Source organism: Anser brachyrhynchus (assembly GCF_964034855.1).
Source record: "Anser brachyrhynchus genome assembly, chromosome: Z".
NCBI classification, from domain to species: Eukaryota; Metazoa; Chordata; class Aves; order Anseriformes; family Anatidae; genus Anser; species Anser brachyrhynchus.
Window position 1 is genome coordinate 51,637,450 of NC_137697.1, and position 144,179 is coordinate 51,781,628.

Here is a 144,179-nt window from a genome sequence, read left to right on the forward strand (position 1 = left end):
CCCAGTGGTGCCAGTGCACTCTCTGGACTCCCGGCACCGCATCCCCAGTGGTGCCAGTGCACTCTCTGGACTCACTGTACTGCATCCCCAGTGGTGCCAGTGCACTCTCTGGACTCACTGCACTGCATTCCCAGTGGTGCCAGTGCACTCTCTGGACTCACTGCAGTGCATCCCCAGTGGTGCCAGTACACTCAGTGGGCTGACTGCACTGTATCCCCAGTGGTGCCACTGCACTCTCTGGACTCACTGCACCGCATCCCCAGTGGTGCCAGTGCACTCTCTGGACTCACTGCAGTGCATCCCCAGTGGTGCCAGTGCACTCTCTGGACTCACTGCACTGCATCCCCAGTGGTGCCAGTGCATTCTCTGGACTCACCGCACTGCACCCTGAGTGGAGCCAGTGCACTCTCTGGACTCACTGCACCGCATCCCCAGTGGTGCCATTGCACTCTCTGGAGTCACTGCGCTGCATATCCAGTGGTGGCAGTGCACTCTCTGGACTCACTGCATGCATCCCCAGTGTTGCCTGTGCACTCTCTGCAGTAACAGCAGTGCATCCCCAGTGGTGCCAAAGCACTCTCTGGACTCCCGGCACCGCATCGCCAGTGGTGCCAGGGCACTCTCTGGACTCACTGCACTGCATCCCGAGTGGTGCCAGTGCACTCTCTGGACTTGCCGGGGTGCATCCCCAGTGGTGCCAATGCACTCTCTGGACCTCCGGCACCGCATCCCCAGTGGTGCCAGTGCACTCTCTGGACTCGCGGCACTGCATCCCCAGTGGTGCCAGTGCACTCTCTGGACTCACTGCACTACATCCCCAGTGGTGCCAGTGCACTCTCTGGACTCACTGCACTGCATCCCCAGTGGTGCCAGTGCACTCTCTGTACTCACTGTACTGCATCCCCAGTGGTGCCAGTGCACTCTCTGGACTCACTGCACTGCATCCCCAGTGGTGCCAGTGCACTCTCTGGACTCACTGCACTGCATCCCCAGTGGTGCCAGTACACTCACTGGGCTGACTGCACTGCAACCCCAGTGGCGCCAGTGCATTCTCTGGACTCACTGCACTGCATCCCCAGTGGTGCCAGTGCACTCTCTGGACTCACTGCAGGGCATCCCCAGTGGTGCCAGTGCACTCTCTGGACTCACTGCACTGCATCCACAGTGGTGCCAGTGCACTCTCTGGACTCACTGCACTGCATCCCCAGTGGTGCCAGTGCACTCTCTGGACTCACTGCACTGCATCCCCAGTGGTGCCAGTGCACTCTCTGGACTCACTGCAGTGCATCCCCAGTGGTGCCAGTGCACTCTCTGGACTCACTGCACTGCATCCCCAGTGGTGCCAGTGCACTCTCTGGACTCACTGCACTGCATCCCCAGTGGTGCCAGTGCACTCTCTGGACTCACTGCAATGCATCCCCAGTGGTGCCAGTGCACTCTCTCGAGTCACTGCACTATATCCCCAGTGGTGCCAGTGCACTCACTGGACTTACTGTACTGCATCATCAATGGTGCCAGTGCACTCTCTGAACTCACTGCAGTGCATCCCCAGTGGTGCCAGTGCACTCTCTGGACTCACTGTACTGCATCCCCAGTGGTGCCAGTGCACTCACTGGACTCATTATACTGCATCACCAGTGGTGCCTGTGCACTCTCTGGACTCACTGCACTGCATCCCCAGTGGTGCCAGTGCATTCACTGGACTCACTGTACTGCATCTCCAGTGGTGCCAGTGCACTCTCTGGACTCCCGGCACCGCATCCCCAGTGGTGCCAGTGCACTCTCTGGACTCACTGCACCGCATCCCCAGTGGTGCCAGTGCACTCTCTGGACTCACTGCACTGCATCCCCAGTGGTGCCAGAGCACTCTCTGGACTCACTGCAGTGCATCCCCAGTGCTGCCAGTGCACTCTCTGGACTCACTGTACTGCATCCCCAGTGTAGCCAGTGCACTCTGGAGTAACTGCAGTGCATCCCAGTGGTGCCAGTGCACTCTCTGGACTCCCGGCACCGCATCCACAGTGGTGCCAGTGCACTCTCTGGACTCACTGTACTGCATCCCCAGTGGTGCCAGTGCACTCTCTGGACTCACTGCACTGCATTCCCAGTGGTGCCAGTGCACTCTCTGGACTCACTGCAGTGCATCCCCAGTGGTGCCAGTACACTCAGTGGGCTGACTGCACTGCATCCCCAGTGGTGCCACTGCACTCTCTGGACTCACTGCAGGGCATCCCCAGTGGTGCCAGTGCACTCTCTGGACTCACTGCAGTGCATCCCCAGTGGTGCCAGTGCACTCTCTGGACTCACTGCACTGCATCCCCAGTGGTGCCAGTGCATTCTCTGGACTCACCGCACTGCACCCTGAGTGGTGCCAGTGCACTCTCTGGACTCACTGCACCGCATCCCCAGTGGTGCCATTGCACTCTCTGGAGTCACTGCGCTGCATCTCCAGTGGTGGCAGTGCACTCTCTGGACTCACTGCATGCATCCCCAGTGTTGCCTGTGCACTCTCTGCAGTAACTGCAGTGCATCCCCAGTGGTGCCAAAGAACTCTCTGGACTCCCGGCACCGCATCGCCAGTGGTGCCAGGGCACTCTCTGGACTCACTGCAGTGCATCCCCAGTGGTGCCAGTGCACTCTCTGGACTTGCCGGGGTGCATCCCCAGTGGTGCCAATGCACTCTCTGGACCTCCGGCACCGCATCCCCAGTGGTGCCAGTGCACTCTCTGGACTCACTGCACTGCATCCCCAGTGGTGCCAGTGCATTCTCTGGACTCACCGCACTGCACCCTGAGTGGTGCCAGTGCACTCTCTGGACTCACTGCACCGCATCCCCAGTGGTGCCATTGCACTCTCTGGAGTCACTGCGCTGCATCCCCAGTGGTGGCAGTGCACTCTCTGGACTCACTGCAGTGCATCCCCAGTGTTGCCTGTGCACTCTCTGGAGTAACTGCAGTGCATCCCCAGTGGTGCCAAAGCACTCTCTGGACTCCCGGCACCGCATCGCCAGTGGTGCCAGGGCACTCTCTGGGCTCACTGCAGTGCATCCCCAGTGGTGCCAGTGCACTCTCTGGAGTCAGTGCAGTGCATCCCCAGTGGTGCCAATGCACTCTCTGGACCTCCGGCACCGCATCCACAGTGGTGCCAGTGCACTCTCTGGACTCGCGGCACTGCATCCCCAGTGGTGCCAGTGCACTCTCTGGACTCACTGCATTGCATCCCCAGTGGTGCCAGTGCACTCTCTGGACTCACTGCACTGCATCCCCAGTGGTGCCAGTGCACTCTCTGGACTCACTGCACTGCATCCCCAGTGGTGCCAGTGCACTCTCTGGACTCACTGCACTGCATCCCCAGTGGTGCCAGTGCACTCTCTGCACTCACTGCACTGCATCCCCAGTGGTGCCAGTTTACTCACTGGACTGACTGCACTGCATCCCCAGTGGTGCCAGTGCACTCACTGGACACACTGTACTGCTTCACAGGTGGTGCCAGTGCACTCTCTGCACTCACTGCACAGCATCCCCAGTGGTGCCAGTGCATTCACTGGACTCACTGGACTGCATCCCCAGTGGTGCCAGAGCACTCTCTGGACTCACTGCACTGCATCCCCAGTGGTGCCAGTGCACTCTCTGCACTCACTGCACTGCATCCCCTGTGGTGCCAGTGCACTCTCTGGACTCACTGCACTGCATCCCCAGTGGTGCCAGTGCACTCTCTGGACTCACTGCACTGCATCCCCAGTGGTGCCAGTGCACTCTCTGGACTCACTGCACTGTATCCCCAGTGGTGCCAGTGCAATCTCTGGACTCACTGCAGTGCATCACCATTGGTGCCAGTGCAATCTCTGGACTCACTGCAGTGCATCACCAGTGGTGCCAGTGCACTCTCTGGACTCACTGCACTGCATCCCCAGTGGTGCCAGTGCACTCTCTGGACTCACTGCAGTGCATCGCCAGTGGTGCCAGTGCACTCTCTGGACTCACTGCAGTGCATCGCCAGTGGTGCCAGTGAACTCTCTGGACTCACTGCACTGCATCCCCAGTGGTGCCAGTGCACTCTCTGGACTCACTGTACTGCATCCCCAGTGGTGCCAGTGCACTCCCTGGACTCACTGCAATGCATCCCCAGTGGTGCCAGTGCACTCTCTGGACTCACTGAAGTGCATCCCCAGTGGTGCCAGTGCACTCTCTGGACTCACTGCACTGCATCCCCAGTGGTGCCAGTGCACTCTGTGGACTCACTGCACTGCATCCCCAGTGGTGCCAGTGCACTCTCTGGACTCACTGCACTGCATCCCCAGTGGTGCCAGTGCACTCTGTGGACTCACTGTACTGCATCCCCAGTGGTGCCAGCGCACTCTCTGGACTCACTGCAGTGCATCCCCAGTGGTGCCAGTGCACTCTCTGGACTCACTGTACTGCATCCCCACTGGTCCAGTGCACTCTCTGGACTCACTGCACTGCATCCCCAGTGGTGCCAGTGCACTCTCTGGACACACTGCACTGCATCTCCAGTGGCGCCAGTGCACTCTCTGGACTCACTGCAGTGCATCCCCAGTGGTGCCAGTGCACTCTCTGGACTCACTGAGGTGCATCCCCAGTGGTGCCAGTGCACTCTCTGGACTCACTGCACTGCATCCCCAGTGGTGCCAGTGCACTCTCTGGACTCACTGCACTGCATCCCCAGTGGTGCCAGTGCACTCTCTGGACTCACTGTACTGCATCCCCAGTGGTGCCAGTGCAATCTCTGGACTCACTGCAGTGCATCACCAGTGGTGCCAGTGCACTCTCTGGACTCACTGTACTGCATCCCCAGTGGTGCCAGTGCACTCTCTGGACTCACTGCAGTGCATCGCCAGTGGTGCCAGTGAACTCTCTGGACTCACTGCACTGCATCCCCAGTGGTGCCAGTGCACTCTCTGGACTCACTGCACTGCATCCCCAGTAGTGCCAGTGCACTCTCTGGACTCACTGCAGTGCATCCCCAGTGGTGCCAGTGCACTCTCTGGACTCACTGCAGTGCATCCCCGGTGGTGCCAGTGCACTCTCGGGACTCACTGCACTGCATCCACAGTGGTGCCAGTGCACTCTCTGGACTCACTGCACTGCATCACCAGTGGTGCCGGTGTACTCTCTGGACTCACTGCACTGCATCCCCAGTGGTGCCAGTGCACTCTCTCGAGTCACTGCACTACATCCCCAGTGGTGCCAGTGCACTCACTGTACTGCATCATCGTTGGTGCCAGTGCACTCTCTGGACTTACTGCACTGCATCCCCAGTGGTGCCAGTGCACTCTCTGGACTCACTGCACTGCAGGCCCAGTGGAGCCAGTGCACTCACTGGACTTACAGTACTGCATCACCAGTGGTGCCAGTGCACTCTCTGGACTCACTGCACTGCATCCCCAGTGGTTCCCGTGCATTCTCTGGACTCACTGTACTGCATCTCCACTGGTGCCAGTGCACTCTCTGGACTCACTGCAGTGCATCCCCAGTGGTGCCAGTGAGCTCTCTGGACTCACTGCACTGCATCCCCAGTGGTGCCAGTGTACTAACAGGATTCACTGCACTGCATCCCCAGTGGTGCCAGTGCACTCTCTGCACTCACTTCACTGCATCCCCAGTGGTGCCAGTGCACTCTCTGGACTCACTGCACTGCATCCCCAGTGGTGCCAGTGAAGTCTTTGGACTCACTGCACTGCATCCCCAGTGGTGCCAGTGCACTCTCTGGAGTCACTGAAGTGCATCCCCAGTGGTGCCAGTGCACTCTCTGGACTCACTGCACTGCATCCCCTGTGGTGCCAGTGCACTCTCTGGACTCATTGTACTGCATCCCCACTGGTCCAGTGCACTCTGTGGACTCACTGTACTGCATCCCCACTGGTGCCAGTGCACCTTCTGGACTCACTGCAGTGCATCCCCAGTGCTGCCAGTGCACTCTCTGGACTCACTGCACTGAAGCCCCTGTGTTGCCAGTGCACTCTCTGGACTCACTGCACTGCATCCCCAGTGGTGCCAGTGCACTCTCTGGACTCACTGTACTGCATCCCCAGTGGTGCCAGTGCACTCTCTGGACTCACTGCAGTGCATCCCCAGTGGTGCCAGTGCACTCTCTGGACTCACTGCACTGCATCCCCAGTGGTGCCAGTACACTCACTGGGCTGACTGCACTGCATCCCCAGTGGCGCCAGTGCATTCTCTGGACTCACTGCACTGCATCCCCAGTGGTGCCAGTGCACTCTCTGGACTCACTGCAGGGCATCCCCAGTGGTGCCAGTGCACTCTCTGGACTCACTGCACTGCATCCCCAGTGGTGCCAGTGCACTCTCTGGACTCACTGCACTGCATCCCCAGTGGTGCCAGTGCACTCTGTGGACTCACTGCAGTGCATCCCCAGTGGTGCCAGTGCACTCTCTGGACTCACTGCAGTGCATCCCCAGTGGTGCCAATGCACTCTCTGGACTCACTGCACTGCATCCCCAGTGGTGCCAGTGCACTCTCTGGACTCACTGCACTGCATCCCCAGTGGTGCCAGTGCACTCTCTGGACTCACTGCAATGCATCCCCAGTGGTGCCAGTGCACTCTCTCGAGTCACTGCACTATATCCCCAGTGGTGCCAGTGCACTCACTGGACTTACTGTACTGCATCATCAATGGTGCCAGTGCACTCTCTGAACTCACTGCAGTGCATCCCCAGTGGTGCCAGTGCACTCTCTGGACTCACTGTACTGCATCCCCAGTGGTGCCAGTGCACTCACTGGACTCATTATACTGCATCACCAGTGGTGCCAGTGCACTCTCTGGACTCACTGCACTGCATCCCCAGTGGTGCCAGTGCATTCACTGGACTCACTGTACTGCATCTCCAGTGGTGCCAGTGCACTCTCTGGACTCCCGGCACCGCATCCCCAGTGGTGCCAGTGCACTCTCTGGACTCACTGCACCGCATCACCAGTGGTGCCTGTACACTCTCTGGACTCACTGCACTGCATACCCAGTGATGCCAGTGCACTCTCTGGACTCACTGCACTGCATCCCCAGTGGTGCCAGTGCACTCTCTGGACTCACTGCAGGGCATCCCCAGTGGTGCCAGTGCACTCTCTGGACTCAGTGCACTGCATCCCCAGTGGTGCCAGTGCACTCTCTGGACTCACTGCACTGCATCCCCAGTGGTGCCAGTGCATTCTCTGGACTCACCGCACTGCACCCTGAGTGGTGCCAGTGCACTCTCTGGACTCACTGCACCGCATCCCCAGTGGTGCCATTGCACTCTCTGGAGTCACTACGCTGCATCCCCAGTGGTGGCAGTGCACTCTCTGGACTCACTGCAGTGCATCCCCAGTGTTGCCTGTGCACTCTCTGGAGTAACTGCAGTGCATCCCCAGTGGTGCCAAAGCACTCTCTGGACTCCCGGCACCGCATCGCCAGTGGTGCCAGGGCACTCTCTGGGCTCACTGCAGTGCATCCCCAGTGGTGCCAGTGCACTCTCTGGAGTCAGTGCAGTGCATCCCCAGTGGTGCCAATGCACTCTCTGGACCTCCGGCACCGCATCCCCAGTGGTGCCAGTGCACTCTCTGGACTCGCGGCACTGCATCCCCAGTGGTGCCAGTGCACTCTCTGGACTCACTGCACTGCATCCCCAGTGGTGCCAGTGCACTCTCTGCACTCACGGCACTGCATCCCCAGTGGTGCCAGTGCACTCTCTGCACTCACTGCACTGCATCCCCAGTGGTGCCAGTTTACTCACTGGACTGACTGCACTGCATCCCCAGTGGTGCCAGTGCACTCACTGGACACACTGTACTGCTTCACAGGTGGTGCCAGTGCACTCTCTGCACTCACTGCACAGCATCCCCAGTGGTGCCAGTGCATTCACTGGACTCACTGGACTGCATCCCCAGTGGTGCCAGAGCACTCTCTGGACTCACTGCACTGCATCCCCAGTGGTGCCAGTGCACTCTCTGCACTCACTGCACTGCATCCCCAGTGGTGCCAGTGCACTCTCTGGACTCACTGCACTGCATCCCCAGTGGTGCCAGTGCACTCTCTGGACTCACTGCACTGCATCCCCAGTGGTGCCAGTGCACTCTCTGGACTCACTGCACTGTATCCCCAGTGGTGCCAGTGCAATCTCTGGACTCACTGCAGTGCATCACCATTGGTGCCAGTGCAATCTCTGGACTCACTGCAGTGCATCACCAGTGGTGCCAGTGCACTCTCTGGACTCACTGCACTGCATCCCCAGTGGTGCCAGTGCACTCTCTGGACTCACTGCAGTGCATCGCCAGTGGTGCCAGTGAACTCTCTGGACTCACTGTACTGCATACCCAGTGGTGCCAGTGCACTCTCTGGACTCACTGCACTGCATCCCCAGTGGTGCCAGTGCACTCTCTGGACTCACTGTACTGCATCCCCAGTGGTGCCAGTGCACTCCCTGGACTCACTGCAATGCATCCCCAGTGGTGCCAGTGCACTCTCTGGACTCACTGAAGTGCATCCCCAGTGGTGCCAGTGCACTCTCTGGACTCACTGCACTGCATCCCCAGTGGTGCCAGTGCACTCTCTGGACTCACTGCACTGCATCCCCAGTGGTGCCAGTGCACTCTCTGGACTCACTGCACTGCATCGCCAGTGGTGCCAGTGAACTCTGTGGACTCACTGTACTGCATCCCCAGTGGTGCCAGTGCACTCTCTGGACTCACTGTACTGCATCCCCACTGGTCCAGTGCACTCTCTGGACTCACTGCAGTGCATCCCCAGTGGTGCCAGTGCACTCTCTGGACTCACTGTACTGCATCCCCACTGGTCCAGTGCACTCTCTGGACTCACTGCACTGCATCCCCAGTGGTGCCAGTGCACTCTCTGGACACACTGCACTGCATCTCCAGTGGCGCCAGTGCACTCTCTGGACTCACTGCAGTGCATCCCCAGTGGTGCCAGTGCACTCTCTGGACTCACTGAGGTGCATCCCCAGTGGTGCCAGTGCACTCTCTGGACTCACTGCACTGCATCCCCAGTGGTGCCAGTGCACTCTCTGGACTCACTGCACTGCATCCCCAGTGGTGCCAGTGCACTCTCTGGACTCACTGTACTGCATCCCCAGTGGTGCCAGTGCAATCTCTGGACTCACTGCAGTGCATCACCAGTGGTGCCAGTGCACTCTCTGGACTCACTGTACTGCATCCCCAGTGGTGCCAGTGCACTCTCTGGACTCACTGCAGTGCATCGCCAGTGGTGCCAGTGAACTCTCTGGACTCACTGCACTGCATCCCCAGTGGTGCCAGTGCACTCTCTGGACTCACTGCACTGCATCCCCAGTAGTGCCAGTGCACTCTCTGGACTCACTGCAGTGCATCCCCAGTGGTGCCAGTGCACTCTCTGGACTCACTGCAGTGCATCCCCGTTGGTGCCAGTGCACTCTCGGGACTCACTGCACTGCATCCACAGTGGTGCCAGTGCACTCTCTGGACTCACTGCACTGCATCACCAGTGGTGCCGGTGTACTCTCTGGACTCACTGCACTGCATCCCCAGTGGTGCCAGTGCACTCTCTCGAGTCACTGCACTACATCCCCAGTGGTGCCAGTGCACTCACTGTACTGCATCATCGTTGGTGCCAGTGCACTCTCTGGACTTACTGCACTGCATCCCCAGTGGTGCCAGTGCACTCTCTGGACTCACTGCACTGCAGGCCCAGTGGAGCCAGTGCACTCACTGGACTTACAGTACTGCATCACCAGTGCTGCCAGTGCACTCTCTGGACTCACTGCACTGCATCCCCAGTGGTTCCCGTGCATTCTCTGGACTCACTGTACTGCATCTCCACTGGTGCCAGTGCACTCTCTGGACTCACTGCAGTGCATCCCCAGTGGTGCCAGTGAGCTCTCTGGACTCACTGCACTGCATCCCCAGTGGTGCCAGTGTACTAACAGGATTGACTGCACTGCATCCCCAGTGGTGCCAGTGCACTCTCTGCACTCACTTCACTGCATCCCCAGTGGTGCCAGTGCACTCTCTGGACTCATTCCACTGCATCCCCAGTGGTGCCAGTGAAGTCTTTGGACTCACTGCACTGCATCCCCAGTGGTGCCAGTGCACTCTCTGGAGTCACTGAAGTGCATCCCCAGTGGTGCCAGTGCACTCTCTGGACTCACTGCACTGCATCCCCAGTGGTGCCAGTGCACTCTCTGGACTCATTGTATTGCATCCCCACTGGTCCAGTGCACTCTGTGGACTCACTGTACTGCATCCCCACTGGTGCCAGTGCACCTTCTGGACTCACTGCAGTGCATCCCCAGTGCTGCCAGTGCACTCTCTGGACTCACTGCACTGAAGCCCCTGTGTTGCCAGTGCACTCTCTGGACTCACTGCACTGTATCCCCAGTGGTGCCAGTGCAATCTCTGGACTCACTGTAGTGCATCCCCTGTGGTGACAGTGCACTCTCTGGACTCACTGCAGTGCATCCCCAGTGGTGCCAGTGCACTCTCTGGACTCACTGTACTGCATCGCCAGTGGTGCCAGTGCACTCTCTGGACTCACTGCACTGCATCCCCAGTGGTGCCAGTGCACTCTCTGGACTCACTCCACTGCAGCCCCAGTGGTGCCAGTGCACTCTCTGGACTCACTGCAGTGCATCGCCAGTGGTGCCAGTGAACTCTCTGGACTCACTGCACTGCATCCCCAGTGGTGCCAGTGCACTCTCTGGACTCACTGCACTGCATCCCCAGTAGTGCCAGTGCACTCTCTGGACTCACTGCAGTGCATCCCCAGTGGTGCCAGTGCACTCTCTGGACTCACTGCAGTGCATCCCCGTTGGTGCCAGTGCACTCTCGGGACTCACTGCACTGCATCCACAGTGGTGCCAGTGCACTCTCTGGACTCACTGCACTGCATCACCAGTGGTGCCGGTGTACTCTCTGGACTCACTGCACTGCATCCCCAGTGGTGCCAGTGCACTCTCTCGAGTCACTGCACTACATCCCCAGTGGTGCCAGTGCACTCACTGTACTGCATCATCGTTGGTGCCAGTGCACTCTCTGGACTTACTGCACTGCATCCCCAGTGGTGCCAGTGCACTCTCTGGACTCACTGCACTGCAGGCCCAGTGGAGCCAGTGCACTCACTGGACTTACAGTACTGCATCACCAGTGCTGCCAGTGCACTCTCTGGACTCACTGCACTGCATCCCCAGTGGTTCCCGTGCATTCTCTGGACTCACTGTACTGCATCTCCACTGGTGCCAGTGCACTCTCTGGACTCACTGCAGTGCATCCCCAGTGGTGCCAGTGAGCTCTCTGGACTCACTGCACTGCATCCCCAGTGGTGCCAGTGTACTAACAGGATTGACTGCACTGCATCCCCAGTGGTGCCAGTGCACTCTCTGCACTCACTTCACTGCATCCCCAGTGGTGCCAGTGCACTCTCTGGACTCATTCCACTGCATCCCCAGTGGTGCCAGTGAAGTCTTTGGACTCACTGCACTGCATCCCCAGTGGTGCCAGTGCACTCTCTGGAGTCACTGAAGTGCATCCCCAGTGGTGCCAGTGCACTCTCTGGACTCACTGCACTGCATCCCCAGTGGTGCCAGTGCACTCTCTGGACTCATTGTATTGCATCCCCACTGGTCCAGTGCACTCTGTGGACTCACTGTACTGCATCCCCACTGGTGCCAGTGCACCTTCTGGACTCACTGCAGTGCATCCCCAGTGCTGCCAGTGCACTCTCTGGACTCACTGCACTGAAGCCCCTGTGTTGCCAGTGCACTCTCTGGACTCACTGCACTGTATCCCCAGTGGTGCCAGTGCAATCTCTGGACTCACTGTAGTGCATCCCCTGTGGTGACAGTGCACTCTCTGGACTCACTGCAGTGCATCCCCAGTGGTGCCAGTGCACTCTCTGGACTCACTGTACTGCATCGCCAGTGGTGCCAGTGCACTCTCTGGACTCACTGCACTGCATCCCCAGTGGTGCCAGTGCACTCTCTGGACTCACTCCACTGCAGCCCCAGTGGTGCCAGTGCACTCTCTGGACTCACTGCAGTGCATCGCCAGTGGTGCCAGTGAACTCTCTGGACTCACTGCACTGCATCCCCAGTGGTGCCAGTGCACTCTCTGGACTCACTGCACTGCATCCCCAGTAGTGCCAGTGCACTCTCTGGACTCACTGCAGTGCATCCCCAGTGGTGCCAGTGCACTCTCTGGACTCACTGCAGTGCATCCCCGTTGGTGCCAGTGCACTCTCGGGACTCACTGCACTGCATCCACAGTGGTGCCAGTGCACTCTCTGGACTCACTGCACTGCATCACCAGTGGTGCCGGTGTACTCTCTGGACTCACTGCACTGCATCCCCAGTGGTGCCAGTGCACTCTCTCGAGTCACTGCACTACATCCCCAGTGGTGCCAGTGCACTCACTGTACTGCATCATCGTTGGTGCCAGTGCACTCTCTGGACTTACTGCACTGCATCCCCAGTGGTGCCAGTGCACTCTCTGGACTCACTGCACTGCAGGCCCAGTGGAGCCAGTGCACTCACTGGACTTACAGTACTGCATCACCAGTGCTGCCAGTGCACTCTCTGGACTCACTGCACTGCATCCCCAGTGGTTCCCGTGCATTCTCTGGACTCACTGTACTGCATCTCCACTGGTGCCAGTGCACTCTCTGGACTCACTGCAGTGCATCCCCAGTGGTGCCAGTGAGCTCTCTGGACTCACTGCACTGCATCCCCAGTGGTGCCAGTGTACTAACAGGATTGACTGCACTGCATCCCCAGTGGTGCCAGTGCACTCTCTGCACTCACTTCACTGCATCCCCAGTGGTGCCAGTGCACTCTCTGGACTCATTCCACTGCATCCCCAGTGGTGCCAGTGAAGTCTTTGGACTCACTGCACTGCATCCCCAGTGGTGCCAGTGCACTCTCTGGAGTCACTGAAGTGCATCCCCAGTGGTGCCAGTGCACTCTCTGGACTCACTGCACTGCATCCCCAGTGGTGCCAGTGCACTCTCTGGACTCATTGTATTGCATCCCCACTGGTCCAGTGCACTCTGTGGACTCACTGTACTGCATCCCCACTGGTGCCAGTGCACCTTCTGGACTCACTGCAGTGCATCCCCAGTGCTGCCAGTGCACTCTCTGGACTCACTGCACTGAAGCCCCTGTGTTGCCAGTGCACTCTCTGGACTCACTGCACTGTATCCCCAGTGGTGCCAGTGCAATCTCTGGACTCACTGTAGTGCATCCCCTGTGGTGACAGTGCACTCTCTGGACTCACTGCAGTGCATCCCCAGTGGTGCCAGTGCACTCTCTGGACTCACTGTACTGCATCGCCAGTGGTGCCAGTGCACTCTCTGGACTCACTGCACTGCATCCCCAGTGGTGCCAGTGCACTCTCTGGACTCACTGCAGTGCAGCCCCAGTGGTGCCAGTGCACTCTCTGGACTCACTGCACTGCATCACAGGTGGTGCCAGTGCACTCTCTGGACTCACTGCACTGCATCCCCAGTGGTGCCAGTGCACTCTCTGGACTCACTGCACTGCATCCCCAGTGGTGCCAGTGCACTCTCTGGACTCACTCCACTGCAGCCCCAGTGGTGCCAGTGCACTCTCTGGACTCACTGCACTGCATCACAGGTGGTGCCAGTGCACTCTCTGGACTCACTGCACTGCATCCCCAGTGGTGCCAGTGCACTCTCTGGACTCACTGCACTGCATCCCCAGTGGTGCCAGTGCACTCTCTGTACTCACTGTACTGCATCCCCAGTGGTGCCAGTGCACTCTCTGGACTCACTGCACTGCATCCCCAGTGGTGCCAGTGCACTCTCTGGACTCACTGCACTGCATCCCCAGTGGTGCCAGTACACTCACTGGGCTGACTGCACTGCAACCCCAGTGGCGCCAGTGCATTCTCTGGACTCACTGCACTGCATCCCCAGTGGTGCCAGTGCACTCTCTGGACTCACTGCAGGGCATCCCCAGTGGTGCCAGTGCACTCTCTGGACTCACTGTAGTGCATCCCCAGTGGTGCCAGTGCACTCTCTGGACTCACTGCACTGCATCCCCAGTGGTGCCAGTGCACTCTGTGGACTCACTGCAGTGCATCCCCAGTGGTGCCAGTGCACTCTCTGGACTCACTACAGTGCATCCCCAGTGGTGCCAGTGCACTCTCTGGACTCACTGCACTGCATCCCCAGTGGTGCCAGTGCACTCTCTGGACTCACTGCACTGCATCCCCAGTGGTGCCAGTGCACTCTCTGGACTCACTGCAATGCATCCCCAGTGGTGCCAGTGCACTCTCTCGAGTCACTGCACTATATCCCCAGTGGTGCCAGTGCACTCACTGGACTTACTGTACTGCATCATCAATGGTGCCTGTGCACTCTCTGAACTCACTGCAGTGCATCCCCAGTGGTGCCAGTGCACTCTCTGGACTCACTGTACTGCATCCCCAGTGGTGCCAGTGCACTCACTGGACTCATTATACTGCATCACCAGTGGTGCCTGTGCACTCTCTGGACTCACTGCACTGCATCCCCAGTGGTGCCAGTGCATTCACTGGACTCACTGTACTGCATCTCCAGTGGTGCCAGTGCACTCTCTGGACTCCCGGCACCGCATCCCCAGTGGTGCCAGTGCACTCTCTGGACTCACTGCACCGCATCCCCAGTGGTGCCAGTGCACTCTCTGGACTCACTGCACTGCATCCCCAGTGGTGCCAGAGCACTCTCTGGACTCACTGCAGTGCATCCCCAGTGCTGCCAGTGCACTCTCTGGACTCACTGTACTGCATCCCCAGTGTAGCCAGTGCACTCTGGAGTAACTGCAGTGCATCCCAGTGGTGCCAGTGCACTCTCTGGACTCCCGGCACCGCATCCACAGTGGTGCCAGTGCACTCTCTGGACTCACTGTACTGCATCCCCAGTGGTGCCAGTGCACTCTCTGGACTCACTGCACTGCATTCCCAGTGGTGCCAGTGCACTCTCTGGACTCACTGCAGTGCATCCCCAGTGGTGCCAGTACACTCAGTGGGCTGACTGCACTGCATCCCCAGTGGTGCCACTGCACTCTCTGGACTCACTGCAGGGCATCCCCAGTGGTGCCAGTGCACTCTCTGGACTCACTGCAGTGCATCCCCAGTGGTGCCAGTGCACTCTCTGGACTCACTGCACTGCATCCCCAGTGGTGCCAGTGCATTCTCTGGACTCACCGCACTGCACCCTGAGTGGTGCCAGTGCACTCTCTGGACTCACTGCACCGCATCCCCAGTGGTGCCATTGCACTCTCTGGAGTCACTGCGCTGCATCTCCAGTGGTGGCAGTGCACTCTCTGGACTCACTGCATGCATCCCCAGTGTTGCCTGTGCACTCTCTGCAGTAACTGCAGTGCATCCCCAGTGGTGCCAAAGCACTCTCTGGACTCCCGGCACCGCATCGCCAGTGGTGCCAGGGCACTCTCTGGACTCACTGCAGTGCATCCCCAGTGGTGCCAGTGCACTCTCTGGACTTGCAGGGGTGCATCCCCAGTGGTGCCAATGCACTCTCTGGACCTCCGGCACCGCATCCCCAGTGGTGCCAGTGCACTCTCTGGACTCACTGCACTGCATCCCCAGTGGTGCCAGTGCATTCTCTGGACTCACCGCACTGCACCCTGAGTGGTGCCAGTGCACTCTCTGGACTCACTGCACCGCATCCCCAGTGGTGCCATTGCACTCTCTGGAGTCACTGCGCTGCATCCCCAGTGGTGGCAGTGCACTCTCTGGACTCACTGCAGTGCATCCCCAGTGTTGCCTGTGCACTCTCTGGAGTAACTGCAGTGCATCCCCAGTGGTGCCAAAGCACTCTCTGGACTCCCGGCACCGCATCGCCAGTGGTGCCAGGGCACTCTCTGGGCTCACTGCAGTGCATCCCCAGTGGTGCCAGTGCACTCTCTGGAGTCAGTGCAGTGCATCCCCAGTGGTGCCAATGCACTCTCTGGACCTCCGGCACCGCATCCACAGTGGTGCCAGTGCACTCTCTGGACTCGCGGCACTGCATCCCCAGTGGTGCCAGTGCACTCTCTGGACTCACTGCATTGCATCCCCAGTGGTGCCAGTGCACTCTCTGGACTCACTGCACTGCATCCCCAGTGGTGCCAGTGCACTCTCTGGACTCACTGCACTGCATCCCCAGTGGTGCCAGTGCACTCTCTGGACTCACTGCACTGCATCCCCAGTGGTGCCAGTGCACTCTCTGCACTCACTGCACTGCATCCCCAGTGGTGCCAGTTTACTCACTGGACTGACTGCACTGCATCCCCAGTGGTGCCAGTGCACTCACTGGACACACTGTACTGCTTCACAGGTGGTGCCAGTGCACTCTCTGCACTCACTGCACAGCATCCCCAGTGGTGCCAGTGCATTCACTGGACTCACTGGACTGCATCCCCAGTGGTGCCAGAGCACTCTCTGGACTCACTGCACTGCATCCCCAGTGGTGCCAGTGCACTCTCTGCACTCACTGCACTGCATCCCCAGTGGTGCCAGTGCACTCTCTGGACTCACTGCACTGCATCCCCAGTGGTGCCAGTGCACTCTCTGGACTCACTGCACTGCATCCCCAGTGGTGCCAGTGCACTCTCTGGACTCACTGCACTGTATCCCCAGTGGTGCCAGTGCAATCTCTGGACTCACTGCAGTGCATCACCATTGGTGCCAGTGCAATCTCTGGACTCACTGCAGTGCATCACCAGTGGTGCCAGTGCACTCTCTGGACTCACTGCACTGCATCCCCAGTGGTGCCAGTGCACTCTCTGGACTCACTGCAGTGCATCGCCAGTGGTGCCAGTGCACTCTCTGGACTCACTGCAGTGCATCGCCAGTGGTGCCAGTGAACTCTCTGGACTCACTGCACTGCATCCCCAGTGGTGCCAGTGCACTCTCTGGACTCACTGTACTGCATCCCCAGTGGTGCCAGTGCACTCCCTGGACTCACTGCAATGCATCCCCAGTGGTGCCAGTGCACTCTCTGGACTCACTGAAGTGCATCCCCAGTGGTGCCAGTGCACTCTCTGGACTCACTGCACTGCATCCCCAGTGGTGCCAGTGCACTCTGTGGACTCACTGCACTGCATCCCCAGTGGTGCCAGTGCACTCTCTGGACTCACTGCACTGCATCCCCAGTGGTGCCAGTGCACTCTGTGGACTCACTGTACTGCATCCCAACTGGTGCCAGCGCACTCTCTGGACTCACTGCAGTGCATCCCCAGTGGTGCCAGTGCACTCTCTGGACTCACTGTACTGCATCCCCACTGGTCCAGTGCACTCTCTGGACTCACTGCACTGCATCCCCAGTGGTGCCAGTGCACTCTCTGGACACACTGCACTGCATCTCCAGTGGCGCCAGTGCACTCTCTGGACTCACTGCAGTGCATCCCCAGTGGTGCCAGTGCACTCTCTGGACTCACTGAGGTGCATCCCCAGTGGTGCCAGTGCACTCTCTGGACTCACTGCACTGCATCCCCAGTGGTGCCAGTGCACTCTCTGGACTCACTGCACTGCATCCCCAGTGGTGCCAGTGCACTCTCTGGACTCACTGTACTGCATCCCCAGTGGTGCCAGTGCAATCTCTGGACTCACTGCAGTGCATCACCAGTGGTGCCAGTGCACTCTCTGGACTCACTGTACTGCATCCCCAGTGGTGCCAGTGCACTCTCTGGACTCACTGCAGTGCATCGCCAGTGGTGCCAGTGAACTCTCTGGACTCACTGCACTGCATCCCCAGTGGTGCCAGTGCACTCTCTGGACTCACTGCACTGCATCCCCAGTAGTGCCAGTGCACTCTCTGGACTCACTGCAGTGCATCCCCAGTGGTGCCAGTGCACTCTCTGGACTCACTGCAGTGCATCCCCGGTGGTGCCAGTGCACTCTCGGGACTCACTGCACTGCATCCACAGTGGTGCCAGTGCACTCTCTGGACTCACTGCACTGCATCACCAGTGGTGCCGGTGTACTCTCTGGACTCACTGCACTGCATCCCCAGTGGTGCCAGTGCACTCTCTCGAGTCACTGCACTACATCCCCAGTGGTGCCAGTGCACTCACTGTACTGCATCATCGTTGGTGCCAGTGCACTCTCTGGACTTACTGCACTGCATCCCCAGTGGTGCCAGTGCACTCTCTGGACTCACTGCACTGCAGGCCCAGTGGAGCCAGTGCACTCACTGGACTTACAGTACTGCATCACCAGTGCTGCCAGTGCACTCTCTGGACTCACTGCACTGCATCCCCAGTGGTTCCCGTGCATTCTCTGGACTCACTGTACTGCATCTCCACTGGTGCCAGTGCACTCTCTGGACTCACTGCAGTGCATCCCCAGTGGTGCCAGTGAGCTCTCTGGACTCACTGCACTGCATCCCCAGTGGTGCCAGTGTACTAACAGGATTCACTGCACTGCATCCCCAGTGGTGCCAGTGCACTCTCTGCACTCACTTCACTGCATCCCCAGTGGTGCCAGTGCACTCTCTGGACTCACTGCACTGCATCCCCAGTGGTGCCAGTGAAGTCTTTGGACTCACTGCACTGCATCCCCAGTGGTGCCAGTGCACTCTCTGGAGTCACTGAAGTGCATCCCCAGTGGTGCCAGTGCACTCTCTGGACTCACTGCACTGCATCCCCTGTGGTGCCAGTGCACTCTCTGGACTCATTGTACTGCATCCCCACTGGTCCAGTGCACTCTGTGGACTCACTGTACTGCATCCCCACTGGTGCCAGTGCACCTTCTGGACTCACTGCAGTGCATCCCCAGTGCTGCCAGTGCACTCTCTGGACTCACTGCACTGAAGCCCCTGTGTTGCCAGTGCACTCTCTGGACTCACTGCACTGCATCCCCAGTGGTGCCAGTGCACTCTCTGGACTCACTGTACTGCATCCCCAGTGGTGCCAGTGCACTCTCTGGACTCACTGCAGTGCATCCCCAGTGGTGCCAGTGCACTCTCTGGACTCACTGCACTGCATCCCCAGTGGTGCCAGTACACTCACTGGGCTGACTGCACTGCATCCCCAGTGGCGCCAGTGCATTCTCTGGACTCACTGCACTGCATCCCCAGTGGTGCCAGTGCACTCTCTGGACTCACTGCAGGGCATCCCCAGTGGTGCCAGTGCACTCTCTGGACTCACTGCACTGCATCCCCAGTGGTGCCAGTGCACTCTCTGGACTCACTGCACTGCATCCCCAGTGGTGCCAGTGCACTCTGTGGACTCACTGCAGTGCATCCCCAGTGGTGCCAGTGCACTCTCTGGACTCACTGCAGTGCATCCCCAGTGGTGCCAATGCACTCTCTGGACTCACTGCACTGCATCCCCAGTGGTGCCAGTGCACTCTCTGGACTCACTGCACTGCATCCCCAGTGGTGCCAGTGCACTCTCTGGACTCACTGCAATGCATCCCCAGTGGTGCCAGTGCACTCTCTCGAGTCACTGCACTATATCCCCAGTGGTGCCAGTGCACTCACTGGACTTACTGTACTGCATCATCAATGGTGCCAGTGCACTCTCTGAACTCACTGCAGTGCATCCCCAGTGGTGCCAGTGCACTCTCTGGACTCACTGTACTGCATCCCCAGTGGTGCCAGTGCACTCACTGGACTCATTATACTGCATCACCAGTGGTGCCAGTGCACTCTCTGGACTCAGTGCACTGCATCCCCAGTGGTGCCAGTGCATTCACTGGACTCACTGTACTGCATCTCCAGTGGTGCCAGTGCACTCTCTGGACTCCCGGCACCGCATCCCCAGTGGTGCCAGTGCACTCTCTGGACTCACTGCACCGCATCACCAGTGGTGCCTGTACACTCTCTGGACTCACTGCACTGCATACCCAGTGATGCCAGTGCACTCTCTGGACTCACTGCACTGCATCCCCAGTGGTGCCAGTGCACTCTCTGGACTCACTGCAGGGCATCCCCAGTGGTGCCAGTGCACTCTCTGGACTCACTGCACTGCATCCCCAGTGGTGCCAGTGCACTCTCTGGACTCACTGCACTGCATCCCCAGTGGTGCCAGTGCATTCTCTGGACTCACCGCACTGCACCCTGAGTGGTGCCAGTGCACTCTCTGGACTCACTGCACCGCATCCCCAGTGGTGCCATTGCACTCTCTGGAGTCACTACGCTGCATCCCCAGTGGTGGCAGTGCACTCTCTGGACTCACTGCAGTGCATCCCCAGTGTTGCCTGTGCACTCTCTGGAGTAACTGCAGTGCATCCCCAGTGGTGCCAAAGCACTCTCTGGACTCCCGGCACCGCATCGCCAGTGGTGCCAGGGCACTCTCTGGGCTCACTGCAGTGCATCCCCAGTGGTGCCAGTGCACTCTCTGGAGTCAGTGCAGTGCATCCCCAGTGGTGCCAATGCACTCTCTGGACCTCCGGCACCGCATCCCCAGTGGTGCCAGTGCACTCTCTGGACTCGCGGCACTGCATCCCCAGTGGTGCCAGTGCACTCTCTGGACTCACTGCACTGCATCCCCAGTGGTGCCAGTGCACTCTCTGCACTCACGGCACTGCATCCCCAGTGGTGCCAGTGCACTCTCTGCACTCACTGCACTGCATCACCAGTGGTGCCAGTTTACTCACTGGACTGACTGCACTGCATCCCCAGTGGTGCCAGTGCACTCACTGGACACACTGTACTGCTTCACAGGTGGTGCCAGTGCACTCTCTGCACTCACTGCACAGCATCCCCAGTGGTGCCAGTGCATTCACTGGACTCACTGGACTGCATCCCCAGTGGTGCCAGAGCACTCTCTGGACTCACTGCACTGCATCCCCAGTGGTGCCAGTGCACTCTCTGCACTCACTGCACTGCATCCCCAGTGGTGCCAGTGCACTCTCTGGACTCACTGCACTGCATCCCCAGTGGTGCCAGTGCACTCTCTGGACTCACTGCACTGCATCCCCAGTGGTGCCAGTGCACTCTCTGGACTCACTGCACTGTATCCCCAGTGGTGCCAGTGCAATCTCTGGACTCACTGCAGTGCATCACCATTGGTGCCAGTGCAATCTCTGGACTCACTGCAGTGCATCACCAGTGGTGCCAGTGCACTCTCTGGACTCACTGCACTGCATCCCCAGTGGTGCCAGTGCACTCTCTGGACTCACTGCAGTGCATCGCCAGTGGTGCCAGTGAACTCTCTGGACTCACTGTACTGCATCCCCAGTGGTGCCAGTGCACTCTCTGGACTCACTGCACTGCATCCCCAGTGGTGCCAGTGCACTCTCTGGACTCACTGTACTGCATCCCCAGTGGTGCCAGTGCACTCCCTGGACTCACTGCAATGCATCCCCAGTGGTGCCAGTGCACTCTCTGGACTCACTGAAGTGCATCCCCAGTGGTGCCAGTGCACTCTCTGGACTCACTGCACTGCATCCCCAGTGGTGCCAGTGCACTCTCTGGACTCACTGCACTGCATCCCCAGTGGTGCCAGTGCACTCTCTGGACTCACTGCACTGCATCGCCAGTGGTGCCAGTGAACTCTGTGGACTCACTGTACTGCATCCCCAGTGGTGCCAGTGCACTCTCTGGACTCACTGTACTGCATCCCCACTGGTCCAGTGCACTCTCTGGACTCACTGCAGTGCATCCCCAGTGGTGCCAGTGCACTCTCTGGACTCACTGTACTGCATCCCCACTGGTCCAGTGCACTCTCTGGACTCACTGCACTGCATCCCCAGTGGTGCCAGTGCACTCTCTGGACACACTGCACTGCATCTCCAGTGGCGCCAGTGCACTCTCTGGACTCACTGCAGTGCATCCCCAGTGGTGCCAGTGCACTCTCTGGACTCACTGAGGTGCATCCCCAGTGGTGCCAGTGCACTCTCTGGACTCACTGCACTGCATCCCCAGTGGTGCCAGTGCACTCTCTGGACTCACTGCACTGCATCCCCAGTGGTGCCAGTGCACTCTCTGGACTCACTGTACTGCATCCCCAGTGGTGCCAGTGCAATCTCTGGACTCACTGCAGTGCATCACCAGTGGTGCCAGTGCACTCTCTGGACTCACTGTACTGCATCCCCAGTGGTGCCAGTGCACTCTCTGGACTCACTGCAGTGCATCGCCAGTGGTGCCAGTGAACTCTCTGGACTCACTGCACTGCATCCCCAGTGGTGCCAGTGCACTCTCTGGACTCACTGCACTGCATCCCCAGTAGTGCCAGTGCACTCTCTGGACTCACTGCAGTGCATCCCCAGTGGTGCCAGTGCACTCTCTGGACTCACTGCAGTGCATCCCCGTTGGTGCCAGTGCACTCTCGGGACTCACTGCACTGCATCCACAGTGGTGCCAGTGCACTCTCTGGACTCACTGCACTGCATCACCAGTGGTGCCGGTGTACTCTCTGGACTCACTGCACTGCATCCCCAGTGGTGCCAGTGCACTCTCTCGAGTCACTGCACTACATCCCCAGTGGTGCCAGTGCACTCACTGTACTGCATCATCGTTGGTGCCAGTGCACTCTCTGGACTTACTGCACTGCATCCCCAGTGGTGCCAGTGCACTCTCTGGACTCACTGCACTGCAGGCCCAGTGGAGCCAGTGCACTCACTGGACTTACAGTACTGCATCACCAGTGCTGCCAGTGCACTCTCTGGACTCACTGCACTGCATCCCCAGTGGTTCCCGTGCATTCTCTGGACTCACTGTACTGCATCTCCACTGGTGCCAGTGCACTCTCTGGACTCACTGCAGTGCATCCCCAGTGGTGCCAGTGAGCTCTCTGGACTCACTGCACTGCATCCCCAGTGGTGCCAGTGTACTAACAGGATTGACTGCACTGCATCCCCAGTGGTGCCAGTGCACTCTCTGCACTCACTTCACTGCATCCCCAGTGGTGCCAGTGCACTCTCTGGACTCATTCCACTGCATCCCCAGTGGTGCCAGTGAAGTCTTTGGACTCACTGCACTGCATCCCCAGTGGTGCCAGTGCACTCTCTGGAGTCACTGAAGTGCATCCCCAGTGGTGCCAGTGCACTCTCTGGACTCACTGCACTGCATCCCCAGTGGTGCCAGTGCACTCTCTGGACTCATTGTATTGCATCCCCACTGGTCCAGTGCACTCTGTGGACTCACTGTACTGCATCCCCACTGGTGCCAGTGCACCTTCTGGACTCACTGCAGTGCATCCCCAGTGCTGCCAGTGCACTCTCTGGACTCACTGCACTGAAGCCCCTGTGTTGCCAGTGCACTCTCTGGACTCACTGCACTGTATCCCCAGTGGTGCCAGTGCAATCTCTGGACTCACTGTAGTGCATCCCCTGTGGTGACAGTGCACTCTCTGGACTCACTGCAGTGCATCCCCAGTGGTGCCAGTGCACTCTCTGGACTCACTGTACTGCATCGCCAGTGGTGCCAGTGCACTCTCTGGACTCACTGCACTGCATCCCCAGTGGTGCCAGTGCACTCTCTGGACTCACTCCACTGCAGCCCCAGTGGTGCCAGTGCACTCTCTGGACTCACTGCACTGCATCACAGGTGGTGCCAGTGCACTCTCTGGACTCACTGCACTGCATCCCCAGTGGTGCCAGTGCACTCTCTGGACTCACTTCTCTGCATTCCCAGTGGTGCCAGTGAAGTCTCTGGACTCACTGCACTGCATCCCCAGTGGTGCCAGTGCACTCTCTGGACTCACTGCAGTGCATCCCCATTGGTGACAGTGCACTCTCTGGACTCACTGCACCGCATCCCCAGTGGTGCCAGTGCACTCTCTGGACTCACTGTACTGCATCACCAGTGGTGCCAGTGCACTCTCTGGACTCACTGCACTGCATCCCCAGTGGTGCCAGTGCACTCTCTGGACTCACTGCACTGCATCACATGTGGTGCCAGTGCACTCTCTGGACTCACTGCACTGCATCCCCAGTGGTGCCAGTGCACTCTCTGGACTCACTGCACTGCATCACATGTGGTGCCAGTGCACTCTCTGGACTCACTGCACTGCATCCCCAGTGGTGCCAGTGCACTCTCTGGACTCACTGCACTGCATCCCCAGATGTGCCAGTGCACTCTCTGGACTCACTGCACTGCATCCCCAGATGTGCCAGTGCACTCTCTGGACTCACTTCTCTGCATTCCCAGTGGTGCCAGTGAAGTCTCTGGACTCACTGCACTGCATCCCCAGTGGTGCCAGTGCACTCTCTGGACTCACTGCAGTGCATCCCCAGTGGTGCCAGTGCACTCTCTGGACTCACAGCACTGCATCCCCAGTGGTGCCAGTGCACTCTCTGGACTCACTGCAGTGCATCCCCAGTGGTGCCAGTGCACTCTCTGGACTCACTGCACTGCATCCCCAGTGGTGCCAGTGCATTCTCTGGACTCACCGCACTGCACCCTGAGTGGTGCCAGTGCACTCTCTGGACTCACTGCACCGCATCCCCAGTGGTGCCGTTGCACTCTCTGGAGTCACTGCGCTGCATCTCCAGTGGTGCCAGTGCACTCTCTGGACTCACTGCATGCATCCCCAGTGTTGCCTGTGCACTCTCTGCAGTAACTGCAGTGCATCCCCAGTGGTGCCAAAGCACTCTCTGGACTCCCGGCACCGCATCGCCAGTGGTGCCAGGGCACTCTCTGGACTCACTGCACTGCATCCCCAGTGGTGCCAGTACACTCACTGGGCTGACTGCACTGCATCCCCAGTGGCGCCAGTGCATTCTCTGGACTCACTGCACTGCATCCCCAGTGGTGCCAGTGCACTCTCTGGACTCACTGCAGGGCATCCCCAGTGGTGCCAGTGCACTCTCTGGACTCACTGCACTGCATCCCCAGTGGTGCCAGTGCACTCTCTGGACTCACTGCACAGCATCCCCAGTGGTGCCAGTGCACTCTGTGGACTCACTGCAGTGCATCCCCAGTGGTGCCAGTGCACTCTCTGGACTCACTGCACTGCATCACCAGTGGTGCCAGTGCACTCTCTGGACTCAGTGCACTGCATCCCCAGTGGTGCCAGTGCACTCTCTGGACTCACTGCAATGCATCCCCAGTAGTGCCAGTGCACTCTCTCGAGTCACTGCACTATATCCCCAGTGGTGCCAGTGCACTCACTGGACTTACTGTACTGCATCATCAATGGTGCCAGTGCACTCTCTGAACTCACTGCAGTGCATCCCCAGTGGTGCCAGTGCACTCTCTGGACTCACTGCACTGCATCCCCAGTGGTGCCAGTGCACTCACTGGACTCATTATACTGCATCACCAGTGGTGCCAGTGCACTCTCTGGACTCACTGCACTGCATCCCCAGTGGTGCCAGTGCATTCACTGGACTCACTGTACTGCATCTCCAGTGGTGCCAGTGCACTCTCTGGACTCCCGGCACCGCATCCCCAGTGGTGCCAGTGCACTCTCTGGACTCACTGCACCGCATTCCCAGTGGTGCCAGTGCACTCTCTGGACTCACTGCACTGCATACCCAGTGATGCCAGTGCACTCTCTGGACTCACTGCAGTGCATCCCCAGTGGTGCCAGTGCACTCTCTGGACTCACTGCAGGGCATCCCCAGTGGTGCCAGTTCATTCTCTGGACTCAGTGCACTGCATTCCCAGTGGTGCCAGTGCACTCTCTGGACTCACTGCACTGCATCCCCAGTGGTGCCAGTGCATTCTCTGGACTCACCGCACTGCACCCTGAGTGGTGCCAGTGCACTCTCTGGACTCACTGCACCGCATCCCCAGTGGTGGCAGTGCACTCTCTGTACTCACTGCAGTGTATCCCCAGTGTTGCCTGTGCACTCTCTGGAGTAACTGCAGTGCATCCCCAGTGGTGCCAGTGCACTCTCTGGACTCCCGGCACCGCATCGCCAGTGGTGCCAGGGCACTCTCTGGGCTCACTGCAGTGCATCCCCAGTGGTGCCAGTGCACTCTCTGGAGTCAGTGCAGTGCATCCCCAGTGGTGCCAATGCACTCTCTGGACCTCCGGCACCGCATCCCCAGTGGTGCCAGTGCACTCTCTGGACTCGCGGCACTGCATCCCCAGTGGTGCCAGTGCACTCTCTGTACTCACTGCACTGCATCCCCAGTGGTGCCAGTGCACTCTCTGGACTCACTGCACTGCATCCCCAGTGGTGCCAGTGCACTCACTGGACTCACTGTACTGCATCATCAGTGGTGCCAGTGCACTCTCTGGACTCAGTGCACTGCATCCCCAGTGGTTCCAGTGCATTCACTGGACTCACTGTACTGCATCTCCAGTGGTGCCAGTGCACTCTCTGGACTCACTGCACTGCATCCCCAGTGGTGCCAGTGCACTCTCTGGACTCACTGCACTGCATCCCCAGTGGTGCCAGTACACTCACTGGGCTGACTGCACTGCATCCCCAGTGGCGCCAGTGCATTCTCTGGACTCTCTGCACTGCATCCCCAGTGGTGCCAGTGCACTCTCTGGACTCACTGCAGTGCATCCCCAGTGGTGCCAATGCACTCTCTGGACTCACTGCACTGCATCCCCAGTGGTGCCAGTGCACTCTCTGGACTCACTGCACTGCATCCCCAGTGGTGCCAGTGCACTCTCTGGACTTACTGTACTGCATCCCCAGTGGTGCCAGTGCACTCTCTGAACTCACTGCAGTGCATCCCCAGTGGTGCCAGTGCACTCTCTGGACTCACTGCACTGCATACCCAGTGATGCCAGTGCATTCACTGGACTCACTGCAGGGCATCCCCAGTGGTGCCAGTGCACTCTCTGGACTCAGTGCACTGCATCCCCAGTGGTGCCAGTGCACTCTCTGGACTCACTGCACTGCATCCCCAGTGGTGCCAGTGCACTCTCTGGACTCACTGCAATGCATCCCCAGTGGTGCCAGTGCACTCTCTCGAGTCACTGCACTATATCCCCAGTGGTGCCAGTGCACTCACTGGACTTACTGTACTGCATCCCCAGTGGTGCCAGTGCACTCTCTGAACTCACTGCAGTGCATCCCCAGTGGTGCCAGTGCACTCTCTGGACTCACTGCACTGCATACCCAGTGATGCCAGTGCATTCACTGGACTCACTGCACTGCATCCCCAGTGGTGCCAGTGCACTCTCTGGACTCACTGCAGGGCATCCCCAGTGGTGCCAGTGCACTCTCTGGACTCAGTGCACTGCATCCCCAGTGGTGCCAGTGCACTCTCTGGACTCACTGCACTGCATCCCCAGTGGTGCCAGTGCATTCTCTGGACTCACCGCACTGCACCCTGAGTGGTGCCAGTGCACTCTCTGGACTCACTGCACCGTATCCCCAGTGGTGCCATTATACTCTCTGGAGTCACTGCGCTGCATCCCCAGTGGTGCCAGAGCACTCTCTGGACTCACTGCAGTGCATCCCCAGTGTTGCCTGTGCACTCTCTGGAGTAACTGCAGTGCATCCCCAGTGGTGCCAAAGCACTCTCTGGACTCCCGGCACCGCATCGCCAGTGGTGCCAGGGCACTCTCTGGGCTCACTGCAGTGCATCCCCAGTGGTGCCAGTGCACTCTCTGGAGTCAGTGCAGTGCATCCCCAGTGGTGCCAATGCACTCTCTGGACCTCCGGCACCGCATCCCCAGTGGTGCCAGTGCACTCTCTGGACTCGCGGCACTGCATCCCCAGTGGTGCCAGTGCACTCTCTCGAGTCACTGCACTACATCCCCAGTGGTGCCAGTGCATTCACTGGACTCACTGTACTGCATCCCCAGTGGTGCCAGTGCACTCTCTGGACTCACTGCACTGCATCCCCAGTGGTGCCAGTGCACTCTCTGGACTCACTGCACTGCATCCCCAGTGGTGCCAGTGCACTCACTGGACTCACTGTACTGCATCACCAGTGGTGCCAGTGCACTCTCTGGACTCACTGCACTGCATCCCCAGTGGTTCCAGTGCATTCACTGGACTCACTGTACTGCATCCCCAGTGGTGCCAGTGCACTCTCTGGACTCACTGAAGTGCATTCTCAGTGGTGCCAGTGCACTCTCTGGACTCACTGCAGTGCATCCCCAGTGGTGCCAGTGCACTCACTGGACTCACTGCACTGCATCCCCAGTGGTGCCAGTGCACTCTCTGGACTCACTGCAGGGCATCCCCAGTGGTGCCAGTGCACTCTCTGGACTCACTGCACTGCATCCCCAGTGGTGCCAGTGCATTCTCTGGACTCACCGCACTGCACCCTGAGTGGTGCCAGTGCACTCTCTGGACTCACTGCACCGCATCCCCAGTGGTGCCATTGCACTCTCTGGAGTCACTGCGCTGCATCCCCAGTGGTGACAGTGCACTCTCTGGACTCACTGCAGTGCATCCCCAGTGTTGCCTGTGCACTCTCTGGAGTAACTGCAGTGCATCCCCAGTGGTGCCAAAGCACTCTCTGGACTCCCGGCACCGCATCGCCAGTGGTGCCAGTGCACTCTCTGGACTCGCGGCACTGCCGCCACAGTGGTGCCAGTGCACTCTCTCGAGTCACTGCACTACATCCCCAGTGGTGCCAGTGCACTCACTGGACTCACTGTACTGCATCATCAGTGGTGCCAGTGCACTCTCTGGACTCACTGCACTGCATCCCCAGTGGTGCCAGTGCACTCTCTGGACTCACTGCACTGCATCCCCAGTGGTGCCAGTGCACTCTCTGGACTCACTGTACTGCATCACCAGTGGTGCCAGTGCACTCTCTGGAGTCACTGAAGTGCATTCTCAGTGGTGCCAGTGCACTCTCTGGACTCACTGCACTGCATCCCCAGTGGTGCCAGTGCACTCTCTGGACTCATTGTACTGCATCCCTACTGGTCCAGTGCACTCTGTGGACTCACTGCACTGCATCCCCAGTGGTGCCAGTGCACTCTCTGGACTCACTATACTGCATCACCAATGGTGCCAGTGCACTCTCTGGACACACAGCACTGCATCCCCAGTGCTGCCAGTGCATTCACTGGACTCACTGGACCGCATCTCCAGTGGTGCCAGTGCACTCTCTGGGCTGACTGCAGTGCATCCCCAGTGGTGCCAGTGCACTCTCTGGACTCACTGCAGTGCATCCCCAGTGGTGCCAGTGCACTCACTGGATTCACTGCACTGCATACCCAGTGGTGCCAGTGCACTCTCTGGACTCACTGCACTGCATCCCCAGTGGTGCCAGTGCACTCTCTGGAGTCACTGCACCGCATCCCCTGTGGTGCCAGTGCAGTCTCTGGTATGACTGCAGTGCATCCTCAGTGGTGCCAGTGCACTCTCTGGACTCACTGCACTGCATCCCCACATGTGCCAGTGCACTCTGTGGACTCACTGCAGTCCATCCCCAGTGGTGCCAGTGCACTCTCTGGACTCACTGCAGTGCATCCCCAGTGGTGCCAGTGCACTCTCTGGACTCACTGTACTGCATCACCAGTGGTGCCAGTGCACTCTCTGGAGTCACTGAAGTGCATTCTCAGTGGTGCCAGTGCACTCTCTGGACTCACTGCACTGCATCCCCAGTGGTGCCAGTGCACTCTCTGGACTCATTGTACTGCATCCCTACTGGTCCAGTGCACTCTGTGGACTCACTGCACTGCATCCCCAGTGGTGCCAGTGCACTCTCTGGACTCACTATACTGCATCACCAATGGTGCCAGTGCACTCTCTGGACACACAGCACTGCATCCCCAGTGCTGCCAGTGCATTCACTGGACTCACTGGACCGCATCTCCAGTGGTGCCAGTGCACTCTCTGGGCTGACTGCAGTGCATCCCCAGTGGTGCCAGTGCACTCTCTGGACTCACTGCAGTGCATCCCCAGTGGTGCCAGTGCACTCACTGGATTCACTGCACTGCATACCCAGTGGTGCCAGTGCACTCTCTGGACTCACTGCAGTGCATCCCCAGTGGTGCCAGTGCACTCTCTGGAGTCACTGCACCGCATCCCCTGTGGTGCCAGTGCAGTCTCTGGTATGACTGCAGTGCATCCTCAGTGGTGCCAGTGCACTCTCTGGACTCACTGCACTGCATCCCCACATGTGCCAGTGCACTCTGTGGACTCACTGCAGTCCATCCCCAGTGGTGCCAGTGCACTCTCTGGACTCACTGCAGTGCATCCCCAGTGGTGCCAGTGCACTCTCTGGACTCACTGCACTGCATCCCCAGTGGTGCCAGTGCACTCTCTGCAGACACTGCAGTGCATCCCCAAAGGTGACAGTGCACTCTCTGGACTCACTGCACTGCATCCCCAGTGGTGCCAGTGCACTCTCTGGACTCACTGCACTGCTCCAGCCGCGGCAGTCGCTCCAGCCGCCGTAGCCTAACAGACTCGGCAGCCGCGGCAGCCGCGGCAGCCGCTCCAGCCGCGGCAGCCGCTCCGTCCGCGGCATACGCGGCAGACTCTCCGACCGCGGCAGGCGCTCCAACCGCGGCAACCGCTCCAACCGTGGCAGCCGCTCCACTCGGTAGCGGCTGGAGCGGCTGCCGCGGCTGGAGCGGCTGCCGCGGCTGGAGGGGCTAACGCGGCTGGAGAGGCTGACGCGGTTGGAGCGTCTAGAGCGTCTGCCGCGGCTGGAGGGGCTACCGCGGCTGGAGCGGTTGACGCGGCTGGAGCGGATGCCGAGGCTGGAGAGGCACTCTCTGGACTCACTGCACTGCATCCCCAGTGGTGCCAGGGCACTCTCTGCAGACACTGCAGTGCATCCCCAAAGGTGACAGTGCACTCTCTGGACTCACTGTACTGCATCCCCAGAGGTGCCAGTGCACTCTCTGGACTCACCGCACTGCACCCTGAGTGGTGCCAGTGCACTCTCTGGATTCACTGCACCGCATCCCCAGTGGTGTCAGTGCACTCTCTGGAGTCACTGCGCTGCATCCCCAGTGGTGCCAGTGCACTCCCTGGACTCACTGCACTGCTCCAGCCGCGGCAGCCGCTCCAGCCGCGGTAGCCCTCCAGCCGTGGCAGCCGCTCCACTCGGTAGCGGCTGGAGCGGCTGCCGCGGCTGGAGCGGCTGGAGCGGCTGCCGCGGCTGGAGCGGCTGGCGCGGCTGGAGCGGCTGGCGCGGCTGGAGGGGCTGGAGCGGCTGCCGCGGCTGGAGCGGCTGGAGCGGCTGCCGCGGCAGGAGTGTCTGCCGCGGCTGGAGGGGCTACCGCGGCTGCAGCGGTTGACTGGGCTGGAGCGGATGCCGAGGCTGGAGCGGCACTCTCTGGACTCACTGCACTGCATCCCCAGTGGTGCCCGTGCACTCTCTGGACTCACTGCAGTGCATCCCCAGTGGTGCCAGTGCACTCTCTGGACTCACAGCACTGCATCCCCAGTGGTGCCAGTGCACTCTCTGGACTCACTGCACTGCATCACCAGTGCACTCTCTGGACACACTGCAGTGCATCCCCAGTGGTGCCAGTGCACTCTCTGGAGTAACTGCAGTGCATCCCCATTGGTGCCAAAGCACTCTCTGCACTCCAGGCACCGCATCCTCATTGGTGTCAGTGCACTCTCTGGACTCCCGGCACCGTATCCCCAGTGGTGCCTGTGCATTCTCTGTAGTCACGGCACTGCACCCTGATTGGTGCCAGTGCACTCTCTGGACTCAGTGCACCGCATCCCCAGTGGTGCCAGTGCACTCTCTGGACTAACTGCAGTGCATCCCCAGTGGTGCCAAAGCACTCTCTGGACTCCCGGCACCGCATCCCCAGTGGTGCCAGTGCACTCTCTGGACTCGCGGCACTGCATCCCCAGTGGTGTCAGTGCACCCTCTGCAGTCACTGTAGTGCATTCGCAGTGTTGCCGGGGCACTCTCTGGAGTCACTGTAGTGCATTCCCAGTGTTGCCGGGGCACTCTCTGGACTCACTGCACTGCATCCCCAGTGGTGCCAGTGCACTCTCTGGACTCACTGCACTGCATCCCCAGTGGTGCCAGTGCACTCTCTGGACTCACTGCACTGCATCCCAAGTGGTGCCAGTACACTCTCTGTACTCACTGCACTGCATCCCCAATGGTGCCAGTGCACTCTCTTTACTCATTGCACTGCATCCCCAAGGTGCCAGTGCACTCTCTGGACTCACTGCACTGCTCCAGCCGCGGCAGCCTCTCCAGCCGCACCAGCCGCGGCATCCGGTCCAGCCTCGGCATCCGCTCCAGCCGCGTTAACCGCTCCAGCCGAGGTAGCCCCTCCAGCCACGCCAGCCGCTCCAGCCGCGGCAGCCGCTCCAGCCGCTCCAGCCGCGGCAGCCGCTCCAACCGCGGCAGCCGCTCCAGCCGCGGCAGCCGCGGCAGCCGCTCCAGCCGCGGCAGCCGCTCCAGCCGCTACCGAGTGGAGCGGCTGCCACGGCTGGAGGGCTACCGCGGCTGGAGCGGCTGCCGCGGCTGGAGCAGTGCAGTGAGTCCATGGAGTGCACTGGCACCACTGGGGATGCCCTGCAGTGAGTCCAGAGAGTGCACTGGCACCACTGGGGATGCAGTGAAGTGAGTGCAGAGAGTGCACTGGCACTACTGGGGATGCACTGCAGTGAGTCCAGAGAGTGCACTGGCACCACTGGGGATGCAGTGCAGTGAGTCCAGAGAGTGTACTGGCACCACTGGGGATGCCCTGCAGTGAGTCCAGAGAGTGCACTGGCACCACTGGGGATGCACTACAGTGAGTCCAGGGATAGCACTGGCACCACTGGGGATGCCCTGCAGTGAGTCCAGAGAGTGCACTGGCACCACTGGGGATGCAGTGCAGTGAGTCCAGTGAGTGCACTGGCACCACTGGGGATGCACTGCAGTGAGTCCAGAGAGTGCACTGGCACCACTGAGAATGCACTTCAGTGAGTCCAGAGAGTGCACTGGCACCACTGGGGATGCAGTACAGTGAGTCCAGTGAATGCACTGGAACATCTGGGGATGCAGTGCAGTGAGTCCAGAGAGTGCACTGGCACCACTGGTGATGCAGTACAGTGAGTCCAGAGAGTGCACTGGCACCACTGGGGATGCAGTGCAGTGAGTCCAGAGAGTGCACTGGCACCACTGGGGATGCAGTGCAGTGAGTCCAGAGAGTGCACTGGCACCACTGATGATGCAGTACAGTGAGTCCAGTGAGTGCACTGGCACCACTGGGGATGTAGTGCAGTGACTCGAGAGAGTGCACTGGCACCACTGGGGATGCAGTGCCGCGAGTCCAGAGAGTGCACTGGCACCACTGGTTATGCGGTGCCGGAGGTCCAGAGAGTGCATTGGCACCACTGGGGATGCACTGCACTGACTCCAGAGAGTGCACTGGCACCACTGGGGATGCACTGCAGTGAGCACAGAGAGTGCCCTGGCACCACTGGCGATGCGGTGCCGGGAGTCCAGAGAGTGCTTTGGCACCACTGGGGATGCACTGCAGTTACTCCTGAGAGTGCACAGGCAACACTGGGGATGCACTGCAGTGAGTCCAGAGAGTGCACTGTCACCACTGGGGATGCAGCGCAGTGACTCCAGAGAGTGCAATGGCACCACTGGGGATGCGGTGCAGTGAGTCCAGAGAGTGCACTGGCACCACTCAGGGTGCAGTGCGGTGAGTCCAGAGAATGCACTGGCACCACTGGGGATGCAGTGCAGTGAGTCCAGAGAGTGCACTGGCACCACTGGGGATGCCCTGCAGTGAGTCCAGAGAGTGCACTGGCACCACTGGGGATGCAGTGCAGTGAGTCCAGTGAGTGCACTGGCACCACTGGGGATGCACTGCAGTGAGTCCAGAGAGTGCACTGGCACCACTGAGAATGCACTTCAGTGAGTCCAGAGAGTGCACTGGCACCACTGGGGATGCAGTACAGTGAGTCCAGTGAATGCACTGGAACCACTGGGGATGCAGTGCAGTGAGTCCAGAGAGTGCACTGGCACCACTGGTGATGCAGTACAGTGAGTCCAGTGAGTGGACTGGCACCACTGGGGATGCAGTGCAGTGAGTCCAGAGAGTGCACTGGCACCACTGGGGATGCAGTGCAGTGAGTCCAGAGAGTGCACTGGCACCACTGGGGATGCAGTACAGTGAGTCCAGTGAATGCACTGGCACCACTGGGGATGTAGTGCAGTGACTCGAGAGAGTGCACTGGCACCACTGGGGATGCAGTGCCGCGAGTCCAGAGAGTGCACTGGCACCACTGGGGATGCGGTGCCGGAGGTCCAGAGAGTGCATTGGCACCACTGGGGATGCACTGCACTGACTCCAGAGAGTGCACTGGCACCACTGGGGATGCACTGCAGTGAGCCCAGAGAGTGCCCTGGCACCACTGGCGATGCGGTGCCGGGAGTCCAGAGAGTGCTTTGGCACCACTGGGGATGCACTGCAGTTACTCCAGAGAGTGCACAGGCAACACTGGGGATGCACTGCAGTGAGTCCAGAGAGTGCTCTGGCACCACTGGGGATGCAGCGCAGTGACTCCAGAGAGTATAATGGCACCACTGGGGATGCGGTGCAGTGAGTCCAGAGAATGCACTGGCACCACTCAGGGTGCAGTGCGGTGAGTCCAGAGAATGCACTGGCACCACTGGGGATGCAGTGCAGTGAGTCCAGAGAGTGCACTGGCACCACTGGGGATGCAGTGCACTGAGTCCAGAGAGTGCACTGGCACCACTGGGGATGCCCTGCAGTGAGTCCAGAGAGTGCACTGGCACCACTGGGGATGCAGTGCAGTGAGTCCAGTGAATGCACTGGCATCACTGGGTATGCAGTGCAGTGAGTCCAGAGAGTGCACTGGCACCACTGGGGATGCACTGCAGTGAGTTCAGAGAGTGCACTGGCACCATTGATGATGCAGTACAGTAAGTCCAGTGAGTGCACTGGCACCACTGGGGATATAGTGCAGTGACTCAAGAGAGTGCACTGGCACCACAGGGGATGCATTGCAGTGAGTCCAGAGAGTGCACTGGCACCACTGGGGATGCAGTGCAGTGAGTCCAGAGAGTGCACTGGCACCACTGGGGATGCAGTGCAGTGAGTCCAGAGAATGCATTGGCACCACTGGGGATGCACTGCAGTGAGTCCAGAGAGTGCACTGGCACCACTGGGGATGCACTGCAGTGAGTCCACAGAGTGCACTGGCACCACTGGGGATGCAGTGCAGTGAGTCCAGAGAGTGCACTGGCACCACTGGGGATGCCCTGCAGTGAGTCCAGAGAGTGCACTGGCACCACTGGGGATGCAGTGCAGAGAGTCCAGAGAATGCACTGGCGCCACTGGGTATGCAGTGCAGTCAGCCCAGTGAGTGTACTGGCACCACTGGGGATGCAGTGCAGTGAGTCCAGAGAGTGCACTGGCACCACTGGGGATGCAGTGCAGTGAGTCCAGAGAGTGCACTGGCACCACTGGAGATGCAGTACAGTGAGTCCAGTGAATGCACTGGAACCACTGGGGATGCAGTGCACTGAGTCCAGAGAGTGCACTGGCACCACTGATGATGCAGTACAGTGAGTCCAGTGAGTGCACTGGCACCACTGGGGATGCAGTGCAGTGAGTCCAGAGAGTGCACTGGCACCACTGGGGATGCAGTGCAGTGAGTACAGAGAGTGCACTGGCACCACTGGAGATGCAGTGCCGCGAGTCCAGAGAGTGCACTGGCACCACTGGGGATGCGGTGCCGGAGGTCCAGAGAGTGCATTGGCACCACTGGGGATGCACTGCACTGACTCCAGAGAGTGCACTGGCACCACTGGGGATGCACTGCAGTGAGCCCAGAGAGTGCCCTGGCACCACTGGCGATGCGGTGCCGGGAGTCCAGAGAGTGCACTGGCACCACTGGGGATGCACTGCAGTTACTCCAGAGAGTGCACAGGCAACACTGGGGATACACTGCAGTGAGTCCAGAGAGTGCACTGCCACCACTGGGGATGCAGCGCAGTGACTCCAGAGAGTGCAATGGCACCACTGGGGATGCGGTGCAGTGAGTCCAGAGAGTGCACTGGCACCACTCAGGGTGCAGTGCGGTGAGTCCAGAGAATGCACTGGCACCACTGGGGATGCAGTGCAGTGAGTCCAGAGAGTGCACTGGCACCACTGGGAATGCAGTGCACTGAGTCCAGAGAATGAACTGGCACCACTGGGGATGCCCTGCAGTGAGTCCAGAGAGTGCACTGGCACCACTGGGGATGCACTGCAGTGAGTCCAGAGAGTGCACTGGCATCACTGGGTATGCAGTGCAGTGAGTCCAGAGAGTGCACTGGCACCACTGGGGATGCGGTGCCGGGAGTCCAGAGAGTGCACTGGCACCACTGGAGATGCAGTACAGTGAGTCCAGTGAATGCACTGGCACCACTGGGGATGCAGTGCAGTGAGTCCAGAGAGTGCACTGGCACCACTGGTGATGCAGTATAATGAGTCCAGTGAGTGCACTGGCACCACTGGGGATGCAGTGCAGTGAGTCCAGAGAGTGCACTGGCACCACTGAGAATGCACTTCAGTGAGTCCAGAGAGTGCACTGGCACCACTGGGGATGCAGTACAGTGAGTCCAGTGAATGCACTGGAACCACTGGGGATGCAGTGCAGTGAGTCCAGAGAGTGCACTGGCACCACTGGTGATGCAGTACAGTGAGTCCAGTGAGTGGACTGGCACCACTGGGGATGCAGTGCAGTGAGTCCAGAGAGTGCACTGGCACCACTGGGGATGCAGTGCAGTGAGTCCAGAGAGTGCACTGGCACCACTGGGGATGCAGTACAGTGAGTCCAGTGAATGCACTGGCACCACTGGGGATGTAGTGCAGTGACTCGAGAGAGTGCACTGGCACCACTGGGGATGCAGTGCCGCGAGTCCAGAGAGTGCACTGGCACCACTGGGGATGCGGTGCCGGAGGTCCAGAGAGTGCATTGGCACCACTGGGGATGCACTGCACTGACTCCAGAGAGTGCACTGGCACCACTGGGGATGCACTGCAGTGAGCCCAGAGAGTGCCCTGGCACCACTGGCGATGCGGTGCCGGGAGTCCAGAGAGTGCTTTGGCACCACTGGGGATGCACTGCAGTTACTCCAGAGAGTGCACAGGCAACACTGGGGATGCACTGCAGTGAGTCCAGAGAGTGCTCTGGCACCACTGGGGATGCAGCGCAGTGACTCCAGAGAGTATAATGGCACCACTGGGGATGCGGTGCAGTGAGTCCAGAGAATGCACTGGCACCACTCAGGGTGCAGTGCGGTGAGTCCAGAGAATGCACTGGCACCACTGGGGATGCAGTGCAGTGAGTCCAGAGAGTGCACTGGCACCACTGGGGATGCAGTGCACTGAGTCCAGAGAGTGCACTGGCACCACTGGGGATGCCCTGCAGTGAGTCCAGAGAGTGCACTGGCACCACTGGGGATGCAGTGCAGTGAGTCCAGTGAATGCACTGGCATCACTGGGTATGCAGTGCAGTGAGTCCAGAGAGTGCACTGGCACCACTGGGGATGCACTGCAGTGAGTTCAGAGAGTGCACTGGCACCATTGATGATGCAGTACAGTAAGTCCAGTGAGTGCACTGGCACCACTGGGGATATAGTGCAGTGACTCAAGAGAGTGCACTGGCACCACAGGGGATGCATTGCAGTGAGTCCAGAGAGTGCACTGGCACCACTGGGGATGCAGTGCAGTGAGTCCAGAGAGTGCACTGGCACCACTGGGGATGCAGTGCAGTGAGTCCAGAGAATGCATTGGCACCACTGGGGATGCACTGCAGTGAGTCCAGAGAGTGCACTGGCACCACTGGGGATGCACTGCAGTGAGTCCACAGAGTGCACTGGCACCACTGGGGATGCAGTGCAGTGAGTCCAGAGAGTGCACTGGCACCACTGGGGATGCCCTGCAGTGAGTCCAGAGAGTGCACTGGCACCACTGGGGATGCAGTGCAGAGAGTCCAGAGAATGCACTGGCGCCACTGGGTATGCAGTGCAGTCAGCCCAGTGAGTGTACTGGCACCACTGGGGATGCAGTGCAGTGAGTCCAGAGAGTGCACTGGCACCACTGGGGATGCAGTGCAGTGAGTCCAGAGAGTGCACTGGCACCACTGGAGATGCAGTACAGTGAGTCCAGTGAATGCACTGGAACCACTGGGGATGCAGTGCACTGAGTCCAGAGAGTGCACTGGCACCACTGATGATGCAGTACAGTGAGTCCAGTGAGTGCACTGGCACCACTGGGGATGCAGTGCAGTGAGTCCAGAGAGTGCACTGGCACCACTGGGGATGCAGTGCAGTGAGTACAGAGAGTGCACTGGCACCACTGGAGATGCAGTGCCGCGAGTCCAGAGAGTGCACTGGCACCACTGGGGATGCGGTGCCGGAGGTCCAGAGAGTGCATTGGCACCACTGGGGATGCACTGCACTGACTCCAGAGAGTGCACTGGCACCACTGGGGATGCACTGCAGTGAGCCCAGAGAGTGCCCTGGCACCACTGGCGATGCGGTGCCGGGAGTCCAGAGAGTGCACTGGCACCACTGGGGATGCACTGCAGTTACTCCAGAGAGTGCACAGGCAACACTGGGGATACACTGCAGTGAGTCCAGAGAGTGCACTGCCACCACTGGGGATGCAGCGCAGTGACTCCAGAGAGTGCAATGGCACCACTGGGGATGCGGTGCAGTGAGTCCAGAGAGTGCACTGGCACCACTCAGGGTGCAGTGCGGTGAGTCCAGAGAATGCACTGGCACCACTGGGGATGCAGTGCAGTGAGTCCAGAGAGTGCACTGGCACCACTGGGAATGCAGTGCACTGAGTCCAGAGAATGAACTGGCACCACTGGGGATGCCCTGCAGTGAGTCCAGAGAGTGCACTGGCACCACTGGGGATGCACTGCAGTGAGTCCAGAGAGTGCACTGGCATCACTGGGTATGCAGTGCAGTGAGTCCAGAGAGTGCACTGGCACCACTGGGGATGCGGTGCCGGGAGTCCAGAGAGTGCACTGGCACCACTGGAGATGCAGTACAGTGAGTCCAGTGAATGCACTGGCACCACTGGGGATGCAGTGCAGTGAGTCCAGAGAGTGCACTGGCACCACTGGTGATGCAGTATAATGAGTCCAGTGAGTGCACTGGCACCACTGGGGATGCAGTGCAGTGAGTCCAGAGAGTGCACTGGCACCACTGGGGATGCACTGCAGTGAGTTCAGAGAGTGCACTGGCACCATTGATGATGCAGTACAGTAAGTCCAGTGAGTGCACTGGCACCACTGGGGATATAGTGCAGTGAGTCGAGAGAGTGCACTGGCACTACTGGGGATGCATTGCAGTGAGTCCAGAGAGTGCACTGGCACCACTGGGGATGCAGTGCACTGAGTCCAGAGAGTGCACTGGCACCACTGGTGATGCAGTGCAGTGAGTCCAGAGAGTGCATTGGCACCACTGGGGATGCACTGCAGTGAGTCCAGAGAGTGCACTGGCACCACTGGGGATGCAGTGCAGTGAGTCCACAGAGTGCACTGGCACCACTGGGGATGCAGTGCAGTGAGTCCAGAGAGTGCACTGGCACCACTGGGGATGCAGTGCAGTGAGTCCAGAGAGTGCACTGGCACCACTGGGGATGCCCTGCAGTGAGTCCAGAGAGTGCACTGGCACCACTGGGGATGCAGTGCAGTGAGTCCAGAGAATGCACTGGCGCCACTGGGGATGCAGTGCAGTCAGCCCAGTGAGTGTACTGGCACCACTGGGGATGCAGTGCAGTGAGTCCAGAGAGTGCCCTGGCACCACTGGCGATGCGGTGCCGGGAGTCCAGAGAGTGCTTTGGCACCACTGGGGATGCACTGCAGTTACTGCAGAGAGTGCACAGGCAACACTGGGGATGCATGCAGTGAGTCCAGAGAGTGCACTGGCACCACTGGAGATGCAGCGCAGTGACTCCAGAGAGTGCAATGGCACCACTGGGGATGCGGTGCAGTGAGTCCAGAGAGTGCACTGGCACCACTCAGGGTGCAGTGCGGTGAGTCCAGAGAATGCACTGGCACCACTGGGGATGCAGTGCAGTGAGTCCAGAGAGTGCACTGGCACCACTGGGGATGCACTGCAGTGAGTCCAGAGAGTGCACTGGCACCACTGGGGATGCCCTGCAGTGAGTCCAGAGAGTGCAGTGGCACCACTGGGGATGCAGTGCAGTCAGCCCACTGAGTGTACTGGCACCACTGGGGATGCACTGCAGTGAGTCCAGAGAGTGCACTGGCACCACTGGGAATGCAGTGCAGTGAGTCCAGAGAGTGCACTGGCACCACTGGGGATGCAGTACAGTGAGTCCAGAGAGTGCACTGGCACCACTGTGGATGCGGTGCCGGGAGTCCAGAGAGTGCACTGGCACCACTGGGGATGCACTGCAGTTACTCCAGAGTGCACTGGCTACACTGGGGATGCAGTACAGTGAGTCCAGAGAGTGCACTGGCACCACTGGGGATGCACTGCAGTGAGTCCAGAGAGTGCTCTGGCACCACTGGGGATGCAGTGCAGTGAGTCCAGAGAGTGCACTGGCACCACTGGGGATGCAGTGCAGTGAGTCCAGAGAGTGCACTGGCACCACTCAGGGTGCAGTGCGGTGAGTCCAGAGAGTGCACTGGCACCACTGGGGATGCAGTGCAGTGAGTCCAGAGAGTGCACTGGCACCACTGGGGATGCACTGCAGTGAGTCCAGAGAGTGCACTGGCACCACTGGGGATGCAGTGCAGTGAGTCCAGAGAGTGCACTGGCACCACTGGGGATGCACTTCAGTGAGTCCAGAGAGTGCACGGGCTCCACTGGGGATGCAGTACAGTGAGTCCAGAGAGTGCACTGGCACCACTGGGGATGCAGTGCAGTGAGTCCAGAGAGTGCACTGGCACCACTGGGGATGCACTGCAGTGAGTCCAGAGAGTGCTCTGGCACCACTGGGGATGCAATGCAGTGAGTCCAGAGAATGCACTAGCGCCACTGGGGATGCAGTGCAGTCAGCCCAGTGAGTGTACTGGCACCACTGGGGATGCAGTGCAGTGAGTCCAGAGAGTGCCCTGGCACCACTGGCGATGCGGTGCCGGGAGTCCAGAGAGTGCTTTGGCACCACTGGGGATGCACTGCAGTTACTGCAGAGAGTGCACAGGCAACACTGGGGATGCATGCAGTGAGTCCAGAGAGTGCACTGGCACCACTGGAGATGCAGCGCAGTGACTCCAGAGAGTGCAATGGCACCACTGGGGATGCGGTGCAGTGAGTCCAGAGAGTGCACTGGCACCACTCAGGGTGCAGTGCGGTGAGTCCAGAGAATGCACTGGCACCACTGGGGATGCAGTGCAGTGAGTCCAGAGAGTGCACTGGCACCACTGGGGATGCACTGCAGTGAGTCCAGAGAGTGCACTGGCACCACTGGGGATGCCCTGCAGTGAGTCCAGAGAGTGCAGTGGCACCACTGGGGATGCAGTGCAGTCAGCCCACTGAGTGTACTGGCACCACTGGGGATGCACTGCAGTGAGTCCAGAGAGTGCACTGGCACCACTGGGAATGCAGTGCAGTGAGTCCAGAGAGTGCACTGGCACCACTGGGGATGCGGTGCCGGGAGTCCAGAGAGTGCACTGGCACCACTGGGGATGCACTGCAGTTACTCCAGAGTGCACTGGCTACACTGGGGATGCAGTACAGTGAGTCCAGAGAGTGCACTGGCAGCACTGGGGATGCACTGCAGTGAGTCCAGAGAGTGCTCTGGCACCACTGGGGATGCAGTGCAGTGAGTCCAGAGAGTGCACTGGCACCACTGGGGATGCAGTGCAGTGAGTCCAGAGAGTGCACTGGCACCACTCAGGGTGCAGTGCGGTGAGTCCAGAGAGTGCACTGGCACCACTGGGGATGCAGTGCAGTGAGTCCAGAGAGTGCACTGGCACCACTGGGGATGCACTGCAGTGAGTCCAGAGAGTGCACTGGCACCACTGGGGATGCAGTGCAGTGAGTCCAGAGAGTGCACTGGCACCACTGGGGATGCACTTCAGTGAGTCCAGAGAGTGCACGGGCTCCACTGGGGATGCAGTACAGTGAGTCCAGAGAGTGCACTGGCACCAATGGGGATGCAGTGCAGTGAGTCCAGAGAGTGCACTGGCACCACTGGGGATGCACTGCAGTGAGTCCAGAGAGTGCTCTGGCACCACTGGGGATGCAATGCAGTGAGTCCAGAGAGTGCACGGGCACCACTTGGGATGCAGTGCAGTGATTCCAGAGAGTGCACTGGCAACACTGGGGATTCAGTGCAGTGAGTCCAGAGAGTGCACTGGCACCACTGGGGATGCAGTGCAGTGAATCCAGAGATTGCACTGGCACCACGGGGGTTGCACTTCAGTGAGTCCAGAGAGTGCACTGGCACCACTGGTGATGCACTGCAGTGAGTCCAGAGGATGCACTGGCACCACAGGTGATGCACAGCAGTGAGTCCAGAGAGTGCACTGGCACCACTGGGGATGCACTGCAGTGAGTCCAGGGAGTGCACTGGCACCAGAGGGAATGCACTGCAGTGAGTCCAGTGAGTGCACTGGCACAACTGGGGATGCACTGCAGTGAGTGCAGAGAGTGCACTGGCACCACTGGGGATGCAGTGCAGTGAGTCCAGAGAGTGCACTGGCACAACTGGGGATGCACTGCAGTGAGTCCAGAGAGTGCACTGGCACCACTGGGGATGCACTGCAGTGAGTCCAGAGAGTGCACTGGCACATGTGGGGATGCACTGCAGTGTCTGCAGAGAGTGCCCTGGCACCACTGGGGTTGCAGTGTAGTGAGTCCAGAGAGTGCACTGGCACATGTGGGGATGCACTGCAGTGAGTCCAGAGAGTGCACTGGCACCACTGGGGATGCAGTGACGCGAGTCCAGAGAGTGCACTGGCACAACTGCGGATGCACTGCAGTCATTCCAGAGAGTGCACTGGCACCACACGGGATGCGGTGCAGTGAGTCCAGAGAGTGCACTGGCACCACTGGGGATGCGGTACCGGGAGTCCAGAGAGTGCTTTGGCACCACTGGGGATGCACTGCAGTTACTGCAGAGAGTGCACAGGCAACACTGGGGATGCCCTGCAGTGAGTCCAGAGAGTGCACTGTCACCACTGGGGATGCAGTACAGTAGGTCCAGAGAGTGCACTGGCACCACGGGGGATGCAGTGCAGTGAATCTAGTGAGTGCACTGGCACCACTGGGGATGCAGTGCAGTGAGTCCAGAGAGTGCACTGGCACCACTGGGGATGCACTGCAGTGAGCCCAGAGAGTGCACTGGCACCACTGGAGATGCGGTCCAGTGAGTCCAGTGAATGCACTGGTAGCACTGGGGATGCAGTGCAGTGAGTCCAGAGAGTGCTCTGGCACCATTGGTGATGCAGTATAGTGAGTCCAGAGAGTGCACTGGCACCACTGGGGATGCAGTGCAGTGAGTCCAGAGAGTGCACTTGCACCACTGGGGATGCACTTCAGTGAGTCCAGAGAGTGCACTGGCACCACTGGTGATGCAGTACAGTGAGTCCAGTGAGTGCACTGGCACCACTGGGGATGTAGTGCAGTGAGTCCAGAGAGTGCACTGGCACCACTGGGGATGCACTGCAGTGAGTCCAGAGAGTGCACTGGCACCACTGGGGATGCAGTGCTGTGAGTCCAGAGAGTGCACTGGCACCACTGGGGATGCACTGCAGTGAGTCCAGAGAGTGCACTGGCACCACTGGGGATGCAGTGCAGTGAGTCCAGAGACTTCACTGGCACCACTGGGAATGCAGAGAAGTGAGTCCAGAGAGTGCACTGGCACATCTGGGGATGCAGTGCAGTGAGTCCAGAGAGTGCACTGGCACCACTGGGGATGCAGTGCAGTGAGTCCAGAGAGTGCACTGGCACCACATGTGATGCAGTGCAGTGAGTCCAGAGAGTGCACTGGCACCACTGGGGCTGCAGTGGAGTGAGTCCAGAGAGTGCACTGGCACCACTGGGGATGCAGTGCAGTGAGTCCAGAGAGTGCACTGGCACCACTGGCGATGCAGTACAGTGAGTCCAGAGAGTGCACTGGCACCACTGGGGATGCACTGCAGTGAGTCCAGAGAGTGCACTGTCACCACAGGGGATGCACTACAGTGAGTCCAGAGATTGCACTGGCACCACTGGGGATACAGTGCAGTGAGTCCAGAGAGTGCACTGGCAACACAGGGGCTTCAGTGCAGTGAGTCCAGAGAGTGCACTGGCAGCACTGGGGATGCACTGCAGTGAGTCCAGAAGGTGCACTGGCACCAGTGGGGATGCAGTACAGTGAGTCCACAGAGTGCACTGGACCAGTGGGGATGCAGTACAATGAGTCCAGAGAGTGCACTGGCACCACTGGGGATGCAGTGCAGTGAGTCCAGAGAGTGCACTGGCACCACTGGGGATGCACTTCAGTGACTCCAGAGAGTGCACTGGCACCACTGGGGATGCAGTGCAGTGAGTCCAAAGACTTCACTGGCACCACTGGGGATGCAGTGCAGTGAGTCCAGAGAGTGCACTGGCACCACTGGGGATGCAGTGCAGTGAGTCCAGAGAGCTCACTGGCACCACTGGGGATGCACTGCAGTGAGTCCAGAGAGTGCACTGGCACCAGTGGAGATGCAGTACAGTGAGTCCAGAGAATGCACGGGAACCACTGGGGATGCAGTGCAGTGAGTCCAGAGAGTGCACTGGCACCACTGGGGATGCACTGCAGTGAGTCCACAGAGTGCACTGGCACCACTTCTTTAAAGCCATACTATTCCTATGCTCAGGGTCTATCATCCACAACCTAAACGGAGAACAAGATATCCGAAAGATAGGAGGCCTACAGAAAATACTCCCAGTCACTACTTCCTGCCTAACCATCGGAAACCTGGCGCTGATAGGAACCCCATTCCTAGCCGGATTCTACTCAAAAGACCTCATCATAGAAAGCTTAAACACATCATACCTAAATACTTGAGCCCTACTCCTAACCCTTATAGCCACAGCATTCACCGCAACCTACAGCATCCGCATAACCATCCTAGTCCAAGCTGGACAAACCCGAATCCCCCCAATAGTATCAATAAACGAAAACAACCCACTAATCACCGCCCCCCTAACCCGACTCGCCCTAGGCAGCATTACAGCAGGATTAATCATTACCTCTTTCATCACACCAACCAAAACCCCCCCAATAACCATACCCCTTATCACCAAAACCGCTGCCATCCTCATAACAATCCTAGGAATCACCCTAGGCCCCTCATGTACAGGGCCACACCCCTCTAACGGCGCAAGCTTACATAGAAACATTATTAACAGACCTAGACAGATACAAAAACCCCTACAAGACCACGTATTAACTAACCCTGTTAACCCGACTCAGGAGCGCCTATAAGAGCGATTAAAATCTGTGAAAGGAACTCGGCAAATTAATAAGGCCCGACTGTTTACCAAAAACATAGCCTTCAGCAAATTAAACAAGTATTGAAGGTGATGCCTGCCCGGTGACTTAGGTTTAACGGCCGCGGTATCCTAACCGTGCAAAGGTAGCGCAATCAATTGTCCCATAAATCGAGACTTGTATGAATGGCTAAACGAGGTCTCAACTGTCTCTCACAGATAATCAGTGAAATTGATCTCCCCGTGCAAAAGCGGGGATGTGAACATAAGACGAGAAGACCCTGTGGAACTTAAAAATCAACGACCACCGCGAATCCTCAATCAACCCCACTGGGGCCACTACCATCGCAGAGCCTGGTCGATATTTTTCGGTTGGGGCGACCTTGGAGGAGAACAAATCCTCCAAAAACAAGACCATACCTCTTTACCTAGAGCTACCCCTCAAAGTGCTAACAGTGACCAGACCCAATATAATTGATTAATGGACCAAGCTACCCCAGGGATAACAGCGCAATCCCCCTCAAGAGCCCATATCGACAGGGGGGTTTACGACCTCGATGTTGGATCAGGACATCCTAATGGTGCAGCCGTTATTAAGGGTTCGTTTGTTCAACGATTAACAGTCCTACGTGATCTGAGTTCAGACCGGAGCAATCCAGGTCGGTTTCTATCTATGACACACTCTCCCCAGTACGAAAGGACCGGGAAAGTGGGGCCAATACCACAAGCACGCCCCCCCCCCCCCTCTAAGCAGTGAAACCAACTAAACCGTGAAGAGGGCCTTCCCCCACCACTTTCAATCCTAGAAAAGGACCAGCTAGAGTGGCAGAGCCCGGCAAGTGCAGAAGGCTTAAGCCCTTTCCCCAGAGGTTCAAATCCTCTCCCTAGCTTCACCCATGATTCAAATAACAACACTAAGCTGCCTCGTTATATCCCTCCTATACATCATCCCAATCCTGATTGCCGTAGCCTTCCTAACCCTAGTAGAACGGAAAATCCTAAGCTACATACAATCCCGCAAAGGCCCTAACGTTGTAGGGCCTTTTGGCCTACTTCAACCATTTGCGGACGGACTGAAACTATTTACCAAAGAGCCCATCCGACCCTCTACCTCTTCCCCACTTCTATTCATTCTGATACCAATACTAGCCCTTGTCCTAGCCCTCACCACTTGAGCACCACTACCACTCCCATTTCCCCTAGCAGATCTAAACCTCGGAGTTCTCTTCCTAATAGCCATGTCAAGCCTAGCCGTCTACTCAGTCCTATGATCAGGCTGAGCCTCAAACTCAAAATACGCACTAATCGGAGCCCTACGGGCAGTAGCACAGACCATTTCATACGAAGTGACACTGGCCATAATCCTGCTATCAATAATCATACTAAGCGGAAGCTACACACTCAGCTCCTTTGCCGTCGCACAGGAGCCTCTATACTTCATTTTCTCCTCATGACCCCTAGCAATAATATGATACGTATCCACCCTAGCAGAGACAAACCGAGCTCCTTTTGACCTCACAGAGGGTGAATCTGAGCTAGTCTCAGGGTTTAACGTTGAATACGCCGCAGGACCCTTCGCCTTATTCTTCCTAGCTGAATATGCGAACATTATGCTAATAAATACACTTACAGCCATCATATTCCTAAACCCAAGCGCCCTAGGGCCACCCACAGAACTATTCCCCGTCATCCTAGCCACAAAAGTCCTCCTACTATCTTCTGGTTTCTTATGGGTCCGAGCTTCATACCCACGATTCCGATATGACCAACTAATGCACCTACTATGAAAAAACTTCCTACCCCTCACACTAGCTCTGTGCCTCTGACACATCAGCATACCTATCTGCTATGCAGGCCTACCTCCTTACATAAGGAAATGTGCCTGAACTACAAAGGGTCACTATGATAAAGTGAACATAGAGGTATAACAGCCCTCTCATTTCCTGTTGACCTTAGAAAAGTAGGAATTGAACCCACACAAGAGAAATCAAAATTCTCCATACTTCCCTTATATTATTTTCTAGTAGAGTCAGCTAATCAAGCTATCGGGCCCATACCCCGAAAATGATGGTTTAACCCCCTCCTCTACTAATGAACCCTTACGCGACCCCAATCATAACCTTCAGCCTCATCTTGGGCACCACAATCACAATTTCCAGCAACCACTGAGTTCTGGCCTGGACAGGACTGGAGATCAACGCACTAGCCATCATTCCCCTAATTGCCAAATCCCACCACCCACGAGCAGTAGAAGCCGCAACGAAATACTTCCTAACCCAAGCAGCTGCTTCCGCCCTGGTCCTATTCTCTAGCATAACCAATGCCTGAGTCACCGGCCAATGAGACATCACACAAATAAACCACCCAACCTCCTGTCTACTACTGACAGCAGCAATCGCTATTAAACTGGGCCTAGTGCCATTTCACTTCTGATTCCCAGAAGTACTACAAGGATCGCCACTAATAACAGCCCTGCTACTCTCGACCCTCATAAAATTCCCCCCACTAACCCTGCTCCTACTAACATCCAAATCCCTCGACCCAGCTCTACTCACCGCCATGGCCCTAGCCTCAACAGCACTAGGAGGCTGAATAGGACTGAACCAAACACAAACACGCAAAATCCTAGCCTTCTCGTCCATCTCCCACTTAGGCTGAATCGCCATCATCCTAGTTTACAGCCCCAAATTGGCCTTACTTACCTTCTACCTATACACAATCATAACATCAGCCGTATTCCTAGCCCTTAACAAAATCAAAGCCCTTAACCTATCCATGATCACAACCTCATGAACAAAAACCCCAGTGCTAAACGCCACCCTAATACTAGTACTTTTATCCCTAGCAGGCCTCCCCCCATTAACAGGCTTTATACCAAAGTGACTTATCATCCAAGAACTAACTAAACAGGAAATAACACCAGCAGCCATGGCAATTGCCATGCTATCACTGCTCAGCCTCTTCTTCTACCTACGCCTCGCATACCACTCAACAATTACCCTTCCCCCCAACTCCTCTAACCACATAAAACAATGATACACTAGCAAAGCCCCAAGCACACCTACTGCGGTCCTTGCCTCACTATCAATCCTCTTACTTCCCCTGTCCCCAATAATACATGCCATTGTCTAGAAACTTAGGATAACACCCCAAACCGAAGGCCTTCAAAGCCTTAAATAAGAGTTAAACCCTCTTAGTTTCTGCACATTAAGACTTACAGAATATTAACCTGTATCTTCTGAATGCAAGTCAGACGCTTTAATTAAGCTAAAGCCTCCCTAGACAGATGGGCTTCGATCCCACAAAACTCTAGTTAACAGCTAAATGCCTAAACCAATTGGCTTCTGCCTACAAAGACCCTGACGCACCCTAGTGCGCATCGATGAGCTTGCAACTCAACATGAATTTCACTACAGAGCCGATAAGAAGAGGAATTAAACCTCTGTAAAAAGGACTACAGCCTAACGCTTCAACACTCAGCCATCTTACCCGTCACCTTCATCAACCGATGACTATTTTCCACTAACCATAAGGATATTGGCACCCTGTACCTCATCTTCGGGGCATGAGCAGGAATAGTCGGCACCGCACTCAGCCTATTAATCCGCGCAGAACTAGGACAACCAGGAACTCTCCTAGGCGACGACCAAATCTACAATGTAATCGTTACCGCTCACGCCTTTGTAATAAGCTTCTTTATAGTCATACCCATCATGATCGGAGGATTCGGCAACTGATTAGTCCCCCTCATAATCGGTGCCCCCGACATAGCATTCCCGCGAATAAACAACATAAGCTTTTGACTCCTCCCCCCATCATTCCTCCTCCTACTAGCCCCATCCACTGTAGAAGCTGGCGCCGGCACAGGCTGAACTGTCTACCCTCCCCTAGCAGGTAACCTTGCCCGCGCCGGAGCTTCAGTAGACCTGGCTATCTTCTCACTCCACTTAGCCGGTATCTCCTCCATCCTTGGGGCCATCAACTTTATCACCACAGCCATCAACATAAAACCCCCCGCACTCTCACAATACCAAACCCCACTATTTGTCTGATCCGTACTAATTACCGCCATCCTACTCCTTCTATCACTCCCCATACTCGCCGCCGGTATTACAATATTACTAACTGATCGAAACCTAAACACCACATTCTTCGACCCCGCTGGAGGAGGAGACCCAATCCTGTACCAACACCTATTCTGATTCTTCGGACACCCAGAAGTCTATATTCTGATCCTACCGGGGTTCGGAATCATCTCACACGTAGTCACGTACTACTCAGGCAAAAAGGAGCCCTTCGGCTACATGGGAATAGTCTGAGCCATACTATCCATCGGCTTCCTAGGATTCATCGTCTGAGCTCACCACATGTTTACAGTAGGAATAGACGTTGATACCCGAGCCTACTTTACATCAGCCACTATAATCATTGCCATCCCTACCGGAATCAAAGTATTTAGCTGACTAGCCACCCTGCACGGAGGAACAATCAAATGAGACCCCCCCAATACTATGAGCTCTAGGATTTATCTTCCTATTTACCATCGGAGGATTAACAGGAATCGTTCTTGCAAACTCTTCCCTAGACATCGCCCTGCACGACACGTACTACGTAGTTGCCCACTTCCACTACGTCCTATCCATAGGCGCCGTCTTTGCCATTCTAGCAGGATTTACTCACTGATTCCCACTACTCACTGGGTTTACCCTACACCAAACATGAGCAAAAGCCCACTTCGGGGTAATATTTACAGGAGTAAACCTAACGTTCTTCCCCCAGCACTTCCTAGGCCTAGCAGGAATACCCCGACGATACTCGGACTATCCCGACGCCTACACACTATGAAACACCATTTCCTCCATCGGCTCCCTAATCTCAATAGTAGCCGTAATCATACTAATATTCATCATCTGAGAAGCCTTTTCGGCCAAACGAAAAGTCCTACAACCAGAACTAACTACCACAAACGTTGAATGAATCCACGGCTGCCCTCCCCCATACCATACTTTCGAGGAACCGGCCTTCGTCCAAGTACAAGAAAGGAAGGAATCGAACCCTCACATGCTGGTTTCAAGCCAACTGCATTCACCGCTCATGCTTCTTTCTTATGAGACGTTAGTAAACCAATTACATAGCCTTGTCAAGACTAAATCACAGGTAAAAATCCTGTACATCTCATGTGGCCAACCACTCCCAACTAGGATTCCAAGACGCCTCATCACCCATCATAGAAGAACTCGTTGAATTCCACGACCACGCCCTAATCGTTGCCCTAGCTATCTGCAGCCTAGTTCTCTACCTTTTAGCCCACATACTAACAGAAAAACTCTCGTCCAATGCTGTAGACGCCCAAGAAGTAGAGCTGATCTGGACAATCCTACCTGCTATCGTCCTGGTACTCCTCGCCCTCCCATCCCTACAAATCCTCTACATAATGGACGAAATCGATGAACCAGACCTCACCCTAAAAGCCATCGGCCACCAATGATACTGAAGCTACGAATACACAGACTTCAAAGACCTATCATTCGACTCCTACATAGTGCCCACCCCAGACTTACCCAACGGCCACTTCCGACTGCTAGAAGTTGACCACCGCGTAGTTATCCCAATAGAATCCCCCATCCGCGTAATCATTACTGCAGGAGACGTACTCCACTCCTGAGCAGTCCCAACGCTCGGAGTTAAAACAGACGCAATCCCAGGCCGACTAAACCAAACTTCATTCATTACCACCCGGCCTGGGATTTTTTACGGACAATGCTCAGAAATTTGCGGGGCTAATCACAGCTACATACCCATTGTAGTAGAATCAACCCCACTCCCACATTTCGAGGCCTGATCGTCCCTTCTATCATCATCCTAATCATTAAGAAGCTATGCAACAGCACTAGCCTTTTAAGCTAGCCAAAGAGGGACTTCCCCCTCCTTAATGATATGCCACAGCTTAACCCCGCACCATGATTTTCAATCATAATTATAACCTGATTAACCCTAGCACTCCTCATCCAACCAAAACTACTAGCCTTCACCACAACCAACCCCCCATCAAATAAGACCTCCCTCACTACCAAACCCACACCATGATCCTGACCATGAACCTAAGCTTCTTTGACCAATTTTCCAGCCCCAATCTATTCGGCATCCCCTTAATCCTACTATCCCTACTCTTCCCAGCCCTACTATTCCCGTCCCCAAACAACCGATGAATCAACAACCGCCTTTCTACTATCCAAACATGACTCCTTCACCTAATCACAAAACAACTAATAGTCCCACTCAACAAAAATGGCCACAAATGAGCCATAATATTTACATCCCTAATAATCATACTTCTTACAATCAACCTTCTAGGCCTCCTTCCATATACATTCACCCCAACCACCCAACTATCTATGAACATAGCCCTAGCCTTCCCACTATGGCTCGCCACACTACTAACAGGCCTACGAAACCAACCATCAGCCTCTTTAGCCCACCTATTACCCGAAGGTACCCCTACACCCCTAATCCCCGCACTAATCCTGATCGAAACAACCAGCCTACTAATCCGCCCCCTAGCCCTCGGAGTCCGCCTTACAGCCAACCTTACAGCAGGACACTTACTCATCCAACTCATCTCTACAGCCTCCATTGCATTAATACCCACCCTTCCCGCAGTATCCATCCTAACAATAATCATCCTACTACTCCTAACCATCCTAGAAGTAGCAGTAGCCATAATCCAGGCCTACGTCTTCGTGCTCCTTCTAAGCCTATACTTACAAGAAAACATCTAATGGCACACCAAGCACACTCATACCACATAGTTGACCCAAGCCCTTGACCAATCTTCGGGGCAGCCGCCGCCCTACTCACAACCTCAGGATTAATCATGTGATTCCACTACAACTCATCCATACTACTAACCCTAGGCCTCATCTCAATACTCCTAGTAATACTCCAATGACGACGAGACATTGTACGAGAAAGCACCTTCCAAGGCCATCGCACTCCCACAGTCCAAAAAGGCCTACGATACGGCATAATCCTTTTCATCACATCCGAAGCATTCTTCTTCTTAGGGTTCTTCTGAGCGTTCTTCCACTCGAGCCTGGCCCCAACCCCAGAACTAGGAGGCCAATGACCCCCAACAGGAATTAAACCACTCAACCCGATAGAAGTCCCCCTACTAAACACAGCCATCCTACTAGCCTCAGGCGTTACCGTAACGTGAGCCCATCACAGCATCACAGAAGGAAACCGAAAACACGCCATCCACGCCCTAACCCTAACGATCCTCCTGGGATTCTACTTCACAGCCCTACAAGCAATAGAATACCACGAAGCCCCATTCTCAATCGCCGATAGCGTCTACGGATCTACCTTCTTCGTTGCCACTGGATTCCACGGACTCCACGTAATCATCGGATCCTCCTTCCTGACCGTCTGCCTCTTCCGACTGATCAAGTTCCACTTTACATCAGACCACCACTTCGGATTCGAGGCAGCAGCCTGATACTGACACTTCGTAGACGTCATCTGACTATTCCTCTACATAACCATCTACTGATGAGGATCTTGCTCTTCTAGTATATTAATTACAATTGACTTCCAATCTCTGGAATCTGGTATAAACCCAGAGGAGAGCAATGAACGCACTCATGTTCATATTCGCCCTATCATCAATCCTAAGCGCCGCCCTAACCGCATTAAACTTCTGACTCGCCCAAATAAACCCCGACTCAGAGAAACTCTCACCGTACGAATGTGGATTCGACCCACTTGGATCTGCTCGATTACCATTCTCAGTCCGATTCTTCCTCAGTAGCCATCCTGTTCGTCCTATTCGACCTAGAAATCGCCCTCCTACTCCCCCTGCCATGAGCCGTCCAACTCCAATCCCCCCTAATGACCCTCACCTGAACTGTAGTGATCCTCCTTCTCCTAACACTCGGACTGGCCTACGAGTGAATTCAAGGGGGCCTAGAATGAGCAGAATAACAGAAAGTTAGTCTAACCAAAAAGATAGCTGGTTTCGACCCAGCAGATTACAGCCAACCCTGTAACTTTCTTATGTCGCCCCTACATTTAAGCTTCTACTCAGCCTTCATTTTCAGCGGACTAGGACTAGCCTTCCACCGAACCCACCTAGTATCCGCCCTACTATGCCTTGAAAGCATAATATTATCGATATTCGTAGGCCTATCAATATGATCCATCGAAAACCAAGTCTCCTCATTCACCATGGTACCAATTCTCATGCTAACCTTCTCAGCGTGTGAGGCGGGCACAGGCCTGGCCATCCTAGTAGCCTCCACCCGCACACATGGCTCCGACCATCTACACAACCTAAACCTCCTGCAATGCTAAAAATCATCCTACCCACAATCATACTTCTTCCAACAGCCCTGCTGTCTCCACCAAAATTTCTATGGACTAACACCACCTTATACAGCCTCCTAATCGCTGCCCTAAGCCTACAGTGATTAATCCCAACCTACTACCCCTACAAATTTTTATCCAACTGAACAGGAATTGACCAAATCTCATCCCCCCTCCTAGTACTATCCTGCTGACTACTCCCACTCATAATCATAGCAAGCCAAAACCACCTGCAACAAGAACCCCTACAACGCAAACGAATCTTTATCTCAACCTTAGTCGCAGTCCAGCCATTCATCCTACTAGCCTTTTCCACCACAGAACTAGCACTATTTTACATCTCATTTGAAGCAACCCTCATTCCCACCCTAATCTTAATCACCCGATGGGGGAACCAACCAGAACGCCTAAGCGCTGGCATCTACCTGCTATTCTACACGCCAGTAAGCTCTCTACCCCTGCTAATCACAATCATACACCTATACGTGAAAATTGGCACCCTGCACCTGCCAACCCTACAACTAACCCACCCAACCCTATCCACCTCATGGACAGGAATACTATCAGGTCTAGCACTGCTCGTAGCATTCATAGTAAAAGCCCCACTATACGGCCTACACCTCTGACTGCCAAAAGCCCACGTAGAAGCACCCATCGCAGGCTCAATACTCCTCGCCGCCCTACTACTAAAGCTAGGAGGATACGGAATTATACGAGTCACTCTATTTATGGGCCCACTGTCCAACCTCCTGCACTACCCCTTCCTAACCCTGGCCCTATGAGGCGCCCTAATGACTAGCTCAATCTGCCTACGACAGACAGACCTAAAATCACTAATCGCTTATTCATCCGTTAGCCACATAGGCCTAGTTATCGCCGCAGGAATAATCCAAACCCACTGATCATTCTCAGGGGCAATGATCCTAATAATTTCCCATGGACTAACTTCCTCCATACTATTCTGCCTAGCCAACACAAACTATGAACGTACGCACAGCCGAATTCTACTACTCACACGAGGCCTACAACCTCTCCTACCACTCATAGCTACCTGATGATTGCTGGCCAATCTAACAAACATAGCCTTACCCCCAACAACAAACCTCATAGCAGAGCTAACCATTATAATCACCTTATTCAACTGATCTGCCTTCACGATCATCCTAACAGGAATCGCAACCCTACTAACCGCCTCCTACACCTTATTCATACTACTAATGACCCAACGAGGCTCAATCCCCTCCCACATCACATCTATGCAAAACTCAACCACGCGAGAACACCTGCTCATAACACTCCACATTATCCCAATATTCCTCCTAATCCTCAAACCCGAACTGATCTCCGGAATCCCCTCATGCAAGTATAGTTTAAACCAAACATTAGACTGTGATTCTAAGAATAGAAGTTCAAACCTTCTTACCTGCCGAGGGGAGGGTTTAACCAACAAGAGCTGCTAACTCTTACATCTGAGCCTAAAACCTCAGCCCCCTTACTTTTAAAGGATAACAGCAATCCACTGGTCTTAGGAACCACCCATCTTGGTGCAAATCCAAGTAAAAGGAGTGAACCCCACACTACTAATCAACTCCCTCACACTACTCACGCTGACAATCCTCCTAACCCCAATCATCCTGCCATTTCTATTTAAAAACTTTAAAAACACCCCACAAGCCACCACCCGCGCTGTTAAAACCGCATTCCTAATTAGCCTAGCCCCTACAACCGCATTCATCTACTCGGGAGTAGAATCTGTCACCTGCCACTGGGAGTGAAAATTCATTATAAACTTTAAAATCCCCCTAAGCCTAAAAATAGACCAATACTCAATAACATTTCTTCCAATCGCCCTATTTGTAACATGATCAATCCTACAATTCGCCATATGATACATGGCCTCAGAGCCATACGTAACAAAATTTTTCACCTACCTACTGACATTCCTAGTCGCCATACTCCTCCTAACAACCGCAAACAACATATTCCTCCTATTCGTAGGCTGGGAAGGAGTAGGAATCATGTCCTTCCTTCTCATCGGCTGATGACAAGGCCGAGCAGATGCCAACACCGCCGCCCTACAAGCCGTAATCTACAACCGAATCGGAGACATCGGACTGATCCTGAGCATAGCATGACTAGCTTCAACATTCAACACCTGAGAGATCCAACAAGCCGTACACCCCCACCAAACCCCAATCCTCCCCCTCATAGGATTAATCCTCGCAGCCGCAGGAAAATCCGCCCAATTTGGACTCCACCCATGACTGCCCGCAGCAATAGAAGGCCCCACCCCAGTATCAGCCCTACTGCACTCCAGTACCATAGTAGTAGCCGGAATCTTCCTGCTCATCCGCATGCACCCCCTGCTAGCCACCAACCAGACAGCCCTAACTGCCTGCCTATGCCTAGGTGCTCTATCAACCCTATTCGCTGCCACATGCGCCCTAACCCAAAATGACATCAAAAAAATCATTGCTTTCTCAACATCCAGCCAACTAGGACTAATAATAGTCACTATCGGACTAAACCTCCCACAACTAGCCTTCCTACACATCTCAACCCATGCCTTCTTTAAAGCCATACTATTCCTATGCTCAGGGTCTATCATCCACAACCTAAACGGAGAACAAGACATCCGAAAGATAGGAGGCCTACAGAAAATACTCCCAGTCACTACTTCCTGCCTAACCATCGGAAACCTGGCGCTGATAGGAACCCCATTCCTAGCCGGATTCTACTCAAAAGACCTCATCATCGAAAGCTTAAACACATCATACCTAAATACTTGAGCCCTACTCCTAACCCTTATAGCCACAGCATTCACCGCAACCTACAGCATCCGCATAACCATCCTAGTCCAAGCTGGACAAACCCGAATCCCCCCAATAGTATCAATAAACGAAAACAACCCACTAATCACCGCCCCCCTAACCCGACTCGCCCTAGGCAGCATTACAGCAGGATTAATCATTACCTCTTTCATCACACCAACCAAAACCCCCCCAATAACCATACCCCTTATCACCAAAACCGCTGCCATCCTCATAACAATCCTAGGAATCACCCTAGGCCCCTCATGTACAGGGCCACACCCCTCTAACGGCGCAAGCTTACATAGAAACATTATTAACAGACCTAGACAGATACAAAAACCCCTACAAGACCACGTATTAACTAACCCTGTTAACCCGACTCAGGAGCGCCTATAAGAGCGATTAAAATCTGTGAAAGGAACTCGGCAAATTAATAAGGCCCGACTGTTTACCAAAAACATAGCCTTCAGCAAATTAAACAAGTATTGAAGGTGATGCCTGCCCGGTGACTTAGGTTTAACGGCCGCGGTATCCTAACCGTGCAAAGGTAGCGCAATCAATTGTCCCATAAATCGAGACTTGTATGAATGGCTAAACGAGGTCTCAACTGTCTCTCACAGATAATCAGTGAAATTGATCTCCCCGTGCAAAAGCGGGGATGTGAACATAAGACGAGAAGACCCTGTGGAACTTAAAAATCAACGACCACCGCGAATCCTCAATCAACCCCACTGGGGCCACTACCATCGCAGAGCCTGGTCGATATTTTTCGGTTGGGGCGACCTTGGAGGAGAACAAATCCTCCAAAAACAAGACCATACCTCTTTACCTAGAGCTACCCCTCAAAGTGCTAACAGTGACCAGACCCAATATAATTGATTAATGGACCAAGCTACCCCAGGGATAACAGCGCAATCCCCCTCAAGAGCCCATATCGACAGGGGGGTTTACGACCTCGATGTTGGATCAGGACATCCTAATGGTGCAGCCGCTATTAAGGGTTCGTTTGTTCAACGATTAACAGTCCTACGTGATCTGAGTTCAGACCGGAGCAATCCAGGTCGGTTTCTATCTATGACACACTCTCCCCAGTACGAAAGGACCGGGAAAGTGGGGCCAATACCACAAGCACGCCCCCCCCCCCCCTCTAAGCAGTGAAACCAACTAAACCGTGAAGAGGGCCTTCCCCCACCACTTTCAATCCTAGAAAAGGACCAGCTAGAGTGGCAGAGCCCGGCAAGTGCAGAAGGCTTAAGCCCTTTCCCCAGAGGTTCAAATCCTCTCCCTAGCTTCACCCATGATTCAAATAACAACACTAAGCTGCCTCGTTATATCCCTCCTATACATCATCCCAATCCTGATTGCCGTAGCCTTCCTAACCCTAGTAGAACGGAAAATCCTAAGCTACATACAATCCCGCAAAGGCCCTAATGTTGTAGGGCCTTTTGGCCTACTTCAACCATTTGCGGACGGACTGAAACTATTTACCAAAGAGCCCATCCGACCCTCTACCTCTTCCCCACTTCTATTCATTCTGATACCAATACTAGCCCTTGTCCTAGCCCTCACCACTTGAGCACCACTACCACTCCCATTTCCCCTAGCAGATCTAAACCTCGGAGTTCTCTTCCTAATAGCCATGTCAAGCCTAGCCGTCTACTCAGTCCTATGATCAGGCTGAGCCTCGAACTCAAAATACGCACTAATCGGAGCCCTACGGGCAGTAGCACAGACCATTTCATACGAAGTGACACTGGCCATAATCCTGCTATCAATAATCATACTAAGCGGAAGCTACACACTCAGCTCCTTTGCCGTCGCACAGGAGCCTCTATACTTCATTTTCTCCTCATGACCCCTAGCAATAATATGATACGTATCCACCCTAGCAGAGACAAACCGAGCTCCTTTTGACCTCACAGAGGGTGAATCTGAGCTAGTCTCAGGGTTTAACGTTGAATACGCCGCAGGACCCTTCGCCTTATTCTTCCTAGCTGAATATGCGAACATTATGCTAATAAATACACTTACAGCCATCATATTCCTAAACCCAAGCGCCCTAGGGCCACCCACAGAACTATTCCCCGTCATCCTAGCCACAAAAGTCCTCCTACTATCTTCTGGTTTCTTATGGGTCCGAGCTTCATACCCACGATTCCGATATGACCAACTAATGCACCTACTATGAAAAAACTTCCTACCCCTCACACTAGCTCTGTGCCTCTGACACATCAGCATACCTATCTGCTATGCAGGCCTACCTCCTTACATAAGGAAATGTGCCTGAACTACAAAGGGTCACTATGATAAAGTGAACATAGAGGTATAACAGCCCTCTCATTTCCTGTTGACCTTAGAAAAGTAGGAATTGAACCCACACAAGAGAAATCAAAATTCTCCATACTTCCCTTATATTATTTTCTAGTAGAGTCAGCTAATCAAGCTATCGGGCCCATACCCCGAAAATGATGGTTTAACCCCCTCCTCTACTAATGAACCCTTACGCGACCCCAATCATAACCTTCAGCCTCATCTTGGGCACCACAATCACAATTTCCAGCAACCACTGAGTTCTGGCCTGGACAGGACTGGAGATCAACGCACTAGCCATCATTCCCCTAATTGCCAAATCCCACCACCCACGAGCAGTAGAAGCCGCAACGAAATACTTCCTAACCCAAGCAGCTGCTTCCGCCCTGGTCCTATTCTCTAGCATAACCAATGCCTGAGTCACCGGCCAATGAGACATCACACAAATAAACCACCCAACCTCCTGTCTACTACTGACAGCAGCAATCGCTATTAAACTGGGCCTAGTGCCATTTCACTTCTGATTCCCAGAAGTACTACAAGGATCGCCACTAATAACAGCCCTGCTACTCTCGACCCTCATAAAATTCCCCCCACTAACCCTGCTCCTACTAACATCCAAATCCCTCGACCCAGCTCTACTCATCGCCATGGCCCTAGCCTCAACAGCACTAGGAGGCTGAATAGGACTGAACCAAACACAAACACGCAAAATCCTAGCCTTCTCGTCCATCTCCCACTTAGGCTGAATCGCCATCATCCTAGTTTACAGCCCCAAATTGGCCTTACTTACCTTCTACCTATACACAATCATAACATCAGCCGTATTCCTAGCCCTTAACAAAATCAAAGCCCTTAACCTATCCATGATCACAACCTCATGAACAAAAACCCCAGTGCTAAACGCCACCCTAATACTAGTACTTTTATCCCTAGCAGGCCTCCCCCCATTAACAGGCTTTATACCAAAGTGACTTATCATCCAAGAACTAACTAAACAGGAAATAACACCAGCAGCCATGGCAATTGCCATGCTATCACTGCTCAGCCTCTTCTTCTACCTACGCCTCGCATACCACTCAACAATTACCCTTCCCCCCAACTCCTCTAACCACATAAAACAATGATACACTAGCAAAGCCCCAAGCACACCTACTGCGGTCCTTGCCTCACTATCAATCCTCTTACTTCCCCTGTCCCCAATAATACATGCCATTGTCTAGAAACTTAGGATAACACCCCAAACCGAAGGCCTTCAAAGCCTTAAATAAGAGTTAAACCCTCTTAGTTTCTGCACATTAAGACTTACAGAATATTAACCTGTATCTTCTGAATGCAAGTCAGACGCTTTAATTAAGCTAAAGCCTCCCTAGACAGATGGGCTTCGATCCCACAAAACTCTAGTTAACAGCTAAATGCCTAAACCAATTGGCTTCTGCCTACAAAGACCCTGACGCACCCTAGTGCGCATCGATGAGCTTGCAACTCAACATGAATTTCACTACAGAGCCGATAAGAAGAGGAATTAAACCTCTGTAAAAAGGACTACAGCCTAACGCTTCAACACTCAGCCATCTTACCCGTCACCTTCATCAACCGATGACTATTTTCCACTAACCATAAGGATATTGGCACCCTGTACCTCATCTTCGGGGCATGAGCAGGAATAGTCGGCACCGCACTCAGCCTATTAATCCGCGCAGAACTAGGACAACCAGGAACTCTCCTAGGCGACGACCAAATTTACAATGTAATCGTTACCGCTCACGCCTTTGTAATAAGCTTCTTTATAGTCATACCCATCATGATCGGAGGATTCGGCAACTGATTAGTCCCCCTCATAATCGGTGCCCCCGACATAGCATTCCCGCGAATAAACAACATAAGCTTTTGACTCCTCCCCCCATCATTCCTCCTCCTACTAGCCCCATCCACTGTAGAAGCTGGCGCCGGCACAGGCTGAACTGTCTACCCTCCCCTAGCAGGTAACCTTGCCCGCGCCGGAGCTTCAGTAGACCTGGCTATCTTCTCACTCCACTTAGCCGGTATCTCCTCCATCCTTGGGGCCATCAACTTTATCACCACAGCCATCAACATAAAACCCCCCGCACTCTCACAATACCAAACCCCACTATTTGTCTGATCCGTACTAATTACCGCCATCCTACTCCTTCTATCACTCCCCGTACTCGCCGCCGGTATTACAATATTACTAACTGATCGAAACCTAAACACCACATTCTTCGACCCCGCTGGAGGAGGAGACCCAATCCTGTACCAACACCTATTCTGATTCTTCGGACACCCAGAAGTCTATATTCTGATCCTACCGGGGTTCGGAATCATCTCACACGTAGTCACGTACTACTCAGGCAAAAAGGAGCCCTTCGGCTACATGGGAATAGTCTGAGCCATACTATCCATCGGCTTCCTAGGATTCATCGTCTGAGCTCACCACATGTTTACAGTAGGAATAGACGTTGATACCCGAGCCTACTTTACATCAGCCACTATAATCATTGCCATCCCTACCGGAATCAAAGTATTTAGCTGACTAGCCACCCTGCACGGAGGAACAATCAAATGAGACCCCCCCAATACTATGAGCTCTAGGATTTATCTTCCTATTTACCATCGGAGGATTAACAGGAATCGTTCTTGCAAACTCTTCCCTAGACATCGCCCTGCACGACACGTACTACGTAGTTGCCCACTTCCACCACGTCCTATCCATAGGCGCCGTCTTTGCCATTCTAGCAGGATTTACTCACTGATTCCCACTACTCACTGGGTTTACCCTACACCAAACATGAGCAAAAGCCCACTTCGGGGTAATATTTACAGGAGTAAACCTAACGTTCTTCCCCCAGCACTTCCTAGGCCTAGCAGGAATACCCCGACGATACTCGGACTATCCCGACGCCTACACACTATGAAACACCATTTCCTCCATCGGCTCCCTAATCTCAATAGTAGCCGTAATCATACTAATATTCATCATCTGAGAAGCCTTTTCGGCCAAACGAAAAGTCCTACAACCAGAACTAACTACCACAAACGTTGAATGAATCCACGGCTGCCCTCCCCCATACCATACTTTCGAGGAACCGGCCTTCGTCCAAGTACAAGAAAGGAAGGAATCGAACCCTCACATGCTGGTTTCAAGCCAACTGCATTCACCGCTCATGCTTCTTTCTTATGAGACGTTAGTAAACCAATTACATAGCCTTGTCAAGACTAAATCACAGGTAAAAATCCTGTACATCTCATGTGGCCAACCACTCCCAACTAGGATTCCAAGACGCCTCATCACCCATCATAGAAGAACTCGTTGAATTCCACGACCACGCCCTAATCGTTGCCCTAGCTATCTGCAGCCTAGTTCTCTACCTTTTAGCCCACATACTAACAGAAAAACTCTCGTCCAATGCTGTAGACGCCCAAGAAGTAGAGCTGATCTGGACAATCCTACCTGCTATCGTCCTGGTACTCCTCGCCCTCCCATCCCTACAAATCCTCTACATAATGGACGAAATCGATGAACCAGACCTCACCCTAAAAGCCATCGGCCACCAATGATACTGAAGCTACGAATACACAGACTTCAAAGACCTATCATTCGACTCCTACATAGTGCCCACCCCAGACTTACCCAACGGCCACTTCCGACTGCTAGAAGTTGACCACCGCGTAGTTATCCCAATAGAATCCCCCATCCGCGTAATCATTACTGCAGGAGACGTACTCCACTCCTGAGCAGTCCCAACGCTCGGAGTTAAAACAGACGCAATCCCAGGCCGACTAAACCAAACTTCATTCATTACCACCCGGCCTGGGATTTTTTACGGACAATGCTCAGAAATTTGCGGGGCTAATCACAGCTACATACCCATTGTAGTAGAATCAACCCCACTCCCACATTTCGAGGCCTGATCGTCCCTTCTATCATCATCCTAATCATTAAGAAGCTATGCAACAGCACTAGCCTTTTAAGCTAGCCAAAGAGGGACTTCCCCCTCCTTAATGATATGCCACAGCTTAACCCCGCACCATGATTTTCAATCATAATTATAACCTGATTAACCCTAGCACTCCTCATCCAACCAAAACTACTAGCCTTCACCACAACCAACCCCCCATCAAATAAGACCTCCCTCACTACCAAACCCACACCATGATCCTGACCATGAACCTAAGCTTCTTTGACCAATTTTCCAGCCCCAATCTATTCGGCATCCCCTTAATCCTACTATCCCTACTCTTCCCAGCCCTACTATTCCCGTCCCCAAACAACCGATGAATCAACAACCGCCTTTCTACTATCCAAACATGACTCCTTCACCTAATCACAAAACAACTAATAGTCCCACTCAACAAAAATGGCCACAAATGAGCCATAATATTTACATCCCTAATAATCATACTTCTTACAATCAACCTTCTAGGCCTCCTTCCATATACATTCACCCCAACCACCCAACTATCTATGAACATAGCCCTAGCCTTCCCACTATGGCTCGCCACACTACTAACAGGCCTACGAAACCAACCATCAGCCTCTTTAGCCCACCTATTACCCGAAGGTACCCCTACACCCCTAATCCCCGCACTAATCCTGATCGAAACAACCAGCCTACTAATCCGCCCCCTAGCCCTCGGAGTCCGCCTTACAGCCAACCTTACAGCAGGACACTTACTCATCCAACTCATCTCTACAGCCTCCATTGCATTAATACCCACCCTTCCCGCAGTATCCATCCTAACAATAATCATCCTACTACTCCTAACCATCCTAGAAGTAGCAGTAGCCATAATCCAGGCCTACGTCTTCGTGCTCCTTCTAAGCCTATACTTACAAGAAAACATCTAATGGCACACCAAGCACACTCATACCACATAGTTGACCCAAGCCCTTGACCAATCTTCGGGGCAGCCGCCGCCCTACTCACAACCTCAGGATTAATCATGTGATTCCACTACAACTCATCCATACTACTAACCCTAGGCCTCATCTCAATACTCCTAGTAATACTCCAATGATGACGAGACATTGTACGAGAAAGCACCTTCCAAGGCCATCACACTCCCACAGTCCAAAAAGGCCTACGATACGGCATAATCCTTTTCATCACATCCGAAGCATTCTTCTTCTTAGGGTTCTTCTGAGCGTTCTTCCACTCGAGCCTGGCCCCAACCCCAGAACTAGGAGGCCAATGACCCCCAACAGGAATTAAACCACTCAACCCGATAGAAGTCCCCCTACTAAACACAGCCATCCTACTAGCCTCAGGCGTTACCGTAACGTGAGCCCATCACAGCATCACAGAAGGAAACCAAAAACACGCCATCCACGCCCTAACCCTAACGATCCTCCTGGGATTCTACTTCACAGCCCTACAAGCAATAGAATACCACGAAGCCCCATTCTCAATCGCCGATAGCGTCTACGGATCTACCTTCTTCGTTGCCACTGGATTCCACGGACTCCACGTAATCATCGGATCCTCCTTCCTGACCGTCTGCCTCTTCCGACTGATCAAGTTCCACTTTACATCAGACCACCACTTCGGATTCGAGGCAGCAGCCTGATACTGACACTTCGTAGACGTCATCTGACTATTCCTCTACATAACCATCTACTGATGAGGATCTTGCTCTTCTAGTATATTAATTACAATTGACTTCCAATCTCTGGAATCTGGTATAAACCCAGAGGAGAGCAATGAACGCACTCATGTTCATATTCGCCCTATCATCAATCCTAAGCGCCGCCCTAACCGCATTAAACTTCTGACTCGCCCAAATAAACCCCGACTCAGAGAAACTCTCACCGTACGAATGTGGATTCGACCCACTTGGATCTGCTCGATTACCATTCTCAGTCCGATTCTTCCTCAGTAGCCATCCTGTTCGTCCTATTCGACCTAGAAATCGCCCTCCTACTCCCCCTGCCATGAGCCGTCCAACTCCAATCCCCCCTAATGACCCTCACCTGAACTGTAGTGATCCTCCTTCTCCTAACACTCGGACTGGCCTACGAGTGAATTCAAGGGGGCCTAGAATGAGCAGAATAACAGAAAGTTAGTCTAACCAAAAAGATAGCTGGTTTCGACCCAGCAGATTACAGCCAACCCTGTAACTTTCTTATGTCGCCCCTACATTTAAGCTTCTACTCAGCCTTCATTTTCAGCGGACTAGGACTAGCCTTCCACCGAACCCACCTAGTATCCGCCCTACTATGCCTTGAAAGCATAATATTATCGATATTCGTAGGCCTATCAATATGATCCATCGAAAACCAAGTCTCCTCATTCACCATGGTACCAATTCTCATGCTAACCTTCTCAGCGTGTGAGGCGGGCACAGGCCTGGCCATCCTAGTAGCCTCCACCCGCACACATGGCTCCGACCATCTACACAACCTAAACCTCCTGCAATGCTAAAAATCATCCTACCCACAATCATACTTCTTCCAACAGCCCTGCTGTCTCCACCAAAATTTCTATGGACTAACACCACCTTATACAGCCTCCTAATCGCTGCCCTAAGCCTACAGTGATTAATCCCAACCTACTACCCCTACAAATTTTTATCCAACTGAACAGGAATTGACCAAATCTCATCCCCCCTCCTAGTACTATCCTGCTGACTACTCCCACTCATAATCATAGCAAGCCAAAACCACCTGCAACAAGAACCCCTACAACGCAAACGAATCTTTATCTCAACCTTAGTCGCAGTCCAGCCATTCATCCTACTAGCCTTTTCCACCACAGAACTAGCACTATTTTACATCTCATTTGAAGCAACCCTCATTCCCACCCTAATCTTAATCACCCGATGGGGGAACCAACCAGAACGCCTAAGCGCTGGCATCTACCTGCTATTCTACACGCCAGTAAGCTCTCTACCCCTGCTAATCACAATCATACACCTATACGTGAAAATTGGCACCCTGCACCTGCCAACCCTACAACTAACCCACCCAACCCTATCCACCTCATGGACAGGAATACTATCAGGTCTAGCACTGCTCGTAGCATTCATAGTAAAAGCCCCACTATACGGCCTACACCTCTGACTGCCAAAAGCCCACGTAGAAGCACCCATCGCAGGCTCAATACTCCTCGCCGCCCTACTACTAAAGCTAGGAGGATACGGAATTATACGAGTCACTCTATTTATGGGCCCACTGTCCAACCTCCTGCACTACCCCTTCCTAACCCTGGCCCTATGAGGCGCCCTAATGACTAGCTCAATCTGCCTACGACAGACAGACCTAAAATCACTAATCGCTTATTCATCCGTTAGCCACATAGGCCTAGTTATCGCCGCAGGAATAATCCAAACCCACTGATCATTCTCAGGGGCAATGATCCTAATAATTTCCCATGGACTAACTTCCTCCATACTATTCTGCCTAGCCAACACAAACTATGAACGTACGCACAGCCGAATTCTACTACTCACACGAGGCCTACAACCTCTCCTACCACTCATAGCTACCTGATGATTGCTGGCCAATCTAACAAACATAGCCTTACCCCCAACAACAAACCTCATAGCAGAGCTAACCATTATAATCACCTTATTCAACTGATCTGCCTTCACGATCATCCTAACAGGAATCGCAACCCTACTAACCGCCTCCTACACCTTATTCATACTACTAATGACCCAACGAGGCTCAATCCCCTCCCACATCACATCTATGCAAAACTCAACCACGCGAGAACACCTGCTCATAACACTCCACATTATCCCAATATTCCTCCTAATCCTCAAACCCGAACTGATCTCCGGAATCCCCTCATGCAAGTATAGTTTAAACCAAACATTAGACTGTGATTCTAAGAATAGAAGTTCAAACCTTCTTACCTGCCGAGGGGAGGGTTTAACCAACAAGAGCTGCTAACTCTTACATCTGAGCCTAAAACCTCAGCCCCCTTACTTTTAAAGGATAACAGCAATCCACTGGTCTTAGGAACCACCCATCTTGGTGCAAATCCAAGTAAAAGGAGTGAACCCCACACTACTAATCAACTCCCTCACACTACTCACGCTGACAATCCTCCTAACCCCAATCATCCTGCCATTTCTATTTAAAAACTTTAAAAACACCCCACAAGCCACCACCCGCGCTGTTAAAACCGCATTCCTAATTAGCCTAGCCCCTACAACCGCATTCATCTACTCGGGAGTAGAATCTGTCACCTGCCACTGGGAGTGAAAATTCATTATAAACTTTAAAATCCCCCTGAGCCTAAAAATAGACCAATACTCAATAACATTTCTTCCAATCGCCCTATTTGTAACATGATCAATCCTACAATTCGCCATATGATACATGGCCTCAGAGCCATACGTAACAAAATTTTTCACCTACCTACTGACATTCCTAGTCGCCATACTCCTCCTAACAACCGCAAACAACATATTCCTCCTATTCGTAGGCTGGGAAGGAGTAGGAATCATGTCCTTCCTTCTCATCGGCTGATGACAAGGCCGAGCAGATGCCAACACCGCCGCCCTACAAGCCGTAATCTACAACCGAATCGGAGACATCGGACTGATCCTGAGCATAGCATGACTAGCTTCAACATTCAACACCTGAGAGATCCAACAAGCCGTACACCCCCACCAAACCCCAATCCTCCCCCTCATAGGATTAATCCTCGCAGCCGCAGGAAAATCCGCCCAATTTGGACTCCACCCATGACTGCCCGCAGCAATAGAAGGCCCCACCCCAGTATCAGCCCTACTGCACTCCAGTACCATAGTAGTAGCCGGAATCTTCCTGCTCATCCGCATGCACCCCCTGCTAGCCACCAACCAGACAGCCCTAACCGCCTGCCTATGCCTAGGTGCTCTATCAACCCTATTCGCTGCCACATGCGCCCTAACCCAAAATGACATCAAAAAAATCATTGCTTTCTCAACATCCAGCCAACTAGGACTAATAATAGTCACTATCGGACTAAACCTCCCACAACTAGCCTTCCTACACATCTCAACCCATGCCTTCTTTAAAGCCATACTATTCCTATGCTCAGGGTCTATCATCCACAACCTAAACGGAGAACAAGACATCCGAAAGATAGGAGGCCTACAGAAAATACTCCCAGTCACTACTTCCTGCCTAACCATCGGAAACCTGGCGCTGATAGGAACCCCATTCCTAGCCGGATTCTACTCAAAAGACCTCATCATCGAAAGCTTAAACACATCATACCTAAATACTTGAGCCCTACTCCTAACCCTTATAGCCACAGCATTCACCGCAACCTACAGCATCCGCATAACCATCCTAGTCCAAGCTGGACAAACCCGAATCCCCCCAATAGTATCAATAAACGAAAACAACCCACTAATCACCGCCCCCCCTAACCCGACTCGCCCTAGGCAGCATTACAGCAGGAATAATCATTACCTCTTTCATCACACCAACCAAAACCCCCCCAATAACCATACCCCTTATCACCAAAACCGCTGCCATCCTCATAACAATCCTGGGAATCATCCTAGCCCTAGAACTATCGAACATAACACACACCCTCACTCACCCCAAACCAAACCCCCTCATAAACTTCTCCTCTGCATTAGGGTACTTCAACCCCCTAGTACACCGATTCTTCTCCAAAAACCTACTAGAAAAGGGACAAAACATTGCCCTACACTTGATCGACCTCTCCTGACTCAAAAAAATAGGGCCAGAGGGCCTTGCTGAACTACAAGTAGCCGCAAGCAAAGCCGCAACCTCAATACACACAGGGCTAATTAAGGCCTACCTAGGATCCTTCGCCCTCTCCATCCTGGTAATAATCCTAATAACACACAGACTCACTAATGGCCCCTAACATCCGCAAATCCCATCCCCTACTAAAAATAATCAACAACTCCCTAATCGACCTACCCGCCCCCTCCAACATCTCTGCCTGATGAAACTTCGGCTCCCTTCTAGCCATCTGCTTAGCCACACAAATCCTAACAGGCCTGCTACTAGCCATACACTACACCGCAGACACTTCACTCGCCTTCTCCTCAGTAGCTCACACATGCCGAGACGTCCAGTACGGATGGCTCATCCGCAACCTCCACGCCAACGGTGCTTCGCTCTTCTTTATCTGCATCTACTTACACATCGGACGAGGCCTCTACTACGGCTCCTACCTATACAAAGAAACCTGAAACACAGGAGTAATCCTCCTACTCACCCTAATAGCAACTGCCTTCGTAGGGTATGTCCTCCCATGAGGACAAATGTCATTCTGAGGGGCCACCGTAATCACCAACCTATTCTCAGCCATCCCGTACATTGGGCAAACTCTAGTAGAATGAGCCTGAGGAGGATTCTCAGTAGACAATCCAACCTTAACCCGATTCTTCGCCATCCACTTCCTACTGCCCTTCCTAATTGCAGGAATCACCCTAGTCCACCTAACCTTCCTACACGAATCAGGCTCAAATAACCCACTAGGAATCGTATCAGACTGCGACAAAATCCCATTCCACCCATACTTCTCCATTAAAGACAGCTTAGGGCTTACCCTAATAATCACCCCTCTAATAGCACTAGCCCTATTTTCACCGAACCTCCTGGTTCTTGGAATCCTAGTTGGGAGTGGTTGGCCACATGAGATGTACAGGATTTTTACCTGTGATTTAGTCTTGACAAGGCTATGTAATTGGTTTACTAACGTCTCATAAGAAAGAAGCATGAGCGGTGAATGCAGTTGGCTTGAAACCAGCATGTGAGGGTTCGATTCCTTCCTTTCTTGTACTTGGACGAAGGCCGGTTCCTCGAAAGTATGGTATGGGGGAGGGCAGCCGTGGATTCATTCAACGTTTGTGGTAGTTAGTTCTGGTTGTAGGACTTTTCGTTTGGCCGAAAAGGCTTCTCAGATGATGAATATTAGTATGATTACGGCTACTATTGAGATTAGGGAGCCGATGGAGGAAATGGTGTTTCATAGTGTGTAGGCGTCGGGATAGTCCGAGTATCGTCGGGGTATTCCTGCTAGGCCTAGGAAGTGCTGGGGGAAGAACGTTAGGTTTACTCCTGTAAATATTACCCCGAAGTGGGCTTTTGCTCATGTTTGGTGTAGGGTAAACCCAGTGAGTAGTGGGAATCAGTGAGTAAATCCTGCTAGAATGGCAAAGACGGCGCCTATGGATAGGACGTAGTGGAAGTGGGCAACTACGTAGTACGTGTCGTGCAGGGCGATGTCTAGGGAAGAGTTTGCAAGAACGATTCCTGTTAATCCTCCGATGGTAAATAGGAAGATAAATCCTAGAGCTCATAGTATTGGGGGGGTCTCATTTGATTGTTCCTCCGTGCAGGGTGGCTAGTCAGCTAAATACTTTGATTCCGGTAGGGATGGCAATGATTATAGTGGCTGATGTAAAGTAGGCTCGGGTATCAACGTCTATTCCTACTGTAAACATGTGGTGAGCTCAGACGATGAATCCTAGGAAGCCGATGGATAGTATGGCTCAGACTATTCCCATGTAGCCGAAGGGCTCCTTTTTGCCTGAGTAGTACGTGACTACGTGTGAGATGATTCCGAACCCCGGTAGGATCAGAATATAGACTTCTGGGTGTCCGAAGAATCAGAATAGGTGTTGGTACAGGATTGGGTCTCCTCCTCCAGCGGGGTCGAAGAATGTGGTGTTTAGGTTTCGATCAGTTAGTAATATTGTAATACCGGCGGCGAGTACGGGGAGTGATAGAAGGAGTAGGATGGCGGTAATTAGTACGGATCAGACAAATAGTGGGGTTTGGTATTGTGAGAGTGCGGGGGGTTTTATGTTGATGGCTGTGGTGATAAAGTTGATGGCCCCAAGGATGGAGGAGATACCGGCTAAGTGGAGTGAGAAGATAGCCAGGTCTACTGAAGCTCCGGCGCGGGCAAGGTTACCTGCTAGGGGAGGGTAGACAGTTCAGCCTGTGCCGGCGCCAGCTTCTACAGTGGATGGGGCTAGTAGGAGGAGGAATGATGGGGGGAGGAGTCAAAAGCTTATGTTGTTTATTCGCGGGAATGCTATGTCGGGGGCACCGATTATGAGGGGGACTAATCAGTTGCCGAATCCTCCGATCATGATGGGTATGACTATAAAGAAGCTTATTACAAAGGCGTGAGCGGTAACGATTACATTGTAGATTTGGTCGTCGCCTAGGAGAGTTCCTGGTTGTCCTAGTTCTGCGCGGATTAATAGGCTGAGTGCGGTGCCGACTATTCCTGCTCATGCCCCGAAGATGAGGTACAGGGTGCCAATATCCTTATGGTTAGTGGAAAATAGTCATCGGTTGATGAAGGTGACGGGTAAGATGGCTGAGTGTTGAAGCGTTAGGCTGTAGTCCTTTTTACAGAGGTTTAATTCCTCTTCTTATCGGCTCTGTAGTGAAATTCATGTTGAGTTGCAAGCTCATCGATGCGCACTAGGGTGCGTCAGGGTCTTTGTAGGCAGAAGCCAATTGGTTTAGGCATTTAGCTGTTAACTAGAGTTTTGTGGGATCGAAGCCCATCTGTCTAGGGAGGCTTTAGCTTAATTAAAGCGTCTGACTTGCATTCAGAAGATACAGGTTAATATTCTGTAAGTCTTAATGTGCAGAAACTAAGAGGGTTTAACTCTTATTTAAGGCTTTGAAGGCCTTCGGTTTGGGGTGTTATCCTAAGTTTCTAGACAATGGCATGTATTATTGGGGACAGGGGAAGTAAGAGGATTGATAGTGAGGCAAGGACCGCAGTAGGTGTGCTTGGGGCTTTGCTAGTGTATCATTGTTTTATGTGGTTAGAGGAGTTGGGGGGAAGGGTAATTGTTGAGTGGTATGCGAGGCGTAGGTAGAAGAAGAGGCTGAGCAGTGATAGCATGGCAATTGCCATGGCTGCTGGTGTTATTTCCTGTTTAGTTAGTTCTTGGATGATAAGTCACTTTGGTATAAAGCCTGTTAATGGGGGGAGGCCTGCTAGGGATAAAAGTACTAGTATTAGGGTGGCGTTTAGCACTGGGGTTTTTGTTCATGAGGTTGTGATCATGGATAGGTTAAGGGCTTTGATTTTGTTAAGGGCTAGGAATACGGCTGATGTTATGATTGTGTATAGGTAGAAGGTAAGTAAGGCCAATTTGGGGCTGTAAACTAGGATGATGGCGATTCAGCCTAAGTGGGAGATGGACGAGAAGGCTAGGATTTTGCGTGTTTGTGTTTGGTTCAGTCCTATTCAGCCTCCTAGTGCTGTTGAGGCTAGGGCCATGGCGGTGAGTAGAGCTGGGTCGAGGGATTTGGATGTTAGTAGGAGCAGGGTTAGTGGGGGGAATTTTATGAGGGTCGAGAGTAGCAGGGCTGTTATTAGTGGCGATCCTTGTAGTACTTCTGGGAATCAGAAGTGAAATGGCACTAGGCCCAGTTTAATAGCGATTGCTGCTGTCAGTAGTAGACAGGAGGTTGGGTGGTTTATTTGTGTGATGTCTCATTGGCCGGTGACTCAGGCATTGGTTATGCTAGAGAATAGGACCAGGGCGGAAGCAGCTGCTTGGGTTAGGAAGTATTTCGTTGCGGCTTCTACTGCTCGTGGGTGGTGGGATTTGGCAATTAGGGGAATGATGGCTAGTGCGTTGATCTCCAGTCCTGTCCAGGCCAGAACTCAGTGGTTGCTGGAAATTGTGATTGTGGTGCCCAAGATGAGGCTGAAGGTTATGATTGGGGTCGCGTAAGGGTTCATTAGTAGAGGAGGGGGTTAAACCATCATTTTCGGGGTATGGGCCCGATAGCTTGATTAGCTGACTCTACTAGAAAATAATATAAGGGAAGTATGGAGAATTTTGATTTCTCTTGTGTGGGTTCAATTCCTACTTTTCTAAGGTCAACAGGAAATGAGAGGGCTGTTATACCTCTATGTTCACTTTATCATAGTGACCCTTTGTAGTTCAGGCACATTTCCTTATGTAAGGAGGTAGGCCTGCATAGCAGATAGGTATGCTGATGTGTCAGAGGCACAGAGCTAGTGTGAGGGGTAGGAAGTTTTTTCATAGTAGGTGCATTAGTTGGTCATATCGGAATCGTGGGTATGAAGCTCGGACCCATAAGAAACCAGAAGATAGTAGGAGGACTTTTGTGGCTAGGATGACGGGGAATAGTTCTGTGGGTGGCCCTAGGGCGCTTGGGTTTAGGAATATGATGGCTGTAAGTGTATTTATTAGCATAATGTTCGCATATTCAGCTAGGAAGAATAAGGCGAAGGGTCCTGCGGCGTATTCAACGTTAAACCCTGAGACTAGCTCAGATTCACCCTCTGTGAGGTCAAAAGGAGCTCGGTTTGTCTCTGCTAGGGTGGATACGTATCATATTATTGCTAGGGGTCATGAGGAGAAAATGAAGTATAGAGGCTCCTGTGCGACGGCAAAGGAGCTGAGTGTGTAGCTTCCGCTTAGTATGATTATTGATAGCAGGATTATGGCCAGTGTCACTTCGTATGAAATGGTCTGTGCTACTGCCCGTAGGGCTCCGATTAGTGCGTATTTTGAGTTCGAGGCTCAGCCTGATCATAGGACTGAGTAGACGGCTAGGCTTGACATGGCTATTAGGAAGAGAACTCCGAGGTTTAGATCTGCTAGGGGAAATGGGAGTGGTAGTGGTGCTCAAGTGGTGAGGGCTAGGACAAGGGCTAGTATTGGTATCAGAATGAATAGAAGTGGGGAAGAGGTAGAGGGTCGGATGGGCTCTTTGGTAAATAGTTTCAGTCCGTCCGCAAATGGTTGAAGTAGGCCAAAAGGCCCTACAACGTTAGGGCCTTTGCGGGATTGTATGTAGCTTAGGATTTTCCGTTCTACTAGGGTTAGGAAGGCTACGGCAATCAGGATTGGGATGATGTATAGGAGGGATATAACGAGGCAGCTTAGTGTTGTTATTTGAATCATGGGTGAAGCTAGGGAGAGGATTTGAACCTCTGGGGAAAGGGCTTAAGCCTTCTGCACTTGCCGGGCTCTGCCACTCTAGCTGGTCCTTTTCTAGGATTGAAAGTGGTGGGGGAAGGCCCTCTTCACGGTTTAGTTGGTTTCACTGCTTAGGGGGGGGGGGGGGGCGTGCTTGTGGTATTGGCCCCACTTTCCCGGTCCTTTCGTACTGGGGAGAGTGTGTCATAGATAGAAACCGACCTGGATTGCTCCGGTCTGAACTCAGATCACGTAGGACTGTTAATCGTTGAACAAACGAACCCTTAATAGCGGCTGCACCATTAGGATGTCCTGATCCAACATCGAGGTCGTAAACCCCCCTGTCGATATGGGCTCTTGAGGGGGATTGCGCTGTTATCCCTGGGGTAGCTTGGTCCATTAATCAATTATATTGGGTCTGGTCACTGTTAGCACTTTGAGGGGTAGCTCTAGGTAAAGAGGTATGGTCTTGTTTTTGGAGGATTTGTTCTCCTCCAAGGTCGCCCCAACCGAAAAATATCGACCAGGCTCTGCGATGGTAGTGGCCCCAGTGGGGTTGATTGAGGATTCGCGGTGGTCGTTGATTTTTAAGTTCCACAGGGTCTTCTCGTCTTATGTTCACATCCCCGCTTTTGCACGGGGAGATCAATTTCACTGATTATCTGTGAGAGACAGTTGAGACCTCGTTTAGCCATTCATACAAGTCTCGATTTATGGGACAATTGATTGCGCTACCTTTGCACGGTTAGGATACCGCGGCCGTTAAACCTAAGTCACCGGGCAGGCATCACCTTCAATACTTGTTTAATTTGCTGAAGGCTATGTTTTTGGTAAACAGTCGGGCCTTATTAATTTGCCGAGTTCCTTTCACAGATTTTAATCGCTCTTATAGGCGCTCCTGAGTCGGGTTAACAGGGTTAGTTAATACGTGGTCTTGTAGGGGTTTTTGTATCTGTCTAGGTCTGTTAATAATGTTTCTATGTAAGCTTGCGCCGTTAGAGGGGTGTGGCCCTGTACATGAGGGGCCTAGGGTGATTCCTAGGATTGTTATGAGGATGGCAGCGGTTTTGGTGATAAGGGGTATGGTTATTGGGGGGGTTTTGGTTGGTGTGATGAAAGAGGTAATGATTAATCCTGCTGTAATGCTGCCTAGGGCGAGTCGGGTTAGGGGGGCGGTGATTAGTGGGTTGTTTTCGTTTATTGATACTATTGGGGGGATTCGGGTTTGTCCAGCTTGGACTAGGATGGTTATGCGGATGCTGTAGGTTGCGGTGAATGCTGTGGCTATAAGGGTTAGGAGTAGGGCTCAAGTATTTAGGTATGATGTGTTTAAGCTTTCGATGATGAGGTCTTTTGAGTAGAATCCGGCTAGGAATGGGGTTCCTATCAGCGCCAGGTTTCCGATGGTTAGGCAGGAAGTAGTGACTGGGAGTATTTTCTGTAGGCCTCCTATCTTTCGGATGTCTTGTTCTCCGTTTAGGTTGTGGATGATAGACCCTGAGCATAGGAATAGTATGGCTTTAAAGAAGGCATGGGTTGAGATGTGTAGGAAGGCTAGTTGTGGGAGGTTTAGTCCGATAGTGACTATTATTAGTCCTAGTTGGCTGGATGTTGAGAAAGCAATGATTTTTTTGATGTCATTTTGGGTTAGGGCGCATGTGGCAGCGAATAGGGTTGATAGAGCACCTAGGCATAGGCAGGCAGTTAGGGCTGTCTGGTTGGTGGCTAGCAGGGGGTGCATGCGGATGAGCAGGAAGATTCCGGCTACTACTATGGTACTGGAGTGCAGTAGGGCTGATACTGGGGTGGGGCCTTCTATTGCTGCGGGCAGTCATGGGTGGAGTCCAAATTGGGCGGATTTTCCTGCGGCTGCGAGGATTAATCCTATGAGGGGGAGGATTGGGGTTTGGTGGGGGTGTACGGCTTGTTGGATCTCTCAGGTGTTGAATGTTGAAGCTAGTCATGCTATGCTCAGGATCAGTCCGATGTCTCCGATTCGGTTGTAGATTACGGCTTGTAGGGCGGCGGTGTTGGCATCTGCTCGGCCTTGTCATCAGCCGATGAGAAGGAAGGACATGATTCCTACTCCTTCCCAGCCTACGAATAGGAGGAATATGTTGTTTGCGGTTGTTAGGAGGAGTATGGCGACTAGGAATGTCAGTAGGTAGGTGAAAAATTTTGTTACGTATGGCTCTGAGGCCATGTATCATATGGCGAATTGTAGGATTGATCATGTTACAAATAGGGCGATTGGAAGAAATGTTATTGAGTATTGGTCTATTTTTAGGCTCAGGGGGATTTTAAAGTTTATAATGAATTTTCACTCCCAGTGGCAGGTGACAGATTCTACTCCCGAGTAGATGAATGCGGTTGTAGGGGCTAGGCTAATTAGGAATGCGGTTTTAACAGCGCGGGTGGTGGCTTGTGGGGTGTTTTTAAAGTTTTTAAATAGAAATGGCAGGATGATTGGGGTTAGGAGGATTGTCAGCGTGAGTAGTGTGAGGGAGTTGATTAGTAGTGTGGGGTTCACTCCTTTTACTTGGATTTGCACCAAGATGGGTGGTTCCTAAGACCAGTGGATTGCTGTTATCCTTTAAAAGTAAGGGGGCTGAGGTTTTAGGCTCAGATGTAAGAGTTAGCAGCTCTTGTTGGTTAAACCCTCCCCTCGGCAGGTAAGAAGGTTTGAACTTCTATTCTTAGAATCACAGTCTAATGTTTGGTTTAAACTATACTTGCATGAGGGGATTCCGGAGATCAGTTCGGGTTTGAGGATTAGGAGGAATATTGGGATAATGTGGAGTGTTATGAGCAGGTGTTCTCGCGTGGTTGAGTTTTGCATAGATGTGATGTGGGAGGGGATTGAGCCTCGTTGGGTCATTAGTAGTATGAATAAGGTGTAGGAGGCGGTTAGTAGGGTTGCGATTCCTGTTAGGATGATCGTGAAGGCAGATCAGTTGAATAAGGTGATTATAATGGTTAGCTCTGCTATGAGGTTTGTTGTTGGGGGTAAGGCTATGTTTGTTAGATTGGCCAGCAATCATCAGGTAGCTATGAGTGGTAGGAGAGGTTGTAGGCCTCGTGTGAGTAGTAGAATTCGGCTGTGCGTACGTTCATAGTTTGTGTTGGCTAGGCAGAATAGTATGGAGGAAGTTAGTCCATGGGAAATTATTAGGATCATTGCCCCTGAGAATGATCAGTGGGTTTGGATTATTCCTGCGGCGATAACTAGGCCTATGTGGCTAACGGATGAATAAGCGATTAGTGATTTTAGGTCTGTCTGTCGTAGGCAGATTGAGCTAGTCATTAGGGCGCCTCATAGGGCCAGGGTTAGGAAGGGGTAGTGCAGGAGGTTGGACAGTGGGCCCATAAATAGAGTGACTCGTATAATTCCGTATCCTCCTAGCTTTAGTAGTAGGGCGGCGAGGAGTATTGAGCCTGCGATGGGTGCTTCTACGTGGGCTTTTGGCAGTCAGAGGTGTAGGCCGTATAGTGGGGCTTTTACTATGAATGCTACGAGCAGTGCTAGACCTGATAGTATTCCTGTCCATGAGGTGGATAGGGTTGGGTGGGTTAGTTGTAGGGTTGGCAGGTGCAGGGTGCCAATTTTCACGTATAGGTGTATGATTGTGATTAGCAGGGGTAGAGAGCTTACTGGCGTGTAGAATAGCAGGTAGATGCCAGCGCTTAGGCGTTCTGGTTGGTTCCCCCATCGGGTGATTAAGATTAGGGTGGGAATGAGGGTTGCTTCAAATGAGATGTAAAATAGTGCTAGTTCTGTGGTGGAAAAGGCTAGTAGGATGAATGGCTGGACTGCGACTAAGGTTGAGATAAAGATTCGTTTGCGTTGTAGGGGTTCTTGTTGCAGGTGGTTTTGGCTTGCTATGATTATGAGTGGGAGTAGTCAGCAGGATAGTACTAGGAGGGGGGATGAGATTTGGTCAATTCCTGTTCAGTTGGATAAAAATTTGTAGGGGTAGTAGGTTGGGATTAATCACTGTAGGCTTAGGGCAGCGATTAGGAGGCTGTATAAGGTGGTGTTAGTCCATAGAAATTTTGGTGGAGACAGCAGGGCTGTTGGAAGAAGTATGATTGTGGGTAGGATGATTTTTAGCATTGCAGGAGGTTTAGGTTGTGTAGATGGTCGGAGCCATGTGTGCGGGTGGAGGCTACTAGGATGGCCAGGCCTGTGCCCGCCTCACACGCTGAGAAGGTTAGCATGAGAATTGGTACCATGGTGAATGAGGAGACTTGGTTTTCGATGGATCATATTGATAGGCCTACGAATATCGATAATATTATGCTTTCAAGGCATAGTAGGGCGGATACTAGGTGGGTTCGGTGGAAGGCTAGTCCTAGTCCGCTGAAAATGAAGGCTGAGTAGAAGCTTAAATGTAGGGGCGACATAAGAAAGTTACAGGGTTGGCTGTAATCTGCTGGGTCGAAACCAGCTATCTTTTTGGTTAGACTAACTTTCTGTTATTCTGCTCATTCTAGGCCCCCTTGAATTCACTCGTAGGCCAGTCCGAGTGTTAGGAGAAGGAGGATCACTACAGTTCAGGTGAGGGTCATTAGGGGGGATTGGAGTTGGACGGCTCATGGCAGGGGGAGTAGGAGGGCGATTTCTAGGTCGAATAGGACGAACAGGATGGCTACTGAGGAAGAATCGGACTGAGAATGGTAATCGAGCAGATCCAAGTGGGTCGAATCCACATTCGTACGGTGAGAGTTTCTCTGAGTCGGGGTTTATTTGGGCGAGTCAGAAGTTTAATGCGGTTAGGGCGGCGCTTAGGATTGATGATAGGGCGAATATGAACATGAGTGCGTTCATTGCTCTCCTCTGGGTTTATACCAGATTCCAGAGATTGGAAGTCAATTGTAATTAATATACTAGAAGAGCAAGATCCTCATCAGTAGATGGTTATGTAGAGGAATAGTCAGATGACGTCTACGAAGTGTCAGTATCAGGCTGCTGCCTCGAATCCGAAGTGGTGGTCTGATGTAAAGTGGAACTTGATCAGTCGGAAGAGGCAGACGGTCAGGAAGGAGGATCCGATGATTACGTGGAGTCCGTGGAATCCAGTGGCAACGAAGAAGGTAGATCCGTAGACGCTATCGGCGATTGAGAATGGGGCTTCGTGGTATTCTATTGCTTGTAGGGCTGTGAAGTAGAATCCCAGGAGGATCGTTAGGGTTAGGGCGTGGATGGCGTGTTTTCGGTTTCCTTCTGTGATGCTGTGATGGGCTCACGTTACGGTAACGCCTGAGGCTAGTAGGATGGCTGTGTTTAGTAGGGGGACTTCTATCGGGTTGAGTGGTTTAATTCCTGTTGGGGGTCATTGGCCTCCTAGTTCTGGGGTTGGGGCCAGGCTCGAGTGGAAGAACGCTCAGAAGAACCCTAAGAAGAAGAATGCTTCGGATGTGATGAAAAGGATTATGCCGTATCGTAGGCCTTTTTGGACTGTGGGAGTGTGATGGCCTTGGAAGGTGCTTTCTCGTACAATGTCTCGTCATCATTGGAGTATTACTAGGAGTATTGAGATGAGGCCTAGGGTTAGTAGTATGGATGAGTTGTAGTGGAATCACATGATTAATCCTGAGGTTGTGAGTAGGGCGGCGGCTGCCCCGAAGATTGGTCAAGGGCTTGGGTCAACTATGTGGTATGAGTGTGCTTGGTGTGCCATTAGATGTTTTCTTGTAAGTATAGGCTTAGAAGGAGCACGAAGACGTAGGCCTGGATTATGGCTACTGCTACTTCTAGGATGGTTAGGAGTAGTAGGATGATTATTGTTAGGATGGATACTGCGGGAAGGGTGGGTATTAATGCAATGGAGGCTGTAGAGATGAGTTGGATGAGTAAGTGTCCTGCTGTAAGGTTGGCTGTAAGGAGGACTCCGAGGGCTAGGGGGCGGATTAGTAGGCTGGTTGTTTCGATCAGGATTAGTGCGGGGATTAGGGGTGTAGGGGTACCTTCGGGTAATAGGTGGGCTAAAGAGGCTGATGGTTGGTTTCGTAGGCCTGTTAGTAGTGTGGCGAGCCATAGGGGGAAGGCTAGGGCTATGTTCATAGATAGTTGGGTGGTTGGGGTGAATGTATATGGAAGGAGGCCTAGAAGGTTGATTGTAAGAAGTATGATTATTAGGGATGTAAATATTATGGCTCATTTGTGGCCATTTTTGTTGAGTGGGACTATTAGTTGTTTTGTGATTAGGTGAAGGAGTCATGTTTGGATAGTAGAAAGGCGGTTGTTGATTCATCGGTTGTTTGGGGACGGGAATAGTAGGGCTGGGAAGAGTAGGGATAGTAGGATTAAGGGGATGCCGAATAGATTGGGGCTGGAAAATTGGTCAAAGAAGCTTAGGTTCATGGTCAGGATCATGGTGTGGGTTTGGTAGTGAGGGAGGTCTTATTTGATGGGGGGTTGGTTGTGGTGAAGGCTAGTAGTTTTGGTTGGATGAGGAGTGCTAGGGTTAATCAGGTTATAATTATGATTGAAAATCATGGTGCGGGGTTAAGCTGTGGCATATCATTAAGGAGGGGGAAGTCCCTCTTTGGCTAGCTTAAAAGGCTAGTGCTGTTGCATAGCTTCTTAATGATTAGGATGATGATAGAAGGGACGATCAGGCCTCGAAATGTGGGAGTGGGGTTGATTCTACTACAATGGGTATGTAGCTGTGATTAGCCCCGCAAATTTCTGAGCATTGTCCGTAAAAAATCCCAGGCCGGGTGGTAATGAATGAAGTTTGGTTTAGTCGGCCTGGGATTGCGTCTGTTTTAACTCCGAGCGTTGGGACTGCTCAGGAGTGGAGTACGTCTCCTGCAGTAATGATTACGCGGATGGGGGATTCTATTGGGATAACTACGCGGTGGTCAACTTCTAGCAGTCGGAAGTGGCCGTTGGGTAAGTCTGGGGTGGGCACTATGTAGGAGTCGAATGATAGGTCTTTGAAGTCTGTGTATTCGTAGCTTCAGTATCATTGGTGGCCGATGGCTTTTAGGGTGAGGTCTGGTTCATCGATTTCGTCCATTATGTAGAGGATTTGTAGGGATGGGAGGGCGAGGAGTACCAGGACGATAGCAGGTAGGATTGTCCAGATCAGCTCTACTTCTTGGGCGTCTACAGCATTGGACGAGAGTTTTTCTGTTAGTATGTGGGCTAAAAGGTAGAGAACTAGGCTGCAGATAGCTAGGGCAACGATTAGGGCGTGGTCGTGGAATTCAACGAGTTCTTCTATGATGGGTGATGAGGCGTCTTGGAATCCTAGTTGGGAGTGGTTGGCCACATGAGATGTACAGGATTTTTACCTGTGATTTAGTCTTGACAAGGCTATGTAATTGGTTTACTAACGTCTCATAAGAAAGAAGCATGAGCGGTGAATGCAGTTGGCTTGAAACCAGCATGTGAGGGTTCGATTCCTTCCTTTCTTGTACTTGGACGAAGGCCGGTTCCTCGAAAGTATGGTATGGGGGAGGGCAGCCGTGGATTCATTCAACGTTTGTGGTAGTTAGTTCTGGTTGTAGGACTTTTCGTTTGGCCGAAAAGGCTTCTCAGATGATGAATATTAGTATGATTACGGCTACTATTGAGATTAGGGAGCCGATGGAGGAAATGGTGTTTCATAGTGTGTAGGCGTCGGGATAGTCCGAGTATCGTCGGGGTATTCCTGCTAGGCCTAGGAAGTGCTGGGGGAAGAACGTTAGGTTTACTCCTGTAAATATTACCCCGAAGTGGGCTTTTGCTCATGTTTGGTGTAGGGTAAACCCAGTGAGTAGTGGGAATCAGTGAGTAAATCCTGCTAGAATGGCAAAGACGGCGCCTATGGATAGGACGTAGTGGAAGTGGGCAACTACGTAGTACGTGTCGTGCAGGGCGATGTCTAGGGAAGAGTTTGCAAGAACGATTCCTGTTAATCCTCCGATGGTAAATAGGAAGATAAATCCTAGAGCTCATAGTATTGGGGGGGTCTCATTTGATTGTTCCTCCGTGCAGGGTGGCTAGTCAGCTAAATACTTTGATTCCGGTAGGGATGGCAATGATTATAGTGGCTGATGTAAAGTAGGCTCGGGTATCAACGTCTATTCCTACTGTAAACATGTGGTGAGCTCAGACGATGAATCCTAGGAAGCCGATGGATAGTATGGCTCAGACTATTCCCATGTAGCCGAAGGGCTCCTTTTTGCCTGAGTAGTACGTGACTACGTGTGAGATGATTCCGAACCCCGGTAGGATCAGAATATAGACTTCTGGGTGTCCGAAGAATCAGAATAGGTGTTGGTACAGGATTGGGTCTCCTCCTCCAGCGGGGTCGAAGAATGTGGTGTTTAGGTTTCGATCAGTTAGTAATATTGTAATACCGGCGGCGAGTACGGGGAGTGATAGAAGGAGTAGGATGGCGGTAATTAGTACGGATCAGACAAATAGTGGGGTTTGGTATTGTGAGAGTGCGGGGGGTTTTATGTTGATGGCTGTGGTGATAAAGTTGATGGCCCCAAGGATGGAGGAGATACCGGCTAAGTGGAGTGAGAAGATAGCCAGGTCTACTGAAGCTCCGGCGCGGGCAAGGTTACCTGCTAGGGGAGGGTAGACAGTTCAGCCTGTGCCGGCGCCAGCTTCTACAGTGGATGGGGCTAGTAGGAGGAGGAATGATGGGGGGAGGAGTCAAAAGCTTATGTTGTTTATTCGCGGGAATGCTATGTCGGGGGCACCGATTATGAGGGGGACTAATCAGTTGCCGAATCCTCCGATCATGATGGGTATGACTATAAAGAAGCTTATTACAAAGGCGTGAGCGGTAACGATTACATTGTAGATTTGGTCGTCGCCTAGGAGAGTTCCTGGTTGTCCTAGTTCTGCGCGGATTAATAGGCTGAGTGCGGTGCCGACTATTCCTGCTCATGCCCCGAAGATGAGGTACAGGGTGCCAATATCCTTATGGTTAGTGGAAAATAGTCATCGGTTGATGAAGGTGACGGGTAAGATGGCTGAGTGTTGAAGCGTTAGGCTGTAGTCCTTTTTACAGAGGTTTAATTCCTCTTCTTATCGGCTCTGTAGTGAAATTCATGTTGAGTTGCAAGCTCATCGATGCGCACTAGGGTGCGTCAGGGTCTTTGTAGGCAGAAGCCAATTGGTTTAGGCATTTAGCTGTTAACTAGAGTTTTGTGGGATCGAAGCCCATCTGTCTAGGGAGGCTTTAGCTTAATTAAAGCGTCTGACTTGCATTCAGAAGATACAGGTTAATATTCTGTAAGTCTTAATGTGCAGAAACTAAGAGGGTTTAACTCTTATTTAAGGCTTTGAAGGCCTTCGGTTTGGGGTGTTATCCTAAGTTTCTAGACAATGGCATGTATTATTGGGGACAGGGGAAGTAAGAGGATTGATAGTGAGGCAAGGACCGCAGTAGGTGTGCTTGGGGCTTTGCTAGTGTATCATTGTTTTATGTGGTTAGAGGAGTTGGGGGGAAGGGTAATTGTTGAGTGGTATGCGAGGCGTAGGTAGAAGAAGAGGCTGAGCAGTGATAGCATGGCAATTGCCATGGCTGCTGGTGTTATTTCCTGTTTAGTTAGTTCTTGGATGATAAGTCACTTTGGTATAAAGCCTGTTAATGGGGGGAGGCCTGCTAGGGATAAAAGTACTAGTATTAGGGTGGCGTTTAGCACTGGGGTTTTTGTTCATGAGGTTGTGATCATGGATAGGTTAAGGGCTTTGATTTTGTTAAGGGCTAGGAATACGGCTGATGTTATGATTGTGTATAGGTAGAAGGTAAGTAAGGCCAATTTGGGGCTGTAAACTAGGATGATGGCGATTCAGCCTAAGTGGGAGATGGACGAGAAGGCTAGGATTTTGCGTGTTTGTGTTTGGTTCAGTCCTATTCAGCCTCCTAGTGCTGTTGAGGCTAGGGCCATGGCGGTGAGTAGAGCTGGGTCGAGGGATTTGGATGTTAGTAGGAGCAGGGTTAGTGGGGGGAATTTTATGAGGGTCGAGAGTAGCAGGGCTGTTATTAGTGGCGATCCTTGTAGTACTTCTGGGAATCAGAAGTGAAATGGCACTAGGCCCAGTTTAATAGCGATTGCTGCTGTCAGTAGTAGACAGGAGGTTGGGTGGTTTATTTGTGTGATGTCTCATTGGCCGGTGACTCAGGCATTGGTTATGCTAGAGAATAGGACCAGGGTGGAAGCAGCTGCTTGGGTTAGGAAGTATTTCGTTGCGGCTTCTACTGCTCGTGGGTGGTGGGATTTGGCAATTAGGGGAATGATGGCTAGTGCGTTGATCTCCAGTCCTGTCCAGGCCAGAACTCAGTGGTTGCTGGAAATTGTGATTGTGGTGCCCAAGATGAGGCTGAAGGTTATGATTGGGGTCGCGTAAGGGTTCATTAGTAGAGGAGGGGGTTAAACCATCATTTTCGGGGTATGGGCCCGATAGCTTGATTAGCTGACTCTACTAGAAAATAATATAAGGGAAGTATGGAGAATTTTGATTTCTCTTGTGTGGGTTCAATTCCTACTTTTCTAAGGTCAACAGGAAATGAGAGGGCTGTTATACCTCTATGTTCACTTTATCATAGTGACCCTTTGTAGTTCAGGCACATTTCCTTATGTAAGGAGGTAGGCCTGCATAGCAGATAGGTATGCTGATGTGTCAGAGGCACAGAGCTAGTGTGAGGGGTAGGAAGTTTTTTCATAGTAGGTGCATTAGTTGGTCATATCGGAATCGTGGGTATGAAGCTCGGACCCATAAGAAACCAGAAGATAGTAGGAGGACTTTTGTGGCTAGGATGACGGGGAATAGTTCTGTGGGTGGCCCTAGGGCGCTTGGGTTTAGGAATATGATGGCTGTAAGTGCATTTATTAGCATAATGTTCGCATATTCAGCTAGGAAGAATAAGGCGAAGGGTCCTGCGGCGTATTCAACGTTAAACCCTGAGACTAGCTCAGATTCACCCTCTGTGAGGTCAAAAGGAGCTCGGTTTGTCTCTGCTAGGGTGGATACGTATCATATTATTGCTAGGGGTCATGAGGAGAAAATGAAGTATAGAGGCTCCTGTGCGACGGCAAAGGAGCTGAGTGTGTAGCTTCCGCTTAGTATGATTATTGATAGCAGGATTATGGCCAGTGTCACTTCGTATGAAATGGTCTGTGCTACTGCCCGTAGGGCTCCGATTAGTGCGTATTTTGAGTTCGAGGCTCAGCCTGATCATAGGACTGAGTAGACGGCTAGGCTTGACATGGCTATTAGGAAGAGAACTCCGAGGTTTAGATCTGCTAGGGGAAATGGGAGTGGTAGTGGTGCTCAAGTGGTGAGGGCTAGGACAAGGGCTAGTATTGGTATCAGAATGAATAGAAGTGGGGAAGAGGTAGAGGGTCGGATGGGCTCTTTGGTAAATAGTTTCAGTCCGTCCGCAAATGGTTGAAGTAGGCCAAAAGGCCCTACAACGTTAGGGCCTTTGCGGGATTGTATGTAGCTTAGGATTTTCCGTTCTACTAGGGTTAGGAAGGCTACGGCAATCAGGATTGGGATGATGTATAGGAGGGATATAACGAGGCAGCTTAGTGTTGTTATTTGAATCATGGGTGAAGCTAGGGAGAGGATTTGAACCTCTGGGGAAAGGGCTTAAGCCTTCTGCACTTGCCGGGCTCTGCCACTCTAGCTGGTCCTTTTCTAGGATTGAAAGTGGTGGGGGAAGGCCCTCTTCACGGTTTAGTTGGTTTCACTGCTTAGAGGGGGGGGGGGGGCGTGCTTGTGGTATTGGCCCCACTTTCCCGGTCCTTTCGTACTGGGGAGAGTGTGTCATAGATAGAAACCAACCTGGATTGCTCCGGTCTGAACTCAGATCACGTAGGACTGTTAATCGTTGAACAAACGAACCCTTAATAGCGGCTGCACCATTAGGATGTCCTGATCCAACATCGAGGTCGTAAACCCCCCTGTCGATATGGGCTCTTGAGGGGGATTGCGCTGTTATCCCTGGGGTAGCTTGGTCCATTAATCAATTATATTGGGTCTGGTCACTGTTAGCACTTTGAGGGGTAGCTCTAGGTAAAGAGGTATGGTCTTGTTTTTGGAGGATTTGTTCTCCTCCAAGGTCGCCCCAACCGAAAAATATCGACCAGGCTCTGCGATGGTAGTGGCCCCAGTGGGGTTGATTGAGGATTCGCGGTGGTCGTTGATTTTTAAGTTCCACAGGGTCTTCTCGTCTTATGTTCACATCCCCGCTTTTGCACGGGGAGATCAATTTCACTGATTATCTGTGAGAGACAGTTGAGACCTCGTTTAGCCATTCATACAAGTCTCGATTTATGGGACAATTGATTGCGCTACCTTTGCACGGTTAGGATACCGCGGCCGTTAAACCTAAGTCACCGGGCAGGCATCACCTTCAATACTTGTTTAATTTGCTGAAGGCTATGTTTTTGGTAAACAGTCGGGCCTTATTAATTTGCCGAGTTCCTTTCACAGATTTTAATCGCTCTTATAGGCGCTCCTGAGTCGGGTTAACAGGGTTAGTTAATACGTGGTCTTGTAGGGGTTTTTGTATCTGTCTAGGTCTGTTAATAATGTTTCTATGTAAGCTTGCGCCGTTAGAGGGGTGTGGCCCTGTACATGAGGGGCCTAGGGTGATTCCTAGGATTGTTATGAGGATGGCAGCGGTTTTGGTGATAAGGGGTATGGTTATTGGGGGGGTTTTGGTTGGTGTGATGAAAGAGGTAATGATTAATCCTGCTGTAATGCTGCCTAGGGCGAGTCGGGTTAGGGGGGCGGTGATTAGTGGGTTGTTTTCGTTTATTGATACTATTGGGGGGATTCGGGTTTGTCCAGCTTGGACTAGGATGGTTATGCGGATGCTGTAGGTTGCGGTGAATGCTGTGGCTATAAGGGTTAGGAGTAGGGCTCAAGTATTTAGGTATGATGTGTTTAAGCTTTAGATGATGAGGTCTTTTGAGTAGAATCCGGCTAGGAATGGGGTTCCTATCAGCGCCAGGTTTCCGATGGTTAGGCAGGAAGTAGTGACTGGGAGTATTTTCTGTAGGCCTCCTATCTTTCGGATGTCTTGTTCTCCGTTTAGGTTGTGGATGATAGACCCTGAGCATAGGAATAGTATGGCTTTAAAGAAGGCATGGGTTGAGATGTGTAGGAAGGCTAGTTGTGGGAGGTTTAGTCCGATAGTGACTATTATTAGTCCTAGTTGGCTGGATGTTGAGAAAGCAATGATTTTTTTGATGTCATTTTGGGTTAGGGCGCATGTGGCAGCGAATAGGGTTGATAGAGCACCTAGGCATAGGCAGGCAGTTAGGGCTGTGTGGTTGGTGGCTAGCAGGGGGTGCATGCGGATGAGCAGGAAGATTCCGGCTACTACTATGGTACTGGAGTGCAGTAGGGCTGATACTGGGGTGGGGCCTTCTATTGCTGCGGGCAGTCATGGGTGGAGTCCAAATTGGGCGGATTTTCCTGCGGCTGCGAGGATTAATCCTATGAGGGGGAGGATTGGGGTTTGGTGGGGGTGTACGGCTTGTTGGATCTCTCAGGTGTTGAATGTTGAAGCTAGTCATGCTATGCTCAGGATCAGTCCGATGTCTCCGATTCGGTTGTAGATTACGGCTTGTAGGGCGGCGGTGTTGGCATCTGCTCGGCCTTGTCATCAGCCGATGAGAAGGAAGGACATGATTCCTACTCCTTCCCAGCCTACGAATAGGAGGAATATGTTGTTTGCGGTTGTTAGGAGGAGTATGGCGACTAGGAATGTCAGTAGGTAGGTGAAAAATTTTGTTACGTATGGCTCTGAGGCCATGTATCATATGGCGAATTGTAGGATTGATCATGTTACAAATAGGGCGATTGGAAGAAATGTTATTGAGTATTGGTCTATTTTTAGGCTCAGGGGGATTTTAAAGTTTATAATGAATTTTCACTCCCAGTGGCAGGTGACAGATTCTACTCCCGAGTAGATGAATGCGGTTGTAGGGGCTAGGCTAATTAGGAATGCGGTTTTAACAGCGCGGGTGGTGGCTTGTGGGGTGTTTTTAAAGTTTTTAAATAGAAATGGCAGGATGATTGGGGTTAGGAGGATTGTCAGCGTGAGTAGTGTGAGGGAGTTGATTAGTAGTGTGGGGTTCACTCCTTTTACTTGGATTTGCACCAAGATGGGTGGTTCCTAAGACCAGTGGATTGCTGTTATCCTTTAAAAGTAAGGGGGCTGAGGTTTTAGGCTCAGATGTAAGAGTTAGCAGCTCTTGTTGGTTAAACCCTCCCCTCGGCAGGTAAGAAGGTTTGAACTTCTATTCTTAGAATCACAGTCTAATGTTTGGTTTAAACTATACTTGCATGAGGGGATTCCGGAGATCAGTTCGGGTTTGAGGATTAGGAGGAATATTGGGATAATGTGGAGTGTTATGAGCAGGTGTTCTCGCGTGGTTGAGTTTTGCATAGATGTGATGTGGGAGGGGATTGAGCCTCGTTGGGTCATTAGTAGTATGAATAAGGTGTAGGAGGCGGTTAGTAGGGTTGCGATTCCTGTTAGGATGATCGTGAAGGCAGATCAGTTGAATAAGGTGATTATAATGGTTAGCTCTGCTATGAGGTTTGTTGTTGGGGGTAAGGCTATGTTTGTTAGATTGGCCAGCAATCATCAGGTAGCTATGAGTGTTAGGAGAGGTTGTAGGCCTCGTGTGAGTAGTAGAATTCGGCTGTGCGTACGTTCATAGTTTGTGTTGGCTAGGCAGAATAGTATGGAGGAAGTTAGTCCATGGGAAATTATTAGGATCATTGCCCCTGAGAATGATCAGTGGGTTTGGATTATTCCTGCGGCGATAACTAGGCCTATGTGGCTAACGGATGAATAAGCGATTAGTGATTTTAGGTCTGTCTGTCGTAGGCAGATTGAGCTAGTCATTAGGGCGCCTCATAGGGCCAGGGTTAGGAAGGGGTAGTGCAGGAGGTTGGACAGTGGGCCCATAAATAGAGTGACTCGTATAATTCCGTATCCTCCTAGCTTTAGTAGTAGGGCGGCGAGGAGTATTGAGCCTGCGATGGGTGCTTCTACGTGGGCTTTTGGCAGTCAGAAGTGTAGGCCGTATAGTGGGGCTTTTACTATGAATGCTACGAGCAGTGCTAGACCTGATAGTATTCCTGTCCATGAGGTGGATAGGGTTGGGTGGGTTAGTTGTAGGGTTGGCAGGTGCAGGGTGCCAATTTTCACGTATAGGTGTATGATTGTGATTAGCAGGGGTAGAGAGCTTACTGGCGTGTAGAATAGCAGGTAGATGCCAGCGCTTAGGCGTTCTGGTTGGTTCCCCCATCGGGTGATTAAGATTAGGGTGGGAATGAGGGTTGCTTCAAATGAGATGTAAAATAGTGCTAGTTCTGTGGTGGAAAAGGCTAGTAGGATGAATGGCTGGACTGCGACTAAGGTTGAGATAAAGATTCGTTTGCGTTGTAGGGGTTCTTGTTGCAGGTGGTTTTGGCTTGCTATGATTATGAGTGGGAGTAGTCAGCAGGATAGTACTAGGAGGGGGGATGAGATTTGGTCAATTCCTGTTCAGTTGGATAAAAATTTGTAGGGGTAGTAGGTTGGGATTAATCACTGTAGGCTTAGGGCAGCGATTAGGAGGCTGTATAAGGTGGTGTTAGTCCATAGAAATTTTGGTGGAGACAGCAGGGCTGTTGGAAGAAGTATGATTGTGGGTAGGATGATTTTTAGCATTGCAGGAGGTTTAGGTTGTGTAGATGGTCGGAGCCATGTGTGCGGGTGGAGGCTACTAGGATGGCCAGGCCTGTGCCCGCCTCACACGCTGAGAAGGTTAGCATGAGAATTGGTACCATGGTGAATGAGGAGACTTGGTTTTCGATGGATCATATTGATAGGCCTACGAATATCGATAATATTATGCTTTCAAGGCATAGTAGGGCGGATACTAGGTGGGTTCGGTGGAAGGCTAGTCCTAGTCCGCTGAAAACGAAGGCTGAGTAGAAGCTTAAATGTAGGGGCGACATAAGAAAGTTACAGGGTTGGCTGTAATCTGCTGGGTCGAAACCAGCTATCTTTTTGGTTAGACTAACTTTCTGTTATTCTGCTCATTCTAGGCCCCCTTGAATTCACTCGTAGGCCAGTCCGAGTGTTAGGAGAAGGAGGATCACTACAGTTCAGGTGAGGGTCATTAGGGGGGATTGGAGTTGGACGGCTCATGGCAGGGGGAGTAGGAGGGCGATTTCTAGGTCGAATAGGACGAACAGGATGGCTACTGAGGAAGAATCGGACTGAGAATGGTAATCGAGCAGATCCAAGTGGGTCGAATCCACATTCGTACGGTGAGAGTTTCTCTGAGTCGGGGTTTATTTGGGCGAGTCAGAAGTTTAATGCGGTTAGGGCGGCGCTTAGGATTGATGATAGGGCGAATATGAACATGAGTGCGTTCATTGCTCTCCTCTGGGTTTATACCAGATTCCAGAGATTGGAAGTCAATTGTAATTAATATACTAGAAGAGCAAGATCCTCATCAGTAGATGGTTATGTAGAGGAATAGTCAGATGACGTCTACGAAGTGTCAGTATCAGGCTGCTGCCTCGAATCCGAAGTGGTGGTCTGATGTAAAGTGGAACTTGATCAGTCGGAAGAGGCAGACGGTCAGGAAGGAGGATCCGATGATTACGTGGAGTCCGTGGAATCCAGTGGCAACGAAGAAGGTAGATCCGTAGACGCTATCGGCGATTGAGAATGGGGCTTCGTGGTATTCTATTGCTTGTAGGGCTGTGAAGTAGAATCCCAGGAGGATCGTTAGGGTTAGGGCGTGGATGGCGTGTTTTTGGTTTCCTTCTGTGATGCTGTGATGGGCTCACGTTACGGTAACGCCTGAGGCTAGTAGGATGGCTGTGTTTAGTAGGGGGACTTCTATCGGGTTGAGTGGTTTAATTCCTGTTGGGGGTCATTGGCCTCCTAGTTCTGGGGTTGGGGCCAGGCTCGAGTGGAAGAACGCTCAGAAGAACCCTAAGAAGAAGAATGCTTCGGATGTGATGAAAAGGATTATGCCGTATCGTAGGCCTTTTTGGACTGTGGGAGTGCGATGGCCTTGGAAGGTGCTTTCTCGTACAATGTCTCGTCATCATTGGAGTATTACTAGGAGTATTGAGATGAGGCCTAGGGTTAGTAGTATGGATGAGTTGTAGTGGAATCACATGATTAATCCTGAGGTTGTGAGTAGGGCGGCGGCTGCCCCGAAGATTGGTCAAGGGCTTGGGTCAACTATGTGGTATGAGTGTGCTTGGTGTGCCATTAGATGTTTTCTTGTAAGTATAGGCTTAGAAGGAGCACGAAGACGTAGGCCTGGATTATGGCTACTGCTACTTCTAGGATGGTTAGGAGTAGTAGGATGATTATTGTTAGGATGGATACTGCGGGAAGGGTGGGTATTAATGCAATGGAGGCTGTAGAGATGAGTTGGATGAGTAAGTGTCCTGCTGTAAGGTTGGCTGTAAGGCGGACTCCGAGGGCTAGGGGGCGGATTAGTAGGCTGGTTGTTTCGATCAGGATTAGTGCGGGGATTAGGGGTGTAGGGGTACCTTCGGGTAATAGGTGGGCTAAAGAGGCTGATGGTTGGTTTCGTAGGCCTGTTAGTAGTGTGGCGAGCCATAGTGGGAAGGCTAGGGCTATGTTCATAGATAGTTGGGTGGTTGGGGTGAATGTATATGGAAGGAGGCCTAGAAGGTTGATTGTAAGAAGTATGATTATTAGGGATGTAAATATTATGGCTCATTTGTGGCCATTTTTGTTGAGTGGGACTATTAGTTGTTTTGTGATTAGGTGAAGGAGTCATGTTTGGATAGTAGAAAGGCGGTTGTTGATTCATCGGTTGTTTGGGGACGGGAATAGTAGGGCTGGGAAGAGTAGGGATAGTAGGATTAAGGGGATGCCGAATAGATTGGGGCTGGAAAATTGGTCAAAGAAGCTTAGGTTCATGGTCAGGATCATGGTGTGGGTTTGGTAGTGAGGGAGGTCTTATTTGATGGGGGGTTGGTTGTGGTGAAGGCTAGTAGTTTTGGTTGGATGAGGAGTGCTAGGGTTAATCAGGTTATAATTATGATTGAAAATCATGGTGCGGGGTTAAGCTGTGGCATATCATTAAGGAGGGGGAAGTCCCTCTTTGGCTAGCTTAAAAGGCTAGTGCTGTTGCATAGCTTCTTAATGATTAGGATGATGATAGAAGGGACGATCAGGCCTCGAAATGTGGGAGTGGGGTTGATTCTACTACAATGGGTATGTAGCTGTGATTAGCCCCGCAAATTTCTGAGCATTGTCCGTAAAAAATCCCAGGCCGGGTGGTAATGAATGAAGTTTGGTTTAGTCGGCCTGGGATTGCGTCTGTTTTAACTCCGAGCGTTGGGACTGCTCAGGAGTGGAGTACGTCTCCTGCAGTAATGATTACGCGGATGGGGGATTCTATTGGGATAACTACGCGGTGGTCAACTTCTAGCAGTCGGAAGTGGCCGTTGGGTAAGTCTGGGGTGGGCACTATGTAGGAGTCGAATGATAGGTCTTTGAAGTCTGTGTATTCGTAGCTTCAGTATCATTGGTGGCCGATGGCTTTTAGGGTGAGGTCTGGTTCATCGATTTCGTCCATTATGTAGAGGATTTGTAGGGATGGGAGGGCGAGGAGTACCAGGACGATAGCAGGTAGGATTGTCCAGATCAGCTCTACTTCTTGGGCGTCTACAGCATTGGACGAGAGTTTTTCTGTTAGTATGTGGGCTAAAAGGTAGAGAACTAGGCTGCAGATAGCTAGGGCAACGATTAGGGCGTGGTCGTGGAATTCAACGAGTTCTTCTATGATGGGTGATGAGGCGTCTTGGAATCCTAGTTGGGAGTGGTTGGCCACATGAGATGTACAGGATTTTTACCTGTGATTTAGTCTTGACAAGGCTATGTAATTGGTTTACTAACGTCTCATAAGAAAGAAGCATGAGCGGTGAATGCAGTTGGCTTGAAACCAGCATGTGAGGGTTCGATTCCTTCCTTTCTTGTACTTGGACGAAGGCCGGTTCCTCGAAAGTATGGTATGGGGGAGGGCAGCCGTGGATTCATTCAACGTTTGTGGTAGTTAGTTCTGGTTGTAGGACTTTTCGTTTGGCCGAAAAGGCTTCTCAGATGATGAATATTAGTATGATTACGGCTACTATTGAGATTAGGGAGCCGATGGAGGAAATGGTGTTTCATAGTGTGTAGGCGTCGGGATAGTCCGAGTATCGTCGGGGTATTCCTGCTAGGCCTAGGAAGTGCTGGGGGAAGAACGTTAGGTTTACTCCTGTAAATATTACCCCGAAGTGGGCTTTTGCTCATGTTTGGTGTAGGGTAAACCCAGTGAGTAGTGGGAATCAGTGAGTAAATCCTGCTAGAATGGCAAAGACGGCGCCTATGGATAGGACGTGGTGGAAGTGGGCAACTACGTAGTACGTGTCGTGCAGGGCGATGTCTAGGGAAGAGTTTGCAAGAACGATTCCTGTTAATCCTCCGATGGTAAATAGGAAGATAAATCCTAGAGCTCATAGTATTGGGGGGGTCTCATTTGATTGTTCCTCCGTGCAGGGTGGCTAGTCAGCTAAATACTTTGATTCCGGTAGGGATGGCAATGATTATAGTGGCTGATGTAAAGTAGGCTCGGGTATCAACGTCTATTCCTACTGTAAACATGTGGTGAGCTCAGACGATGAATCCTAGGAAGCCGATGGATAGTATGGCTCAGACTATTCCCATGTAGCCGAAGGGCTCCTTTTTGCCTGAGTAGTACGTGACTACGTGTGAGATGATTCCGAACCCCGGTAGGATCAGAATATAGACTTCTGGGTGTCCGAAGAATCAGAATAGGTGTTGGTACAGGATTGGGTCTCCTCCTCCAGCGGGGTCGAAGAATGTGGTGTTTAGGTTTCGATCAGTTAGTAATATTGTAATACCGGCGGCGAGTACGGGGAGTGATAGAAGGAGTAGGATGGCGGTAATTAGTACGGATCAGACAAATAGTGGGGTTTGGTATTGTGAGAGTGCGGGGGGTTTTATGTTGATGGCTGTGGTGATAAAGTTGATGGCCCCAAGGATGGAGGAGATACCGGCTAAGTGGAGTGAGAAGATAGCCAGGTCTACTGAAGCTCCGGCGCGGGCAAGGTTACCTGCTAGGGGAGGGTAGACAGTTCAGCCTGTGCCGGCGCCAGCTTCTACAGTGGATGGGGCTAGTAGGAGGAGGAATGATGGGGGGAGGAGTCAAAAGCTTATGTTGTTTATTCGCGGGAATGCTATGTCGGGGGCACCGATTATGAGGGGGACTAATCAGTTGCCGAATCCTCCGATCATGATGGGTATGACTATAAAGAAGCTTATTACAAAGGCGTGAGCGGTAACGATTACATTGTAAATTTGGTCGTCGCCTAGGAGAGTTCCTGGTTGTCCTAGTTCTGCGCGGATTAATAGGCTGAGTGCGGTGCCGACTATTCCTGCTCATGCCCCGAAGATGAGGTACAGGGTGCCAATATCCTTATGGTTAGTGGAAAATAGTCATCGGTTGATGAAGGTGACGGGTAAGATGGCTGAGTGTTGAAGCGTTAGGCTGTAGTCCTTTTTACAGAGGTTTAATTCCTCTTCTTATCGGCTCTGTAGTGAAATTCATGTTGAGTTGCAAGCTCATCGATGCGCACTAGGGTGCGTCAGGGTCTTTGTAGGCAGAAGCCAATTGGTTTAGGCATTTAGCTGTTAACTAGAGTTTTGTGGGATCGAAGCCCATCTGTCTAGGGAGGCTTTAGCTTAATTAAAGCGTCTGACTTGCATTCAGAAGATACAGGTTAATATTCTGTAAGTCTTAATGTGCAGAAACTAAGAGGGTTTAACTCTTATTTAAGGCTTTGAAGGCCTTCGGTTTGGGGTGTTATCCTAAGTTTCTAGACAATGGCATGTATTATTGGGGACAGGGGAAGTAAGAGGATTGATAGTGAGGCAAGGACCGCAGTAGGTGTGCTTGGGGCTTTGCTAGTGTATCATTGTTTTATGTGGTTAGAGGAGTTGGGGGGAAGGGTAATTGTTGAGTGGTATGCGAGGCGTAGGTAGAAGAAGAGGCTGAGCAGTGATAGCATGGCAATTGCCATGGCTGCTGGTGTTATTTCCTGTTTAGTTAGTTCTTGGATGATAAGTCACTTTGGTATAAAGCCTGTTAATGGGGGGAGGCCTGCTAGGGATAAAAGTACTAGTATTAGGGTGGCGTTTAGCACTGGGGTTTTTGTTCATGAGGTTGTGATCATGGATAGGTTAAGGGCTTTGATTTTGTTAAGGGCTAGGAATACGGCTGATGTTATGATTGTGTATAGGTAGAAGGTAAGTAAGGCCAATTTGGGGCTGTAAACTAGGATGATGGCGATTCAGCCTAAGTGGGAGATGGACGAGAAGGCTAGGATTTTGCGTGTTTGTGTTTGGTTCAGTCCTATTCAGCCTCCTAGTGCTGTTGAGGCTAGGGCCATGGCGGTGAGTAGAGCTGGGTCGAGGGATTTGGATGTTAGTAGGAGCAGGGTTAGTGGGGGGAATTTTATGAGGGTCGAGAGTAGCAGGGCTGTTATTAGTGGCGATCCTTGTAGTACTTCTGGGAATCAGAAGTGAAATGGCACTAGGCCCAGTTTAATAGCGATTGCTGCTGTCAGTAGTAGACAGGAGGTTGGGTGGTTTATTTGTGTGATGTCTCATTGGCCGGTGACTCAGGCATTGGTTATGCTAGAGAATAGGACCAGGGCGGAAGCAGCTGCTTGGGTTAGGAAGTATTTCGTTGCGGCTTCTACTGCTCGTGGGTGGTGGGATTTGGCAATTAGGGGAATGATGGCTAGTGCGTTGATCTCCAGTCCTGTCCAGGCCAGAACTCAGTGGTTGCTGGAAATTGTGATTGTGGTGCCCAAGATGAGGCTGAAGGTTATGATTGGGGTCGCGTAAGGGTTCATTAGTAGAGGAGGGGGTTAAACCATCATTTTCGGGGTATGGGCCCGATAGCTTGATTAGCTGACTCTACTAGAAAATAATATAAGGGAAGTATGGAGAATTTTGATTTCTCTTGTGTGGGTTCAATTCCTACTTTTCTAAGGTCAACAGGAAATGAGAGGGCTGTTATACCTCTATGTTCACTTTATCATAGTGACCCTTTGTAGTTCAGGCACATTTCCTTATGTAAGGAGGTAGGCCTGCATAGCAGATAGGTATGCTGATGTGTCAGAGGCACAGAGCTAGTGTGAGGGGTAGGAAGTTTTTTCATAGTAGGTGCATTAGTTGGTCATATCGGAATCGTGGGTATGAAGCTCGGACCCATAAGAAACCAGAAGATAGTAGGAGGACTTTTGTGGCTAGGATGACGGGGAATAGTTCTGTGGGTGGCCCTAGGGCGCTTGGGTTTAGGAATATGATGGCTGTAAGTGTATTTATTAGCATAATGTTCGCATATTCAGCTAGGAAGAATAAGGCGAAGGGTCCTGCGGCGTATTCAACGTTAAACCCTGAGACTAGCTCAGATTCACCCTCTGTGAGGTCAAAAGGAGCTCGGTTTGTCTCTGCTAGGGTGGATACGTATCATATTATTGCTAGGGGTCATGAGGAGAAAATGAAGTATAGAGGCTCCTGTGCGATGGCAAAGGAGCTGAGTGTGTAGCTTCCGCTTAGTATGATTATTGATAGCAGGATTATGGCCAGTGTCACTTCGTATGAAATGGTCTGTGCTACTGCCCGTAGGGCTCCGATTAGTGCGTATTTTGAGTTCGAGGCTCAGCCTGATCATAGGACTGAGTAGACGGCTAGGCTTGACATGGCTATTAGGAAGAGAACTCCGAGGTTTAGATCTGCTAGGGGAAATGGGAGTGGTAGTGGTGCTCAAGTGGTGAGGGCTAGGACAAGGGCTAGTATTGGTATCAGAATGAATAGAAGTGGGGAAGAGGTAGAGGGTCGGATGGGCTCTTTGGTAAATAGTTTCAGTCCGTCCGCAAATGGTTGAAGTAGGCCAAAAGGCCCTACAACGTTAGGGCCTTTGCGGGATTGTATGTAGCTTAGGATTTTCCGTTCTACTAGGGTTAGGAAGGCTACGGCAATCAGGATTGGGATGATGTATAGGAGGGATATAACGAGGCAGCTTAGTGTTGTTATTTGAATCATGGGTGAAGCTAGGGAGAGGATTTGAACCTCTGGGGAAAGGGCTTAAGCCTTCTGCACTTGCCGGGCTCTGCCACTCTAGCTGGTCCTTTTCTAGGATTGAAAGTGGTGGGGGAAGGCCCTCTTCACGGTTTAGTTGGTTTCACTGCTTAGAGGGGGGGGGGGGGGCGTGCTTGTGGTATTGGCCCCACTTTCCCGGTCCTTTCGTACTGGGGAGAGTGTGTCATAGATAGAAACCGACCTGGATTGCTCCAGTCTGAACTCAGATCACGTAGGACTGTTAATCGTTGAACAAACGAACCCTTAATAGCGGCTGCACCATTAGGATGTCCTGATCCAACATCGAGGTCGTAAACCCCCCTGTCGATATGGGCTCTTGAGGGGGATTGCGCTGTTATCCCTGGGGTAGCTTGGTCCATTAATCAATTATATTGGGTCTGGTCACTGTTAGCACTTTGAGGGGTAGCTCTAGGTAAAGAGGTATGGTCTTGTTTTTGGAGGATTTGTTCTCCTCCAAGGTCGCCCCAACCGAAAAATATCGACCAGGCTCTGCGATGGTAGTGGCCCCAGTGGGGTTGATTGAGGATTCGCGGTGGTCATTGATTTTTAAGTTCCACAGGGTCTTCTCGTCTTATGTTCACATCCCCGCTTTTGCACGGGGAGATCAATTTCACTGATTATCTGTGAGAGACAGTTAAGACCTCGTTTAGCCATTCATACAAGTCTCGATTTATGGGACAATTGATTGCGCTACCTTTGCACGGTTAGGATACCGCGGCCGTTAAACCTAAGTCACCGGGCAGGCATCACCTTCAATACTTGTTTAATTTGCTGAAGGCTATGTTTTTGGTAAACAGTCGGGCCTTATTAATTTGCCAAGTTCCTTTCACAGATTCTAATCGCTCTTATAGGCGCTCCTGAGTCGGGTTAACAGGGTTAGTTAATACGTGGTCTTGTAGGGGTTTTTGTATCTGTCTAGGTCTGTTAATAATGTTTCTATGTAAGCTTGCGCCGTTAGAGGGGTGTGGCCCTGTACATGAGGGGCCTAGGATGATTCCCAGGATTGTTATGAGGATGGCAGCGGTTTTGGTGATAAGGGGTATGGTTATTGGGCGGGTTTTGGTTGGTGTGATGAAAGAGGTAATGATTATTCCTGCTGTAATGCTGCCTAGGGCGAGTCGGGTTAGGGGGGGCGGTGATTAGTGGGTTGTTTTCGTTTATTGATACTATTGGGGGGATTCGGGTTTGTCCAGCTTGGACTAGGATGGTTATGCGGATGCTGTAGGTTGCGGTGAATGCTGTGGCTATAAGGGTTAGGAGTAGGGCTCAAGTATTTAGGTATGATGTGTTTAAGCTTTCGATGATGAGGTCTTTTGAGTAGAATCCGGCTAGGAATGGGGTTCCTATCAGCGCCAGGTTTCCGATGGTTAGGCAGGAAGTAGTGACTGGGAGTATTTTCTGTAGGCCTCCTATCTTTCGGATGTCTTGTTCTCCGTTTAGGTTGTGGATGATAGACCCTGAGCATAGGAATAGTATGGCTTTAAAGAAGGCATGGGTTGAGATGTGTAGGAAGGCTAGTTGTGGGAGGTTTAGTCCGATAGTGACTATTATTAGTCCTAGTTGGCTGGATGTTGAGAAAGCAATGATTTTTTTGATGTCATTTTGGGTTAGGGCGCATGTGGCAGCGAATAGGGTTGATAGAGCACCTAGGCATAGGCAGGCAGTTAGGGCTGTGTGGTTGGTGGCTAGCAGGGGGTGCATGCGGATGAGCAGGAAGATTCCGGCTACTACTATGGTACTGGAGTGCAGTAGGGCTGATACTGGGGTGGGGCCTTCTATTGCTGCGGGCAGTCATGGGTGGAGTCCAAATTGGGCGGATTTTCCTGCGGCTGCGAGGATTAATCCTATGAGGGGGAGGATTGGGGTTTGGTGGGGGTGTACGGCTTGTTGGATCTCTCAGGTGTTGAATGTTGAAGCTAGTCATGCTATGCTCAGGATCAGTCCGATGTCTCCGATTCGGTTGTAGATTACGGCTTGTAGGGCGGCGGTGTTGGCATCTGCTCGGCCTTGTCATCAGCCGATGAGAAGGAAGGACATGATTCCTACTCCTTCCCAGCCTACGAATAGGAGGAATATGTTGTTTGCGGTTGTTAGGAGGAGTATGGCGACTAGGAATGTCAGTAGGTAGGTGAAAAATTTTGTTACGTATGGCTCTGAGGCCATGTATCATATGGCGAATTGTAGGATTGATCATGTTACAAATAGGGCGATTGGAAGAAATGTTATTGAGTATTGGTCTATTTTTAGGCTCAGGGGGATTTTAAAGTTTATAATGAATTTTCACTCCCAGTGGCAGGTGACAGATTCTACTCCCGAGTAGATGAATGCGGTTGTAGGGGCTAGGCTAATTAGGAATGCGGTTTTAACAGCGCGGGTGGTGGCTTGTGGGGTGTTTTTAAAGTTTTTAAATAGAAATGGCAGGACGATTGGGGTTAGGAGGATTGTCAGCGTGAGTAGTGTGAGGGAGTTGATTAGTAGTGTGGGGTTCACTCCTTTTACTTGGATTTGCACCAAGATGGGTGGTTCCTAAGACCAGTGGATTGCTGTTATCCTTTAAAAGTAAGGGGGCTGAGGTTTTAGGCTCAGATGTAAGAGTTAGCAGCTCTTGTTGGTTAAACCCTCCCCTCGGCAGGTAAGAAGGTTTGAACTTCTATTCTTAGAATCACAGTCTAATGTTTGGTTTAAACTATACTTGCATGAGGGGATTCCGGAGATCAGTTCGGGTTTGAGGATTAGGAGGAATATTGGGATAATGTGGAGTGTTATGAGCAGGTGTTCTCGCGTGGTTGAGTTTTGCATAGATGTGATGTGGGAGGGGATTGAGCCTCGTTGGGTCATTAGTAGTATGAATAAGGTGTAGGAGGCGGTTAGTAGGGTTGCGATTCCTGTTAGGATGATCGTGAAGGCAGATCAGTTGAATAAGGTGATTATAATGGTTAGCTCTGCTATGAGGTTTGTTGTTGGGGGTAAGGCTATGTTTGTTAGATTGGCCAGCAATCATCAGGTAGCTATGAGTGGTAGGAGAGGTTGTAGGCCTCGTGTGAGTAGTAGAATTCGGCTGTGCGTACGTTCATAGTTTGTGTTGGCTAGGCAGAATAGTATGGAGGAAGTTAGTCCATGGGAAATTATTAGGATCATTGCCCCTGAGAATGATCAGTGGGTTTGGATTATTCCTGCGGCGATAACTAGGCCTATGTGGCTAACGGATGAATAAGCGATTAGTGATTTTAGGTCTGTCTGTCGTAGGCAGATTGAGCTAGTCATTAGGGCGCCTCATAGGGCCAGGGTTAGGAAGGGGTAGTGCAGGAGGTTGGACAGTGGGCCCATAAATAGAGTGACTCGTATAATTCCGTATCCTCCTAGCTTTAGTAGTAGGGCGGCGAGGAGTATTGAGCCTGCGATGGGTGCTTCTACGTGGGCTTTTGGCAGTCAGAGGTGTAGGCCGTATAGTGGGGCTTTTACTATGAATGCTACGAGCAGTGCTAGACCTGATAGTATTCCTGTCCATGAGGTGGATAGGGTTGGGTGGGTTAGTTGTAGGGTTGGCAGGTGCAGGGTGCCAATTTTCACGTATAGGTGTATGATTGTGATTAGCAGGGGTAGAGAGCTTACTGGCGTGTAGAATAGCAGGTAGATGCCAGCGCTTAGGCGTTCTGGTTGGTTCCCCCATCGGGTGATTAAGATTAGGGTGGGAATGAGGGTTGCTTCAAATGAGATGTAAAATAGTGCTAGTTCTGTGGTGGAAAAGGCTAGTAGGATGAATGGCTGGACTGCGACTAAGGTTGAGATAAAGATTCGTTTGCGTTGTAGGGGTTCTTGTTGCAGGTGGTTTTGGCTTGCTATGATTATGAGTGGGAGTAGTCAGCAGGATAGTACTAGGAGGGGGGATGAGATTTGGTCAATTCCTGTTCAGTTGGATAAAAATTTGTAGGGGTAGTAGGTTGGGATTAATCACTGTAGGCTTAGGGCAGCGATTAGGAGGCTGTATAAGGTGGTGTTAGTCCATAGAAATTTTGGTGGAGACAGCAGGGCTGTTGGAAGAAGTATGATTGTGGGTAGGATGATTTTTAGCATTGCAGGAGGTTTAGGTTGTGTAGATGGTCGGAGCCATGTGTGCGGGTGGAGGCTACTAGGATGGCCAGGCCTGTGCCCGCCTCACACGCTGAGAAGGTTAGCATGAGAATTGGTACCATGGTGAATGAGGAGACTTGGTTTTCGATGGATCATATTGATAGGCCTATGAATATCGATAATATTATGCTTTCAAGGCATAGTAGGGCGGATACTAGGTGGGTTCGGTGGAAGGCTAGTCCTAGTCCGCTGAAAACGAAGGCTGAGTAGAAGCTTAAATGTAGGGGCGACATAAGAAAGTTACAGGGTTGGCTGTAATCTGCTGGGTCGAAACCAGCTATCTTTTTGGTTAGACTAACTTTCTGTTATTCTGCTCATTCTAGGCCCCCTTGAATTCACTCGTAGGCCAGTCCGAGTGTTAGGAGAAGGAGGATCACTACAGTTCAGGTGAGGGTCATTAGGGGGGATTGGAGTTGGACGGCTCATGGCAGGGGGAGTAGGAGGGCGATTTCTAGGTCGAATAGGACGAACAGGATGGCTACTGAGGAAGAATCGGACTGAGAATGGTAATCGAGCAGATCCAAGTGGGTCGAATCCACATTCGTACGGTGAGAGTTTCTCTGAGTCGGGGTTTATTTGGGCGAGTCAGAAGTTTAATGCGGTTAGGGCGGCGCTTAGGATTGATGATAGGGCGAATATGAACATGAGTGCGTTCATTGCTCTCCTCTGGGTTTATACCAGATTCCAGAGATTGGAAGTCAATTGTAATTAATATACTAGAAGAGCAAGATCCTCATCAGTAGATGGTTATGTAGAGGAATAGTCAGATGACGTCTACGAAGTGTCAGTATCAGGCTGCTGCCTCGAATCCGAAGTGGTGGTCTGATGTAAAGTGGAACTTGATCAGTCGGAAGAGGCAGACGGTCAGGAAGGAGGATCCGATGATTACGTGGAGTCCGTGGAATCCAGTGGCAACGAAGAAGGTAGATCCGTAGACGCTATCGGCGATTGAGAATGGGGCTTCGTGGTATTCTATTGCTTGTAGGGCTGTGAAGTAGAATCCCAGGAGGATCGTTAGGGTTAGGGCGTGGATGGCGTGTTTTCGGTTTCCTTCTGTGATGCTGTGATGGGCTCACGTTACGGTAACGCCTGAGGCTAGTAGGATGGCTGTGTTTAGTAGGGGGACTTCTATCGGGTTGAGTGGTTTAATTCCTGTTGGGGGTCATTGGCCTCCTAGTTCTGGGGTTGGGGCCAGGCTCGAGTGGAAGAACGCTCAGAAGAACCCTAAGAAGAAGAATGCTTCGGATGTGATGAAAAGGATTATGCCGTATCGTAGGCCTTTTTGGACTGTGGGAGTGCGATGGCCTTGGAAGGTGCTTTCTCGTACAATGTCTCGTCATCATTGGAGTATTACTAGGAGTATTGAGATGAGGCCTAGGGTTAGTAGTATGGATGAGTTGTAGTGGAATCACATGATTAATCCTGAGGTTGTGAGTAGGGCGGCGGCTGCCCCGAAGATTGGTCAAGGGCTTGGGTCAACTATGTGGTATGAGTGTGCTTGGTGTGCCATTAGATGTTTTCTTGTAAGTATAGGCTTAGAAGGAGCACGAAGACGTAGGCCTGGATTATGGCTACTGCTACTTCTAGGATGGTTAGGAGTAGTAGGATGATTATTGTTAGGATGGATACTGCGGGAAGGGTGGGTATTAATGCAATGGAGGCTGTAGAGATGAGTTGGATGAGTAAGTGTCCTGCTGTAAGGTTGGCTGTAAGGCGGACTCCGAGGGCTAGGGGGCGGATTAGTAGGCTGGTTGTTTCGATCAGGATTAGTGCGGGGATTAGGGGTGTAGGGGTACCTTCGGGTAATAGGTGGGCTAAAGAGGCTGATGGTTGGTTTCGTAGGCCTGTTAGTAGTGTGGCGAGCCATAGTGGGAAGGCTAGGGCTATGTTCATAGATAGTTGGGTGGTTGGGGTGAATGTATATGGAAGGAGGCCTAGAAGGTTGATTGTAAGAAGTATGATTATTAGGGATGTAAATATTATGGCTCATTTGTGGCCATTTTTGTTGAGTGGGACTATTAGTTGTTTTGTGATTAGGTGAAGGAGTCATGTTTGGATAGTAGAAAGGCGGTTGTTGATTCATCGGTTGTTTGGGGACGGGAATAGTAGGGCTGGGAAGAGTAGGGATAGTAGGATTAAGGGGATGCCGAATAGACTGGGGCTGGAAAATTGGTCAAAGAAGCTTAGGTTCATGGTCAGGATCATGGTGTGGGTTTGGTAGTGAGGGAGGTCTTATTTGATGGGGGGTTGGTTGTGGTGAAGGCTAGTAGTTTTGGTTGGATGAGGAGTGCTAGGGTTAATCAGGTTATAATTATGATTGAAAATCATGGTGCGGGGTTAAGCTGTGGCATATCATTAAGGAGGGGGAAGTCCCTCTTTGGCTAGCTTAAAAGGCTAGTGCTGTTGCATAGCTTCTTAATGATTAGGATGATGATAGAAGGGACGATCAGGCCTCGAAATGTGGGAGTGGGGTTGATTCTACTACAATGGGTATGTAGCTGTGATTAGCCCCGCAAATTTCTGAGCATTGTCCGTAAAAAATCCCAGGCCGGGTGGTAATGAATGAAGTTTGGTTTAGTCGGCCTGGGATTGCGTCTGTTTTAACTCCGAGCGTTGGGACTGCTCAGGAGTGGAGTACGTCTCCTGCAGTAATGATTACGCGGATGGGGGATTCTATTGGGATAACTACGCGGTGGTCAACTTCTAGCAGTCGGAAGTGGCCGTTGGGTAAGTCTGGGGTGGGCACTATGTAGGAGTCGAATGATAGGTCTTTGAAGTCTGTGTATTCGTAGCTTCAGTATCATTGGTGGCCGATGGCTTTTAGGGTGAGGTCTGGTTCATCGATTTCGTCCATTATGTAGAGGATTTGTAGGGATGGGAGGGCGAGGAGTACCAGGACGATAGCAGGTAGGATTGTCCAGATCAGCTCTACTTCTTGGGCGTCTACAGCATTGGACGAGAGTTTTTCTGTTAGTATGTGGGCTAAAAGGTAGAGAACTAGGCTGCAGATAGCTAGGGCAACGATTAGGGCGTGGTCGTGGAATTCAACGAGTTCTTCTATGATGGGTGATGAGGCGTCTTGGAATCCTAGTTGGGAGTGGTTGGCCACATGAGATGTACAGGATTTTTACCTGTGATTTAGTCTTGACAAGGCTATGTAATTGGTTTACTAACGTCTCATAAGAAAGAAGCATGAGCGGTTAACCTCCTGGGAGACCCTGAAAACTTCACCCCAGCAAACCCACTAGTAACCCCACCACACATCAAGCCAGAATGATACTTCCTATTCGCCTACGCCATCCTACGTTCAATCCCAAATAAACTAGGAGGCGTATTAGCACTGGCCGCCTCCGTACTGATCCTATTTCTAATCCCATTCCTGCACAAATCAAAACAACGAGCAATAACATTCCGACCACTCTCCCAGCTCCTATTCTGAGTACTAGTCGCCGACCTCCTCGTCCTAACATGAGTAGGAAGCCAACCCGTCGAACACCCATTCATCATCATCGGCCAACTCGCTTCAATCGCCTACTTCACTATCCTCCTATTTCTCCTCCCCGCCGCAAGCGCCCTAGAAAACAAAATACTCAACTGCTAAATACTCTAATAGTTTATAAAAACATTGGTCTTGTAAACCAAAGATTGAAGACTTACCACTTCTTAGAGTACCCCAAACTCAGAAAAAAAGGACTCAAACCTTTATCTCCAGCTCCCAAAGCTGGCATTTTCAATAAACTATTCTCTGACCCTAACCCCTAAACCGCCCGAATAGCACCCCGCAACAACCCCCGCACAAGCTCCAATACAACAAACAAAGTCAACAACAGCCCCCAACCCGCCACTAAAAACATCCCTGCCCCATGTGAATAAAACATGGAAACTCCACTAAAATCCGACCGAACAACAAACACCCCAACATTATTCACAGTAGAAACCCCGAACTTCCAAGCCCCCATAAACCCCCCAAACACCAACCCCCCAAAAACAATTGCCACAAACGCTACTGCACATCCAATCACCCGTCAATCCCCCCAAGCCCCAGGGAAAGGCTCCGCTGCTAAAGCTACTGAATAAACAAACACCACCAGCATACCCCCCAAATACACCATAAACAGCACTAAAGCCACGAACGAAACCCCAAGGCCCAGCAACCACCCGCACCCCGCCACAGACGCTAACACCAAACCAACAACCCCATAATACGGCGAAGGATTCGACGCCACACCCAAAACACCCACCGCAAAGCAAATCCCTAAAAAAAACATAAAATAAGTCATTATTCCTGCCCGGACACTACCCGAGGCCTGCGGCTCGAAAAGCTGCCATTGTTCTCAACTACAGGAACTAACCGCAAGCCCCCAATAATTCTACCCCATCTATGCCATTATGCTTAAACCCCCCCCCCCTCCCCCCCCGAGGCGGGGGTATTTGGTTATGCATATTCGTGCATAAATTTATATACCCCATATACATACATACTATAGTACCAGTAATATACATTATATACGGACTATCTTATAAGCAGGTGCTAAACCCATACATGTACACGGCCATTAAACCCTTAAACACACTCCTACCAAACCACCCGGCATGAATGTTCTAGGACCATACCCCACAACACCCAATACAACTCCACTCAAGCGCATAACAAGACCCCATTTTAATGAATGCTCACAGGACATGCTCCAACAACAACTCTCCACCACATATCTCATGCAGTTCGTATCAGACGGATTTATTAATCGTACTCCTCACGTGAAATCAGCAACCCGTTGCACATAATGTCCGGTATGACTAGCTTCAGGCCCATACGTTCCCCCTAAACCCCTCGCCCTCCTCACATTTTTGCGCCTCTGGTTCCTCGGTCAGGGCCATCCATTGGGTTCACTCACCCCTCCTTGCCCTTCAAAGTGGCATCTGTGAGTACTTTCACCTTCTCAATGCGTAATCGCGGCATGTTCCAGCTTTTTGGCGCCTCTGGTTCCTCTTATTTTTTCCGGGGTTACCTCACAGGTGGCTATTCCCAGTGATCTCGGGGGTCCCACAATCTAAGCCTGGACACACCTGCCTCACGGCCTATCCTATATTTCAAGGGTCCCTCGATGAGACGGTTGGCGTATATGGGGAATCATCCTGACACTGATGCACTTTGACCACATTCAGTTAATGTTACCTCCACCCTCCGGGTTAAATGGGGCTATTGGATGAATGCTCGTTGGACATAGCACAAAACAACAAATCATTAAGCGCAACCCCTGCGCTTCACAAACTAAACCAGTAAACTTTCGCTAACCACCATGTAGCATAAACCTTCATCGCCCAATCCCAGCAAACTACCTCTAAAACTCCATTAATCATCCCTTCCATGACATCATCGGAACGATGTATATATACACACAAACACATACAAAATAACTTAAACTTATTAGAGAAACTCCAGTACTAAAAATAGTAAACACAAGCAATAATTTCATATACTTCACTCTCACTCACCACTCAACTATCAGCTAACCACACCCCCGTCCACATAGCTTAACACAAAGCATGGCACTGAAGTTGCCAAGATGGCATAAAACATGCCTGCGGACAAAAGACTTAGTCCTAACCTTACGGTTGGTTTTTGCTAAATATATACATGCAAGTATCCGCGCCCCAGTGTAAACGCCCTCGACCACCTACCCCCATACAGGCCTTGAGGAGCGGGTATCAGGCACACCCAAGTAGTAGCCCAAGACGCCTCGCTAAGCCACGCCCCCACGGGTATTCAGCAGTAATTAACATTAAGCAATGAGTGCAAACTTGACTTAGTTATAGCAACAGCCTAACTTCAAGGGTTGGTAAATCTTGTGCCAGCCACCGCGGTCATACAAGAAACCCAAATCAACCGTCCTATTGACACGGCGTAAAGAGTGGCAAAATGCCTATCCTAGCTAACTAAGATCAAAATGCAACTAAGCTGTCATAAGCCCAAGATGCACCTAAACACACCATTAAGATGATCTTAGGAACTAACGACTGATTTAAACCCACGAAAGCCAGGGCCCAAACTGGGATTAGATACCCCACTATGCCTGGCCCTAAATCTTGATACTTACTTTACCGAAGTATCCGCCAGAGAACTACGAGCACAAACGCTTAAAACTCTAAGGACTTGGCGGTGCCCCAAACCCACCTAGAGGAGCCTGTTCTACAATCGATAATCCCCGATTAACCCAACCACCCCTTGCCAACACAGCCTACATACCGCCGTCGCCAGCCCACCTCGAATGAGAGCACAACAGTGGACACAATAGCACCCCGCTAATAAGACAGGTCAAGGTATAGCCTATGGAGTGGAAGAAATGGGCTACATTCCCTATTCATAGGGCACACGGAAAGAAGCGTGAAACCACTTCTGGAAGGCGGATTTAGCAGTAAAGTGGGACAATAGAGCCTACTTTAAGCCGGCCCTGGGGCACGTACATACCGCCCGTCACCCTCCTCAAAAGCCACATCCCACATAACTAATACCATAAATACGCTGAAGATGAGGTAAGTCGTAACAAGGTAAGTGTACCGGAAGGTGTACTTAGAATATCAAGACGTAGCTATAACACCAAAGCACTCAGCTTACACCTGAAAGATATCTACTAGACCGGATCGTCTTGAAGCCCCCCCTCTAGCTCAACCACACAAATAGTACACCAAAACTAAAGAATTTACTAAACTAATTAAAGTAAAGCATTTTACAGTCTTAGTATAGGCGATAGAAAAGACACTTAGACGCGATAGAGACCCCAGTACCGTAAGGGAAAGATGAAATAGCAGTGAAACAATCAAAGCGACAGACAGCAAAGATCAACCCTTGTACCTTTTGCATCATGGTTTAGCGAGAACAACCAAGCAAAGTGAACTAAAGTTTGCCCCCCCGAAACCCAAGCGAGCTACTTTCAAGCAGTTAAAGAGAGCGAACCCGTCTCTGTTGCAAAAGAGTGGGATGACTTGTCAGTAGAGGTGAAAAGCCAACCGAGCTGGGTGATAGCTGGTTACCTGTGAAACGAATCTAAGTTCCCCCTTAATCCTCCCTACCGGACATCCTGAACCCTAATGAGACGATTAAGAGCTATTTAATGGAGGGACAGCTCCATTAAAAAAGGACACAACCTCGACTAGCGGATAATTCTTACTACTGATCCTACCGTGGGCCCTAAAGCAGCCATCAAAAAAGAGTGCGTCAAAGCTCCACCACCTAAAAATACCAAAATAAGATGATTCCCTTATCACAAACAGGTCAACCTATGAATATAGGAGAATTAATGCTAAAATAAGTAACTCAGGGCCACACCCCTCTAACGGCGCAAGCTTACATAGAAACATTATTAACAGACCTAGACAGATACAAAAACCCCTACAAGACCACGTATTAACTAACCCTGTTAACCCGACTCAGGAGCGCCTATAAGAGCGATTAAAATCTGTGAAAGGAACTCGGCAAATTAATAAGGCCCGACTGTTTACCAAAAACATAGCCTTCAGCAAATTAAACAAGTATTGAAGGTGATGCCTGCCCGGTGACTTAGGTTTAACGGCCGCGGTATCCTAACCGTGCAAAGGTAGCGCAATCAATTGTCCCATAAATCGAGACTTGTATGAATGGCTAAACGAGGTCTCAACTGTCTCTCACAGATAATCAGTGAAATTGATCTCCCCGTGCAAAAGCGGGGATGTGAACATAAGACGAGAAGACCCTGTGGAACTTAAAAATCAACGACCACCGCGAATCCTCAATCAACCCCACTGGGGCCACTACCATCGCAGAGCCTGGTCGATATTTTTCGGTTGGGGCGACCTTGGAGGAGAACAAATCCTCCAAAAACAAGACCATACCTCTTTACCTAGAGCTACCCCTCAAAGTGCTAACAGTGACCAGACCCAATATAATTGATTAATGGACCAAGCTACCCCAGGGATAACAGCGCAATCCCCCTCAAGAGCCCATATCGACAGGGGGGTTTACGACCTCGATGTTGGATCAGGACATCCTAATGGTGCAGCCGCTATTAAGGGTTCGTTTGTTCAACGATTAACAGTCCTACGTGATCTGAGTTCAGACCGGAGCAATCCAGGTCGGTTTCTATCTATGACACACTCTCCCCAGTACGAAAGGACCGGGAAAGTGGGGCCAATACCACAAGCACGCCCCCCCCCCCCCTAAGCAGTGAAACCAACTAAACCGTGAAGAGGGCCTTCCCCCACCACTTTCAATCCTAGAAAAGGACCAGCTAGAGTGGCAGAGCCCGGCAAGTGCAGAAGGCTTAAGCCCTTTCCCCAGAGGTTCAAATCCTCTCCCTAGCTTCACCCATGATTCAAATAACAACACTAAGCTGCCTCGTTATATCCCTCCTATACATCATCCCAATCCTGATTGCCGTAGCCTTCCTAACCCTAGTAGAACGGAAAATCCTAAGCTACATACAATCCCGCAAAGGCCCTAACGTTGTAGGGCCTTTTGGCCTACTTCAACCATTTGCGGACGGACTGAAACTATTTACCAAAGAGCCCATCCGACCCTCTACCTCTTCCCCACTTCTATTCATTCTGATACCAATACTAGCCCTTGTCCTAGCCCTCACCACTTGAGCACCACTACCACTCCCATTTCCCCTAGCAGATCTAAACCTCGGAGTTCTCTTCCTAATAGCCATGTCAAGCCTAGCCGTCTACTCAGTCCTATGATCAGGCTGAGCCTCGAACTCAAAATACGCACTAATCGGAGCCCTACGGGCAGTAGCACAGACCATTTCATACGAAGTGACACTGGCCATAATCCTGCTATCAATAATCATACTAAGCGGAAGCTACACACTCAGCTCCTTTGCCGTCGCACAGGAGCCTCTATACTTCATTTTCTCCTCATGACCCCTAGCAATAATATGATACGTATCCACCCTAGCAGAGACAAACCGAGCTCCTTTTGACCTCACAGAGGGTGAATCTGAGCTAGTCTCAGGGTTTAACGTTGAATACGCCGCAGGACCCTTCGCCTTATTCTTCCTAGCTGAATATGCGAACATTATGCTAATAAATACACTTACAGCCATCATATTCCTAAACCCAAGCGCCCTAGGGCCACCCACAGAACTATTCCCCGTCATCCTAGCCACAAAAGTCCTCCTACTATCTTCTGGTTTCTTATGGGTCCGAGCTTCATACCCACGATTCCGATATGACCAACTAATGCACCTACTATGAAAAAACTTCCTACCCCTCACACTAGCTCTGTGCCTCTGACACATCAGCATACCTATCTGCTATGCAGGCCTACCTCCTTACATAAGGAAATGTGCCTGAACTACAAAGGGTCACTATGATAAAGTGAACATAGAGGTATAACAGCCCTCTCATTTCCTGTTGACCTTAGAAAAGTAGGAATTGAACCCACACAAGAGAAATCAAAATTCTCCATACTTCCCTTATATTATTTTCTAGTAGAGTCAGCTAATCAAGCTATCGGGCCCATACCCCGAAAATGATGGTTTAACCCCCTCCTCTACTAATGAACCCTTACGCGACCCCAATCATAACCTTCAGCCTCATCTTGGGCACCACAATCACAATTTCCAGCAACCACTGAGTTCTGGCCTGGACAGGACTGGAGATCAACGCACTAGCCATCATTCCCCTAATTGCCAAATCCCACCACCCACGAGCAGTAGAAGCCGCAACGAAATACTTCCTAACCCAAGCAGCTGCTTCCGCCCTGGTCCTATTCTCTAGCATAACCAATGCCTGAGTCACCGGCCAATGAGACATCACACAAATAAACCACCCAACCTCCTGTCTACTACTGACAGCAGCAATCGCTATTAAACTGGGCCTAGTGCCATTTCACTTCTGATTCCCAGAAGTACTACAAGGATCGCCACTAATAACAGCCCTGCTACTCTCGACCCTCATAAAATTCCCCCCACTAACCCTGCTCCAACTAACATCCAAATCCCTCGACCCAGCTCTACTCACCGCCATGGCCCTAGCCTCAACAGCACTAGGAGGCTGAATAGGACTGAACCAAACACAAACACGCGAAATCCTAGCCTTCTCGTCCATCTCCCACTTAGGCTGAATCGCCATCATCCTAGTTTACAGCCCCAAATTGGCCTTACTTACCTTCTACCTATACACAATCATAACATCAGCCGTATTCCTAGCCCTTAACAAAATCAAAGCCCTTAACCTATCCATGATCACAACCTCATGAACAAAAACCCCAGTGCTAAACGCCACCCTAATACTAGTACTTTTATCCCTAGCAGGCCTCCCCCCATTAACAGGCTTTATACCAAAGTGACTTATCATCCAAGAACTAACTAAACAGGAAATAACACCAGCAGCCATGGCAATTGCCATGCTATCACTGCTCAGCCTCTTCTTCTACCTACGCCTCGCATACCACTCAACAATTACCCTTCCCCCCAACTCCTCTAACCACATAAAACAATGATACACTAGCAAAGCCCCAAGCACACCTACTGCGGTCCTTGCCTCACTATCAATCCTCTTACTTCCCCTGTCCCCAATAATACATGCCATTGTCTAGAAACTTAGGATAACACCCCAAACCGAAGGCCTTCAAAGCCTTAAATAAGAGTTAAACCCTCTTAGTTTCTGCACATTAAGACTTACAGAATATTAACCTGTATCTTCTGAATGCAAGTCAGACGCTTTAATTAAGCTAAAGCCTCCCTAGACAGATGGGCTTCGATCCCACAAAACTCTAGTTAACAGCTAAATGCCTAAACCAATTGGCTTCTGCCTACAAAGACCCTGACGCACCCTAGTGCGCATCGATGAGCTTGCAACTCAACATGAATTTCACTACAGAGCCGATAAGAAGAGGAATTAAACCTCTGTAAAAAGGACTACAGCCTAACGCTTCAACACTCAGCCATCTTACCCGTCACCTTCATCAACCGATGACTATTTTCCACTAACCATAAGGATATTGGCACCCTGTACCTCATCTTCGGGGCATGAGCAGGAATAGTCGGCACCGCACTCAGCCTATTAATCCGCGCAGAACTAGGACAACCAGGAACTCTCCTAGGCGACGACCAAATTTACAATGTAATCGTTACCGCTCACGCCTTTGTAATAAGCTTCTTTATAGTCATACCCATCATGATCGGAGGATTCGGCAACTGATTAGTCCCCCTCATAATCGGTGCCCCCGACATAGCATTCCCGCGAATAAACAACATAAGCTTTTGACTCCTCCCCCCATCATTCCTCCTCCTACTAGCCTCATCCACTGTAGAAGCTGGCGCCGGCACAGGCTGAACTGTCTACCCTCCCCTAGCAGGTAACCTTGCCCGCGCCGGAGCTTCAGTAGACCTGGCTATCTTCTCACTCCACTTAGCCGGTATCTCCTCCATCCTTGGGGCCATCAACTTTATCACCACAGCCATCAACATAAAACCCCCCGCACTCTCACAATACCAAACCCCACTATTTGTCTGATCCGTACTAATTACCGCCATCCTACTCCTTCTATCACTCCCCGTACTCGCCGCCGGTATTACAATATTACTAACTGATCGAAACCTAAACACCACATTCTTCGACCCCGCTGGAGGAGGAGACCCAATCCTGTACCAACACCTATTCTGATTCTTCGGACACCCAGAAGTCTATATTCTGATCCTACCGGGGTTCGGAATCATCTCACACGTAGTCACGTACTACTCAGGCAAAAAGGAGCCCTTCGGCTACATGGGAATAGTCTGAGCCATACTATCCATCGGCTTCCTAGGATTCATCGTCTGAGCTCACCACATGTTTACAGTAGGAATAGACGTTGATACCCGAGCCTACTTTACATCAGCCACTATAATCATTGCCATCCCTACCGGAATCAAAGTATTTAGCTGACTAGCCACCCTGCACGGAGGAACAATCAAATGAGACCCCCCCAATACTATGAGCTCTAGGATTTATCTTCCTATTTACCATCGGAGGATTAACAGGAATCGTTCTTGCAAACTCTTCCCTAGACATCGCCCTGCACGACACGTACTACGTAGTTGCCCACTTCCACTACGTCCTATCCATAGGCGCCGTCTTTGCCATTCTAGCAGGATTTACTCACTGATTCCCACTACTCACTGGGTTTACCCTACACCAAACATGAGCAAAAGCCCACTTCGGGGTAATATTTACAGGAGTAAACCTAACGTTCTTCCCCCAGCACTTCCTAGGCCTAGCAGGAATACCCCGACGATACTCGGACTATCCCGACGCCTACACACTATGAAACACCATTTCCTCCATCGGCTCCCTAATCTCAATAGTAGCCGTAATCATACTAATATTCATCATCTGAGAAGCCTTTTCGGCCAAACGAAAAGTCCTACAACCAGAACTAACTACCACAAACGTTGAATGAATCCACGGCTGCCCTCCCCCATACCATACTTTCGAGGAACCGGCCTTCGTCCAAGTACAAGAAAGGAAGGAATCGAACCCTCACATGCTGGTTTCAAGCCAACTGCATTCACCGCTCATGCTTCTTTCTTATGAGACGTTAGTAAACCAATTACATAGCCTTGTCAAGACTAAATCACAGGTAAAAATCCTGTACATCTCATGTGGCCAACCACTCCCAACTAGGATTCCAAGACGCCTCATCACCCATCATAGAAGAACTCGTTGAATTCCACGACCACGCCCTAATCGTTGCCCTAGCTATCTGCAGCCTAGTTCTCTACCTTTTAGCCCACATACTAACAGAAAAACTCTCGTCCAATGCTGTAGACGCCCAAGAAGTAGAGCTGATCTGGACAATCCTACCTGCTATCGTCCTGGTACTCCTCGCCCTCCCATCCCTACAAATCCTCTACATAATGGACGAAATCGATGAACCAGACCTCACCCTAAAAGCCATCGGCCACCAATGATACTGAAGCTACGAATACACAGACTTCAAAGACCTATCATTCGACTCCTACATAGTGCCCACCCCAGACTTACCCAACGGCCACTTCCGACTGCTAGAAGTTGACCACCGCGTAGTTATCCCAATAGAATCCCCCATCCGCGTAATCATTACTGCAGGAGACGTACTCCACTCCTGAGCAGTCCCAACGCTCGGAGTTAAAACAGACGCAATCCCAGGCCGACTAAACCAAACTTCATTCATTACCACCCGGCCTGGGATTTTTTACGGACAATGCTCAGAAATTTGCGGGGCTAATCACAGCTACATACCCATTGTAGTAGAATCAACCCCACTCCCACATTTCGAGGCCTGATCGTCCCTTCTATCATCATCCTAATCATTAAGAAGCTATGCAACAGCACTAGCCTTTTAAGCTAGCCAAAGAGGGACTTCCCCCTCCTTAATGATATGCCACAGCTTAACCCCGCACCATGATTTTCAATCATAATTATAACCTGATTAACCCTAGCACTCCTCATCCAACCAAAACTACTAGCCTTCACCACAACCAACCCCCCATCAAATAAGACCTCCCTCACTACCAAACCCACACCATGATCCTGACCATGAACCTAAGCTTCTTTGACCAATTTTCCAGCCCCAGTCTATTCGGCATCCCCTTAATCCTACTATCCCTACTCTTCCCAGCCCTACTATTCCCGTCCCCAAACAACCGATGAATCAACAACCGCCTTTCTACTATCCAAACATGACTCCTTCACCTAATCACAAAACAACTAATAGTCCCACTCAACAAAAATGGCCACAAATGAGCCATAATATTTACATCCCTAATAATCATACTTCTTACAATCAACCTTCTAGGCCTCCTTCCATATACATTCACCCCAACCACCCAACTATCTATGAACATAGCCCTAGCCTTCCCACTATGGCTCGCCACACTACTAACAGGCCTACGAAACCAACCATCAGCCTCTTTAGCCCACCTATTACCCAAAGGTACCCCTACACCCCTAATCCCCGCACTAATCCTGATCGAAACAACCAGCCTACTAATCCGCCCCCTAGCCCTCGGAGTCCGCCTTACAGCCAACCTTACAGCAGGACACTTACTCATCCAACTCATCTCTACAGCCTCCATTGCATTAATACCCACCCTTCCCGCAGTATCCATCCTAACAATAATCATCCTACTACTCCTAACCATCCTAGAAGTAGCAGTAGCCATAATCCAGGCCTACGTCTTCGTGCTCCTTCTAAGCCTATACTTACAAGAAAACATCTAATGGCACACCAAGCACACTCATACCACATAGTTGACCCAAGCCCTTGACCAATCTTCGGGGCAGCTGCCGCCCTACTCACAACCTCAGGATTAATCATGTGATTCCACTACAACTCATCCATACTACTAACCCTAGGCCTCATCTCAATACTCCTAGTAATACTCCAATGATGACGAGACATTGTACGAGAAAGCACCTTCCAAGGCCATCGCACTCCCACAGTCCAAAAAGGCCTACGATACGGCATAATCCTTTTCATCACATCCGAAGCATTCTTCTTCTTAGGGTTCTTCTGAGCGTTCTTCCACTCGAGCCTGGCCCCAACCCCAGAACTAGGAGGCCAATGACCCCCAACAGGAATTAAACCACTCAACCCGATAGAAGTCCCCCTACTAAACACAGCCATCCTACTAGCCTCAGGCGTTACCGTAACGTGAGCCCATCACAGCATCACAGAAGGAAACCGAAAACACGCCATCCACGCCCTAACCCTAACGATCCTCCTGGGATTCTACTTCACAGCCCTACAAGCAATAGAATACCACGAAGCCCCATTCTCAATCGCCGATAGCGTCTACGGATCTACCTTCTTCGTTGCCACTGGATTCCACGGACTCCACGTAATCATCGGATCCTCCTTCCTGACCGTCTGCCTCTTCCGACTGATCAAGTTCCACTTTACATCAGACCACCACTTCGGATTCGAGGCAGCAGCCTGATACTGACACTTCGTAGACGTCATCTGACTATTCCTCTACATAACCATCTACTGATGAGGATCTTGCTCTTCTAGTATATTAATTACAATTGACTTCCAATCTCTGGAATCTGGTATAAACCCAGAGGAGAGCAATGAACGCACTCATGTTCATATTCGCCCTATCATCAATCCTAAGCGCCGCCCTAACCGCATTAAACTTCTGACTCGCCCAAATAAACCCCGACTCAGAGAAACTCTCACCGTACGAATGTGGATTCGACCCACTTGGATCTGCTCGATTACCATTCTCAGTCCGATTCTTCCTCAGTAGCCATCCTGTTCGTCCTATTCGACCTAGAAATCGCCCTCCTACTCCCCCTGCCATGAGCCGTCCAACTCCAATCCCCCCTAATGACCCTCACCTGAACTGTAGTGATCCTCCTTCTCCTAACACTCGGACTGGCCTACGAGTGAATTCAAGGGGGCCTAGAATGAGCAGAATAACAGAAAGTTAGTCTAACCAAAAAGATAGCTGGTTTCGACCCAGCAGATTACAGCCAACCCTGTAACTTTCTTATGTCGCCCCTACATTTAAGCTTCTACTCAGCCTTCATTTTCAGCGGACTAGGACTAGCCTTCCACCGAACCCACCTAGTATCCGCCCTACTATGCCTTGAAAGCATAATATTATCGATATTCGTAGGCCTATCAATATGATCCATCGAAAACCAAGTCTCCTCATTCACCATGGTACCAATTCTCATGCTAACCTTCTCAGCGTGTGAGGCGGGCACAGGCCTGGCCATCCTAGTAGCCTCCACCCGCACACATGGCTCCGACCATCTACACAACCTAAACCTCCTGCAATGCTAAAAATCATCCTACCCACAATCATACTTCTTCCAACAGCCCTGCTGTCTCCACCAAAATTTCTATGGACTAACACCACCTTATACAGCCTCCTAATCACTGCCCTAAGCCTACAGTGATTAATCCCAACCTACTACCCCTACAAATTTTTATCCAACTGAACAGGAATTGACCAAATCTCATCCCCCCTCCTAGTACTATCCTGCTGACTACTCCCACTCATAATCATAGCAAGCCAAAACCACCTGCAACAAGAACCCCTACAACGCAAACGAATCTTTATCTCAACCTTAGTCGCAGTCCAGCCATTCATCCTACTAGCCTTTTCCACCACAGAACTAGCACTATTTTACATCTCATTTGAAGCAACCCTCATTCCCACCCTAATCTTAATCACCCGATGGGGGAACCAACCAGAACGCCTAAGCGCTGGCATCTACCTGCTATTCTACACGCCAGTAAGCTCTCTACCCCTGCTAATCACAATCATACACCTATACGTGAAAATTGGCACCCTGCACCTGCCAACCCTACAACTAACCCACCCAACCCTATCCACCTCATGGACAGGAATACTATCAGGTCTAGCACTGCTCGTAGCATTCATAGTAAAAGCCCCAATATACGGCCTACACTTCTGACTGCCAAAAGCCCACGTAGAAGCACCCATCGCAGGCTCAATACTCCTCGCCGCCCTACTACTAAAGCTAGGAGGATACGGAATTATACGAGTCACTCTATTTATGGGCCCACTGTCCAACTTCCTGCACTACCCCTTCCTAACCCTGGCCCTATGAGGCGCCCTAATGACTAGCTCAATCTGCCTACGACAGACAGACCTAAAATCACTAATCGCTTATTCATCCGTTAGCCACATAGGCCTAGTTATCGCCGCAGGAATAATCCAAACCCACTGATCATTCTCAGGGGCAATGATCCTAATAATTTCCCATGGACTAACTTCCTCCATACTATTCTGCCTAGCCAACACAAACTATGAACGTACGCACAGCCGAATTCTACTACTCACACGAGGCCTACAACCTCTCCTACCACTCATAGCTACCTGATGATTGCTGGCCAATCTAACAAACATAGCCTTACCCCCAACAACAAACCTCATAGCAGAGCTAACCATTATAATCACCTTATTCAACTGATCTGCCTTCACGATCATCCTAACAGGAATCGCAACCCTACTAACCGCCTCCTACACCTTATTCATACTACTAATGACCCAACGAGGCTCAATCCCCTCCCACATCACATCTATGCAAAACTCAACCACGCGAGAACACCTGCTCATAACACTCCACATTATCCCAATATTCCTCCTAATCCTCAAACCCGAACTGATCTCCGGAATCCCCTCATGCAAGTATAGTTTAAACCAAACATTAGACTGTGATTCTAAGAATAGAAGTTCAAACCTTCTTACCTGCCGAGGGGAGGGTTTAACCAACAAGAGCTGCTAACTCTTACATCTGAGCCTAAAACCTCAGCCCCCTTACTTTTAAAGGATAACAGCAATCCACTGGTCTTAGGAACCACCCATCTTGGTGCAAATCCAAGTAAAAGTAGTGAACCCCACACTACTAATCAACTCCCTCACACTACTCACGCTGACAATCCTCCTAACCCCAATCATCCTGCCATTTCTATTTAAAAACTTTAAAAACACCCCACAAGCCACCACCCGCGCTGTTAAAACCGCATTCCTAATTAGCCTAGCCCCTACAACCGCATTCATCTACTCGGGAGTAGAATCTGTCACCTGCCACTGGGAGTGAAAATTCATTATAAACTTTAAAATCCCCCTGAGCCTAAAAATAGACCAATACTCAATAACATTTCTTCCAATCGCCCTATTTGTAACATGATCAATCCTACAATTCGCCATATGATACATGGCCTCAGAGCCATACGTAACAAAATTTTTCACCTACCTACTGACATTCCTAGTCGCCATACTCCTCCTAACAACCGCAAACAACATATTCCTCCTATTCGTAGGCTGGGAAGGAGTAGGAATCATGTCCTTCCTTCTCATCGGCTGATGACAAGGCCGAGCAGATGCCAACACCGCCGCCCTACAAGCCGTAATCTACAACCGAATCGGAGACATCGGACTGATCCTGAGCATAGCATGACTAGCTTCAACATTCAACACCTGAGAGATCCAACAAGCCGTACACCCCCACCAAACCCCAATCCTCCCCCTCATAGGATTAATCCTCGCAGCCGCAGGAAAATCCGCCCAATTTGGACTCCACCCATGACTGCCCGCAGCAATAGAAGGCCCCACCCCAGTATCAGCCCTACTGCACTCCAGTACCATAGTAGTAGCCGGAATCTTCCTGCTCATCCGCATGCACCCCCTGCTAGCCACCAACCACACAGCCCTAACCGCCTGCCTATGCCTAGGTGCTCTATCAACCCTATTCGCTGCCACATGCGCCCTAACCCAAAATGACATCAAAAAAATCATTGCTTTCTCAACATCCAGCCAACTAGGACTAATAATAGTCACTATCGGACTAAACCTCCCACAACTAGCCTTCCTACACATCTCAACCCATGCCTTCTTTAAAGCCATACTATTCCTATGCTCAGGGTCTATCATCCACAACCTAAACGGAGAACAAGATATCCGAAAGATAGGAGGCCTACAGAAAATACTCCCAGTCACTACTTCCTGCCTAACCATCGGAAACCTGGCGCTGATAGGAACCCCATTCCTAGCCGGATTCTACTCAAAAGACCTCATCATCGAAAGCTTAAACACATCATACCTAAATACTTGAGCCCTACTCCTAACCCTTATAGCCACAGCATTCACCGCAACCTACAGCATCCGCATAACCATCCTAGTCCAAGCTGGACAAACCCGAATCCCCCCAATAGTATCAATAAACGAAAACAACCCACTAATCACCGCCCCCCTAACCCGACTCGCCCTAGGCAGCATTACAGCAGGATTAATCATTACCTCTTTCATCACACCAACCAAAACCCCCCCAATAACCATACCCCTTATCACCAAAACCGCTGCCATCCTCATAACAATCCTAGGAATCACCCTAGGCCCCTCATGTACAGGGCCACACCCCTCTAACGGCGCAAGCTTACATAGAAACATTATTAACAGACCTAGACAGATACAAAAACCCCTACAAGACCACGTATTAACTAACCCTGTTAACCCGACTCAGGAGCGCCTATAAGAACGATTAAAATCTGTGAAAGGAACTCGGCAAATTAATAAGGCCCGACTGTTTACCAAAAACATAGCCTTCAGCAAATTAAACAAGTATTGAAGGTGATGCCTGCCCGGTGACTTAGGTTTAACGGCCGCGGTATCCTAACCGTGCAAAGGTAGCGCAATCAATTGTCCCATAAATCGAGACTTGTATGAATGGCTAAACGAGGTCTCAACTGTCTCTCACAGATAATCAGTGAAATTGATCTCCCCGTGCAAAAGCGGGGATGTGAACATAAGACGAGAAGACCCTGTGGAACTTAAAAATCAACGACCACCGCGAATCCTCAATCAACCCCACTGGGGCCACTACCATCGCAGAGCCTGGTCGATATTTTTCGGTTGGGGCGACCTTGGAGGAGAACAAATCCTCCAAAAACAAGACCATACCTCTTTACCTAGAGCTACCCCTCAAAGTGCTAACAGTGACCAGACCCAATATAATTGATTAATGGACCAAGCTACCCCAGGGATAACAGCGCAATCCCCCTCAAGAGCCCATATCGACAGGGGGGTTTACGACCTCGATGTTGGATCAGGACATCCTAATGGTGCAGCCGCTATTAAGGGTTCGTTTGTTCAACGATTAACAGTCCTACGTGATCTGAGTTCAGACCGGAGCAATCCAGGTCGGTTTCTATCTATGACACACTCTCCCCAGTACGAAAGGACCGGGAAAGTGGGGCCAATACCACAAGCACGCCCCCCCCCCCCCCCCCGTCTAAGCAGTGAAACCAACTAAACCGTGAAGAGGGCCTTCCCCCACCACTTTCAATCCTAGAAAAGGACCAGCTAGAGTGGCAGAGCCCGGCAAGTGCAGAAGGCTTAAGCCCTTTCCCCAGAGGTTCAAATCCTCTCCCTAGCTTCACCCATGATTCAAATAACAACACTAAGCTGCCTCGTTATATCCCTCCTATACATCATCCCAATCCTGATTGCCGTAGCCTTCCTAACCCTAGTAGAACGGAAAATCCTAAGCTACATACAATCCCGCAAAGGCCCTAACGTTGTAGGGCCTTTTGGCCTACTTCAACCATTTGCGGACGGACTGAAACTATTTACCAAAGAGCCCATCCGACCCTCTACCTCTTCCCCACTTCTATTCATTCTGATACCAATACTAGCCCTTGTCCTAGCCCTCACCACTTGAGCACCACTACCACTCCCATTTCCCCTAGCAGATCTAAACCTCGGAGTTCTCTTCCTAATAGCCATGTCAAGCCTAGCCGTCTACTCAGTCCTATGATCAGGCTGAGCCTCGAACTCAAAATACGCACTAATCGGAGCCCTACGGGCAGTAGCACAGACCATTTCATACGAAGTGACACTGGCCATAATCCTGCTATCAATAATCATACTAAGCGGAAGCTACACACTCAGCTCCTTTGCCGTCGCACAGGAGCCTCTATACTTCATTTTCTCCTCATGACCCCTAGCAATAATATGATACGTATCCACCCTAGCAGAGACAAACCGAGCTCCTTTTGACCTCACAGAGGGTGAATCTGAGCTAGTCTCAGGGTTTAACGTTGAATACGCCGCAGGACCCTTCGCCTTATTCTTCCTAGCTGAATATGCGAACATTATGCTAATAAATACACTTACAGCCATCATATTCCTAAACCCAAGCGCCCTAGGGCCACCCACAGAACTATTCCCCGTCATCCTAGCCACAAAAGTCCTCCTACTATCTTCTGGTTTCTTATGGGTCCGAGCTTCATACCCACGATTCCGATATGACCAACTAATGCACCTACTATGAAAAAACTTCCTACCCCTCACACTAGCTCTGTGCCTCTGACACATCAGCATACCTATCTGCTATGCAGGCCTACCTCCTTACATAAGGAAATGTGCCTGAACTACAAAGGGTCACTATGATAAAGTGAACATAGAGGTATAACAGCCCTCTCATTTCCTGTTGACCTTAGAAAAGTAGGAATTGAACCCACACAAGAGAAATCAAAATTCTCCATACTTCCCTTATATTATTTTCTAGTAGAGTCAGCTAATCAAGCTATCGGGCCCATACCCCGAAAATGATGGTTTAACCCCCTCCTCTACTAATGAACCCTTACGCGACCCCAATCATAACCTTCAGCCTCATCTTGGGCACCACAATCACAATTTCCAGCAACCACTGAGTTCTGGCCTGGACAGGACTGGAGATCAACGCACTAGCCATCATTCCCCTAATTGCCAAATCCCACCACCCACGAGCAGTAGAAGCCGCAACGAAATACTTCCTAACCCAAGCAGCTGCTTCCGCCCTGGTCCTATTCTCTAGCATAACCAATGCCTGAGTCACCGGCCAATGAGACATCACACAAATAAACCACCCAACCTCCTGTCTACTACTGACAGCAGCAATCGCTATTAAACTGGGCCTAGTGCCATTTCACTTCTGATTCCCAGAAGTACTACAAGGATCGCCACTAATAACAGCCCTGCTACTCTCGACCCTCATAAAATTCCCCCCACTAACCCTGCTCCTACTAACATCCAAATCCCTCGACCCAGCTCTACTCACCGCCATGGCCCTAGCCTCAACAGCACTAGGAGGCTGAATAGGACTGAACCAAACACAAACACGCAAAATCCTAGCCTTCTCGTCCATCTCCCACTTAGGCTGAATCGCCATCATCCTAGTTTACAGCCCCAAATTGGCCTTACTTACCTTCTACCTATACACAATCATAACATCAGCCGTATTCCTAGCCCTTAACAAAATCAAAGCCCTTAACCTATCCATGATCACAACCTCATGAACAAAAACCCCAGTGCTAAACGCCACCCTAATACTAGTACTTTTATCCCTAGCAGGCCTCCCCCCATTAACAGGCTTTATACCAAAGTGACTTATCATCCAAGAACTAACTAAACAGGAAATAACACCAGCAGCCATGGCAATTGCCATGCTATCACTGCTCAGCCTCTTCTTCTACCTACGCCTCGCATACCACTCAACAATTACCCTTCCCCCCAACTCCTCTAACCACATAAAACAATGATACACTAGCAAAGCCCCAAGCACACCTACTGCGGTCCTTGCCTCACTATCAATCCTCTTACTTCCCCTGTCCCCAATAATACATGCCATTGTCTAGAAACTTAGGATAACACCCCAAACCGAAGGCCTTCAAAGCCTTAAATAAGAGTTAAACCCTCTTAGTTTCTGCACATTAAGACTTACAGAATATTAACCTGTATCTTCTGAATGCAAGTCAGACGCTTTAATTAAGCTAAAGCCTCCCTAGACAGATGGGCTTCGATCCCACAAAACTCTAGTTAACAGCTAAATGCCTAAACCAATTGGCTTCTGCCTACAAAGACCCTGACGCACCCTAGTGCGCATCGATGAGCTTGCAACTCAACATGAATTTCACTACAGAGCCGATAAGAAGAGGAATTAAACCTCTGTAAAAAGGACTACAGCCTAACGCTTCAACACTCAGCCATCTTACCCGTCACCTTCATCAACCGATGACTATTTTCCACTAACCATAAGGATATTCGCACCCTGTACCTCATCTTCGGGGCATGAGCAGGAATAGTCGGCACCGCACTCAGCCTATTAATCCGCGCAGAACTAGGACAACCAGGAACTCTCCTAGGCGACGACCAAATTTACAATGTAATCGTTACCGCTCACGCCTTTGTAATAAGCTTCTTTATAGTCATACCCATCATGATCGGAGGATTCGGCAACTGATTAGTCCCCCTCATAATCGGTGCCCCCGACATAGCATTCCCGCGAATAAACAACATAAGCTTTTGACTCCTCCCCCCATCATTCCTCCTCCTACTAGCCCCATCCACTGTAGAAGCTGGCGCCGGCACAGGCTGAACTGTCTACCCTCCCCTAGCAGGTAACCTTGCCCGCGCCGGAGCTTCAGTAGACCTGGCTATCTTCTCACTCCACTTAGCCGGTATCTCCTCCATCCTTGGGGCCATCAACTTTATCACCACAGCCATCAACATAAAACCCCCCGCACTCTCACAATACCAAACCCCACTATTTGTCTGATCCGTACTAATTACCGCCATCCTACTCCTTCTATCACTCCCCGTACTCGCCGCCGGTATTACAATATTACTAACTGATCGAAACCTAAACACCACATTCTTCGACCCCGCTGGAGGAGGAGACCCAATCCTGTACCAACACCTATTCTGATTCTTCGGACACCCAGAAGTCTATATTCTGATCCTACCGGGGTTCGGAATCATCTCACACGTAGTCACGTACTACTCAGGCAAAAAGGAGCCCTTCGGCTACATGGGAATAGTCTGAGCCATACTATCCATCGGCTTCCTAGGATTCATCGTCTGAGCTCACCACATGTTTACAGTAGGAATAGACGTTGATACCCGAGCCTACTTTACATCAGCCACTATAATCATTGCCATCCCTACCGGAATCAAAGTATTTAGCTGACTAGCCACCCTGCACGGAGGAACAATCAAATGAGACCCCCCCAATACTATGAGCTCTAGGATTTATCTTCCTATTTACCATCGGAGGATTAACAGGAATCGTTCTTGCAAACTCTTCCCTAGACATCGCCCTGCACGACACGTACTACGTAGTTGCCCACTTCCACTACGTCCTATCCATAGGCGCCGTCTTTGCCATTCTAGCAGGATTTACTCACTGATTCCCACTACTCACTGGGTTTACCCTACACCAAACATGAGCAAAAGCCCACTTCGGGGTAATATTTACAGGAGTAAACCTAACGTTCTTCCCCCAGCACTTCCTAGGCCTAGCAGGAATACCCCGACGATACTCGGACTATCCCGACGCCTACACACTATGAAACACCATTTCCTCCATCGGCTCCCTAATCTCAATAGTAGCCGTAATCATACTAATATTCATCATCTGAGAAGCCTTTTCGGCCAAACGAAAAGTCCTACAACCAGAACTAACTACCACAAACGTTGAATGAATCCACGGCTGCCCTCCCCCATACCATACTTTCGAGGAACCGGCCTTCGTCCAAGTACAAGAAAGGAAGGAATCGAACCCTCACATGCTGGTTTCAAGCCAACTGCATTCACCGCTCATGCTTCTTTCTTATGAGACGTTAGTAAACCAATTACATAGCCTTGTCAAGACTAAATCACAGGTAAAAATCCTGTACATCTCATGTGGCCAACCACTCCCAACTAGGATTCCAAGACGCCTCATCACCCATCATAGAAGAACTCGTTGAATTCCACGACCACGCCCTAATCGTTGCCCTAGCTATCTGCAGCCTAGTTCTCTACCTTTTAGCCCACATACTAACAGAAAAACTCTCGTCCAATGCTGTAGACGTCCAAGAAGTAGAGCTGATCTGGACAATCCTACCTGCTATCGTCCTGGTACTCCTCGCCCTCCCATCCCTACAAATCCTCTACATAATGGACAAAATCGATGAACCAGACCTCACCCTAAAAGCCATCGGCCACCAATGATACTGAAGCTACGAATACACAGACTTCAAAGACCTATCATTCGACTCCTACATAGTGCCCACCCCAGACTTACCCAACGGCCACTTCCGACTGCTAGAAGTTGACCACCGCGTAGTTATCCCAATAGAATCCCCCATCCGCGTAATCATTACTGCAGGAGACGTACTCCACTCCTGAGCAGTCCCAACGCTCGGAGTTAAAACAGACGCAATCCCAGGCCGACTAAACCAAACTTCATTCATTACCACCCGGCCTGGGATTTTTTACGGACAATGCTCAGAAATTTGCGGGGCTAATCACAGCTACATACCCATTGTAGTAGAATCAACCCCACTCCCACATTTCGAGGCCTGATCGTCCCTTCTATCATCATCCTAATCATTAAGAAGCTATGCAACAGCACTAGCCTTTTAAGCTAGCCAAAGAGGGACTTCCCCCTCCTTAATGATATGCCACAGCTTAACCCCGCACCATGATTTTCAATCATAATTATAACCTGATTAACCCTAGCACTCCTCATCCAACCAAAACTACTAGCCTTCACCACAACCAACCCCCCATCAAATAAGACCTCCCTCACTACCAAACCCACACCATGATCCTGACCATGAACCTAAGCTTCTTTGACCAATTTTCCAGCCCCAATCTATTCGGCATCCCCTTAATCCTACTATCCCTACTCTTCCCAGCCCTACTATTCCCGTCCCCAAACAACCGATGAATCAACAACCGCCTTTCTACTATCCAAACATGACTCCTTCACCTAATCACAAAACAACTAATAGTCCCACTCAACAAAAATGGCCACAAATGAGCCATAATATTTACATCCCTAATAATCATACTTCTTACAATCAACCTTCTAGGCCTCCTTCCATATACATTCACCCCAACCACCCAACTATCTATGAACATAGCCCTAGCCTTCCCACTATGGCTCGCCACACTACTAACAGGCCTACGAAACCAACCATCAGCCTCTTTAGCCCACCTATTACCCGAAGGTACCCCTACACCCCTAATCCCCGCACTAATCCTGATCGAAACAACCAGCCTACTAATCCGCCCCCTAGCCCTCGGAGTCCGCCTTACAGCCAACCTTACAGCAGGACACTTACTCATCCAACTCATCTCTACAGCCTCCATTGCATTAATACCCACCCTTCCCGCAGTATCCATCCTAACAATAATCATCCTACTACTCCTAACCATCCTAGAAGTAGCAGTAGCCATAATCCAGGCCTACGTCTTCGTGCTCCTTCTAAGCCTATACTTACAAGAAAACATCTAATGGCACACCAAGCACACTCATACCACATAGTTGACCCAAGCCCTTGACCAATCTTCGGGGCAGCCGCCGCCCTACTCACAACCTCAGGATTAATCATGTGATTCCACTACAACTCATCCATACTACTAACCCTAGGCCTCATCTCAATACTCCTAGTAATACTCCAATGATGACGAGACATTGTACGAGAAAGCACCTTCCAAGGCCATCACACTCCCACAGTCCAAAAAGGCCTACGATACGGCATAATCCTTTTCATCACATCCGAAGCATTCTTCTTCTTAGGGTTCTTCTGAGCGTTCTTCCACTCGAGCCTGGCCCCAACCCCAGAACTAGGAGGCCAATGACCCCCAACAGGAATTAAACCACTCAACCCGATAGAAGTCCCCCTACTAAACACAGCCATCCTACTAGCCTCAGGCGTTACCGTAACGTGAGCCCATCACAGCATCACAGAAGGAAACCGAAAACACGCCATCCACGCCCTAACCCTAACGATCCTCCTGGGATTCTACTTCACAGCCCTACAAGCAATAGAATACCACGAAGCCCCATTCTCAATCGCCGATAGCGTCTACGGATCTACCTTCTTCGTTGCCACTGGATTCCACGGACTCCACGTAATCATCGGATCCTCCTTCCTGACCGTCTGCCTCTTCCGACTGATCAAGTTCCACTTTACATCAGACCACCACTTCGGATTCGAGGCAGCAGCCTGATACTGACACTTCGTAGACGTCATCTGACTATTCCTCTACATAACCATCTACTGATGAGGATCTTGCTCTTCTAGTATATTAATTACAATTGACTTCCAATCTCTGGAATCTGGTATAAACCCAGAGGAGAGCAATGAACGCACTCATGTTCATATTCGCCCTATCATCAATCCTAAGCGCCGCCCTAACCGCATTAAACTTCTGACTCGCCCAAATAAACCCCGACTCAGAGAAACTCTCACCGTACGAATGTGGATTCGACCCACTTGGATCTGCTCGATTACCATTCTCAGTCCGATTCTTCCTCAGTAGCCATCCTGTTCGTCCTATTCGACCTAGAAATCGCCCTCCTACTCCCCCTGCCATGAGCCGTCCAACTCCAATCCCCCCTAATGACCCTCACCTGAACTGTAGTGATCCTCCTTCTCCTAACACTCGGACTGGCCTACGAGTGAATTCAAGGGGGCCTAGAATGAGCAGAATAACAGAAAGTTAGTCTAACCAAAAAGATAGCTGGTTTCGACCCAGCAGATTACAGCCAACCCTGTAACTTTCTTATGTCGCCCCTACATTTAAGCTTCTACTCAGCCTTCATTTTCAGCGGACTAGGACTAGCCTTCCACCGAACCCACCTAGTATCCGCCCTACTATGCCTTGAAAGCATAATATTATCGATATTCATAGGCCTATCAATATGATCCATCGAAAACCAAGTCTCCTCATTCACCATGGTACCAATTCTCATGCTAACCTTCTCAGCGTGTGAGGCGGGCACAGGCCTGGCCATCCTAGTAGCCTCCACCCGCACACATGGCTCCGACCATCTACACAACCTAAACCTCCTGCAATGCTAAAAATCATCCTACCCACAATCATACTTCTTCCAACAGCCCTGCTGTCTCCACCAAAATTTCTATGGACTAACACCACCTTATACAGCCTCCTAATCGCTGCCCTAAGCCTACAGTGATTAATCCCAACCTACTACCCCTACAAATTTTTATCCAACTGAACAGGAATTGACCAAATCTCATCCCCCCTCCTAGTACTATCCTGCTGACTACTCCCACTCATAATCATAGCAAGCCAAAACCACCTGCAACAAGAACCCCTACAACGCAAACGAATCTTTATCTCAACCTTAGTCGCAGTCCAGCCATTCATCCTACTAGCCTTTTCCACCACAGAACTAGCACTATTTTACATCTCATTTGAAGCAACCCTCATTCCCACCCTAATCTTAATCACCCGATGGGGGAACCAACCAGAACGCCTAAGCGCTGGCATCTACCTGCTATTCTACACGCCAGTAAGCTCTCTACCCCTGCTAATCACAATCATACACCTATACGTGAAAATTGGCACCCTGCACCTGCCAACCCTACAACTAACCCACCCAACCCTATCCACCTCATGGACAGGAATACTATCAGGTCTAGCACTGCTCGTAGCATTCATAGTAAAAGCCCCAATATACGGCCTACACTTCTGACTGCCAAAAGCCCACGTAGAAGCACCCATCGCAGGCTCAATACTCCTCGCCGCCCTACTACTAAAGCTAGGAGGATACGGAATTATACGAGTCACTCTATTTATGGGCCCACTGTCCAACTTCCTGCACTACCCCTTCCTAACCCTGGCCCTATGAGGCGCCCTAATGACTAGCTCAATCTGCCTACGACAGACAGACCTAAAATCACTAATCGCTTATTCATCCGTTAGCCACATAGGCCTAGTTATCGCCGCAGGAATAATCCAAACCCACTGATCATTCTCAGGGGCAATGATCCTAATAATTTCCCATGGACTAACTTCCTCCATACTATTCTGCCTAGCCAACACAAACTATGAACGTACGCACAGCCGAATTCTACTACTCACACGAGGCCTACAACCTCTCCTACCACTCATAGCTACCTGATGATTGCTGGCCAATCTAACAAACATAGCCTTACCCCCAACAACAAACCTCATAGCAGAGCTAACCATTATAATCACCTTATTCAACTGATCTGCCTTCACGATCATCCTAACAGGAATCGCAACCCTACTAACCGCCTCCTACACCTTATTCATACTACTAATGACCCAACGAGGCTCAATCCCCTCCCACATCACATCTATGCAAAACTCAACCACGCGAGAACACCTGCTCATAACACTCCACATTATCCCAATATTCCTCCTAATCCTCAAACCCGAACTGATCTCCGGAATCCCCTCATGCAAGTATAGTTTAAACCAAACATTAGACTGTGATTCTAAGAATAGAAGTTCAAACCTTCTTACCTGCCGAGGGGAGGGTTTAACCAACAAGAGCTGCTAACTCTTACATCTGAGCCTAAAACCTCAGCCCCCTTACTTTTAAAGGATAACAGCAATCCACTGGTCTTAGGAACCACCCATCTTGGTGCAAATCCAAGTAAAAGTAGTGAACCCCACACTACTAATCAACTCCCTCACACTACTCACGCTGACAATCCTCCTAACCCCAATCATCCTGCCATTTCTATTTAAAAACTTTAAAAACACCCCACAAGCCACCACCCGCGCTGTTAAAACCGCATTCCTAATTAGCCTAGCCCCTACAACCGCATTCATCTACTCGGGAGTAGAATCTGTCACCTGCCACTGGGAGTGAAAATTCATTATAAACTTTAAAATCCCCCTGAGCCTAAAAATAGACCAATACTCAATAACATTTCTTCCAATCGCCCTATTTGTAACATGATCAATCCTACAATTCGCCATATGATACATGGCCTCAGAGCCATACGTAACAAAATTTTTCACCTACCTACTGACATTCCTAGTCGCCATACTCCTCCTAACAACCGCAAACAACATATTCCTCCTATTCGTAGGCTGGGAAGGAGTAGGAATCATGTCCTTCCTTCTCATCGGCTGATGACAAGGCCGAGCAGATGCCAACACCGCCGCCCTACAAGCCGTAATCTACAACCGAATCGGAGACATCGGACTGATCCTGAGCATAGCATGACTAGCTTCAACATTCAACACCTGAGAGATCCAACAAGCCGTACACCCCCACCAAACCCCAATCCTCCCCCTCATAGGATTAATCCTCGCAGCCGCAGGAAAATCCGCCCAATTTGGACTCCACCCATGACTGCCCGCAGCAATAGAAGGCCCCACCCCAGTATCAGCCCTACTGCACTCCAGTACCATAGTAGTAGCCGGAATCTTCCTGCTCATCCGCATGCACCCCCTGCTAGCCACCAACCAGACAGCCCTAACCGCCTGCCTATGCCTAGGTGCTCTATCAACCCTATTCGCTGCCACATGCGCCCTAACCCAAAATGACATCAAAAAAATCATTGCTTTCTCAACATCCAGCCAACTAGGACTAATAATAGTCACTATCGGACTAAACCTCCCACAACTAGCCTTCCTACACATCTCAACCCATGCCTTCTTTAAAGCCATACTATTCCTATGCTCAGGGTCTATCATCCACAACCTAAACGGAGAACAAGATATCCGAAAGATAGGAGGCCTACAGAAAATACTCCCAGTCACTACTTCCTGCCTAACCATCGGAAACCTGGCGCTGATAGGAACCCCATTCCTAGCCGGATTCTACTCAAAAGACCTCATCATCGAAAGCTTAAACACATCATACCTAAATACTTGAGCCCTACTCCTAACCCTTATAGCCACAGCATTCACCGCAACCTACAGCATCCGCATAACCATCCTAGTCCAAGCTGGACAAACCCGAATCCCCCCAATAGTATCAATAAACGAAAACAACCCACTAATCACCGCCCCCCCTAACCCGACTCGCCCTAGGCAGCATTACAGCAGGAATAATCATTACCTCTTTCATCACACCAACCAAAACCCCCCCAATAACCATACCCCTTATCACCAAAACCGCTGCCATCCTCATAACAATCCTGGGAATCATCCTAGCCCTAGAACTATCGAACATAACACACACCCTCACTCACCCCAAACCAAACCCCCTCATAAACTTCTCCTCTGCATTAGGGTACTTCAACCCCCTAGTACACCGATTCTTCTCCAAAAACCTACTAGAAAAGGGACAAAACATTGCCCTACACTTGATCGACCTCTCCTGACTCAAAAAAATAGGGCCAGAGGGCCTTGCTGAACTACAAGTAGCCGCAAGCAAAGCCGCAACCTCAATACACACAGGGCTAATTAAGGCCTACCTAGGATCCTTCGCCCTCTCCATCCTGGTAATAATCCTAATAACACACAGACTCACTAATGGCCCCTAACATCCGCAAATCCCATCCCCTACTAAAAATAATCAACAACTCCCTAATCGACCTACCCGCCCCCTCCAACATCTCTGCCTGATGAAACTTCGGCTCCCTTCTAGCCATCTGCTTAGCCACACAAATCCTAACAGGCCTGCTACTAGCCATACACTACACCGCAGACACTTCACTCGCCTTCTCCTCAGTAGCTCACACATGCCGAGACGTCCAGTACGGATGGCTCATCCGCAACCTCCACGCCAACGGTGCTTCGCTCTTCTTTATCTGCATCTACTTACACATCGGACGAGGCCTCTACTACGGCTCCTACCTATACAAAGAAACCTGAAACACAGGAGTAATCCTCCTACTCACCCTAATAGCAACTGCCTTCGTAGGGTATGTCCTCCCATGAGGACAAATGTCATTCTGAGGGGCCACCGTAATCACCAACCTATTCTCAGCCATCCCGTACATTGGGCAAACTCTAGTAGAATGAGCCTGAGGAGGATTCTCAGTAGACAATCCAACCTTAACCCGATTCTTCGCCATCCACTTCCTACTGCCCTTCCTAATTGCAGGAATCACCCTAGTCCACCTAACCTTCCTACACGAATCAGGCTCAAATAACCCACTAGGAATCGTATCAGACTGCGACAAAATCCCATTCCACCCATACTTCTCCATTAAAGACAGCTTAGGGCTTACCCTAATAATCACCCCTCTAATAGCACTAGCCCTATTTTCACCGAATCTCTTGGTTCTTGGAATCCTAGTTGGGAGTGGTTGGCCACATGAGATGTACAGGATTTTTACCTGTGATTTAGTCATGACAAGGCTATGTAATTGGTTTACTAACGTCTCATAAGAAAGAAGCATGAGCGGTTAATGCAGTTGGCTTGAAACCCATCCCCAGTGGTGCCAGTGCACTCTCTGAACTCACTGAAGTGCATCCCCAGTGGTGCCAGTGCGCTCTCTGGAGTCACAGCACTGCATCCCCAGTGGTGCCAGTGCACTCTCTGGACTCACTGCACTGCATCCCCAGTGGTGCCAGTGCAATCTCTGGACTCACTGCAGAGCATCCCCAGTGGTGCCAGTGCACTCTGTGGACTCACTGTAGTGCATCCCCAGTGGTGCCAGTGCTCTCTCTGGACTCACTGCACTGCATCCCCAGTGGTGCCAGTGCACTCTCTGGACTCACTGCACTGCATCCCCAGTGGTGCCAGTGCACTCTCTGGACTCACTGCACTGCATCCCCAGTGGTGCCAGTGCACTCTCTGGACTCACTGCAGTGCATCCCCAGTGGTGCCAGTGCACTCTCTGGACTCACTGCACTGCATCCCCAGTGGTGCCAGTGCAATCTCTGGACTCACTGCACTGCATCCCCAGTGGTGCCAGTGCACTCTGTGGACTCACTGAAGTGCATCCCCAGTGGTGCCAGTGCACTCTCTGGACTCACTGCAGTACATCCCCAGTGGTGCCAGTGCACTCTCTGGACTCACTGCAGTGCATCCCCAGTGGTGCCAGTGCACTCTCTGGACTCACTGCACTGCATCCCCAGTGGTGCCAGTGCACTCTCTGGACTCACAGCACTGCATCCCCAGTAGTGCCAGTGCACTCTCTGGACTCACTACAGTGCATCCCCAGTGGTGCCAGTGCACTCTCTGGACTCACTGCACTGCATCCCCACTGCTGCCAGTGAACTCTCTGGACTCACTGCAGTGCATCCCCAGTGGTGCCAGTGCACTCTCTGGACTCACTGCACTGCATCACCAGTGGTGCCAGTGTACTCTCTGGACTCACTGCACTGCATCCCCAGTGGTGCCAGTGCACTCTCTCGAGTCACTGCACTACATCCCCAGTGGTTCCAGTGCACTCACTGGACTCACTGTACTGCATCATCAGTGGTGCCAGTGCACTCTCTGGACTTACTGCACTGCATCCCCAGTGGTGCCAGTGCACTCTCTGGACTCACTGCACTGCAGGCCCAGTGGTGCCAGTGCACTCACTGGACTCACTGTACTGCATCACCAGTGGTGCCAGTGCACTCTCTGGACTCACTGCAGTGCATCCCCAGTGGTGCCAGTGCACTCTCTGGACTCACTGAAGTGCATTCTCATTGGTGCCAGTGCACTCTCTGGGCTCACTGCAGGGCATCCCCAGTGGTGCCAGTACACTCACTGGACTCACTGCACTGCATCCCCAGTGGTGCCAGTGCACTCTCTGGACTCACTGCACTGCATCCCCAGTGGTGCCAGTGCACTCTCTGGACTCACTGAAGTGCGTCCCCAGTGGTGCCAGTGCACTCTCTGGACTCACTGCACTGCATCACCAGTGGTGCCAGTGCACTCTCTGGACTCACTGAAGTGCATCCCCAGTGGTGCCAGTGCACTCTCTGGACTCAATGTACTGCATCCCCAATGGTGACAGTGCACTCTCTGGACTCACTGCAGTGCACTCCCAGTGGTGCCAGTGCACTCTCTGGACTCATTGCAGTGCATCCCCAGTGGTGCCAGTGCACTCTCTGGAGTCACAGCACTGCATCCCCAGTGGTGCCAGTGCACTCTCTGGACTCACTGCACTGCATCCCCAGTGGTGCCAGTGCACTCTCTGGACTCACTGCACTGCATCACCATTGGTGCCAGTGCACTCTCTGGACTCACTGCAGGGCATCCCCAGTGGTGCCAGTGCACTCCCTGGACTCACTGTACTGCACCCCCAGTGGTGCCAGTGCACTCACTGGACTGACTGCACTGCATCCCCAGTGGTGCCAGTGCACTCACTGGACTCACTGGACACATCCCCAGTGGTGCCAGTGCACTCTCTGGACTCACTGCACTGCATCCCCAGTGGTGCCAGTGCACTCTCTGCACTCACTGCACTGCATCCCCAGTGGTGCCAGTTTACTCACTGGACTGACTGCACTGCATCCCCAGTGGTGCCAGTGCACTCACTGGACACACTGTACTGCTTCACAGGTGGTGCCAGTGCACTCTCTGCACTCACTGCACAGCATCCCCAGTGGTGCCAGTGCATTCACTGGACTCACTGGACTGCATCCCCAGTGGTGCCAGAGCACTCTCTGGACTCACTGCACTGCATCCCCAGTGGTGCCAGTGCACTCTCTGGAATCACTGCACTGCATCCCCAGTGGTGCCAGTGCACTCTCTGGACTCACTGCACTGCATCCCCAGTGGTGCCAGTGCACTCTCTGGACTCACTGCACTCTATCCCCAGTGGTGCCAGTGCACTCTCTGGACTCACTGCACTGCATCCCGAGTAGTGCCAGTGCACTCTCTGGAGTCACTGCACTGCACCCTGAGTGGTGCCAGTGCACTCTCTGGACTCACTGCAGTGCATCCCCAGTGGTGCCAGTGCACTCTCTGGACTCACTGTACTGCATCCCCAGTGGTGCCAGTGCACTCTCTGGACTCACTGCACTGCATCCCCAGTGGTGCCAGTGCACTCTCTGGACTCACTGTACTGCATCCCCAGTGGTGCCAGTGCAATCTCTGGACTCACTGCAGTGCATCACCAGTGGTGCCAGTGCACTCTCTGGACTCACTGCACTGCATCCCCAGTGGTGCCAGTGCACTCTCTGGACTCACTGCAGTGCATCGCCAGTGGTGCCAGTGAACTCTCTGGACTCACTGTACTGCAACCCCAATGGTGCCAGTGCACTCTCTGGACTCACTGCACTGCATCCCCAGTGGTGCCAGTGCACTCTCTGGACTCACTGTACTGCATCCCCAGTGGTGCCAGTGCACTCTCTGGACTCACTGCAATGCATCCCCAGTGGTGCCAGTGCACTCTCTGGACTCACTGAAGTGCATCCCCAGTGGTGCCAGTGCACTCTCTGGACTCACTGCACTGCATCACCAGTGGTGCCAGTGCACTCTCTGGACTCACTGCACTGCATCCCCAGTGGTGCCAGTGCACTCTCTGGACTCACTGCACTGCATCCCCAGTGGTGCCAGTGAAGTCTTTGGACTCACTGCACTGCATCCCCAGTGGTGCCAGTGCACTCTCTGGAGTCACTGAAGTGCATCCCCAGTGGTGCCAGTGCACTCTCTGGACTCACTGCACTGCATCCCCAGTGGTGCCAGTGCACTCTCTGGACTCACTGTACTGCATCCCCAGTGGTGCCAGTGCACTCTCTGGACTCACTGTACTGCATCCCCAGTGGTGCTAGTGCACTCTCTGGACTCACTGCACTGCATCCCCAGTGGTGCCAGTGCACTCTCTGGACTCACTGCACTGCATCCCCAGTGGTGCCAGTGCACTCTCTGGACTCACTGCACTGCATCCCCAGTGGTGCCAGTGCACTCTCTGGACTCACTGCACTGCATCCCCAGTGGTGACAGTGCACTCTCTGGACTCACTGCAGTGCATCCCCAGTGGTGCCAGTGCACTCTCTGCACTCACTGCACTGCATCCCCAGTGGTGCCAGTGCACTCTCTGGACTCACGGTACTGCATCCCCAGTGGTGCCAGTGCACTCTCTGGACTCACTGCAGTGCATCCCCAGTGGTGCCAGTGCACTCTCTGCACTCACTGCACTGCATCCCCAGTGGTGCCAGTGCACTCTCTGGACTCACTGCACTGCATCCCCAGTGGTGCCAGTGCACTCTCTGGACACACTGTACTGCATCCCCAGTGCCGCCAGTGCACTCTCTGGACTCACTGCAGTGCATCCCCAGTGGTGCCAGTGCACTCTCTGGACTCACTGAGGTGCATCCCCAGTGGTGCCAGTGCACTCTCTGGAGTCACTGAAGTGCATCTCCAATGGTGCCAGTGCACTCTCTGGACTCACTGCACTGCATCCCCAGTGGTGCCAGTGCACTCTCTGGACTCACTGTACTGCATCCCCACTGGTCCAGTGCACTCTCTGGACTCACTGCTCTGCATCCCCAGTGGTGCCAGTGCACTCTCTGGACTCACTGCAATGCATCCCCAGTGGTGCCAGTGCACTCTCTGGACTCATTGCAGTGCATCCCCAGTGGTGCCAGTGCACTCTCTGGACTCACTGCACTGCATCCCCAGTGGTGCCAGTGCACTCTCTGGACTCACTGCACTGCAACCCCAGTGGTGCCAGTGCACTCTCTGGACTCACTGAAGTGCATCCCCAGTGGTGCCAGTGCACTCTCTGGACTCACTGCACTGCATCCCCAGTGGTGCCAGTGCACTCTCTGGACTCACTGAAGTGCATCCCCAGTGGTGCCAGTGCACTCTCTGGACTCACTGTACTGCATCCCCAATGGTGACAGTTCACTCTCTAGACTCACTGCAGTGCATCCCCAGTGGTGCCAGTGCACTCTCTGGACTCATTGCAGTGCATCCCCAGTGGTGCCAGTGCACTCTCTGGAGTCACAGCACTGCATCCCCAGTGGTGCCAGTGCACTCTCTGGACTCACTGCACTGCATCCCCAGTGGTGCCAGTGCACTCTCTGGACTCACTGCACTGCATCACCATTGGTGCCAGTGCACTCTCTGGACTCACTGCAGGGCATCCCCAGTGGTGCCAGTGCACTCTCTGGACTCACTGTACTGCATCCCCAGTGGTGCCAGTGCACTCTCTGGACTCACTGCAGTGCATCCCCAGTGGTGCCAGTGCACTCTCTGGACTCACTGCACTGCATCCCCAGTGGTGCCAGTGCAATCTCTGGACTCACTGCACTGCATCCCCAGTGGTGCCAGTGCACTCTCTGGACTCACTGCACTGCATCCCCAGTGGTGCCAGTGCACTCTCTGGACTCACTGCACTGCATCACCAGTGGTGCCAGTGCACTCTCTGGACTCACTGCAGTGCATCCCCAGTGGTGCCAGTGCACTCTCTGGACTCACTGCACTGCATCCCCAGTGGTGCCAGTGCAATCTCTGGACTCACTGCACTGCATCCCCAGTGGTGCCAGTGCACTCTGTGGACTCACTGAAGTGCATCCCCAGTGGTGCCAGTGCACTCTCTGGACTCACTGCAGTACATCCCCAGTGGTGCCAGTGCACTCTCTGGACTCACTGCAGTGCATCCCCAGTGGTGCCAGTGCACTCTCTGGACTCACTGCACTGCATCCCCAGTGGTGCCAGTGCACTCTCTGGACTCACAGCACTGCATCCCCAGTAGTGCCAGTGCACTCTCTGTACTCACTACAGTGCATCCCCAGTGGTGCCAGTGCACTCTCTGGACTCACTGCACTGCATCCCCACTGCTGCCTGTGAACTCTCTGGACTCACTGCAGTGCATCCCCAGTGGTGCCAGTGCACTCTCTGGACTCACTGCACTGCATCAGCAGTGGTGCCAGTGTACTCTCTGGACTCACTGCACTGCATCCCCAGTGGTGCCAGTGCACTCTCTCGAGTCACTGCACTACATAACCAGTGGTTCCAGTGCACTCACTGGACTCACTGTACTGCATCATCAGTGGTGCCTGTGCACTCTCTGGACTTACTGCACTGCATCCCCAGTGGTGCCAGTGCACTCTCTGGACTCACTGCACTGCAGGCCCAGTGGTGCCAGTGCACTCACTGGACTCACTGTACTGCATCACCAGTGGTGCCAGTGCACTCTCTGGACTCACTGCAGTGCATCCCCAGTGGTGCCAGTGCACTCTCTGGACTCACTGAAGTGCATTCTCAGTGGTGCCAGTGCACTCTCTGGACTCACTGAAGTGCATCCCCAGTGGTGCCAGTGCACTCTCTGGACTCACTGCACTGCATCCCCAGTGGTGCCAGTGCACTCTCTGGACTCACTGTACTGCATCCCCAGTGGTGCCAGTGCACTCTCTGGACTCACTGTACTGCATCCCCAGTGGTGCTAGTGCACTCTCTGGACTCACTGCACTGCATCCCCAGTGGTGCCAGTGCACTCTCTGGACTCACTGCACTGCATCCCCAGTGGTGCCAGTGCACTCTCTGGACTCACTGCACTGCATCCCCAGTGGTGCCAGTGCACTCTCTGGACTCACTGCACTGCATCCCCAGTGGTGACAGTGCACTCTCTGGACTCACTGCAGTGCATCCCCAGTGGTGCCAGTGCACTCTCTGCACTCACTGCACTGCATCCCCAGTGGTGCCAGTGCACTCTCTGGACTCACGGTACTGCATCCCCAGTGGTGCCAGTGCACTCTCTGGACTCACTGCAGTGCATCCCCAGTGGTGCCAGTGCACTCTCTGCACTCACTGCACTGCATCCCCAGTGGTGCCAGTGCACTCTCTGGACTCACTGCACTGCATCCCCAGTGGTGCCAGTGCACTCTCTGGACACACTGTACTGCATCCCCAGTGCCGCCAGTGCACTCTCTGGACTCACTGCAGTGCATCCCCAGTGGTGCCAGTGCACTCTCTGGACTCACTGAGGTGCATCCCCAGTGGTGCCAGTGCACTCTCTGGAGTCACTGAAGTGCATCTCCAATGGTGCCAGTGCACTCTCTGGACTCACTGCACTGCATCCCCAGTGGTGCCAGTGCACTCTCTGGACTCACTGTACTGCATCCCCACTGGTCCAGTGCACTCTCTGGACTCACTGCTCTGCATCCCCAGTGGTGCCAGTGCACTCTCTGGACTCACTGCAATGCATCCCCAGTGGTGCCAGTGCACTCTCTGGACTCATTGCAGTGCATCCCCAGTGGTGCCAGTGCACTCTCTGGACTCACTGCACTGCATCCCCAGTGGTGCCAGTGCACTCTCTGGACTCACTGCACTGCAACCCCAGTGGTGCCAGTGCACTCTCTGGAGTCACTGAAGTGCATCCCCAGTGGTGCCAGTGCACTCTCTGGACTCACTGCACTGCATCCCCAGTGGTGCCAGTGCACTCTCTGGACTCACTGAAGTGCATCCCCAGTGGTGCCAGTGCACTCTCTGGACTCACTGTACTGCATCCCCAATGGTGACAGTGCACTCTCTAGACTCACTGCAGTGCATCCCCAGTGGTGCCAGTGCACTCTCTGGACTCATTGCAGTGCATCCCCAGTGGTGCCAGTGCACTCTCTGGAGTCACAGCACTGCATCCCCAGTGGTGCCAGTGCACTCTCTGGACTCACTGCACTGCATCCCCAGTGGTGCCAGTGCACTCTCTGGACTCACTGCACTGCATCACCATTGGTGCCAGTGCACTCTCTGGACTCACTGCAGGGCATCCCCAGTGGTGCCAGTGCACTCTCTGGACTCACTGTACTGCATCCCCAGTGGTGCCAGTGCACTCTCTGGACTCACTGCAGTGCATCCCCAGTGGTGCCAGTGCACTCTCTGGACTCACTGCACTGCATCCCCAGTGGTGCCAGTGCAATCTCTGGACTCACTGCACTGCATCCCCAGTGGTGCCAGTGCACTCTCTGGACTCACTGCACTGCATCCCCAGTGGTGCCAGTGCACTCTCTGGACTCACTGCACTGCATCACCAGTGGTGCCAGTGCACTCTCTGGACTCACTGCAGTGCATCCCCAGTGGTGCCAGTGCACTCTCTGGACTCACTGCACTGCATCCCCAGTGGTGCCAGTGCAATCTCTGGACTCACTGCACTGCATCCCCAGTGGTGCCAGTGCACTCTGTGGACTCACTGAAGTGCATCCCCAGTGGTGCCAGTGCACTCTCTGGACTCACTGCAGTACATCCCCAGTGGTGCCAGTGCACTCTCTGGACTCACTGCAGTGCATCCCCAGTGGTGCCAGTGCACTCTCTGGACTCACTGCACTGCATCCCCAGTGGTGCCAGTGCACTCTCTGGACTCACAGCACTGCATCCCCAGTAGTGCCAGTGCACTCTCTGTACTCACTACAGTGCATCCCCAGTGGTGCCAGTGCACTCTCTGGACTCACTGCACTGCATCCCCACTGCTGCCTGTGAACTCTCTGGACTCACTGCAGTGCATCCCCAGTGGTGCCAGTGCACTCTCTGGACTCACTGCACTGCATCAGCAGTGGTGCCAGTGTACTCTCTGGACTCACTGCACTGCATCCCCAGTGGTGCCAGTGCACTCTCTCGAGTCACTGCACTACATCCCCAGTGGTTCCAGTGCACTCACTGGACTCACTGTACTGCATCATCAGTGGTGCCTGTGCACTCTCTGGACTTACTGCACTGCATCCCCAGTGGTGCCAGTGCACTCTCTGGACTCACTGCACTGCAGGCCCAGTGGTGCCAGTGCACTCACTGGACTCACTGTACTGCATCACCAGTGGTGCCAGTGCACTCTCTGGACTCACTGCAGTGCATCCCCAGTGGTGCCAGTGCACTCTCTGGACTCACTGAAGTGCATTCTCAGTGGTGCCAGTGCACTCTCTGGGCTCACTGCAGGGCATCCCGAGTGGTGCCAGTACACTCACTGGACTCACTGCACTGCATCCCCAGTGGTGCCAGTGCACTCTCTGGACTCACTGCACTGCAACCCCAGTGGTGCCAGTGCACTCTCTGGAGTCACTGAAGTGCGTCCCCAGTGGTGCCAGTGCACTCTCTGGACTCACTGCACTGCATCCCCAGTGGTGCCAGTGCACTCTCTGGACTCACTGAAGTGCATCCCCAGTGGTGCCAGTGCACTCTCTGGACTCACTGTACTGCATCCCCAATGGTGACAGTGCACTCTCTGGACTCACTGCAGTGCATCCCCAGTGGTGCCAGTGCACTCTCTGGACTCACTGAAGTGCATCCCCAGTGGTGCCAGTGCACTCTCTGGACTCACTGCACTGCATCCCCAGTGGTGCCAGTGCACTCTCTGGACACACTGTACTGCATCCCCAGTGCCGCCAGTGCACTCTCTGGACTCACTGCAGTGCATCCCCAGTGGTGCCAGTGCACTCTCTGCACTCACTGCACTGCATCCCCAGTGGTGCCAGTGCACTCTCTGGAGTCACTGAAGTGCATCTCCAATGGTGCCAGTGCACTCTCTGGACTCACTGCACTGCATCCCCAGTGGTGCCAGTGCACTCTCTGGACTCACTGTACTGCATCCCCACTGGTCCAGTGCACTCTCTGGACTCACTGCTCTGCATCCCCAGTGGTGCCAGTGCACTCTCTGGACTCATTGCAATGCATCCCCAGTGGTGCCAGTGCACTCTCTGGACTCATTGCAGTGAATCCCCAGTGGTGCCAGTGCACTCTCTGGACTCACTGTACTGCATCCCCAGTGGTGCCAGTGCACTCTCTGGACTCACTGCACTGCAACCCCAGTGGTGCCAGTGCACTCTCTGGAGTCACTGAAGTGCATCCCCAGTGGTGCCAGTGCACTCTCTGGACTCACTGCACTGCATCCCCAGTGGTGCCAGTGCACTCTCTGGACTCACTGAAGTGCATCCCCAGTGGTGCCAGTGCACTCTCTGGACTCACTGTACTGCATCCCCAATGGTGACAGTGCACTCTCTAGACTCACTGCAGTGCATCCCCAGTGGTGCCAGTGCACTCTCTGGACTCATTGCAGTGCATCCCCAGTGGTGCCAGTGCACTCTCTGGAGTCACAGCACTGCATCCCCAGTGGTGCCAGTGCACTCTCTGGACTCACTGCACTGCATCACCATTGGTGCCAGTGCACTCTCTGGACTCACTGCAGGGCATCCCCAGTGGTGCCAGTGCACTCTCTGGACTCACTGTACTGCATCCCCAGTGGTGCCAGTGCACTCTCTGGACTCACTGCAGTGCATCCCCAGTGGTGCCAGTGCACTCTCTGGACTCACTGCACTGCATCCCCAGTGGTGCCAGTGCAATCTCTGGACTCACTGCACTGCATCCCCAGTGGTGCCAGTGCACTCTCTGGACTCACTGCACTGCATCCCCAGTGGTGCCAGTGCACTCTCTGGACTCACTGCAGTGCATCCCCAGTGGTGCCAGTGCACTCTCTGGACTCACTGCACTGCATCCCCAGTGGTGCCAGTGCACTCTCTGGACTCACTGCAGTGCATCCCCAGTGGTGCCAGTGCACTCTCTGGACTCACTGCACTGCATCCCCAGTGGTGCCAGTGCAATCTCTGGACTCACTGCACTGCATCCCCAGTGGTGCCAGTGCACTCTGTGGACTCACTGAAGTGCATCCCCAGTGGTGCCAGTGCACTCTCTGGACTCACTGCAGTACATCCCCAGTGGTGCCAGTGCACTCTCTGGACTCACTGCAGTGCATCCCCAGTGGTGCCAGTGCACTCTCTGGACTCACTGCACTGCATCCCCAGTGGTGCCAGTGCACTCTCTGGACTCACAGCACTGCATCCCCAGTAGTGCCAGTGCACTCTCTGGGCTCACTACAGTGCATCCCCAGTGGTGCCAGTGCACTCTCTGGACTCACTGCACTGCATCCCCACTGCTGCCAGTGAACTCTCTGGACTCACTGCAGTGCATCCCCAGTGGTGCCAGTGCACTCTCTGGACTCACTGCACTGCATCACCAGTGGTGCCAGTGTACTCTCTGGACTCACTGCACTGCATCCCCAGTGGTGCCAGTGCACTCTCTCGAGTCACTGCACTACATCCCCAGTGGTTCCAGTGCACTCACTGGACTCACTGTACTGCATCATCAGTGGTGCCAGTGCACTCTCTGGACTTACTGCACTGCATCCCCAGTGGTGCCAGTGCACTCTCTGGACTCACTGCACTGCAGGCCCAGTGGTGCCAGTGCACTCACTGGACTCACTGTACTGCATCACCAGTGGTGCCAGTGCACTCTCTGGACTCACTGCAGTGCATCCCCAGTGGTGCCAGTGCACTCTCTGGACTCACTGAAGTGCATTCTCAGTGGTGCCAGTGCACTCTCTGGGCTCACTGCAGGGCATCCCCAGTGGTGCCAGTACACTCACTGGACTCACTGCACTGCATCCCCAGTGGTGCCAGTGCACTCTCTGGACTCACTGCACTGCATCCCCAGTGGTGCCAGTGCACTCTCTGGACTCACTGCAGTGCATCCCCAGTGGTGCCAGTGCACTCTCTGGACTCACTGTACTGCATCCCCAATGGTGACAGTGCACTCTCTGGACTCACTGCAGTGCACTCCCAGTGGTGCCAGTGCACTCTCTGGACTCATTGCAGTGCATCCCCAGTGGTGCCAGTGCACTCTCTGGAGTCACAGCACTGCATCCCCAGTGGTGCCAGTGCACTCTCTGGACTCACTGCACTGCATCCCCAGTGGTGCCAGTGCACTCTCTGGACTCACTGCACTGCATCACCATTGGTGCCAGTGCACTCTCTGGACTCACTGCAGGGCATCCCCAGTGGTGCCAGTGCACTCCCTGGACTCACTGTACTGCACCCCCAGTGGTGCCAGTGCACTCACTGGACTGAATGCACTGCATCCCCAGTGGTGCCAGTGCACTCACTGGACTCACTGGACACATCCCCAGTGGTGCCAGTGCACTCTCTGGACTCACTGCACTGCATCCCCAGTGGTGCCAGTGCACTCTCTGCACTCACTGCACTGCATCCCCAGTGGTGCCAGTTTACTCACTGGACTGACTGCACTGCATCCCCAGTGGTGCCAGTGC

General features: G+C 52.1%; 2 long non-coding RNA genes across 2 annotated transcripts; one reads left to right on the forward strand and one right to left on the reverse strand.

The window, feature by feature from the left end:
- Nucleotides 1–45,952: 45,952 nt before the first annotated feature.
- On the forward strand, nucleotides 45,953–68,541 carry LOC308185593. Its single transcript, XR_013943492.1, has 2 exons — nucleotides 45,953–55,898; nucleotides 67,478–68,541. It is a non-coding gene; the product is annotated as an uncharacterized lncRNA (long non-coding RNA).
- LOC308185592 lies at nucleotides 57,839–119,125 on the reverse strand. Its single transcript, XR_013943491.1, has 2 exons — nucleotides 104,160–119,125; nucleotides 57,839–69,287 (listed from the first exon to the last, which is right to left on the reverse strand). It is a non-coding gene; the product is annotated as an uncharacterized lncRNA (long non-coding RNA).
- Between the last annotated feature and the right edge of the window lie 25,054 nt (nucleotides 119,126–144,179).